Here is a 144,179-nt window from a genome sequence, read left to right as displayed (position 1 = left end):
CTTCAATAACAGCAAGGGCCTATGAGCTACAGAGATCTCCAAACAATGGTGTATTGACTCAGCGCTTCAATCTCTTATCAGGAAACATCAGGATGACAAAACAAGAAACTCCTTTATTAAAAATGTAACAGACTTCAGCATCTCACACAAGTCGGTGTGTCTTTTCTGTTAGAGTACACTCACACAATACTGTCTCAGGTTACTGTAATTCAAGAATGTTGTACAGTATATTCAATGAATGGTGTGATAATCTCTACACTCCAGGACCTGTCTGTTCTGGAATCCGGATGGCAAAATGTATAATCAAGCATGTTGATACGTACACTGGGTTGGTACACAGCAGTAAAACCCTTGTTTGTATTATGGAGAAAGTAAAATTGTAATAAACACTATCCTTGAATTGCTCTATGTACTCTAATAGAGTTTTTTAAACGTGTTCAAATAGTTTGTTATTTTGTTTGTTAGTATAGTATAAGATTGTATAGTACCTCTGTAAACCTCAGCAAGCCTCCAAATGCAAGTATATTTCATTATCCCATACCAAACAACAGCCTATTTTGTGGTGGTTTTGTGTTTTTTGTATTGTTTAGAGTGAGTTTGGGGTGTGGTTCAGTGAGTTTGTGTGAGGAATGTGTGGAATGTGCCTGGGCTAATGAGGTGCGAATTGCCCAATTAGCCCAGGCACCTGTTATATAAGGGAGTGGTTGTGAGAGTGAGAAGACCTGTGTGAGAGAGTGAGTGGTTCTTTTTGGTATAGTTTGTTTAAAGGCTGTTTTTGTGTTTGTCTTTTTGGTTGGCCATTGTGCCTTTTGTTTTGTGTATTTTGTTTAATTAAAAGTCTTTTATTTTCCCTGCACATCCTGACTCTGAGTCTCCTTACCTTGGTCAGCCTGTCACAGTCCGTTTTTGACTTTTCCTAAATATATGAATTAAATATCCTGACGGCGTTTGATAGCCAGAATCACAAAAATAACAACGTTATAAACAGTTCTACCTAGAGCCACCACGTGGGTCAATGTGACCCATGCATTACAATACATGTCTTTCTTTTAATATAACGTCAGATATTCTATTATTTTTGTAAATACAGCAAACAAGACACGCCTCCTCCTAGCACACGTGTTTTAGTTCTCTTTTTTTATTTCAATCCTTTGTTTGTAGACTTACGAGACAGAGATTGCTATGATTGTGGATTTGTCAAGATGCCAACTCAGTGAATGCCTAGTTGCTTATTTTTCAATGTACCTGGGAGACAACAGTCCTTCATTTTGTTCCACAAATGCAACTGGGAATATATCAGAAGGAAATATTTAATCTTGAAAGTAGTCATTTTGATTGGAATACTGCAAGCTGCACTCAGATGCATACAGCACACTGAAATGACAGGTAGGATAACAACTTATGAGCCTAATATGAAACGTATGTTATATATTCTTTTTTTATATTACTTTAAAAAAAACATTTCAGTTTTACAGGTTTGTATGTACCAGTTTACACGTGTTTACACAATAGTGTTCAAAGAACTGTGTCTGTGTTTACAACACAGCTCCTGGATGCTGGCACAGTCAGCTGGCAGATGCGTACGCTCCTCCATAGAGTACAAAGCAGCCGTCATACCGGAATAAGTGTTATATTTTCTTTTTATGTAATATTATAAACAATTATTATTATTTATTTCTTAGCAGACGCCCTTATCCAGGGCAACTTACAATTGTTACAAGATATCACATTATACACATTTTCACATTGTACAGATATCACATTATTTTTTTTACATACATATTTTTTTTTTATTACATACAATTATCCATTTATACAGTTGGGTTTTTTACTGGAGCAATCTAGGTAAAGTACCTTGCTCAAGGGTACAGCAGCAGTATCCTCCACCTGGGATTGAACCCACGACCCTCCGGTCAAGAGTCCAGAGCCCTAACCACTACTCCACACACACTCAGTGTACTACACACTCCACAATGATTTCGGATTTATAGTTTTGTGTGTACATATACCCATTTACACCTGTACACGGGTATATGTACATACCCATTTCTTTTGAAATGTATATTTCATTATATTTTTTCACTGTTTTCAGTTGTGCTGTATATGCACTCATTTTAAAAATAAACCTTTTATGTTTAATTTTCCATTTAAATACGGTGTTTCTGTGATGCAAATGTTAAATATGATGTTCATGAATAAAACTTTTCATTTGTATCCGATGTGTCTTTCATTTTCATAACAAAGCAGTTTAAAAATGTATGGGTCACAGTGACCCACTTGGCGGTTCTAGGTAGTTCGAAAATCCGGCGGTTCTAGTGATAATGGCAGTGAAAGGTCAACCATAATGCAGGCGCGTAGCGTCCATTGAGGCAGCCGAGGCAGCTGCCTCGGTAAAAATCGGCTCAATTCTTAATTGTGAAGACGAAAAAAAAAAGATAAAAAAGTACCCACTTTATTTTTTAAGAGTCACAGTGTCAGCACCAGTCCCAGCAGTGTCAGCACCAGTCCCAGCAGTGTCAGCACCAGTCTTACCAGTCAGCAGCAGTTACCAGTCCCAGCAGTGTAAGGCAACTTAAGTAGCAGTGAACCAAATGCAAGTCAATAAAGGTATGAACCCATCTACTTATTAATATTGATGTTATATTCTTGTCCTTTTAATATCACATATTTCTGACAGTGTAAATATGGTCATTTTAGGTTGCTATAATTTTGCTGGGACACAATTAGTTTTAATCTTTGAAATAATATGGGTAATCAAATTTTAATATTAACATCATCATCCAAGGGACTTAATATTGCTTTGCAGTTTGCATGAAGAGTCTCCAGGCTTTATAAGATGATAACTTTTACCTTTGTAACATGAACAGGATCTGCAAGAGGTTTGTTCAACTTTTTTTTTTTGCCTCAATAAAAATCTAATCCTAGCTACGCCCCTGCAATGGTATGGGCAGTACAAAAGAGACTATAGCTAAAGAGCACAGGTTGGGCACTCCACCACTCTATAAAACCAGTCAATTTTAATTGGGTGACATATCCTACTATATATAATTGAAAGAAAAATAATTTTACAATACTAAAACTAGCAGTGCAATGCTTTTCTCCTGGATATTAAAACTCAGTCTTCTATCCAAATAATCCACTTATGATGTAAATCGTAAGAAGTTCAATTAAAAAAAAGAAACTCCCACCAACTATACAGAATGACTTGTGTTTTTTTTTTCTTTTAACAAAACCAAATTAAATAATGCTGATGCCAAGACTACATCCAAGATTTCAGTGCTGTTTTATTACTTCAAGAAAACTGGCTACAGGAGATCTCATCGAGTCCCTGATGCAGGCCTTTGCTGGAAAAGATAGGGAGGAAAAATAGCTTTTTAATTTCCTGCAGCTGCTTGACTGAACTCCTATTCCCTTACAAAACAAATCATGAAGCTCCAGGGTTGCTTAATATAAGTAATGTTCCAGCACAGACCAATTATAACCCGAGCCTTCTGTCATTAATTTGAATACATTTACCAACAATACAATAGGTTCAGAATTTCAAGAGGAATTTTAATGAGTTTCCCTGCTCTAATAATATGAGTACAATCACTGAATGAAATCAGTAGGTTTGCATATCCTTGATTCTGCCCCCTGCTGATACTCTGGTTTATATGGATGAATTATTGCATTAGAAGTTAGTAGTTAGTAAATACATGTGAACTTACACATAATTACAATGTTATCAAGCATAGTTACAATATACTTAATGTAGACATATATTTTAACAATATTACCCTAACCCTTTTCTGATACAATTGTGTACTTACATATGTAGTACATTGTAACTATGCTTTATTTCTTAGCAGACGCCCTTATCCAGGGCAACTTACAGTCGTAAACAAAAAATACATTTCAAGAATCACAGTGCAAGTATTAATACAATTAAGAGCAAGATAAAATACAATGACTTCAGTTCTAGTAAGTACAAGTATATGACAAAATACGATTTAATATCGGAGCAGATAACAGTGTCAGTGACAGTTACATCAGGATACGATTAAATGCAAAATACTACAGATTGAATAACACTTGTGGCCGATTACAGTACAGTACTCTGTAAAGTACAGGATTAAATGCAGTAAAATAGGGAGCATATAAGTGCAAGTAAAGCGCATTTAGGAAAAGTGTCCAGAGGGAAAAGAGGAGTTCTACAGGTGCTGTCTGAAGAGGTGAGTCTTGAGGAGGCACCGGAAGTGAGGCAGAGAGAACACCAGGCGAGCAGTGGAGTCCTGGATGAGCTGGAGCAGACGGATGGCAGACGTAGGGAGGCCAGCCAGGAGGGAGTTGCAGTAGTCTAGGCGGGAGAGTACCAGGGCCTGGACAAGGAGCTGGGTGGCATAGTTGGTGAATATGTAAATACACCGTAATTATTAGTAGTTGGTGAATATGCAAATACACAGTAATTATTATGTTTTAATTATTATTTATTTCTTAGCCGACACCCTTATCCAGGGCAATTTACAATTGTTGCAAGATATCACATTATTTTTACATGCAATTACCCATTTATACAGTTGGGTTTTTATTGGAGCAATCTAGGTAAAGTACCTTGCTCAAGGGTACACTAGCAGTGTCCCCCACCTGGGATTTAAACTACGACCCTGTGGTCAAGAGTCCAGAGCCCTAACCACTACTCCACACTGCTGCCCAATTTTAAACATCCTACCAGCCTTTTGCAATAGGAGCTTCTATTAGGATTTGTGGAGACGGTGGTGTTCAACTTAGCATCATAAACTGTTGTGTTGCTGTGGAAAAATATAGATTCCTGACACAAAAAGAAAAGGTGCATATTAAATAAAATGATTTGGAATGATTTACAGTAAATCTGTGATTAAAGTTTATTTATTTAAAGTTTTAAAGTTTATTTATGTATATAGCACTTTTCACACAAAGCGTCTCAAAGTGTTTTACAATACAATAAAAACAACAAAATATAGAATTAAACACAATTTTTACAGCAAAATTGGTAGTATTAATACAAAGTAAGCAACAACTCTGTTTAAAAACAGAAATACAGTGAAAAAGTTTAAAATAATAATAGATTGATACATAAAATCAGGATTCAAAAGCTAATCTAAAAATATGAGTTTTTAACCTCGACTTAAAAACATTAAGTGACTCTGCTTCTCTGATGTCGGATGACAATCTATTCCACAGTCTTGGTGCATTATAGCTAAAAGCTCTTTCACCCTTTCTCTTGGTCTTAATCTTTGGAACAAGCAAAAGACCAGAGTTGGCTGACCTAAGAGCACGGACAGGTGCATATGAGCACAGGAGCTCTTTTAGATAGTCATGGAGTGCCTTGTGAGTGCCTTGTAAGTCAGCAGCAAGACCTTCAAACAAATTCTAAAACGTATTGGAAGCCAGTGAAGTGCAGCCAATACTGGAGTTATGTGCTCTCTTTGTTCTACTTAGCACTTGCAGCTGCATTTTGAACAAGTTGCAAACGGAATAAGGCATGATTTGGTAGCCCAGATAACAGATCATTGCAGTAATCCAGTCTAGATGAAACAAATGCATGAATTAGCTTCTCAGCATCAGGCAATGATAAATGACCTAATCTTGGCAATGTTACGTAAATGATAAAAGGACACTTTAGTGGTATTGCGAATATGAGCCTCGAAACACAAATCAGAATCAATTACAAATCTCAGGTTTCTGGCCTTAGAATTTATATTTGAATTATATTTACCAAAATTTGTCTTTATGGAATTTGCTAGTTCCAATTTCTGCTGAGAACCTAACAGCAAGACTTCAGTCTTACCTGAATTTAACTGCAAAAAATGTTGGGACATCCAGCTTTTCCACCTCTGACAGACATGCAATTAGGGTGGAGACAGCCGATATATCCCCAGGTTTTAAAGAGATTTCAAGTTATGTGTCATCAGCATAACAGTGAAAATGTACATGGTGTTTACAGATAATCATGCCTAATTGTAGCATGTATAAGGAGAATAGTAAGGGGCCAAGAATAGAGCCTTGAGGGACACCACAGGAGATAGTAGATAATTGTGGTACAGAGTCTGCTATTGAAACAAAATTCTGCCTGTCAGTAAGATATGACCTAAGCCAGTCTAAAACAGTTCCTGTAGACCTGTCCAACTTTCAAGGTAATCAGTTTAAATAGCATGATCAATGGTGTCAAATGCTGCACTTAGATCTAACAGAACCAGAATGGATATGTGACTGGAGTCTGCGCTCATTAGTAAATCATTCAGCACTTTGACTAGGACAGTCTCTGTACTGTGACCAGATCTAAAGCCTGATTGAAACTTTTCAAGTATTTGGCTATCACCAAGAAATATATTGAGTTGGCCAGCTACCACCTTCTCTAAAACCTTAGCGGCAAAAGATAAATTGGATATAGGGCTAAAGTTGCTTAAAATAGTAGGATCTAAGTTAGGTTTTTTGAGTATGGGCTTAACCAGGGCCGTTTTAAAAGCAGCAGGAACTATTCCAGTTGACAAGGATTTATTTATAATTTCCTAAACAAAGGGACACAGATCATTACAAATTTCTTTGAGGAATTTAGTGGGGATTGGATCTAAAATACTAAAAGTGGAGGAGTTCATCTTCATCACTACTTTATTCAGGTCTTGTAACGTGATAGGTGAAAATGGTTCCATGACAGAACTGACTGGTCTATTGGGTACTTTCAAATTCAAGTTCAGGGCCATTCTGAGTGATTTGGTCCCTGATATTGATAATTTTATTGTGAAAATAATTAAGAAATTCTTCACACTTAGCAGGTGTGGCTTCAATCAAAAGAGGTCCAGTAGGAGATGGGTTAAGTAATTTTTCAATGGTTGAAAAAAGAACCCTAGAGTTATTTTTAGTTGCACTAATAGTGGAAAAATATAAGCTTCTGGCTACCCATCAGAGCATTATTGAAATTCACCTGATGTTGTTTCCAGATTTCAAAATGGATATACAGTTTTATAGTCCTCCATCTGCTTTCCAATTTACGACCTTCCCTTTTCATCTGGCGTATGTCAGCAGTTACCCAAGGTGAAGTTTGTTTAGAGGGGACAGTGCGAATTTTGACCGGGGCTACAATATCAAAGGTAGTTTTTAAGAGACTATTATAGCTGTCAACTAACTCATCTTATGACAATGACTGAGAAGGAGTGAGTGGTGATAACCTCAATATATTAGAAAACTTGGATGTAGTTAAAGGGTTTATTATTTTGTAAAGGCAATTCAATATTAAAAAAGAATAGCAAAATGATCAGAGGTAGCAAGATCTAATTTTGATAGACTGTGAACACCTAAGCCCGAGAGGTGACCAAGGCCCGGACCAAATCAAAACTTTGACAACCCGCTAATCGCTGTATTTAATAGCGTTTTCTTTTTTTTGTAAGTATCTTATTTCTTCTATTCATAAAAAGAAACTGCTATTAAATAAAGTTTTGTTAAGTGCGATTAGCAGGTTGTCAAAGTTTTGATTTGGTCCGAGCCCAAGTCTAAAGTATGTCGGCCCTACAACATGTTGGGTGTAGTCTAAAGAATTTAAAAGCCTTAACAACTCCACAGACTGTGAACAAGATTCATTATCAATATGTATATTAAAATCCCCAACTAAAAGGACCCTGCTATGCTTAATAGATAGTGTTGACAGAAAATCAGCAAACTCTGTTAAGAAATATGAACTATATTTTGGCGGTCAGTATATAACAACAATGAGAATAGGTAATTTGATATTTAGCATTATTGTCAAGTATTCAAATGAGGAATAATCTTCATTATTCCCCTGTTTGATGCTGTGAGTACTGCGACAGATAGCAGCGAGTCCACCACCCAGCCCATAGAGCGTGACTTCTGGAAAAAAATATACTTAGGAGGGAAGCCTCTATCAGTGAGATGTTATCATCAGTACCCAGCCAAGTTTCAGTTAGTCATAAATAGTCAAGATTATGGTCTACAATGAAGTCATTCATTAAAAAAGATTTATTTGCCAGGGATATTACATTGAATAGTGCTAAATGTAAATTAATGCTTTTAAGTGGCAATGGTGAGCCACATTAGTGGGGATGTTAACAAGATTATTAGAACAAGCCTCTAAAGACTTATGCACTGACATATAGCTACGGGAACTATTTGATAATATGATGTCAATTTTATGAAATTTGTTGGTAATTGTTTTCCCGCACACCCCCACCTTTAGTTTAAATAACTAGCTATGTAGCTTTCAATGCTTTCTCCTTTCCCCCCAATTTATTTAGGTGTAGCCAATCTTTCCTGTAATAACCAAATGTTCCCCAAAAACAATCCCAGTTGTTTATACCACCAATACCTTCTTTTGTACACCAGTCTGTTAACCACTTGTTTTAGGGATCTTGTTCTGCTGTTTCCCCCCATTAAGTTTTTGAAACGACCCTTTAATACTTCAGAATTTCTATGTCTAATGTCAATTATACCATGATGTACAATAATTACAGGTTCTTTGTTATTTGTACCAACAATATTACATATTCTCTGTTCAATGTCCTTACCTTTGTCATCAGGAAGACAGGTAACGATTCTTTTTAGAGGATCCCTATGGCAGAAGTTACTGTCTACATAGCTTATAATGGAGTCCCATACTAAAAATACCTCATTATTTTCTTCTACAGCACAGTCTTAAACATAACTTAACTTAAAACATGAAATCTTTTTGACAGATTGATGCTTGTAGAAGTCTCTTGACTGGTTCTACCTCCCTTGTTCCTTACAGTAACCCAGTTCCCAATGTCTGGCTCTTTAACTACCTCACTGACTAATTGTTTTTGATGATAGACGCTAACCTCCTGTAACAAGTTTAAACTATTTCCACCATCTGTTTGAGTCATGCACAGAGTCGAAGTCATTGACTAGTGTAGTTTGCCCTACCGTGTCTAACACAGTCCACAGATTATTACAATAATTAAAACCACTTTCAATTAATTGTTCATTGGCACAGATTGATCTAAGTGTATCAATTTGTTTTTCAAGGGAAAGTATTTTTTCTCTTAAGGTTGGAATTGAAATACACTTATCACAGATAAAATTGTCCCTGAAACACGAAATGTTAACTACCAAAAACATTTCACAGACATCACAAGCAATGGCTCAATTGTCACTCTCCATATTAAAAGTAATATAACTAGATAACAAATAGATGTAAAAATGTCAAAGTGAATCTGTATACTGGAGTTGGGTGGGCATAGTGGTGCTGTAGTTTGATGAAGGGATTGCATACTGCACAGAACAGCCACAAAACAGACACTGTCCTTTATCTCTGCCGCTGGGTTGGAAAGCGTAGAAGTAATAGCCAAGCTTAATCACGTAATTCAAATCAGCTGCCCAGCTGCCGAGAACATGAGGTAGCGTGTGATCAATCAGTGCTATAATCCAGTTTGGAGCACTGTTTGCACAGCTGTAATAACTTCATAAAAACACAGTCCATATACAATGCAGTACTTGCCTGCCAATTGTGAAACAGCCACAAAACAGCTAGTGTCTTTTATCTCTGTCCTTTATCTCTGCCGCTTATCTGAACCTCTATCATCAGAACACCTCTATTATTAGAATATCTATATTATCAGAACACTTTTATTATCAGAACACCTCTATTATAAGAAAACCTCTATTATAAGAACACCTCTATTATCAGAACACCTCTATTATTAGAACATCAGTATTATCAGAACACCTGTATTATCAGAACGATTCTATTATCATAAAACACTTTTATTATCAGAACACCTCTATTTTTGGAACATCAGGAGGCAGTGTGGTCCAGTGGTTAAAGTCCAGGGATTGTGACCAGAAGGTCACCGGTTCAAATCCCACCTCTGCTGACTCAATGTGTGACCCTGAGGAAGTCCCTACATAAACCATTAATGAAATTCACAACAATTTGGTTCTCTATCACTATAAAACACAGCTGAGTCCTGTAACCCTCACCCAAATCTCTAATAAACAATCACAATAACATGAACAAAAAAAAAAGCTTCCCCAGTCTTCCAAAGCCCGACTGACTCACTGTGTGACCCTGAGGAAGTCACTTAACCTCCTTGTGCTCCATGCTGCGGATGAGATGTTAAATCAACGTCCTATTGTAAGTGACTCTGCATATAATGCACAGTTCACAGCCTACCTCTGTAAAGCATGTTGTGATGGTGGTCCATACATTGCTATATACAAATAAAGATATTGTTCTCTACAGTGCCTATAGAAAGTCTACACCCCCTTTCAAAATTTTTGTTGCCTTATAGCCTGGATTTAAAATGCATTAAAATAGTGTTTTTTTTTTCATTTATCTTCACACCCTACTCCACAACTCCCAGAAAAAAAATATTCTAGAAATATGTAGAAATTAATTAAAAATAAAAACTGAAATAGCTTGGTTGCATAAGTGTCCACTCCCTTTGTAATAGCAATCCTAAATTAACTGTAACCAATCACCTTCAAAATGACACACCAAGTCAAGTGGCCTCCACTGGTGTTAAATTGTAGTGATTCACATGATTTCAGGATAAATTCAGCAGTTCCTGTAGGTTCCCTCTGCTGGGTAGTGCATTTCAAAGCAAAGACTCAACCATGATCACCAAGGCGCTTTCAAAAGAACTCCGGGACAAAGTTGTGAAAGGCACAGATCAGGGGATGAGTATAAAAAAATGCCTTGAATATCCCTTGGAGCACAGTCAAGATGATTATTAAGAAGTGGAAGGTGTATGGCACCACCAAGACCCTGCCTAGATCAGCCGTCCCTCCAAACTGGATGACCGAGCAAGGAGACTGATCAAAGAGGCTACCAAGAGGCCAATGCCAACTTTGCAAGAGCTACAGGCTTTTATGGCCAAGACTGGTCAAAGTGTGCATGTGACAACAATATCCCAAGCACTCCACAATTCTGGCCTGTATGGTAGGGTGGCAAGAAGGAAGCCATTACTCAAGAAAGCCCACCTTGAATCCCATTTGCAAAGTATGCAAAAACACACTCAGGAGATTCAGTGGCAAAAAGTTTTGTGGTCTGACTAAACGAAAATTGAACGTTTTGGCCTAAATGCAAAGCGTTATGTTTGGCGTAAACCCAACACAGCGCATCACCCAAAGAACACCATCCCTACTGTGAAGCATGGTGGTGGTAGCATCATGTTATGGAGATGTTTCTCATCGACAGGGACTGGGGCACTTGTCAGGATAGAAGGGAAAATTAATGGAGCAAAGTACAGAGAAGTCCTTGAGGAAAACCTGCTGCCCTCTGCAAGAAAGCTGACACTGGGATGGAATTTCATCTTTCAGTATGACAACGACCCAAAGCACACAGCCAAAGCTACACTGGAGTGGCTAAGGAACAAAAAGGTAAATGTCCTTGAGTGGCCCAGTCAGAGCCCCGACCTAAATCCAATCGAAAATGTGTGGCATGACTTGAGGATTGCCGTCCATCAACGCTCCCCAAGGAACTTGACAGAGCTTGAACAGTTTTGTAAAGAAGAATGGTCAAATATTGCCAAATCTAGGTGTGCAAAGTTGGCTATCCCAACAGACTCACAGCTGTAATTGCTGCCAAAGGTACTTCCACCAAGTATTAACTCAGGGTGGTGGAGACCTATCCAATTATGATCTTTCAGTTTTGTATTTTTAATATATAACTTTTTTCCCCTTAACAGTGTGGAGTATGGTGTGTAGATAAGTGGGAAAAAAATCCTCATTTAAATGCATGAAACTCTGAGGCACTGACACAACAAAATGTGAAAAAAGTTCAAGGGAGTGTAGACTTTCTATAGGCACTGTCTACTATCAGAACAGCTCTATTATTAGAACACCTCTTTTATCAGAGGTCACGTGACCTTGGATGGGGACGCACGCTTAAAAGAAGCTCTCTCCACCTAGAGTGCCAAACTCCAATATTTATTATTTATTTAGCCACAAATCTCTCCCAAAATGAGCAAACTGACACCGAAAAACCTGGAGAAGAGATACTTGCATCCTTCACCAGATAAAGTGGGACAGGGAGAAAAGAAAAAGGCAAACATTGTTTCAACCACTGAATCTATGCAAACAGCGGAAGCAGCTCTCTTGCCAAAAATGAACCACAGAACAGCAGCAAATGTGCGGGAAAAGTACTACTGATGCCACGGCTCATTTTTATTGTATTTCCTTGTTTTCACTCAAACCAGACTTTAAAATTAAAATCTCTGAATTATTTGGAAACCTGTTCTGTTTGTTGTGCTCATCGGAGAGGAAGTTGTCTAGATATGCAGAGTTGGGTCACAGTTGCCTGAGCAAAGTGAAGTCATCTCCTTTTTTTTATTTTATTTTTTTTTGACGTTTTTTCGGCGTTCCCCCCCTTTTTATGACAAGTGATATACGGACTCATATTGTACATGATGATCTCTTGCCATTCGTATCTACTCATTTTAGAGAATAATTAATATGATTTTTCTCTTCTTTCTTTTTGTTCATGTTATTGGGATAGTTTATTAGGGTTTTGGGTGAGGGTTACAGGACTCAGTGGTGTTTTATAGTGACAGAGAACCAAATTGTTGTCAATTTCTTTAATGGTTTATGTAGTAGCTTCAGTTTGTTTATCAATGGACATGAAAGGAATGGGAGAGAGGGATATAGTTCAATCTGTTTTGAACCGCCTTAATGGCTAGTAATTTGAATATAATATCCTGGAACGTGAGGAGCCTTAACTCCCCTAGGAAAAGAGCAGTATGTCCAGATTCTTTACAACGTAAGCATGCCTCCATTGCTTTGATACAAGAAACACATCTCAAAATGACCATAGACCATAGATCAGAATGTGCATAGATTCCAAAATAAGAAGTATAAAGTTACAGCTCACTCATGTGCTAGTAATAAAACTAAGGGTGTTTTAATTTTGGCAGAAAGGAAGCTTAATATATCAGTACTAAAGACTGGAGGTGACCAAGGGGGCAGGCTTGCTTTTGCAGTGATCAAATACAATAGCGTCAGATTATGTTTAGCAACAGTCTATGCCCCCAGTGTTGCAAATCCTGATTTTCTTTAACAAAGTATCTAATTGTGGCAGGAGATTTTAATGCTGTGATTAACTCACATCTTGATACATCATCATCCTTCTGTGTTTCAGGGGTTACTGCAGTGTTGTCTTCTCACCTGTTATTCCTGGAGGAATTACATTTGAAAGACCACTGGTGCATTAAAAACCCCACAGCAAGGGACTGCACTTTCTTTTCTGCAAGACACAAGAGCTTTCAAGAATTGACTACATTTTTGTATCCCATGACTTACTGCAGTTTGTAGATATTATTAAAAATATGCCAATCATCATATCAGACCATGCCCCATTGAGAATGGAAATTAGCCCTAGCGATAAGTTAAGAAGAGCCACTAGGTGGCGCTTTAATAGTAGTGAACTTAATAATTCTGAATTTAAGAAACATCTCTCTCAAGGGATAAAATAATTCCTTGATGTCAATTCAGACACTGCATCAAATCTCCAATCTTTATGGGAGGCCACTATATGTTTTATAAGGGGGAACTGCATATCAATTGCTTCTCATTTAATTCCACTCGCAATAAACAAACAAATGAAATGGAAAAACACTACTAACAGCTAGAGGATGAGCAGAAGAAGGGTTACAGGGAACATATAGTCAAAAAACTGGACATGCTAAAAGGGGATTTTAAACTATTAGTATCCACTAGAGCGGAGTTTCTTATGCACAAAACTAGACAAAATTACTACAAAAACGGTGAACGCTCTAGCAAACCTATTGCAGCGAGACTCATTATTATTATTATTTATTTCTTAGCAGACACCCTTATCCAGGGCTACTTACAATTGTTACAAGATATCACATTATTTTTACATACAATTACCCATTTATACAGTTGTGTTTTTACTGGAGAAATCTATGTAAAGTACAGTGAACAGTTCTACACTAACCTTTACACTTCCAATATAAATTTAGACACTGATAAGTCATTTCTTAGAAGATTGACAACTTCCCAAATTAACTGAGGAATAAATGTAAAATGTAGTTACCCCTACCACTCTTAAAGAACTAGAAAAGGCTGAACAATCAATGAGAAAATATAAATCTCCTGGATTGGATGGAATTCCCCCTGAGCGCCTTCTAGCTATATGGGAACAGGTGGGGCCATTAATACTCAGTTCAATTAATTTTGATTTAGAAAAAGGTTCCTTTCATAGGGATCAGAAAACGGCTCTTATTACTTTACTCCCTAAAAAGGGAAAGCATCCTCATGATTGTGCTACTTACAGACCATTATCTATAATCAATACCAAAATGAAGTTGTGTGCCAAAGCTTTAGGGAGGAGAACAGAACAGTATGTGAGCAACTTCATTCATTTTGATCAAACTGGCTTTATGAAAGGCAGGCTTGCCTCTGACAATTTATTGGATCACAAGTTCTGCACATGCTCCACACACTATACAATGCAGCCATGGCTTCAGTGTTCTGCACATGCTCCGCACACTATAAAATGCACCCATGGCTTCAGTGTTCTGCATATGCTCCGCACACTATACAATGCAGCCATGGCTTCAGTGTTCTGCACATGTTCCGCACACTATACAATGCAGCCATGGCTTCAGTGTTCCGCACATGCTCCGCACACTATACAATGCACCCATGGCTGCAGTGCAGACTGGAGTAGTTAGTTCCCCTCCTTTCGGTTTGAAAGGGGCACGTCAGGGCTGTCCTCTGTCTCCACTTTTGTTTGCTCTCTCCTTGGAACCGCTAGCCCAAGCCAGTGTGGAGTAGTGGTTAGGGCTCTGGACTCTTGACTGGAGGGTTGTGGGTTCAATTCCCGGTGGGGAACACTGCTGCTGTACCCTTGAGCAAGGTACTTTACCTAGAATGCTCCCGTAAAAACCCAACTGTATAAATGGGTAATTGTATGTAAAAAATAATGTAAAAAACTTACAATTGTAAGTTGCTCTGGATAAGGGCATCTGCTAAGAAGCCATCAGATAGAGAACAGAGAAATTTCTCCAACTACTATTAAAGGCACCACCCACCATATCTCATTATATGCTGATGACATCTTGTTATACTTATCGAATGTTCATAAATCACTCTCAAAGATTTTAAAACTTTTTGAACAATTTGGAGAATTCTCTGGCTACAAACTTAATTGGGGGAAAACCTGTATTTATGTCATTAAATAAGAAAGCTGCAAGTCTGAACATGACTCCTGGATTTCCCCAGCAGTGTAAACAGGACGGCTCCACATATTTGGGGATACAAATTTACCCTACCCTCCATAAAATTATTAACACTAGAAGGACCGGAGATATACTCATACCTAGAAGCCCCGCAGCAGTCTTTCTGATGGTTGTATTCAAAACACTGTAAATAGTATAACGAAAGGAGAAACAGTCGGATGTAATTCTTTTTTTTTTATTGAGTACTTCACAAACATCTGAACAATCGAAGCATATCTATCTATCTATCTATCTATCTATCTATCTATCTATATATAAATATATATATATATATTATAAACCGGCCGGCACCACTCAAGGTTCTTGCCCCTTTAAAAATTAGACCCAGACATGGAAATGGATTTTGTCGCGCTGTCACGCTATAATTTTAATTTACAAAAACACAAAATAAACAAAACAAACACCTAGCTCCTTTTAGAGCACTGACTAAACACACAGGAACCTAACTAACCCGCAGGACGGCTAAGCCGTTTACCCGCTACAAACACCAAAACACTCTCTTGAACTTACTTCTTACTCTAATTTAATAATAAGCACCAGGTGCAGGGGATAATTAAGCAATAAAACAATAAAGCAACAACAATCAAACAATAAAATAAACTAACAAAATGGTGCCTGCGCACATGTCCTACGCAGGGAGGATTTTAAACCCCCTCCCTGCTGTCTTAAACACCCCCCCCCCCTTGTCTTTTCAAGACACCGGCCACTCGACGGCCACCTCCCTCCACCCTCAAAAGACCACCCACCCTCAGGTCCAGCAATGTCAGGCTTGAGGGTGGGTCGGTCCCTCCAGCGCTGCCAGGAAGGGACCGCGACCCGGCGACACGGGACCTCACCGGGATGACAGGGCCGACTGCAGCGACGGCCGGGACACCAGAGACTGCAGCAGTGGGCAGAGGTCTTCACCTGGGGACCACCGTAGTGATGTCCGATCACCCAGGGGGAGCGAAGCAGCGAACAGGGGGAGCTTCAGTGACGTCTGGCAGCAGCCCAGCGACGTCTGGGTGATCGGGGAGAGCGGAGTGGGGAACCAGGTGTGGAACTGTGGCTGATGGTGTAGGCTCCTGGGTTCCAGGTCTGGCGCCAGGAGTTCTAGGCAGACCAGCAGGTTGTCCAGGAGCAAAGGGTAAGGGACTGTACCTGGCAGCACCAGACTAGACCGCAGGGGTGGTTGTTGATGTGGTGGTGGTGGGCTTCCCACCTCCTTCCCCTTGTCTGGAGCTGGTGACGGTACCTCTTGCTCCCTCGGCTGCCTTTCCTCTGGCTCTCGGGATGGCAGCTCCACCCCCTCTGGCTCTCGGGACGGCAGCTCCACCCCCTCTGGCTCTCGGGGCGGCAGCTCCACCCCCTCTGGCTCTTGGGATGGCAGCTCCACCCCCTCTGGCTCTCGGGACGGCAACTCCACCTCCCATTTCTGGAGCAGCAGGCCCAGCTCTTGAGGCTCCGACTCCGGCAGCCCTAACTCCACTCTCCACTTCTTGTTCTGCTCTTCCTGAGCAGCGGTATTTCTCTTGATCCTCTCGATCAATTCTTTAAAATCCATTTTTTACTGGGTCGTAGGGGCGCCCACACACTTCTGTTACCAAATGTAAACCGGCCGGCACCACTCACGGTTCTTGCCCCTTTAAAAATTAGACCCAGACACAGAAATGGATTTTGTCACGCTGTCGCGCTATATTTTTAATTTACAAAAACACAAAATAAACAAAACAAACACCTAGCTCTTTTTAGAGCACTGACTAAACACACGGGAACCTAACTAACCCGCAGGACGGCTAAGCCGTTTACCCGCTACAAACACCAAAACACTCTCTTGAACTTCAGCTGAGGGTACACGTTTGGCAGTATCCCTCTGTTCCAAATGCTTCTTGCGAAGTTCCTGTGCTAACTGTAAAATATATTCTCTCCTTTGTAAATTCTGCTCTGTGCATTCTTTGTAAAGAACCTAGGAGTTGATGGCTGCTAGGTCCAATACCTTGTAAAACACCTGAACAGACCACCGTCGGGAGCTAGCTTTCACAGAATACTTCCATGTCATCTGATCCAAAACATCAACTCCATATTTTGTTGCGTTGTAAAACTCCACAGTCTCTGGTATTTATTTTCACTAGTCCTGATGCTAATTGAATGACCAAAGCAGCGCAGCTGGCAAGCAGGCGCCAGCCTTCAAAAGGCTGATTGAAAACAATAGACTGTCAGTCACTCACTCAGGCAGAGAGTAGAGACTAATCTGATTACAGCTAAACACATTGCGGACTGGTAAATAAAAATAAAAAGTAGAATACCGTTCTGTATAATCAAAATACATTTGTTTTCTGTGTGGCCGACAGTGTGACTGCTCCCAGGGCTTTTAGGTATAATGTAATATATCTCCTTTATTTCTGCACTCCCATGTTTCATGCTTTGTCAGAATATTTAATACATACGGACAGAAAGGTACACGAACGCACAGCCACAAATGTGTTACACGACTGGAGAAAATTACATTTTAAAACCAAAAACCGCCAATATAACTGCCGCGGGGCTTCTAGTGTTAAAGATAACTATAGAACATAAGGACATAAGAAAGTTTACAAACGAGAGAAGGCCATTCAGCCCATCTTGCTTGTTTGGTTGTTAGTAGCTTATTGATCCCAGAATCTCATCAAGCAGCTTCTTGAATGATCCCAGGGTGTCAGCTTCAACAACATTACTGGGGAGTTGGTTCCAGACCCTCACAATTCTCTGTGTAAAAAAGTGCCTCCTATTTTCTGTTCTGAATGCCCCTTTATCTAATCTCCATGTGTGACCCCTGGTCCTTGTTTCTTTTTTCAGGTCAAAGAAGTCCCCTCTGTCGACATTGTCTATACCTTTTAGGATTTTGAATGTTTGAATCAGATCGCCGCATAGTCTTCTTTGTTCAAGACTAAATAGATTCAATTCTTTTAGCCTGTCTGCATACGACATGCCTTTTAAAACTGGGATAATTCTGGTTGCTCTTCTTTGCACTCTTTCTAGAGCAGCAATATCCTTTTTGTAACGAGGTGACCAGAACTGAACACAATATTCTAGGTGAGGTCTTACTAATGCATTGTAAAGTTTTAACATTACTTCTCTAGATTTAAATTCAACACTTCTCACAATATATCCAAGCATCTTGTTGGCCTTTTTTATAGCTTCCCCACATTGTCTAGATGAAGACATTTCTGAGTCAACATAAACTCCTAGGTTTATTTCATAGATTCCTTCTTCAATTTCAGTATCTCCCATATGATATTTATAATGCACATTTTTATTGCCTGCGTGCAGTACCTTACACTTTTCTCTATTTAATGTCATTTGCCATGTGTCTTCCCAGTTCTGAATGCTGTCTAGATCATTTTGAATGACCTTTGCTGCTGCAACAGTGTTTGCCACTCCTCCTGTTTTTGTGTCGTCTGCAAATTTAACAAGTTTGCTTACTATACCAGAATCTAAATCATTAATGTAGATTAGGAATAGCAGAGGACCTAATACTGATCCCTGTGGTACACCATTGGTTACCTCGCTCCATTTTGAGGTTTCTTCTCTAATCAGTACTTTCTGTTTTCTAGATGTTAACCACTCCCTAATCCATGTGCATGCATTTCCTTGAATCCCTACTGTGTTCCGTTTGAGTATTAATCTTTTATGTGGGACTTTGTCAAAAGCTTTCTGGAAATCTAAATAAACCATGTCGTATGCTTTGCAATTATCCATTATCGATGTTGCATCCTCAAAAAAAAATCAAGCAGGTTAGTTAGACATGATCTCCCTTTCCTAAAACCATGCTCACTGTCTCCCAGGATATTGTTCCCATATAGGTAATTTTCCATTTTGGATCTTCTTATAGTTTCCATAAGTTTACATATAATAGAAGTCAGGCTTATTGGTCTGTAGTTACCTGGTTCGGTTTTGTCTCCCTTTTTGTGGATTGGTATTACATTTGCAATTTTCCAGTCTGTTGGTACAACCCCTGTGTCAAGAGACTGTTGCATGATCTTGGTTAGCGGTTTGTAAATAACTTCTTTCATTTCTTTGAGTAATATTGGGAGGATCTCATCCGGCCCAGGGGATTTGTTTATTTTAAGAGCTCCTAGTCCCTTTAACACTTCTGCCTCTGTTATGCTAAAGTTATTTAAACCTGGACAGGAACAGGTCGACATGTGGGGCATGTTGTCCATGTCCTCCTTTGTAAAAACCTGTGAAAAGTAATCATTTAATATATTTGCTATTTTTTTTTTCTTCGTCTATGATTTTGCCATTTGTGTCTCTTAGACATTTAACCTCCTCTTTGAATGTTCTCATGCTGTTATAATATTGGAAATACATTTTGGAATTGGTTTCTGTCTCTCTCTTGGCCTTTCTAACTTCCTTTTTGACTTGTGTTTTCAGTTCCAAGTACTCTTTCTTTGTTTTTGGTCCCTTTTAAACGCTTTGTAAAGTGCCTTTTTTCGCTGAATATTTTTTTTAATTGATCTATTAAACCATTTTGGCCATTTTGTTTTAGATTTAGATTTGTCTACTTTTGGGATGTAATTGTTTTGAGCCTCTAGTACTACATTTTTGAAAAACAGCCATCCCTTTTCTGTGGATGTTTTCTCTATTTTACTCCAATCTACTTCTGCAGAGCGGTGCGTGCATTATAGGGTGCATTACAGGGTGCGGCCGGTATGCCATCCTGCAGAGCTGTGCGTGCATTACAGGGTGCGGCCGGTATGCCATCCTGCAGAGCTGTGCATGTATTACAGGGTGCGACTGGTATGCCATCCTGCAGAGCTATGTGTGCATTACAGGGTGTGGCCGGTATGCCATCCTGCAGAGCTATGTGTGCATTACAGGGTGCGGCCGGTATGCCATCCTGCAGAGCTGTGCATGTATTACAGGGTGCGACTGGTATGCAATCCTGCAGAGCTATGTGTGCATTACAGGGTGAGGCCGGTATGCCATCCTGCAGAGCTGTGCATGTATTACAGGGTGCGACTGGTATGCAATCCTGCAGAGCTATGTGTGCATTACAGGGTGAGGCCGGTATGCCATCCTGCAGAGCTGTGCATGTATTACAGGGTGCGACTGGTATGCAATCCTGCAGAGCTATGTGTGCATTACAGGGTGAGGCCGGTATGCCATCCTGCAGAGCTGTGCGTGCATTACAGGGTGCGGCCAGTATGCCATCCTGCAGAGCTGTGCGTGCATTACAGGGTGCGGCCAGTATGCCATCCTGCAGAGCTGTGCGTGCATTACAGGGTGCGGCCGGTATGCCATCCTGCAGAGCTGTGCGTGCATTACAGGGTGAGGCCGGTATGCCATCCTGCAGAGCTGTGCGTGCATTACAGGGTGCGGCCAGTATGCCATCCTGCAGAGCTGTGCGTGCATTACAGGGTGCGGCCAGTATGCCATCCTGCAGAGCTGTGCGTGCATTACAGGGTGCAGCCACTTTATTAGGGTACATCCTAAAAGCGATGTTGGAAAGACATGACTTATGCCTAAGAGTGAAAAGTTAAGCTAAAGTGCAGGTTATTTTAGAAGTAATGAGCTGGAATATGAAATTCTGAAAGGTGTTTTTTTCTTTTTTAATTTAGTTTTATTACAGTATTTCATAGACCTTATACAAGATTACCTCAGTAAAAGCAGTAAAATGTGCATTGTAAAGCAGAGAGACAAGGTAAAGCATGTTAATAAAAATGGCAAACCTAGCTAAACTATGGTAAGTGTGAAAGATTTCACTTTTTTCAAAGGTTCGATAGCCCCTTTGAAGCAGACCCAGAGACAAGAAAGGTCTTTTTTTAAAGCACGTTTGTGCACATTTTATTATTACACAAAAACAAAACTCCCACAAGGAGTACTACACTATACTGTTTCACCTCCAGTTCTAACTGTGCCAGGCAGCTAAGCTGTTTACCAATTGCAAAAACCTTACAACATTGCAAAGGTTTACACAGTACCTTGCTCCGACGGACAGCCTCTTCTCACACACACAGACTGCCCTGAACAAACATTTGGGTCTTTTTTAAATACCTGATGAATATCCTGATGAATATCTTTTGTACATCGGAACGTTGATTTTACCTGATGGCATGGTGTTTTTAATTAAAATTAATAAAAATTGTGGAGCTTCATAAGTGTGCAGGCATTCTATCTATTTACTTGTTGGGACAAAATTTAACCCTATCCCTGCCAACCCCCAACACATTGCTTCCAGGCAGAGATCTGCTCTGCCACATAAGAACCATGGGACAACTGCAAAATTACTATATTAAATGACTGTAACTATGTTGTTTTAGTTTACACATAATCTTGAGAATCTTCATGCTTGTTTACAAAAGAATATACCAGCCCATATATGCCTAGAACAGAGTGTGGCATATGTGCAGCAGTTTTTTTTTTTTTTTTTTGTATATCTTTTACTGGCTATGGCTTTATTTATTCTCACTGTCAGAGCTGTTTAATATTACCTAGTCAGACTCCTCTGCCATTCACAATTTAAATAAAACAAAACAAAACAATAGAGTTTATTCCAGCCCTAGCATTTTCTAAAACATTCAAATCTTGAAATATGCCTGTCTGTAAACAATGGCATTCTGACTCCTAACTCTCAAATCCCCAATTCTCCAGCTCACAACAGAGCACAGTGTAATGAGTCCCACGAGTAATAGGAAATCAGACAGTGCTGCTCAGCTTAGGGGAAGGGATTGGAAGTTTGTGAATATGAAACGAGATGAGTCCTTTCTTCTCCTCTGTTTATCTGTAATTCACAGGCGTGTAGGGTCAATTCTAATTTCCCTAACAGTGAAGAGCTTCTAATGAATAAATAGGACAGAGCATTGGGTGTGTTCTGCCTGCAGTGCTTGGAATGAAGCAACATGTCAGATACCTCCCAAACCCTCCCTCTCTTGCATCAAATGATCAGTTTACAGGCCAACACTGGAATCTGCTTTGACAATTCACGGGGCGGTAGCCAGGCTACCTGTAGAGATGTGGCCTGACTTCTCGGAGAGCCGTCCACCGTTGGGACCCAGCCCTCGGCAGGACGAGGTCCGATTCGTGGTGAGGTCACCGCTGCAGATTATGAGAGGGCTGCACCACCAGAGCGCCTGAAATGAGATTGCGTCGAAGGGACATTACAAAGGGAGAGCTCCTTCAGCAAGGTTAGCTAGAATAAGCTTAGATCCTCGGCTTGCGAGGGGAGCGATAGCACATGAGATGCTAAAGGTTGGGTTTGGCCGGCGGTCCCCTCTCTATCTCACTGAGAGAACCTCCCTCGGTAGGTAAAGGAAGCGTAGCTTGCACAAAGGTCAGGGAAGAGAGACTCACTAGGCTGCAGTGGTGAAGTCAGACCCGTAAGAAACACACAGTACTGCAAAGTGAAATGTGAATTGTGCTGTTGCACGTTTAATAATGAACAAAATAAAAAGGTTTTAAACAAAAACAGCACACGGCACTTGCGACCAAAATAAATAGACAGACAAAACAGACTAACACTTAAACGAACAGTGGACTAACAGACAAACAAACAAACACGGTGAGTCAAAACAAATAATTATTATTTTAGTTTCTTTTAGTTTCTTTTATTCTCCTTCTCTCTCCCGTTCTCTACTCACCGAACACCCAACCCCGAGTGAGTAAAACGTGCATCTATATATACAATTGTGCTGGGATTCAATTACCAATTAATTATACACTTGATTCCCAGTACGTGAACTAATCTGTGAAAACTCCGTGCTCACATATTAAGTACTTTATATGCACGTGAAGTGAAGTGCAATCCCTGTGCCTAAGTACAATTATACATTTTAAATACTCGTGCTCATTACCCACATTATATCCCGTGTACCAACTACAATGCACCAACATTAACACACGCAACATACAACATAAAACACAAAAATACACACAGGGGCAGGGCACATTGCCACACCCCCCAAAAGGATGGATCCCCGGCTCCCCGCTAAAGATTCCTACAAGTGCAGACAAACAAAAGAACCGCCAATGCATATAAAAACCAAAAAAGAAAGAAAACATTTAACACAACAAAGAAGGTTAGTAACTGGCTCCCTACTAACTATGTGAAGACCGTCTGCTTAATGACCACTAGATGTCATGAGTTCTCACATGTATGCACAGGGACCACACATAGTATTGTTTAGTTAGTTCTCCAACTGAAAGCAAGGTTTATTTTGTTTGTTTGTTTTATTGTTTCTCTACTGCAGTGTAAGAAAAATAAAACCAACACCGGTTTTAAACTGTAAATCAAGACTCGAGCCTGATCATTTACACTGCGCTCGGCCACGTCACATTACAATTAGCAAAAGCGCCTCCGCGCATCAGCAGTTTAAATACAGTATATCCTATATCCTATATCCTATTTTACTACAGTATAATTGAGAAACAATCATCTTGTGTGGGTGCTTAGTTTAACTGCCCTGTAACTGTTACGTGTAATGAACTTTGAATTAAAATGACATTACAATACAGTATTTTACTGTCAGGACTACCACTGCATTTAAGCATCTGTGGTTTACTTATTTTCTGTTGCGATGCAAATCTCAGTTTTTCACCAAGCGGAGATGCAAAGCTCTGCAATCCACCCCCCTCCTCCTCCTCACGCGCCGTGCCACAATCCCACTCCCTCTACATGCATATCACACAATAACACTGCTGTACTCGGTATGTATTGAATGTATATTCACGTTATTGAAACACATTTTCACTAACAGAGAACACAAAAACCATACCTGCACAATGCAGTGGCGCAGTCATGTTTGATTACAAAAAATGCAGTGTTTCCTGCATCATTGCACTATCCACGCTGCGTACGTGACTAATCACGTGAGATGTGATCAAATACAAATTCAAAAACAGCTTTATTGGCAGCACTTGATCAAGTACTGTATTATAGTCAGTTTGCCCTGAAATTATTCTTATAAGCAGATTGCTTGAATCTTACAAGTGGATTATTTTACATTGTATAGTATAGGAAAGATTTTGTCCCAGTGGTTGATTCTTATATCAGTGATTCTTATAAACAGAGTACACTGTATATACACATATATATGTGTGTGTGTGTTTGTGTGTGTGTGTATGTGACAGGATGAGTGGTGCGGTGCGGTAGATATATAATGTCCAGACTGTTTCTCCCAAAGAAATGTTCTTTTATTTTTACAAAAAAAAATACCAAAAATAATCCAAATGAAAAACAATAATCCACCCCACTATCAATGATGATATCGGGGTAAAACAGAAATAAACTCTCCAAAAGTAAATAATAAAACACTCCACAACCACAATCCTCTGTGCACGAAAATGTGCTCTTCTTCTCTGGGGATCGTGGTGCGTGCGCTGTGCTGTGTTGTGCTCTGTGGTGAGGGGCATGCTCTGGGGTTAGTGCTGGCTTAGGGGCTACAGCCTCCCGTCCTCCTGCTCCTCTGTGAAAATACAAACAAACACGTAACAAAACAAAGACATATATCAGCTCCGGCCGGTCGCTTTAGTTTCTCAGCGCAAGGGGAGGTACTGACGTAGCTGCTTCCCCTTTGTACCCAGAAAACTCCTCCCTGCAGTCAACGCGTCGCCATGGTTTCTCCAATAGAGGGCAGCCCCGCAGCTGACCGCAATGGAATCGTTCTGAGTACTTGCAGCTACGCGCCCCTCCTAATATGGTTACCTTCCGGTTTCCACTTACCACTGAGGTGGCAGATCTAGGAGGCAACATATCTTCCCCCTTACACAGAACCCTTTCTAGTTGGGAGGGAGATTTACAGCATTGACCCTTTCTCTCTCTATCACAGTGTATAACAACTGTTCTTGTACATAAAAAAGTATTTACACTCATTTAAAAAAAAATCAAAATGACATGCGTCTGTATATAAATAGTAATTATAATAGCATTCTACTTTTATATGCGTTTAAAGTGCACCAATTAGAAATTACAATTAAAAGTCAACCTTACCAGTTAGTGCGAGCCTTGCCTGTGCTTTTCCTTGCTAATATTTCTGATGTCCGGCATGTATTTGGATAGTTTCAGCTGCACACAGGCTTCAGAACAATCGCTTGTTAATCGACTCCAAGAGGGGCAGAGAATAGACTTCATGTGTGGAAATACCTGCTCACACAGGTAAGTGGAGCCAAATGCTGAAAGCATGGCAAATGCAGTTTTCTCAAGCAGTTAAATTACTCAGGAAGTGATGCTAAGCAGGTCAGAATAGAGGCCACAGGATCTATTTAAGATCCAAAATGGAAAATGACCTATATGGTAACAGTATCCTGGGAGACAGTCAGCATGGTTTTAGGAAAGGGAGATCGTGTCTAACTAACCTGCTTGATTTTTTTTAGGAAGCAATATTGAAAATGGATAATTGCAAAGCATATGACATGGTTTATGTAGATTTCCAGAAAGCTTTTGACAAAGTCCTGCATAAAAGATTAATTCTCAAACTGAATGCAGTATGGATTCTAGGAAATGCATGCACATGGATTAGGGAGTGGTTAACATGTAGAAAACAGAAAGTAATGATTAGAGGAGAAACCTCAAAATGGAGCAAGGTAACCAGTGGTGTACCACAGGGATCAGTATTAGGTCCTCTGATATTCCTAATCTACATTAATGACTTAGATTCTGGTACAGTACAGGGCAGCAGTGTGGAGTAGTGGTTAGGGCTCTGGACTCTTGACCGGAGGGTCGTGGGTTCAAATCCCGGTGGGGACACTGCTGCTGTACCCTTGAGCAAGGTACTTTACCTAGATTGCTCCAGTAAAAACCCAACTGTATGAATGGGTAATTGTATGTAAAAATAATGTGATATCTTGTAACAATTGTAAGTCGCCCTGGATAAGGGCGTCTGCTAAGAAATAAATAATAATAATAATAATAATAATAATACAGTAAGCAAACTTATAGGAGGAGTGGCAAACACCGTTGCAGCAGCAAAGGTCATTCAAAATGATCTAGACAGCATCCAGAACTAGGCAGAAATATGGCGAATGACATTTAATAGAGAAAAGTGTAAGGTACTGCATGCAGGCAATACAAATGTGCATTATAAATATCATATGGGAGATACAGAAATTGAAGAAGGAATCTATGAAAAAGACCTGGGAGTTAATGTTGACTCAGAAATGTCTTCATCTGGAAAATGTGGGGAAGCTATAAAAAAGGCCAACAAGATGCTTGGATATATAGTGAAAAGTGTTGAATTTAAATCAAGGGAAGTAATGTTAAAACTTTACAATGCATTAGTAAGACCTCATCTAGAATATTGTGTCCAGTTCTGGTCACCTCGCTACAAAAAGGATATTACAGCTCTGGAAAGAGTGCAAAGAGCGACCAGAATTATTCTGGGTTTAAAAGGCATGTCATATGCAGACAGGCTTAAAGAATTTAATCTATTCAGTCTTTACGTGCCCTAAATTAGACTAGCTGTGTGAGTGCCACACAAAACTTTCTCGTGTGACATAGGTTGCTGACCCCTGCACTAGAAAATAAAATACCTCTGAATCCCTTAAATGAAGCGTCCATAAATAAAGCCAGATCGTGTGGTGCTGAAATGAAGTCATCATAGAACATAGAGAGGCCGTTCCAGTTCTGTATGATAGATGACCACATTTTAATGTCTTTTCTAGCTTCTGATGAAATATTAATGCAGGAGTCCAAGTTTTTTGCTGTTGATGAAAGAGCAAGTAATCGAGATATAAATGTCCGACCTTGGGGGATAATGTGAATTGCAAAATTAAAATGACCCAGAAACGAGAGCAGTGTGCGTTTCCTGATTGTTTTACTGATCTGCAAGTTCTGGATAAGGGAATGGATATTATCGAGTTTAGATACGGGGAAGCTGGCTTCGAAATTTTCTGTGTCCAGATTGGTGATCGCTTCTGCTGGTGGATCCGAGGGAGGAAATATCAAGTGAAAATCATCGAGTAGGTGAAGCAGAAATGGAACATGACATGAATTGAGAAGTATCCAGCATAAAGCCTCTGAGAGATTATCAAATATTTGTGGGCTGCTACAGCAATAAAATGTTTTTTCCCAGCATATCCCGAACAGGTGACAAAGACAAAGATGGATTGGCATTAGTTTAAATGCGTCTGATACATCTGCTTTTGCTAACTTTGCGAACCATGACCTGCTAATTTAATTGAATAAATTGCATCTGAGGTGGTAAAGTATTGTAGATAAAATTGGTGAGGAATGAGCAAGTTGGTGCTACTGGTGCTTGATCCCCGTGGTGCCGACAGGGTTAATCCTGTAGATAGGAAACGGGGGAGCTGGAAACGGGCCGGTCATAAATACTTTTTTGGAAGGTGCCCACTTGAAGACCCCAGAGAAGTACCCTACTCAGCTCAGTCCAGACGGTTGACATGCTGATGCGCTAGGGAGGCCGCACTGTGGTTGATCCCTGGAGCCAGCATTGCAGCCTTTGTGTGTGCTGATGGGCCAGGGAGGCAAAATAGGCTGATCCCTAGAGCCAGCATTAGACTTCAGCCATCAACACCAGGCAGATGGATATCTACATCATCAGATGGAAGGAAACGCAGATGGATCACATTAGTTTATAGTAAAATAAGCAAAGTCTTAGTTGGTGCTTATCTTGGTGAGAGCTGAGATCAATATCAGCATGAAGTTTTAACACCTACTCTCATGTAATGGAGATCATTTTTTAATCTCTTTGGATAAGAGATTGTACTGTCTTGGTTTCTTGAATAGCAGAATGGAAGTTTTTGCTTTGGAAGAAGGAGGGAGGGATTTGACTGAGTCCGGTTGAAAAACTGTTCTCTAGTTCGTCGATTAAATAGTTGACAAAGATCTTGTCTGGTGTGATTCAGGAGTGTATGTTTTAAATTGAGTCTATTTATGGTAGTGGACATTTTAAGTGTTGAAGAAAGTCACTTTGGAGCTACTGGGCAGATGGCTTTGGAATGAGCGTCTCTGCAGAGACTGCACATGTGGATGTTTTTGCACTGCCTGAATGTGCATATACCGGAGTTAAAATTATTACAGGATTTGCCTTCCTCCTGCATATCTGATTTTTCGCCTGAATTTATGTACCCTTGTGGATTGCTCAGGTGGGGATGAAGAATGGATGGAGTTAGGATCAAGATTCTGTTTGAAAAGTGGGGAGGAGTAATGCAGTCTGCTGATCTGGAAGAAGTTGATGCTATAGCAGCTTTCAGGCAGAGAGAGGCTGAGTGGCCGGTAGAGCCGCAGACCCTGCATGCGTTGGCTCTGAGGCCGCTGAAAATCCTGTTGAATAGGTCTAGATCAGGTGATGCCCAGTCACTGCTTTTGCTACCACTAACTGGTAAAACATGGTCCCTTCATATCTGACAGACAGCTCCACTATGTGAAATGTGTAAGAATCCATTTCTTGTCTCGGTTTGGGTATACTGAACATAGCACATGTCTGTATATACAGTGGCTCTCAAAAGTATTCACCCCCCTTGGACTTTTCCACATTTTATTGTGTTACAACATGGAATCAAAATGGATTTAATTAGGAGTTTTTGCCACTGATCAACACAAAAAAGTCCATAATGTCAAAGTGAAAATAAAATATACATTGTTCTAAATTAATTACAAATACAAAACAGAAAATAATTGATTGCATAAGTATTCACCCCATTGAGTCAATATTTGATAGAGGCACCTTTGGCAGCAATTACAGCCATGAGTCTATTTGGATAAGTCTCTACCAGCTTTGCACATCTGGACACTACAATTTTTGCCCATTCTTCTTTGCAAAACTGCTCAAGCTCCGTCAAGTTGGATGGGGACCTTTGGTGAACAGCAATTTTCAACTCTTTCCACATATTCTCAATTGGATTGAGGTCTGGGCTTTGACTGGGCCACTCCAGGACATCGACCTTTTTGTTTTTAAGCAACTCCAGTGTGGCTTTGGCTGTATGTTTGGGGTCATTGTCCTACTGGAAGATGAATCTTCTCCCAAGTCCCAGGTCTCTTGCAGACTTCAGGATTTCTCTGTACTTTACTGCATCCATTTTGCCCTCTATCTTCACAAGCTTTGACGCAGAGAACCATCCCCATAGCATGATGCTGCCACCACCATGCTTCACGGTAGGGATGGTGGCCTCAGGATGATGTGTGGTGTTAGGCTTGCGCCAAACATAGCGCTTAGTGTTGAGGCCAAAAAGCTCTATTTTGGTCTCATCAGACCATAGAATCTTCTTTCACTTGGTCTCAGAGCCTCCTACATGACTTCTGGCAAACTCTAGCCGAGATTTGATGTGAGTTTTTTTCAACAATGGCTTTCTTTTTGCCACTCTCCCATAAAGGCCAGTTTTGTGAAGCACCCGGGCTATTGTTGCCGTATGCACAGTGTCTCCCAGCTCAGCCGGGGAAGACTGTAACTCCTTTAGAGTTGCCATAGGCCTCTTGGTGGCCTCCCTGACTAGTGCCCTTCTCGCCCAGATACTCAGTTTTTGAGAACGGCCTGTTCTAGACAGATTCACAGTTGTGCCATATTCTCTCCATTTCTTAATAATGGACTTTACTGTGCTCCAGGGGATATTCAATGCCTTGGAAATGTTCTTATATCCTACCCCTGATTCGTGCTTTTGAAGAACCTTATTCCGGATTTGCTTTGAATGTTCCTTCGTCTTCATGATGTAGTTTTTGTTAGGAAATGTACTAACCAAGTGTGGGACCTCCCAGAGACAGGTGTATTTAACCTGAAATCATGTGAAACACCTTAATTGCACACAGGTGGACTCCATTCAACTAATTGTGTGACTTCTAAAGACAATTGGTTGCACCAGAGCTTATTTAGGTGTATCATAGCAAAGGGGATGAATACTTATGCAATTAATTATTTTCTGTTTTACATTTGTAATTAATTTAGAACAATTTGTAGATTTTATTTTTCACTTTGACATTATATGGACTTTTTTGTGTTTATCAGTGGCAAAAACTCCTAACTAAATCCATTTTGATTCCATGTTGTAACACAATAAAATGTGGAAAAGTCCAAGGGGGGGTGAATACTTTTGAGAGCCACTGTAGCAAAGGCAAGGATGAATTCCCCCAGAGTTAGATTTTTCAGTAATCTGGGGTCTCTGGATTTCAGCGTGATCTCCGCAATCCACGACTCTATGGTCCAGAAATTCAAATGTAGCCAACAATAGAGAAACCAGATTAATGTCTTTACCTTTAATTATGCTTCGCCAAATCTGCAGGGATATTGAGTGATGACGGGCAGTGGTTGTGGAGGCGGAACCATATGCTGTGGCAGTCGCAAGATTGTAGATCGGAGGATCGACTGTAGGGACCAGGGTTGGTATCAACCCAGAAGTGACTGTAGCTACGGTGAAGGCAGCTGAGTTTACTCCAGGAATGGAGGAAAACACTGTAACTGCGGAACCGTGCTTGTCTTGCTTGATATTGGACACCCGTTTATCCAAACTGCTGATTTTGCTACTGACTGAGGATGTCCGCAAATGGTTGCATAAATGCTTTTATTTCGTTAAAAATCAGAGAATATTGCTGGTGAAAAGCTGAGCGCAGCTGAGGAGTTTTCTTCAGTTTTTCGTTAAGTATGGAAAACTACAAGCAGTGTGTAATTCAGTATGTTAACGTAGCATTATTCCACAGGTTTCATTCGACTCTGTGAAGCAAAATAATTTAATTATATAGATGCAAAACCTTTGGCCATAGCTGTACTGCTAATTCACTGTATTCTAATAGATAAATTACTACATGCACTGTACATGATAAACCGTACATGCAACACTGGCAAAATACAATAAACATAGCCTTGATTTACGATGGTCTGTACTGTATAGCGAGATGTCTTTATATATTTGACCCATAATATTAATTTTATAGCTTATTACATATGATGTACTGCTTGGAACTTTTTGTCTAAACAAAATCACCACAATGCACAAACACATCCCCAAATCGCTGTCAGTCTTGATGCTAGAACAGAAATGAAACTAAGGGGTAGATGTACTAAGATGGGCAAGTTGCAGTGCAAACATACAGCAGTTTGCATTTTTGTTATGATAATTCACAAAGTGCACATTTTGTCGTATGTGCTAAGAAAAAATATGTTATCGAAGAGAGCCGCAATATACTAATTTAAATATTATTTAAATTCATATTAGCGAGATCTGAAGCGAGAGTTGTATGGCATTTTTTTCAAATAAAATAGTGGCCTTTGAGTTGTAGTTTGCTGCAGCAGAGGGTGTCCGAACGACGATGTCTATACAAGCAAGGGTGCAAGGGTTAAATGTAAACATCATCTATACAATGCATTCTGTTCCGTATTCATTTTACATATTTTAATACTGTCATACAGTGCCTTACATAAGTATTCACCCCCCTTGGACTTTACCACATTTTGTAGTGTTACAACCTGGAATTAAAATGGATTTAATTAGGATTTTTTTGTCACTGATCTACACAAAATAGTCCGTAATGTCGAAGTGGGGAAAAAAATCTACATATTTTTCAAAATCTTTTACAAATAAAAAACTGAAAAGTCTTGATTGCAGAAGTATTCACCCCCTTTGCTGTGACACCCCTAAATAAGCTCTGGTGCAACCAATTGCCTTCAAACAGAGCTTGAGCAATTTTGCCAAGAAGAATAGGCAAAAATTGCAGGATCCAGATGTGCAAAGCTGGTAGAGACTTACCCAAAAAGACTCACAGCTGTAATTGCTGCCAAAGGTGCTTCTACCAAGTATTGACTCAGGGGGGTGAATACTTATGCAACCAACAAATGTCTTTTTTTTTGTTTAATTAACTTTTGTGTCACAATAAAAAATATTTTGCACCTTCAAAGTGTTAAGTATGTTGTGTAAATCAAAAGGTAAAAATCCCAATTAAATCCATTTTAATTCAAGGTTGTAACACTACAAAATGTGGAAAAGTCCAAGGGGGGTGAATACTTATGCAAGGCACTGTATATATAAAAAATGAAAGGCAGTTTAATCACATCAGATTCTATAGTGGGGCCCCAGCCTTCACCCCCATAAAGCTTTTCATAATCATACAGTAGCCCCTCACTAAACCAGCCATGTTTGTCTGACATAAGGAGGTGTCGGGTTTAAAAACAATACAAAAAAATCGCACACACACATTTACAGTTCTCGATGTATTTTAAATCATTGCGCTGAAATAACACTGATGTGTTTTGGGTAGGCTACACATTAAATTGTGTACAAATATAGATCTGTACAGTAGGCCTATACAGTATACAGTACAGTAGTAAAATCAAATGAACATCACCTAGCACACTTTCTTTTTACTTTAGCCTACTATTTTGTGTACAATGCAAATAAAAGATTATTTTAAATTGAAACTAAATGATTTTAGGGTTTTTTTATGTTATTGTTATTATTATTATTTTTTATCTTGGTCTACTTAGTAGCCAAGACAATTAACACACAATAGATCATGGTCCTATACAGATGCTCAGAAAGAGCTGGAGGTGTTAGTGGCACATGTGTGCAGTCTGTTGCTCCCAACATGCTGGGAAAACCAGAAATGTCATAGAAATTTGTTTTCAAGGCTTGTAAGTACACCCTGACTTTAGTGAAAATTAGGTACTTGGGTGTTCGTCTCAAAACTGCATTGAGCACAACTGGCAACGCACGAGAAAAAGTGGACTGGGAAATTTCAGCAACAATTGCGACTGTTTAAAACGTGCTTTCAAAAGTTCTTAACAAATTGATGCAATTGTAAGTGTCTCAATTGCCTGCAGCTTTAGTACATCTCATTACAATATTTTTGATCCCTCATTTGCATTTGCCGCCACTGCGCCCTTACCTGACCCATGTTCTGACAAGGCTTTCCAGCGCTAACTAAACTTTTCTGGAAAGGCCCTAACTAACAAGCTGGACCCTTTTATGCAGGGGCCTCATTAACTCAATTGGAGCCAGGTGGTCCTCTCTGGCTCCTCCCCCTACTCACAATATATACATACATAGAGAGAGAGAGAGAGAGAGAGAGAGAGAGAGAGAGAGAGAGAGAGAGAGAGAGAGAGAGAGAGAGAGAAATTTTCTGTAAAACAATCTATTTCTCTAGATTTCTGTAAAACAATATAGCTATTCACCTAGATGTCTGTAGAAAAATAACTATTTCTATGGCATATACTATACATTCCTATAGATTTCTACAGTACAGAAACAATTATAGAATTAAGATTATTTGATGGACTTTGAAATAACAGAAGCAATGATTTGTGTGAGATTAATTGAATACCTAAACAAGAAGAGAACGAGTTTGGGGCTTTAACACATACTGGAAAAAATGGCCAGTGTTTGTAAAGGAGAAGTATTAAAAGGGTTAAATGTTACAAAGTTGCTAAAAAATCTGCCTGTGATTAAAAAAAAACAAACAACACACGCTTTACAAACAGGACTTGAAATGGGGACTTGAACTGAAAAAAAGTTATTTGCCTTTCATTGTCGTTGACTTTAAGAACTGCTGTGGCTTTGTGTTTAAATTCTAGCCTGCGACCTTGGACAATAATACTCTCACAGTCGCACAGAAAAGAAGATAAAGATAGACCTCGCCTCATCACACGTACAAACCTAATCTTTGCTCCACTTCTAAAGGGTCCACTTGTCAATATACAGTACTAAAGGACTGATTCAATGAGTATAAAAAGCAGATCACATTACCATAGATCAGGGTTTTCTCTAAGACATCACACTGATTCATTGCTTTGGGTTAGCTCTGGTTTTTGATTGATTGCATTCTGTAACTTTATGAACTGCATAACTGAACAATTGTATTTATTCATAAGTTATTCTGTATTCAATACATGTTACCAGTGTTACATACTGTATTCTAATTGATGCACCTGGAACATACTTTTGAACTGTTAAAGGGGATTTTGGTTTTACTGAGCGTGATAGTAAATCTAGTAGTAATAAATAGTAATCATTTAATACTTCTAATTGTTGGACAAAGGGGTATTGTATTAACTACATCCTCAGGGCTACATTGAGGAATCTCTCCTCTTTATGTTATACAGTACTGTTGTGAAGATAATGTGTGTCCAATAGGGTTGAAGAGCTCTGCACAGACAATTTGCACAATGTCTCGTTTTGTGCCCCAGTTTCCTGACCTGAGAATTCCAGGAATGTGGCGAAAAACTGCCCCAGTCACAACAGCCGGCTGAAGTTTTTCTTTCTATCATCAGCACCTTAGAAGATGACCATTTTAACGGTTTCCCCTTTCACCCTGAAAAACATGCATCAAACCAGGAATCCCTTACAAGAATCAATTGGTCCTATAAGGTTCCCCCTGGTCACAAGGACTGCATGGTCAAGGTTCCCACCAGTGACTCAAACACCCTCCTCTGACCATCTATCCAAGCGTCTGAAGACCTAAAAAAAGGCATACTCATCTTCCACCCTAGCTCTGAGGGTGGACAAATACCAAATACACAGCACAAAATATCAGCACAGCTTATGGTCTGAGCTCTCTGAGCAGCTCCAAGACCCCACTGCAAACAACCTGGAGGCAACACAAAGACTTCCAAACGAGGGGCGCAGCATAGCAAGACTACAACTTCAGTAAGATTGCGATAGTGAAAGAGCAGTAGCTGCCTCAATAACAGCAGCAAGACGGATTAGCACCTAATAAGCCTTAATGCAGAAGTATCCTAGTGCTGTCAACACAACAAATGAACCTGGAAAAAGCCAAACACAACCACTTAATATACCACCATTCTGGTTGGAATACCACAAAGAACGGAACAATATGTACCAAATTACCCAGGATTTCCAACCAATATGTGTTGGAACAGGAATCCAGATTAGACTTCAGTGAAAACAAAAACTGAAGACTCTGAAACCATTATGAACCAAACAAGAAAAAGGAAGGAACATATTTGTTTTCCACGAGCAAACTCAAAAGAAAAAAGAGTTCAAGAAAATAACAATGACCAAGCAAATTGACAAACGGCAAATAACACACAAATACACAACTCTTACCAACAAAAGAGAGCAAACAACAATCCTAGCTACACAACCAAAAAAGAATGAAACACAGTTTCACACATTACACTGCGTGACCTGTCCACTAGGGGGTGCCAATTGTCAGAGTAATTACCTTTAAGAAATGTGAGGTTGTTAGGTATTAATGAAATGGAATAAAACATGGTAATTACTGAGCACAAAACAATGCAGTCCCTTGGTTACCCTTGTTTGCAAAATTATTGACAATCTGATCAAACTAACTAAAACTAATTTATATTTTAATGCAGTTGTTATCTGTCTAACCTTTCTTTTATACTTTTAATAAGAAATCATTTTTATTTCACTTTCCTTAGAAATGTGTCATTTCTGCAGTGAATTGTGGGATTGTAGGCCTGGGCAAGATGCAGTCTCTGATTGAACTCAACTAAGAACTACATATCCCAGTCTCCACAGTGGTAGCTCTTGAGTTAGGTTTAAGGAACGATCACATTTACAGGATGAATCAGTTGCATTTGCTAGTTTTGAAACAGATTTCCATTGTAAGTTTATGGCCACAGTACAGCAGTAAAGATGTCAGCACCCAGGATGAGAGGAAAATCCGCTTCCAATCAGCTTTTAAAACTCAATGCAGAAGTTAATTGCCATTGATTGAATGAATGGATTTATTTTATACCTGCCAACAAATACTTCTACCCGGAAAATACAAGTGTCAGCCCATCCCTACCGTCCATATCACTGCAGCCATTACAACCACCACCACATGATTAAATACAAGTGTCAGCCCATCCCTACTGTCCACATCACTACAGCCATTACAACCACCACCACATGATTAAATACAAGTGTCAGCCCATCCCTACCGTCCATATCACTGCAGCCATTACAACCACCACCACATGATTAAATACAGGTGTCAGCCCATCCCTACTGTCCACATCACTACAGCCATTACAACCACCACATGATTATATACAATTAATAGGTTAGTGAGTCCACCAAATCACAAACTGCATTTACATAACTTACACTAAGAACTGCACAGCCCAAGTGCAAAAACATGTATAATGTAGAACAAAATATTTGTATAGCAGGTTAAATCTGATTTCTAAAAAGAAAATGTTAAGCAGACTCAATACATGTGTCAGTGTAATTCTGCCTCCATAACTGCCCCATTCAAAAAGCATTCTTACACGATTCCTTTTCCTACTTGTGTGTGTGTGCTGCTCTAAACTGATCAGCTCTCAGGGAAGTTTATAATCTGATGCTGTGTATACAAGCAATGGTTTTCTGGGTATTTATAGTGGCAGCTGTCTGGGAACAGAACACTGGTGGCAGGGCCCATTAGTAAGGCAACAGTGACACCTTGTGGTTTAAAGCATACCACCAACATCATGAGATTTGAAAGAATATTCAGTGGAGAACAACCAAGCCTTTTTATTTACTGTAATTCACATCTCCAGTCTCCACAATGTTTATTTAAAACAGGAAACAAATCACAAGGACAAGCAGAAACACGATCACTATAAATAAAACCACATCAAACAATCACATCAGTTAAAATCCATTTCCAGTACACAGTGACATTGAGGGCTCTGATAACCAAAGCATTTTGTTTTAGGCTGCTGTTGAGTAGCCTGGCCTATTGAGGGGTGATCTGTTCTAGATTATGTTCGATAATCAGATGTACCTTGTTTTTTATGTAGATGTCTGAAGAACCCATTGTTCCTTGTATCTTTATGCATAACTTGAGCTCATGGGTGACAAACATGAACACGTAATCTGGGGATTAACTCTTTAGAGTTACTGTAGCTCATAAATGTGACCCGCTGCACATTACCAGCTGCAGGTCTTAGATATACAGTTTCTAGCAGACATGTATTCATTTCAAACATGATATCTAGGACTGCACTTGACCTGTTGCAGGTCTCAGATGTACAGTTTCTAGCAGACATGTATTAATATCAAACATGATCTCTGTTACTGTACTGGTTAAAGGAAGTTATCAGCTTTCTTGGAAATAGGTTTCACTTGCACTTCCTAGGTCATTCACCTCATGTCTTCTGCATGTCAAAGCATGTTACTGGCTGAAAGCAGCTGGCTGTGTTGCAGAGATGATTTTGAACTTGGTGCACTAAAATACAACCTGTTTACTGTGACACACGTTTCTTTAAAATCTGTACACTTAATGAATGGAAGTGCACAGCAGGTCAGGTTTATGGATTATTTTGTGAGCTACAATCACTACAGGAAGGGTTAAAGCTTTTGTAAATGAGACAGGAAGTCAAGATTTACCTCCAGTGATATGAGTGATAATTACATTCATGGAACAGGAGCAAGGGCTGCATGGAGCAACAACCAGGAACTGAAATAGGAACTGATCGGGCCCCAAAGGCTGGATTGATCAAAGAATAGTATAGAAGGCTACACTGTTTTTGTCTCCTGGTCCCTCTCTTCTGTTCCATACACCTCCTCTACTTTGGTAGCCTAATTTTATAATTACAGTACCAGACTTCCTGTTTAATTAAAGTTGGTGGCAGCATCCACGCTATCTGCTACATTCTTAATCCAGTCAGAGGTCTGTAATCAGACCTAACAGATCAGCAGATTGGCTTAGGGTGCATTATACCCTTTTAACAAACATTTGATCTGGGAAACAATCTAAATTTATTCAGGGTCTGATATGGGGTGGATTTTTCTTGCCTAATTCTTGTTCTCTGATGCATTTTATGTAACCAAAGAATGGTAGACATCCTTCCCGCTACTCCTGTGTATAAGAATGGGGTTAATACCTCATTTTTTAAAAGCTGACTTCTGGTCTTAATAACGCTCCATAGACAATGTCTTACCTGGGTGGATTGCACAGATTACAATTGACACAGGAACGCCTCAAGCTTTCAAAATCTCTATTAAGAAATTGTGTTAACAGCAGTATTTCAAGCACACAGACTGGCCTTTGTGGGTTAGATCTTCTTCTGAAGAAGGGTATTAAAACTGATATTGAAATGGTACAAACGCCAACAAAAACAGTTTGTGAATCAGGCCCTAATTTCTTCCCTACTCTGACACACATGTACAAGCAACACATCAGGTGCGGTCACGTGACACAAGTGAGACTCCAGAAGTGTGGTACTTCTCAAAGCTGGTGTATATCCACAAGGTGGTAGTGTACATGCTATATCAGTTTTACTGTTATATTGATTTTGCTACACATATCCATTCTGTTCTATATTACATTCATTTTGCGATTCTATCCATTTAGTTTTATTTTATGAACATTGCAGGAAGCTAAAACCAATTCCAAAAAGTTGTTTCCAATATTATAACAGCAAAAGAACATTCAAGGAGGAAGTAAAATGTCTAAGAGACACAAATGGCAACATCATAGACGAAGAGAAAAAAAAGCAAATATATTAAATGATTACTTTTCACAAGTGTTTACAAAGGAGGATACGGACGACATGCCCAAATGACTTTCAAATAACTTTAGCATAACAGAGGCAGAAGTGTTAAAGGGACTAGGAGCTCTTAAAATAAACAAATCCCCTGGGCCGGATGAGATCCTCCCAATACTACTCAAAGAAATGAAAGAAGTTATTTACAAACCGCTAACCAAGATCATGCAACAGTCTCTTGACACAGGGGTTGTACCGACAGACTGGAAAATTGCAAACGTAATACCGATCCACAAAAAGGGAGACAAAACCGAACCAGGTAACTACAGACCAATGAGCCTGACTTCTATTATATGTAAACTTATGGAACTATAATAAGATCCAAAATGGAAAATTACCTATATGGTAACAGTATCCTGGGAGACAGTCAGCATGGTTTTAGGAAAGGAAGATCGTGTCTAACTAACCTGCTTGATTTTTTTGAGGATGCAACATCGACAATGGATAATTGCAAAGCATACAACATGGTTTATTTAGATTTTTGACAAAGTCCCGCATAAAAGATTAATTCTCAAACTGAACGCAGTAGGGATTCAAGGAAATGCATGCACATGGATTAGGGAGTGGTTAACATGTAGAAAACAGAAAGTACTGACAAAATGGAGCGAGGTAACCAGTGGTGTACCACAGGGATCTGTATTAGGTCCTCTGCTATTCCTAATCTACATTAATGATTTAGATTCTGGTATAGTAAGCAAACTCGTTAAATTTGCAGACGACACAAAAATAGGAGGAGTGGCAAACACTGTTGCAGCAGCAAAGGTCATTCAAAATGATCTAGACAACATTCAGAACTGGGAAGACACATGGCAAATTACATTTAATAGAGAAAACGTTAGGTTACTTACCGTAACCCTGGTTCCCTGAAAGAGAAGACGACCACCAAACATTGTGTATGAGATATTCCTGCCCTTGAGGTTGGTAATGCTGAGCTCTCTATACCAGAGCTGCCAAAGGCCCCTTCCTGGGATGACACACTCGGTCTGGCCCACCGAGGGGATAAAACCATCACTCACAGGAAGATCTCCCTCTTTTTCCATCGAACCCGTGAGGGCGACTGAAGCTACCTCGTGGTTGGTGGTCGTCTTTTCTTTCTGGGAACCAGGGTTACGGTAGGTAACCTAATGTTCCCTTTCAATTCGAAGACGACCACCAACATTATGTATGGGATAATGTATACCAGAGTCGTTGTGAGGGAGAAGGAACGGCAGCCTATAAGGGACGCACAAGCACTGCCTAACCCAGAGGTTAGCGGTGTGAACTTACACCCTCAAGGACCCTTGTGCCTGCAGAAGGCAAGGCAGGATCTACCACATTAATACGGTAGAACCTGGAGAAAGTATGCGGCGTAGCCCAGCTAGCCACAGTACAAATGTCAGACATCGAGGCACCTTTGAAAAGAGCCCAAGATGTAGCCAACCCTCTAGTTGAGTGTGCGGCTACCCCACCAGGTGGGGCAAGCCAGCACCATTATACGCAGTCGAGATTGTGTCCACAATCCAGTGTGACAGACGCTGCTTAGAGAGGGGCTGGCCTAGGGTCCGTGTCCCGTGACAGACAAAGAGCTGGTCAGATTGACACAGCGCTCTTGTCCTAAGCACGTAACATCTCAATGCCTGCACTGGGCAGAGAAAATTCAATCTCTCATCCTCCGTTGAAGCAAACGGAGGTGGATGAAAAGACTCCAGTTCCACAGATTGGTTAATGTGGAAAGCTGTAATCACCTTGGGGAGGAAAGCGGGGTTGGTGCGCAGCGATACTCTGCTTCCATCCTCCCACATGCGCATGCAGGAGCTGGGCACAGACAGCGCCTGCAGCTCACTGATCCTTAATGGGAGGTGATAGCGAAGAGGAAGGCTGTCTTCATAGACAGGTACTTCCACCCTATGGAGTGTAAGGGCTCAAACGTACCTTCGTGAGAGCCTCTAGTACAATATTAAGGCTCCATTCGGGGAGAACAGTCCTCCTAGGAGGGTGTAAATTGCCATGCCTTTTAAGGAATGGGTAGCCAAAAATGCAGACATAGAATCTACGGGGGCATGGCAAGCAGAGATAGCCGCTGAATACACCTTCAAAGTGGAAGGTGATCTTCCAGTATCAAGCAGTTCTCGCATGAACTGCAATATGACTGGCCTAGGGCAAGTGATGGGGTCATGGTTCCTAGCCAGACATCAAGCTTGAAAATACTTCCACTTATAGGTATACAAGACCAAGTGAAGTCCGCCCCCTAGCGCTCTGCATTGTACCCACAACCGTGTCCGATAGCCCTAGGGCTAGCCAGCAGTCTCTTACAGGGGCCAGACCCATAACTGGAACCTGCCTGGTTCCGGGTGCAAAAGAGAGCCTTTCGCCTGACCGAGGAAATCCAAACGAAGTGGAATCTCCCAGGGCTGGCTATGCAACAGCTGGCACAGGGTCGAAAACCACATTCTCCTTGGTCACTTGGGAACCACTAGGAGAACTGACGCTTTCTCTAACCGGACTTTTTCTAGAAAAGCCAGGAGCATCGGTATAGGCGGGAAAGCGTACAAAAACGCTTTGGGCTGCTCTCAGCTCTCACGCATTTATGTGCAGAGATGTCCAGCAATCCAACCAGGGTCCAAGTAATGGTCCGGGGAGGTAGGGGATGCTTTTGAAGGAGGATGCCACCTTCCCATGAGGCCGCGACATAATCATATCATGGTCCTCCTCAGCAAAGCTGAAATCTGGTTCCGTAACAACCACCGGAGCAGGCGGGGTCAGCTCCGGGGCCGGTGTTATCAGCTGAGCTGGGGTCACAGTAAGGGCTTGAGCCTGCTGTCTGGCCAGGGGCTCCCAGCGCCGCATACAGCTCAGCCGTGTATTGAAGCACTCAGGCACCAAGGGTGCAGATGCACCGAGGACACTGAGTGAAGTAGAATACAGTACTGGTGCACCGGAACATAGGGGGCACTGAGCGCAGGTGTTATTCACATGCTGTGGTGCTAAGCACTGAGGCATGGAGCATCTAAACACTGAGGGCGCCGACTGAGAGGCGCCCAGCCTTAACCGCATGAAGTCAACACAACTTGGGGTAGCGCATAGCATACACCGGGGTGGATACACAGACTCGAGTGGCTGCGGTAGGCAATCAGGAGAGTGGTACAGGACAGCAGTACAGGGGAGCGCATAGTGCTGCACCACGGTGCAGAGCGGCGATAACCTGGTTCTGGACCGTGTTCAGTCACACAATGTGGCAGCGCATAACGTATGCCAGGGTGGAGCACAGGCTCAAGGAGCTGCAACCTGTTATTTCTTTTTAACTGCAAAGGCAGTAATAGGGGTCCGATGGAGAATCACGTGTCTCTTTTTCTTTTAAACTGCAATAGCAGAGGAAAACACAGAAAAGTGATCGCTGTAAGGCTGCAGTCGCAAAGTGATGTATGCTGTTACACAGAAAAAGAGTAAACACAGCGTAGTAAATGGACAGGGGTGCCTAGCCTGGACTACGTGCAGTCACACGACCGGGGCAGCATGTAGCCTACCGCGGAGTAGAGCACCGTCTACAGGCAGAGGGCAACGAGGCACCTCGTGCACCAAAGGGCGCTATGCGCCCTGATGTATTAAGCACCTACCTACCGAGCACCGTGCACCCTGTGAGGTAATGGCGTTGCAGGCCGTACAGGGATGGGACCCCGATATGGGCCTGACTTTGTGCATTAGCACTGAGGCACTGTTCGCACTACGTTGAACACTGGTAAGTGTTAACGTAGTGTGTCCACTCACTAGCATTACAGCAATGTATTAACACTGTGCACTGTGCGCCGAGTACCGTGGGCACGTAGTGCACCGCATACTGTGCAGCGTAAGAGCACTAGTGTAGAACCAGTTTACGTATGCACCATGCAATATGTACACCGCGTGCAACGTGTATGCTGAGCCCCGTGCGCACCGAGTATCCTGTTTTCACAGGTACTGTGCAGCACCGTGAGCTATGCGCTAGGTTGAGCAGTGCTTACGCAATAACCCGTGCATCCCAAGCGCACTGTGTACTGCATTCGGGATGCTAGTCCTGAGACAGGATGTCTGGCTTTTGCATAGCACTAAGCACTGCTTTTACTGCATTTGACCCACAGGTACTAATACTACGCAGCGTATGGGCACTAGTGCACAACCAACTACGCCTGCACCGTGTACTATGTACACCACGTGCAGCGCTGGAGCTGAGCTCCGTGCGCACTGGTATTACCGTGCAGCACCACAAGCTATGCGCTAGTAGAGCAGTACTTACGCAACGTGCACCGCACTGCTTGCCTCGAGCGTTCCAAACGCCTTGCGCAGTGGGTACCGTACACTGCGTGAACCACGCACCGTGCGCACTGTGCATAACTGCATGTGACAGGCTGACCGGGGTAAGGAGACTCAGAGTCAGGATGTGCAGGGAAAAGTGCTCCGGCACGTATTTATTAAATAAAACAAACAAAATAAACAGTTTAAACAAAAACAGATCTCGCACACACAGGATCAGAGATCTACACTCTCCAGAATCCTAACACTAACTAAACCTGTGCTCTCAGTGCTCCCTTATATACACACACCTGTGCAGCAATTTACACCCACTTAATCAATTAAACCCTCCACCACATTCTCACATGTTTTTAAAGTGCTAGTGAATTAACCCTTTAATTACTCATCACCACTACAAAACACACATATACACAGGCCAGTACCCTCATTCTGCCACATTCCTCCCCCCTTATGTGCGTAGCACATACAGGCCCTCAACGGGCCTCCCCCCCCCCCCATTCCACCAGATTTGGGGGGGAGGGTAGGAGGAAATGTTGGGGACCAGCCGACCCCTGTCAAACACCAGACGGGCAGGGCCAGTCCTCCCCCCTTGTGCACCCTGCCGTCTGGAGTCCGCTGGCCCCAACACTCTCCAGCACTCCTTCACCTCCATGGGGCTTTTGTAAGGGGGTGCCCGTTTAACCCCTGTGACTACCCCTGGGCTTCTGTAAAGGGGCGCCCGTTTAACCCCCGTGGTGACCCCTGGGCTTATGTAAGGGGGTGCCCGTTTAACCCCCGGCCTACCCCATAAACCCAATGTCTTTATTGTCCCTTCTCGGGTCCCTCCTGGATACCCGTCAGCTGGCCCAGGAAGGTTGGCCGCCCCTAGCGGCATAGGCACTGGATTGTGTCCCTCCGCTGGCGCTGGAATTACTGGCGCTGACGCTGGACCCTCAGGTGGAGCAGCAGACAGCACGGCAACCTCGGGTGTGGCCAACAGTGCAGGAACCTCCGGCCAGGGTGGCAGCGGCCAGAGTTCCTCTTCCCTATTGGCAACAGGAGGTAGAGCCCGCTCCAGCTCCTCTGATGGTGGAAGCGGGAACAGCAGCTCGTCTCCCTCTGGTGGCGGAGATGGGAACAGCAGCTCGTCTCCCTCTGGTGGAGGAGGCGGGAACAGCAGCTCGTCTCCCTCTGGTGGAGGAGACAGATACAGCTCCTGCTGCTCTGCTCCTAGCGGTGGTGGAGACAGAGGCAGCTCCTGCTGCTCTGCTCCAGGCGGTGGTGGAGACAGAGGCAGCTCCTGCTGCTCTGCTCCTGGCGGTGGTGGAGACAGAGGCAGCTCCTGCTGCTCTGCTCCTAGCGGTGGTGGTGTCGGAGACAGAGGCAGCTCCTGCTGCTCTGCTCCTGGCAGTGGAGGTGGCGAAAAGGCTGCCGACTCCTTCGGCAGTGGTGATGGGGCTGATGCTGGCCACTCAGAGGGAGGCTGTGGCGGTGCTGGCTCCCTCTGTGGCTCCCTCTGTCGTGGCGGCTGGGCTGGTGTGCGCCGTGCTCCCTTCAGCAGCATAAATAGAGGCTGCTGGGGGACACCAGCATCCTGCCCTTCTCCCCCCCAGAAAAATTCAGGGGGTTGAGCCTGTAACTCCTCCCCTTCTGGCCCTGGAGACGGCAGTAATGGCTCCTCCCCTTCTGGCTCTTGGGACGACAGCGATGGCTCCTCCCCCTCTAGCTCTCGGGACGGCAGCAGCAGGTGAACCAGCAGGCATGCTCCCTCTGCTGGTGGCGGCGATGGAGGAAGAGACAGCAGGTAATCTTCCCCTGCTGGTGGAGGTGGCACCGACTCCTCCCTCTCGGGCCGTGGACGCACCGACTCCTCCCTCTCGGGTCGTGGACGCACCGACTCCTTCCTCTCGGGCCGTGGACATTCGGGCTCCTCCCACTCGGGCTGTGGACGTTCGGGCTCCTCATAGTACCGGAAGGGACAGGCGGCAAACTGATGTTGCTGGTTACAGAGGGGGCACAACAGTGGTGACCTACAGCTCCTCCGGTAACTGGCCCTGATGTACTCCTCCTCCTCCCTGTCCCTCGCTTCCCGGTCATTCTTCCACCTCATCCTCTCTTCCTTTTTTTCCTTTTTTTTTTTAAACAAAACAAAAAAATCCTGCACTCCTGCTCCAAGTCTCCAGAGGCGCTATCCCTCTTCTGACACCAAATGTGACAGGCTGACCGGGGTAAGGAGACTCAGAGTCAGGATGTGCAGGGAAAAACGCTCCGGCACGTATTTATTAAATAAAACAAACAAAATAAACAGTTTAAACAAAAACAGATCTCGCACACACAGTATCAGAGATCTACACTCTCCAGAATCCTAACACCAACTAAACCTGTGCTCTCAGTGCTCCCTTATATACACACACCTGTGCAGCAATTTACACCTACTTAATCAATTAAACCCTCCACCACATTCTCACATGTTTTTAAAGTGCTAGTGAATTAACCCTTTAATTACCCACCACCACTACAAAACACACATATACACAGGCCAGTACCCTCATTCTGCCACACTGCACTAGAAAGGTAGGGGTACTAGCACCTGCGCACTACGTGCACTGTGAATACCAAGCACTGCGTACACTGCATACCGTGTTACGCTATCGTGCCCTACGCTGGGGCGCTGGGAAATACGCAGCCTGCATTGCGCACTTGCGCACCGAGATAGAATCACGGGCTATGCGTGCGCCGCGGTACCGCAGCACCGGAGAGGCCGCTATGCAAAGTGCGTACCCTAACCGTGTGGTTAACACACACACCTGGTCAGCACGCAGCATGTACCAGGGGGGGACAGAGGCCAAAGCCGCAGTGGGTGATGTTTTATTCAGACAAAAAATATCACAATTTCTAATGAGAAAGATGTGAAGGAGAGAGTACACCGAATGCACAAGAACCGACTCACCGCAGCGGTCAGGTTTGGCCGGCGGCTCCACTCGACAATGGGATACGGCAGTACCTAGCCCCGAGGAGGAGAGCACGGCTGGGTCACTCGACAGCGGGGATATGGCCAGGCCTGGCCCCAGGAGGATACTGAGTTACTCTCAAGAAGAAAAGACAACTCATTCACAGATGACTGCACAGACAGTTGCTCACATACAACAGACAGGTAAAAAAGAGCGGGCTACCACCAGTCGGGGAGGCCGCTGAAAGACAGAAAGATAAAAGAACTCAGTCTTTTGATTCCAGGAAAGCAGCAAGCCAGCTTTCAGCATGAATGCTAGGGAAATACAACTGACCCGAATCGACTCGAGGGCTATTTCTTATCACTCAGCTAAACACAGAGGTCTTACCTTACCGTCTTGAGAAGGAAAAAGAGGGAGATCTTCCTGTGAGTGATGGTTTTATACCCTCGGTGGGCAGGACCGAGTGCGTCATCCCAGGAAGGGGCCTTCGGCAGCTCTGGTATAGAGAGCTCAGCATTACCTACCTCAAGGGCAGAAATATTCCATACATAATGTTTGGTGGTTGTCTTCGAATTGAAAGGGAATTGTAAGGTACTGCACGTAGGCAATAAAAATGCGCATTATAAATATCATATGGGAGATACTGAAATTGAAAAAGGAATCTATGAAAAAGACCTAGGAGTTTATGTTGACTCAGAAATGTCTTCATCTAGACAATGTGGGGAAGCTATAAAAAAGGCCAACAAGATGCTCGGATATATTGTGAAAAGTGTTGAATTTAAATCAAGGGAAGTAATGTTAAAACTTTACAATGCATTAGTAAGACCTCATCTAGAATATTGTGTTCAGTTCAGGTCACCTCGTTACAAAAAGGATATTGCTGCTCTAGAAAGAGTGCAAAGAAGAGCGACCAGAATTAACCCAGGTTTAAAAGGCATGTTGTGTGCAGACAGGCTAAAATAATTGAATCTATTCAGTCTTGAACAAAGAAGACTATGCGGCGATCTGATTCAAGCATTCAGAATTCTAAAAGTCATTGACAATGTCGACCCAAGGAAACAAGAAACAAGGACCAGGGGTCACAAATGGAGATTAGATAAAGGGGCATTCAGAACAGAAAATAGGAGGCACTTTTTTACACAGAGAATTGTGGGAGTCTGGAACCAGCTCCCCATTAATGTTGTTGAAGCTGACACCCTGCCGGTTTATGCTGATTCATAGCGTAGAGTGGTAGAGTATTCATTTAAGTATTTGCTCTGCTGACTAGAAAATCTTTTTTTTAAAAAAGTCTCCTGACAGTGTGTGGTGGCAATGATCACGCCATGATGAAAAATCAATTGAAGAAAGTGTACAGTATGTTTAACACTGACACAATTCCATGACATTTCAATTGAAGAAAGTGTGCAGTATGTAGAACACTGACATAATTCCATCACATTTCAATTGAAGAAAGTGTACAGTATGTATAACACTGACATAATTCCATCACATTTCCACTGTTCAGCTTTGAGAAGCCTTTTCAAAAGCTTTTTTTTTTGGAGTAGTTCATGGTAATTAATATAGACAGAATCACAACAGAGAAGCACATGTGTGGTCTAGTGGTTAAAGAAGGCTTGTAACCAGGAGGTCCCCGGTTCAAATCCCACCTCAGCCACTGACTCATTGTGTGACCCTGAGCAAGTCACTTAACCTCCTTGTGCTCTGTCTTTCGGGTGAGACGTAATTGTAAGTGACTCTGCAGCTGATGCATAGTTCACACACCCTAGTCTCTGTAAGTCACCTTGGATAAAGGCATCTGATAAATAAACAACTAGAACACTTATAAATGTATGAATCATATTTTAGAAATCATATTTCTTACAATATAATATGGTTTACACTTTGACTGTTCGCTCAAAATAAACACATTTCTCTAAAAGGTGAACAATTTATTAAAGGATTTTGGGCCCGCATGAAAAATATACATCAAATATACCTAACGTATATAACAAAGGCAGTATCCTTGATATGTCAGTATTCTGATATATATATATATATCCTGAGCCATTCGAAAAAAAGTGATAATACCACAGTAGTGACGTCAAAAACTGATAATTAAACTTTGACCCATCCTCGAGACCATCACTTGAAATTCAAAAACAAAATGTCTCGTTTTCAATCACTCAACAACACCGACAGTACAGAAATGTTCATTAATGATCAACACAATGAGAAAAAAGCTGGTACATTCGTATCTCAGAGAAACTGGAGAAACGGATAACAACATAGAACGTCTGTACAGCACTGAAAAAAACAAAAATCACAAGGGTATCCATGTATTACAAAAACTTTAATCAAAATACTGAAATATCAAGGGTACTGCCTTTGTTATATGCTTTAGGTAAATTTAGTATATATTATATATGAGTTAATGCTGACATGTACACACAGCCCACAGAAGCATGATAACCCAAAACATGAGCTCTACCATCTCTCACCTGTGGCAACTGTTGCTTTCCCACAACAGAACACCTGTGTGAGAGATTGCCCTTTCTCTCTGCTCCTTTATCTCTCTGTGGTGCAGCTAACTGAACAACTGTGGTGTGTGTTGTGGCGGCTGGGAGATCTAAAGGGTGAGGTGACAACATGTATCTGTGAGAAATGAAGAAAAAGAGCAAGTCTCCACCTGCTTTTAGTTGGGAGATGAGGGTCTGCAGCACTAACCATGAAACAAATGTGCTGAGTGTTGCTTTCAGGCAGCATTCTGTTACTGAAACATGTCCATACATTGGGTTTGGAGCTCTCTGATAAGGTGCAGATGTGAGAGGAGCCAGGAACCAACATTTAGAACATGTTGTATTATAACATTTAATTAAAATGTTGCCTGAAAGCAAAGCTTCTTTGGGCTGTGTGTGTATACATGCCAGGAGTTTTGTTAGCATTAACCAATGTTTTCCTTTCTGTTTCACAAGTTATGTCTTAAATCACAATACTGAAATGTCAATCTTTTGAACAGAATACAAATTATATTGTAAGAAATCATTTTAATAAATGAGATTCCTACATGTATAATACATATATAATTGTTATATTTGCTGTCAGTGTTTTTTGATTCAGACCACTAACATTGCAGTTCAATTTACAGGGTCTCATGGAATTACAATTTCCCAACAAGACCAACAGGCCACTGTTATTTTTTTTCTTTAGGTTTCAACATATACAACATAATTATTGTTTGTTCTCCCAGTTGATTCATTACATAACGATCTAAACTGCTGATTTTACATTTGACAATTTCGCTGTGATTCACTGCATCTCCCCTGCTTATTCATGCTTATTCATGACACTGATTCTGCATCTCCCCTGCTTATTCATGCTTATTCATGACACTGATTCTGCATCTCCCCTGTTTATTCATGCTTATTCATGACACCGATTCTGCATCTCCCCTGCTTATTCATGCTTATTCATGACACTTATTCTGCATCTCCCCTGCTTATTCATGCTTATTCATGACATTGATTCTGCATCTCCCCTGCTTATTCATGCTTATTCATGACACTGATTCTGCATCTCCCCTGCTTATTCGTGCTTATTCATGACACTGATTCTGCATCTCCCCTGCTTATTCATGCTTATTCATGACACTGATTCTGCATCTCCCCTGCTTATTCGTGCTTATTCATGACACTGATTCTGCTTCTCCCCTGCTTATTCATGCTTATTCATGACACTGATTCTGCATCTCCCCTGCTTATTCATGACACTGATTCTGCATCTCCCCTGCTTATTCGTGCTTATTCATGACACGGATTCTGCATATTCATGCTTATTCATGACACTGATTCTGCATCTCCCCTGCTTATTCATGCTTATTCATGACACTGATTCTGCATCTCCCCTGCCTTATTCATGCTTATTCATGACACTGATTCTGCATCTCCCCTGCTTATTCATGCTTATTCATGACATTGATTCTGCATCTCCCCTCCTTATTCATGCTTATTCATGACACTGATTCTGCATCTCCCCTGCTTATTCATGCTTATTCATGACACTGATTCTGCATCTCCCCTGCTTATTCGTGCTTATTCATGACACGGATTCTGCATCTCCCCTGCTTATTCATGCTTATTCATGACACTGATTCTGCATCTCCCCTGCTTATTCATGCTTATTCATGACACTGATTCTGCATCTCCCCTGCTTATTCATGCTTATTCATGACACTGATTCTGCATCTCCCCTGCTTATTCATGCTTATTCATGACACTGATTCTGCATCTCCCCTGCTTATTCGTGCTTATTCATGACACTGATTCTGCATCTCCCCTGCTTATTCGTGCTTATTCATGACACTGATTCTGCATCTCCCCTGCTTATTCATGCTTATTCATGACACTGATTCTGCATCTCCCCTGCTTATTCATGCTTATTCATGACACTGATTCTGCATCTCCCCTGCTTATTCATGCTTATTCATGACACTGATTCTGCATCTCCCCTGCTTATTCATGCTTATTCATGACACTGATTCTGCATCTCCCCTGCTTATTCGTGCTTATTCATGACACTGATTCTGCATCTCCCCTGCTTATTCATGCTTATTCATGACACTGATTCTGCATCTCCCCTGCTTATTCGTGCTTATTCATGACACTGATTCTGCTTCTCCCCTGCTTATTCATGCTTATTCATGACACTGATTCTGCATCTCCCCTGCTTATTCGTGCTTATTCATGACACGGATTCTGCATCTACCCTGCTTATCCATGCTTATTCATGACACTGATTCTGCATCTCCCCTGCTTATTCATGCTTATTCATGACACTGATTCTGCATCTCCCCTGCTTATTCATGCTTATTCATGACACTGATTCTGCATCTCCCCTGCCTTATTCATGCTTATTCATGACACTGATTCTGCATCTCCCCTGCTTATTCATGCTTATTCATGACACTGATGCTGCATCTTCCCTGCTTATTCATGCTTATTCATGACACTGATTCTGCATCTCCCCTGCTTATTCGTGCTTATTCATGACACTGATTCTGCTTCTCCCCTGCTTATTCATGCTTATTCATGACACTGATTCTGCATCTCCCCTGCTTATTCATGACACTGATTCTGCATCTCCCCTGCTTATTCATGCTTATTCATGACACTGATTCTGCATCTCCCCTGCTTATTCATGCTTATTCATGACACTGATTCTGCATCTCCCCTGCTTATTCGTGCTTATTCATGACACTGATTCTGCTTCTCCCCTGCTTATTCATGCTTATTCATGACACTGATTCTGCATCTCCCCTGCTTATTCATGACACTGATTCTGCATCTCCCCTGCTTATTCATGCTTATTCATGACACTGATTCTGCATCTCCCCTGCCTTATTCATGCTTATTCATGACACTTATTCTGCATCTCCCCTGCTTATTCATGCTTATTCATGACACTGATTCTGCATCTCCCCTGCTTATTCATGCTTATTCATGACACTGATTCTGCATCGCCCCTGCTTATTCATGCTTATTCATGACACTGATTCTGCATCTCCCCTGCCTTATTCATGCTTATTCATGACACTTATTCTGCATCTCCCCTGCTTATTCATGCTTATTCATGACACTGATTCTGCATCTCCCCTGCTTATTCGTGGTTATTCATGACACTGATTCTGCATCTCCAATGCTTATTCATGCTTATTCATGACACTGATTCTGCATCTCCCCTGCTTATTCATGCTTATTCATGACACTGATTCTGCATCTCCCCTGCTTATTCATGCTTATTCATGACACTGATTCTGCATCTCCCCTGCCTTATTCATGCTTATTCATGACACTTATTCTGCATCTCCCCTGCTTATTCATGCTTATTCATGACACTGATTCTGCATCTCCCCTGCTTATTCATGCTTATTCATGAGACTGATTCTGCATCTCCCCTGCTTATTCATGCTTATTCATGACACTGATTCTGCATCTCCCCTGCCTTATTCATGCTTATTCATGACACTTATTCTGCATCTCCCCTGCTTATTCATGCTTATTCATGACACTGATTCTGCATCTCCCCTGCTTATTCAAGCTTATTCATGACACTGATTCTGCATCTCCCCTGCTTATTCATGCTTATCCATGACACTTATTTTGCATCTGCCCTGCCTTATTCATGACACTTATTTCAGCACATGCATTGCTGTGGTTCAATGGCAAGTTAGAGTCATTGAACTCTATAGCACACACCTTAAGGAGGCTGAGGCTGGGTCCAGTGGTTAAAGGAAGGGGCTTGTAACCAAAAGGTCCCCGGTTCAAATCCCACCTCAGCCACTGACTCATTGTGTGACCCTGAGCAAGTCACTTAACCTCCTTGTGCTCTGTCTTTCGGCTGGGACGTAGTTGTAAGTGACACTGCAGCCGATGCATAGTTCACACACCCTAGTCTCTGTAAGTCGCCTTGGATAAAGGCGTCTGCTAAATAAACACATAATAATGATAATCTGATACCTAATTACTCAACCAGAAATGCATCCCAAAAAACAACCTTGACTTTGACCATTTTTAATTATTTGTAAAAAAAAAAAAAATTCCCTGAGCAAATATTGAAATATTTAAACTAGTGATTGTAGAATAAACAGTTACTTTATAGAAATACAGTAATGTTTTTTTTTTTTTTTTTTCCATTTTCTTGTCTAAGTATGGTTTTCTGATCAGATGTTTGATAATTGAAATAGAGAAGTATATGACTGTATGGTAGAAAGCATTGCAATACACAAAACACAGCCACCTGTTATTCTTTATTATTTTCACACTCTCGCTCTTTATAAAAACTCAAAGCATCTTGTTTATTTCAATGGAGAAACATATTATTGCATACAATGTTGTCACAAGAGTAATTTTTTTATTTGTTTTATTTTATTTAGTGTGCCCAATTATTATTTACAGTGCCTTGCATAAGTATTCACCCCCCTTGGACTTTTCCACATTTTGTAGTGTTACAACCTGGAATTAAAATGGATTTAACTAGGATTTTTTGTTACTGATCTACACAAAATAGTCCATAATGTCGAAGTGGGGAAAAAAATCTACAGAAGTCACATAATTAGTTGAATGGAGTCCACCTGTGTGCAATTGAAGTGTCACATGATCTCAGATTAAATACACCTGTTTCTGGAAGGAAAAAGAGTTTATTAGAGAGCATATCTAAACAAACAGCATCATGAAGATCAAGGAGCTATCAAAACAAGTCCGGGATAAAGTTCTGGAGAAGCACCAATCAGGGTTGGGTTATAAAAAAAATATCCCAAACTTTGAACATCCCCGGAGCACCATTAAATCCATTATTAAAAAATGTAACGAATATGGCACAACCGCGACTCTGCCTAGAGAAGGCCGTCCACCAAAACTCAGTGACCAGGTAAGGAGGGCATTGGTCAGAGAAGCAACCAAGAGGTCAATGGTAACTCTGAAGGAGCTGGAGAGATCCACAGCTGAGATGGGAGAAACTGTCCATGGAACAACTATAACCTGGACGCTCCACAAAGCTGGGCTTTATGGAAGAGTGGCGAGAAGAAAGCCATTGCTGAAAAAAAACCATATCAAATCCCGTTTGGATTTTGCCAAAAGGCATGTGGGAGACACAGCAAACATGGTGAACAAAGGTTCTCTGGTCTGATGAGACCAAAATTGAACTTTTTGGCATTAGCGCAAAACGCTATGTGTGGCGCAAAGCCAACACTGCTCATCACCCTGAGAACACCATCCCCACTGTTAAGCATGGTGGTGGCAGCATCATGTTATGGGGATGCTTTTCATCGGCAGGAACTGGGAAACTGGTCAGGATTGAGGGCAAGATGGATGGAGCCAAATACAGGGAAATTCTAGAAGAAACCTTGTTTCATTCTGCAAGAGACCTGAGGACTGGGGCGGAGGTTCACCTTCCAGCAGGACAATGACCCTAAACACACAGCCAAAGCTACACTGGCGTGGTTTAAAAACAAGAACCTGAATGTCTTAGAATGGCCCAGTCAAAGCCCAGACCTCAATCCGATTGAGAATCTGTGGCAAGACTTGAAAATTGCTGTTCACCAACGGTACCCATCCAACTTGACAGAGCTTGAGCAATTTTGCCAAGAAGAATGAGCAAAAACTGCAGGATCCAGATGTGCAAAGCTGGTAGAGACTTACCCAAAAAGACTCACAGCTGTAATTACTGCCAAAGGTGCTTCTATCAAGTATTGACTCAGGGGGGTGAATACTTATGCAACCAACAAATGTCTTTTTATTTGTTTAATTAACTTTTGTGTCACAATAAAAAATATTTTGCACCTTCAAAGTGTTAAGTATGTTGTGTAAATCAAATGGTAAAAATCCCAATTAAATCCATTTTAATTCCAGGTTGTAACACTACAAAATGTGGAAAAGTCCAAGGGGGGTGAATACTTATGCAAGTCACTGTAACACCCGATTTTCTCCCCAATCCACAATGTTTTCCTCTCACCGCAGCGATTCCCCACACAGCTCAGGAGAACTGAAAGACAGAGGGCGTCCTCCGATCCCACGACGGAGCCAGCTTCCTCTTCTACACCCAGGAACTAGAGAGCAGATGTCAGCGAGCTACCAGCCTCTGGAGGACAAAGGCCAGTCCTGCAGATGTCCGCTTTTGAGCTCACAAGGCGCCTGGCCAGCAGGGTTCACTGTAGTGTAATGAGGAGAAACAGTCCCTGATGGTTTTGCCATCCTAACCCAAAGGAGCGCCAGAGCCAATGCAATCCTCCCTTCAGAATCCCTAGCAATGACCAGTGACTTTGCACAGCCAGGATGAGGTTACAGTGCCATTTCAATTGAAGTACAACATAGTCACTTGCTTTTCCTTCCTTTTCCCCAGCAGCTTTTTGTATAGGCGAGATCCATTTGAAAGATCAGTTTTGTTTGTTTTATTATTAATGGAGATGGACAGCAAGCATTGTGAGTATCAAATATAATGGCCTTTATTTGCTGATTCTGGCCCATACACTTGTGCTATGGATTTGAGTGCAGATTTTGATACAGCTTTTACCAAGAACCCTTGTGCACACTCTGCTAGAGTAAATGGGTTATCGCCCAGCTGGTTTTGCTCTTTCCGAGATAAGAGACTGACAGCATCTTGTGGCATGGCAAAGGCAAGGCACCTTGTATACAGGTTTTGTATGTTAGGCAGGGGCCCCTGGAGAAAAACATGTTGTTACTTCCCCTTCAGGCTAAAATGGATAATTGATTGCTGGTTTAACCTGGCCACATGAATACAAAGTGGAAAGCTCATTTGAAGGGGAGTGTGGGAAGGAGAGAACAACTGTTTGTGCTTTCTACAAACTGTGAAACAACCAAGGGTTTTTGTTGCTAAGACTTTTTTTGTTTAAACCTGTTGAAAACAACATCGTTCAACCATGTGCTTCATAGTAGTTTTTTAAGTGTGTCTCCTGCTTTCTGCCTGACCATTGGCTGAACTGTCACAAGGTCTTATATGAGGGACCGTAGCTCACCGCAGCTCTGGGTCCTGTTCTGCTTGGTCAGATCATTCTTAACCATGGTGTCCATTTCAATTTTCAATCAGATGTGCCTGAGCACACTTTGTGCTGTTTGACCATTTTCTTGACATTGAGCATTGGATGCAGCAGCTACATTTTTTTAACATAGAGATGTTGCTTCTCCTACATTTGTCTTTCATGGGCTTTCAGTGCCTCTGGCTGCTTATGTCTGCTCTCATGTTAGACCAAACACAAATAAACATTTAGGGGCTGATGTAAAGATATGTGCAAAGTGATTTGCAGCTGCAAAACACCCATATTGCTGCCAAAAAACATGTTTAGCTGGTGTAAAGTGTGACTTTAGCAGTCACTAAAAATGCAGCGTATGTAAAGAATGTTTTTCACCTGCCGTTCTGCACCGGCTATCAAATTAGCACTTTGCCATCATTAATCCATTTAAATGATATTGAAATGTATTCAAATGAAGAAAAGAGCATGGAACTGGGCGGGGATCTGGAATACTAAGTGGACGCAAATATTGTAATGAGATGTAAGGATGTTGCCTTGCACTTGCGCAATTGCTGACCCTCCAAAACCTTTACACCTCCTCTGACAAGGTGCAAACCACTGTAGAAGCAGGTAATTAAGAGCTGTATGAAAGCACACACTGTCAGAGACCTGTCACTGGTCTGAGGATGGCTGCTACGGTGCACTTCCTGATGCAGCTCTTGTTGAGGACAGGTAGGAAAACCTTTGGAGGATAAGGGCAACCCAGGGTCACTTTGTTTGGGATGGCTTGTCCTCGCCAGCTGTGTCAGCTGTCATGTGGATGGCGGCCCCCTCCTGTTCCTGCTGCATGCCTGTGCTGTGTAGCGAGTTTTGCTTTTGTTCCCAGCTATTTGTGCCTGTTGAGTAATTTGCATTGTTCTTCAGCTTACATAGGCCGCAGTGCAAAATAATTGCCTGACCGCCAGGTAATTTGGATTTTGCAGCCGCAATTGTTTGCACTGCACTCATCCTTACATCAGCCCCGTAATGCTGTATTTGCTGGTCTTCCTTCAGATTCCCTCCTTAGATTGCAGCTGGTACAGTACAACCGAGTGCTCTAGAAAACTTGTCAGATCAGTGTCTCTTTCTGTAATGTTGCAATTAAAAAAACGACTTGCAAATAAGATCAGGATTCTTGGGGTGTTTTTTCTTTACAATACAACTTGCAAATACAATTATTTAAACACATGTATTTATCTGTCCATGGATAAACAGCCAAAACTATAGGTCTCTGTTTTCAGTGCAGTAAATTTTTACCTTTTTCATCTTTTTTCAGGCACCAAATCCATTGCGGTGCTGTACTTCCTCTGTAAACAGACAAACCCCGGACTTCAGTCACCAGTATTGTGTGACCCTTTACCTTTTGTAGGAACTAAATCAAGTATAATGGACAGACAGAAGGGACGTCTTGCATTGATAGTCTCCACTGTAGTCCATCACTCAACCTTTACAATTCAAACCTAAGACTGACTAATTTACAGTACTGGTAAACAAAACCAGCCTATAAAGAAGAAGGAAGCTTAACTTTCTATAGTCAGTGGAAAAGCAGATAAAAAGCCCATTTCAAGCCTAATCTTAATTGAAACGAATCAGCCAACAATAATCCCCTGTGCCGGGGATGTCATGTAATATAATTCCCACAATGTGTAAGTGGAGAGTGTGATAACATACTAAAACATCTGCAAAGCTATTCAGAAAACAGTACACTACAATACACTGACACTAAATACACATTTTGTATCCTGAAATAAATCCCAATTAGGGTAGGACTCATTAAATATTGACACTTCTTGCCTCTCTGCCTCTCACAGCCAGCCTCTGCAGTAATAAAGGATGATAATTCTAATTAAGCAGCTAATTAGTTTTTCAGTCGAAGCCATTAATTAGCAGCGGGAAAGGTGACTAGCTCCAGCCCCTCCAGGCTGATATTATTGAGAGGTGTGCTGGGAAAAGAACCAATGTGGTGGAATAGGATTTAGAGGGGTCCCTGTAGCATAGTAAAGGCAGAGACTGAATCCACTGCCAGCACTGTCTGCTTAAACAAGAACCTAAAACAAAAGAGGCCCACTGTCACAAGGACATTCTGAAAAGTAAATTAGGGTAGTAATCTCAAGAAATTATCCTGCCAAGTCTCCCAAGAGAGCAGACAAACAACCCCAGACAGGCCCACTGTCGCAAGGACATTCTGAAAAGTAAATTAGGAAGAAATAAGGGAGGCAAGGTTGGTAAATATGACTTTCATACAGTGCCGTGAAAAAGTATTTGCCCCCTGTCAGATTTTCTGCATTTTTGCACATTTTTCACATTGTATTTGGTCAGATGTTTTTGTGGGTTGTAGTAGTATATAGAGGGAGTCTGAGAGAAAAAAGACACCAAAGTTTGGTGCTTCTTTCATTTGTTTGGTGTGCAAGGTAATCAAACATGCAATCTTCAGGTGTGAAAAAGTTATTGCCCCCCCTAGTTAACTCAACCCAGTTAAAGGGATAAATAGGGTCAGCTGTTTGAGTACATTGGTTAACAACCAGGCCTGATTTGGGCCAGCCCTGCCCAATATAAATCTGACTAACTTTGGCCCTTACCAGCAGAGTGAAGTTGTCAGCACACAGGTTCTAGAGGCACATCATGCCACAAACAAAAGAAATTCCTGAAGACCTCCGGAAAAAAAGTTGTTGATGCCTGTCAGTCTGGAAAGGGTTACAAAGCCATTTCTAAGGCTCTGGGGCTCCACCGAAACACAGTCAGAGCCATATTGCCCAAATGGAGAAAGTTTTGGACTTCACGTGCAATCCCGTGCCTAAATACAATCATACATTTTAAATGCAATCCCGTGCCTAAATACAATTATACATTTTAAATAACTCGTGCTGCACACACCCATTTATATCCCATGCAGCCACAGCTATACACCAACATTAACACACCGCACGCAACATACAACACAGAAATGCACACAGGGGCGGGGCACATTGCCACATATCCTGTGCAGCCACATCTATACACCAACATTAACACACCACACGCAACGTACAACACAGAAATGCACACAGGAGAGGGGCACATTGCCACACTCCACCATCAGAAAGACACTGGGCAAAAATGGGATTCATGGCAGAGTAGCAAGGCAGAAACCATTGCTCACTAAGAAGAACATGAATGCTCGTCTCAAGTTTGCCAAAAAGCACCTGGATGATCTTCAAGAGTTCTGGAACAATGTTCTATGGACAGATGAGTCAAAAGTGGAACTTTTTGGCTGACATGGGCCCCGTTATGTCTGGCGAAAACCAAACACTGCATTCCACAGTAAGAACCTCATACCAACGGTCAAGCATGGTGGTGGTAGTGTCATGGTTTGAGGATGTTTTGCTGCATCAGGACCTGGACGCCTTGCCATCATTGAAGAAACCATGAATTCTGCTCTGTATCAGAGAATTCTACAGGAGAATGTCAGGCTATCCGTCTGTGAGCTGAAGCTGAAGCGCAGCTAGGTCATGCAGTAAGACAATGATCCAAAACACACAAGCAAGTCTACATCAGAATGGTTGAAAAACAAGAAATTTAAAGTTTTGGAATGGCCTAGTCAAAGTCCAGACCTAAACCCCATTGAGATGTTGTGGCAGGATCTGAAATGAGCAGTTCAACCCCACAAATGTCACTGAATATGTATCAAATTTTTGTGTTATTTGTTCACTCGGTCCTTTTTATCTAATATTAGGTTTTGGTTGAAGATCTGATAACATTCAGTGTCAAAAATATGCAAAAATGCAGAAAATCAGACAAGGGCAAATACTTTTTGCACTGTATATTTTGTTTAAATATAGCTGATACAGCATAAATAAATAAATAACAAATGTTTTTGAAGTTCATACTGCATAGTTATCAATCTTTATGGTGTCTAGCTCTCTGTCTGGCTTCCTGACTGCTGCATAATACTGTCTTAGTGCTTTCAGATCCTGGGCGTCATATTTGTTTACTTCGTTGAGTTGAATTTGTTTGAATTTCAGAAAGTCAGAAAACAGTGACAGTGACGTTAATCACCATTTTAGTGTTTGGAGCATTTTTCTTTTGTAGTATGTTTTGTAATTGTAATGTTTTGTAATTGTAATGTTCTGTTAAGTCACAGAATCGCTGTTGTAGGTCTTTCACTTTTCAGGCCCACACAGGCACCTTCCCACTTGCAATCCATTATTCTTCTCTTTCACCCCCTTGCATATCCATGACGTCAGCTTATATTTGCTTTTCGTTCCCAGCGTTCACTTGGCTGATGTCACAAGTACCTCTGGGAAATGCAGTTCCATTTTCCTACGGCTTTGGCAGCCATTTTAAAAATACGTCACAACTGGTTACTATTAAAAAAGATTAATTCTCAAACTGAACGCAGTAGAGATTCAAGGAAATTCACGCACATGGATTAGGGAGTGGTTAACATGTAGAAAACAGAAAGTACTGATTAGAGGAGAAACCTCAAAACGGAGTGAGGTAACCAGTGGTGTACCACAGGGATCAGTATTAGGTCCTCTGCTATTCCCAATCTACATTAATGATTTAGATTCTGGTATAGTAAGCAAACTTGTTAAATTTGCAGACGACACAAAAATAGGCAACAGTGGCAAACACTGTTGCAGCAGCAAAGGTAATTCAAAATGATCTATAAGGCATTCAGAACTGGGCAGACACATGGCAAATGACATTTAATAGAGAAACGTACTGCACGCAGGCAATAAAAATGTGTATTATAAATATCATATGGGAGATACTGAAATTGAAGAAGGAATCTATGAAAAAGACCTAAGATTTTATGTTGACTCAGAAATGGCTTCATCTAGACGATGTGGGTAAGCTATAAAAAAGGCCAACAAGATGCTCGGATATATTGTGAGAAGTGTTGAATTTAAATCAAGGGAAGTAATGTTAAAACTTTACAATGCATTAGTAAGACCACACCTAGAATATTGTGTTCAGTTCTGGGTTTAAAAGGCATGTTGTATGCAGACGGGCTAAAAGAATTTAATCTATTTAGTCTTGAACAAAGAAGACTATGCGGTGATCTGATTCAAGCATTCAAAATCCTAAAAGGTATAGACAATGTCGACTTTTTTGACCTGAAAAAAGAAACAAGGACCAGGGGTCACAAATGGAGATTAGAAAAAGGGGCATTCAGAACAGAAAATAGGAGGCACATTTTTACACAGAGAATTGTGAGGGTCTGGAACCAACTCCCCAGTAATGTTGTTGAAGCTGACACCCTGGGATCCTTCAAGAAGCTGCTTGATGAGATTCTGGGATCAATAAGCTACTAACAACCAAACGAGCAAGATGGGCTGAATGGCCTCCTCTCGTTTGTAAACTTTCTTATGTTCTTATGCTCTTATCTGTTTATGGGCCTTAGGGTCAATTTCTTTGCAATCTTCGGGGTGAGCTACTCCAAGAGGGAAAAAAATAAGTGTCAACTGGCAAAGTTTTTATTGGGGTGAGCCAAACCAGTAATAATTAAAAGCAGGAAAACAAAGTGACTAGTGTTCTGACAGGGATGTGATTACTGTGTTTAAGTGGCAGCAGTGTGGAGTAGTGGTTAGGGCTCTGGACTCTTGACTGGAGGGTTGTGGGTTCAATCCCCAGTGGGGGACACTGCTGGTGTACCCTTGAGCAAGGTACTTTACCTAGATTGCTCCAGTAAAAAACCCAACTGTAAGAAACCCAACTAATTGTATGTAAAAATCAATGTGATATCTTGTAACAATTGTAAGTCGCCCTGGATAAGGGCATCTGCTAAGAAATAGTAGCACCCAGACTGAAGCTGGAGTTTGCTGACTACAAACTCACCCATCAGGCTGAAGAGTTCCAGGAGGTGTGGGGAATAGGGGTGGTGTGCTCTGTGGTGGAGGGGGAGATGAGGATGGGATGGTAGATCAATCTTTTGTTTTTATCCTGAAGGGTTTATGTTTTCTATTTGCTACCTTCTACTTTAAGTATTTATTATTTACTGAACCAGGTAGGTGGTTGTTTGGCAGTGTAAAGTTAATTGCAACAACAGTGATTGTTAAGTGTTTTCTAAAATCTAATGTTTTATATGATTGCTGAATATATTTGAGTAATACAAGATATTTTAAGACCTGTCTGTCTGTCTCTCTAAATAGATAGATCTTTCTAAATCTGAAAGGTTTATTGTTTTCATTTTCTAATGTATTTATTTACTGAATGAGCTTGATGGCTGTTTCGTATTATATTTTTCATTATTCTAAAAGTGATTTATGAAAAATAGGACAAAATAATGTGGATTGCAAAGTGCAATGTTTTACATAATTGAATAATAATCTATCTATCTACAGTATATACAGTATATATATATATCTATATATCTATATATATATATCTATCTACAGTATATACAGTATATATATATATATATATATATATATATATATATATATATATACAGACGTGCTCAAATTTATTGGTACCCCTCCACAAAAAACGAAGAATGCACAATTTTTTCTGAAATAACTTGAAACTGACAAAAGTAATTGGCATCCACCATTGTTTATTCCATATTTAATAGAAATCAGACTTTGCTTTTGATTTTTTATTCAACATAATATTGTAAATAAGAAAACAAATGAAAACGGCATGGACAAAAATGATGGGACCGCTAACCTAATATTTTGTTGCACAACCTTTAGAGGCAATCACTGCAATCAAACGTTTTCTGTAGCTCTCAATGAGACTTCTGCACCTGTTAACAGGTAGTTTGGCCCACTCTTCCTGAGCAAACTGCTCCAGCTGTCTCAGGTTTGATGGGTGCCTTCTCCAGACTGCAAGTTTCAGCTCTTTCCATAGATGTTCGATAGGATTCAGATCAGGACTCATAGAAGGCCACTTCAGAATAGTCCAATGTTTTGTTCTTATCCATTCATGGGTGCTTTTAGCTGTGTGTTTTGGGTCATTATCCTGTTGGAGGACCCATGACCTGCGACTGAGACAGAGCTTTCTGACACTGGGCAGTACGTTTCGCTCCAGAATGCCTTGATAGTCTTGAGATTTCATTGTGCCCTGCACAGATTCAAGACACCCTGTGCCAGGGGCAGCAAAGCAGTCCCAAAACATAACTGAGCCTCCTCCATGTTTCACTGTAGGTATGGTGTTCTTTTCTTTGAAAGCTTCATTTTTTCGTCTGTGAACATAGAGCTGGTGTGACTTGCCAAAAAGCTCCAGTTTTGACTCCCAGAAGGATTGTGGCTTGTCAATATGCATTTTAGCAAATTCCAGTCTGGCTTTTTTCTTTCAAAAGTGGAGTCCTCCTGGGTCTTCTTCCATGGAGCCCACTTTTGCTCAAAAAGCGATGGATGGTGCGATTAGAAACTGACGTACCTTCACCTTGGAGTTCAGCTTGTATCTCTTTGGAAGTTATCCTTGGTTCTTTTTCTACCATTCACACTATCCTTCTGTTCAATCTGGGGTCGATTTTCCTCTTGCGGCCGCGCCCAGGGAGGTTGGCTACAGTTCCATGGACCTTAAACTTCTTAATAATATTTGCAACTGTTGTCACAGGAACATCAAGCTGCTTGGAGATGGTCTTGTAGCCTTTACCTTTACCATGCTTGTCTATTATTTTCTTTCTGATCTCCTCAGACAACTCTCTCCTTTGCTTTCTCTGGTCCATGTTCAGTGTGGTGCACACAATGATACCAAACAGCACAGTGATTACTTTTCTCCATTTAAATAGGCTGAATGACTGATTACAAGATTGGAGACATGTGTGATACTAATTAAAGAAACTAATTAGTTTGAAATATCACTATAATCCAATTATTTATTATCTTTTCTAAGGGGTACCAACAAATGTGTCCAGGCCATTTTAGAATATCTTTGTAGAATAAGCAATAATTCATCTCTTTTCACGGCTTCTTTGCTTTATTCTATGACATACCAAAGGCATGCAAGTATACATGATAAAATAGCTTTTAATTTCATCACTTTTCAGGAGGAATGAAGCATTATTTCAATGAGCTGTAAGGGTACCAACAAATTTGAGCATGTCTGTATATATATAGGAGGCTGTGTGGTCCAGTGGTTAAAGAAAAGGGCTTGTAACCAGAAGGTCCCTGGTTAAAATCCTGACTCAGCCACTGACTCATTGTGTGACCCTGAGCAAGTCACTTAACCTCCTTGTGCTCCGTCTTTCGGGTGAGACGTAATTGTAAGTGACTCTGCAGCTGATGCATAGTTCACATAGTTCACCTAGTCTCTGTAAGTCACCTTGGATAAAGGCGTCTGCTAAATAAACAAATAATAATGATAAATAATATACAGTATATATACATGTTGTACTTATCAGTAAAAGATCCATACTATTTAATTAGCTATCCTATGGTAGTCTTTTTTAAATGTATGTAGCAATGAAATAGTTAAGGAAGATAATTTTGGAAACAGTAATAACCAGAAAATAGAAATGAACATGGTTCACATTAGATTCCATTGTGTTCTAATGAAGCAGTGAGGTTCACGCAGATCTCTGATCCTGCCTGAGACAGCTTTGTAAATGATGGCATTATATTTCATTGTATTCCAATGAAGGAGTGAGGTTCATGCAGACCTCTGATCCTGCATGAGACAGCTTTTTAAATTATGTTACTTCAGTGCCAGCATGCAGGTGCTAAGTTGTTGTTGTCTTCTGTGTAACGTTCACAAGGCACATGTGGTCAGATATGTCTTGTATGTTCATTCTCTTTCTTTTTCTCATAAAAAACAATTCTTTGAATGTATGACATCTGCTCCATGTAGACTTTAACCTCCCAGGAGAGATATCAATATTATACAGTAAGAGCAGACAATACCAAAAAAAAAAAAAACAGGAAGCAATGCTGTTATTTGGCAACACACTTCGCTGCACTTCACTGCTGCCCTTCTGGCCAAATGCTTATTGTACAAACAATATTCCAGTAAGGTGATGGCTTATTATAGTTATCTTTTGCCAATGCTTGTCATACACACTACAAAAATAGCTTTTGGTAATTACCGATTTTCATTTATTCAAATATATTTGTAATACATTCAGCCTAAATTAAAACCCTATGCTTACTTGCAATGATGGCGGGTAGATACTTTGTTGTCGTTTTGTTCAACTCAGACATCTCTCTTACAAAAGATATTGGCATCTTTTAATAGATATATACAAATGATTTTAATGAGCAAACTTTCTCACAAGACCAAAATGCACAATGATCGAGTGGGATATATGTTTTTAATCTTTACTTCCATACCCAGACCACAATCAGGCAGTTCTGAAGAATAGATTTAATTCCTTAAAAAAAACAAGTAGCTCAGTCAGCCTGTAAGTCCCTGACCAATGCTTTACCATGTGCCCCCCCTGGTTAGAACTGAAGCTCAATGCACTGCAGGCTCAGACATCTGTTAACTGACTTCTTGTGATGAGGGATCTCCATGTGTAAGCCACTACAATGCATACCAAAAACCACAATGCACTAAAAGAGACAAACCCAACGACAGGTGGGCTTGGTATGTCACATACAGCCTTGCAACATCTCAGCTCACATTAAAGGTCCCAGCTGTGACACAATAACCGTCATCCAGGCTAAAAAAGATCTTTCAGATGCTAAAAGAAAGGATATTAGGTGCAAGTCATCACTGATATGTAGGCAGACTTAGTACTCTGTTTAATGGGCAGCTCCCACAAACCTTAGTACCAAAAGCCTGAGGAATCTGGCTTTCTGAAAAGACACCAAGTGATTAACATACAGCATAACACCCAGTAGCAGGCAATATGCCACTTGTTTAGTTTTATGTAGTCTACATGTAATCATTTCAGACTCAAAGTGCACAGCATTTTAAAGCATTCTGGTTTTGAAGTTCTTATAAAAAATAGGGATCCGTTGGGATGCCAGTGGTGTGTGTGTGTCTGTCTCATTCTACACAGTGAACATGACAAGTCGCTTGATTTTGCATCAGTCTTCACTTTTATCATACACTCCTTGTCTCCATCAACATTTTGGATTACATTTGGATTGTATATAAATATGTGTAACCTTTGTATGTGCAGTGCGGTTATTATGTGATATTGAGAACCCTCTGTATGTGTGTGCACTGTTTTTTGTACTGTGAGTTCAACAACAGAAATACATCTGCATTGGCAAATTCTGCAGAGGATAACTGATCAATACAATGTGTATTTTGAATGTACACACGTTGTGGACTGTGGTTAATGGAACCAACCCTGAGAAAATGAATGCACAGACTCAACCCAAACTGATGAAAGCTGTGTGTGTTTGAAGTGAACCAGCCCATCTGCTGAAGTCACAGCTAGTTGCTCTCATCTGTAAATCTCCTCTAAACTGCACTCTGTCTGTCTGCATGCTGCAGAGAGTGTGGAGTTCGAGCAGAGGCAATCAAACGTTTTCAAGAAGGGACCATTTCTGTGGTGTACTCCAACTTTAAAAACCTTGCTTCAGGTATGTTCTGGATCTTTTAATGAATGAATCACTGTTGAAATTCTGGGCTGTATTTTGTCCCTTTCTTGCTATCAGTATGTATTAGTGTACCAAGATAAACAAAATTATAAACCATTGTGAAGTAAGCCTACTGTATATATTCTGTATACTGTATACAAATGAAAAATCATTGCAACAAAAATATTTATACTTGGACCAACAATTTTTGTGTGAAACTCTATCTTATTGATTTCATTGAAACTTACCATGTCAGTTGATTCCAGTCAACTGACAACATAGTACTTTTTTAATGCATTGAACACAAATTCTACAATATTTATGGTTCTGGAAAGAAAGATGTGTTTCATATTAAAAAGACGTTTGATGACGAGTTATATTTGTCAAGTAAAACACAACCTGTGCTGCAGCAATTCTCAAGATCCGGATCAGAAATGGAAACGGTCAGCTGGTTAGAACTGTGCATCTGAAGCATGTGGTCCCCATACATAACCATTCTAATGCCAACAATTACAGTGTAGTATTTATAAAGAACCTTTACATTGAAATAGAGATGTCTTGATCAGGAAATAACTAAGGAAAGCAGAAGACAATGTTTACTGAAGAGTGAAAAGGTCAACTTGCCTAACATGTTTGTTAAAAGTCTGCTCTAAATATATTATCCTAGCTACTAGGAACCTGATGAGCACTGATGGACTGAATGGCCTCCTCTCGTTCTTCACAAATAAACGTTATTCACATCGTAAAATTGCATTCATCAGGTAAACATGGCTGAGAGCAGACCTGAGTTCAAGCAGAATCACAATTACAACTACAGCAGAATTGTTTGCTGAAACTCAATTCCAATTCTATTACACTAAACAGTAACACAAACAACTCCACACATTAACATGTTTACTCTATTTATTCGAAATAACTAGCCAGTAATCACAGGTACAAATACAAACACATACTATAGAAATTTGATATTTTTCAAATAAATGGTGTTACCAAACGTGGTTGAAAATACAAGAATAATGACAAACAAATGTGTAATTGAACTGTAATGGATGAATTATATGGTATAATTACAATGACGGTGATGCAAGGTGCCGTGGCTCAACTACAATTACCAGTACATTGTAATTGCAGGTAATTACTGACCCCAGGTCTGACAGTGTACCCAGGATTGTTTTTTCACACAGTAAAAACTATTCAGACTTTACCTGAAAACATACCATTTATAAGGGAGTCCAACATTAATCTGTGATATGCATGGTTTTTAAAGTAGAACGTTACAGATCTAAAGAAAATAAAAAAATATTGTTATACTGTTTCTTACTGGTATCTTCCTGTGCTTTCAGCCACTAGTCTGAAACCAGCTAAACAATTGGACAGAAATTCACAGAGCGCATAGGAAGTGCTCAGGTACCAGGAAGCAGCAGCAAGTTAATTCTATAAAGCTGTATGAATACCCATACATTATACATTACATACAGATAAAGAAGCAAAGTATATTCAACATAACCATTTATGATAATGTTGCTAGTGCTAATAAGAGGTAAGGAAATGTATTTTAAAACTGTGATTAAAACTCATTTAAGACTTGGGAGCATGCATGGTGTTTAGTTAGCTTTATTAACATCAAGATGATTCTCCAAGCATATGCAATGTCTATATAATGTTATATATTCAATGACCTCAACTCCTTTCCTTTAACATTGTTTTGTTTTAAACAGCTACTAGAAAGGACAACCGGTGGAGGACATGTCTCTGCATTTGGTGTCAGTCGTTAACAGTACCAGCTTGATCCACCCTGGGTTCTCCCTGATGAACTTTGATGGAGATGTGTTCCTGTTTGGTCAGAAGGGCTGGCCCAAGCGAGCTTGCCCCACAGGTGTATTCAATGTCCGCTACAAGCAAGGTGAGCTGAAGCTGCGCCCAGTCTCCTTTTGCAATGACTCCTGCTACCTGCCTCCCTTGCGATGCCCAGCTGTGACCCAACTGGCACCTGAAAAACCTGAGTCTTGCGAGACAGAGCAATACTTCATCCATGGTGGCAAGACTCCCAATAATGAACTTTCTGACCGTCTCTACATTATGTCTCTGGAAAGCCGAGGTTGTAACAAGAAGGTCACCCTCCAGTGTGTGGAGAAAGAGCTGGTGGGAGATATTCCAGAGGCCCGCTATGGCCACACAATCAACATGGTTTACAGCCATGGGAAAAAGGCCTGTGTGCTCTTCGGAGGTAGGTCCTACATGCCTCTTGGGCAGAGGACCACAGAAAACTGGAACAGCATGACTGACTGCTCTCCCCACGTCTACCTCATCGACCTTGATTTTGGCTGCTGTACTTCCTATACCTTGCAGGAGTTGACAGATGGACAGTCCTTTCATGTCTCCCTCTCCAGAAAGGACTCGGTTTACTTTCTAGGTGGTCACTCCCTGGCCAGCAACTCCCGCCCTCCCCGGCTATTCAGGCTGCGAGTGGAACTCCTGCTCGGCAGCCCGGCACTCAGCTGCGAGATCTTGCCCTTTGGCCTCTCCTTAACCAGTGCCATTGTGACACGACTGGGCCCAGACTATGAGTTTGTCATAGTAGGGGGCTACACGTCAGAAAGCCACAAACGGTTTGAGTGCAACACAGTGGTCCTGGACGACAGCGGGATCCACATAATGACAAGAGAAACTCCAGAGTGGACCGGAGAGATCAGGCAGAGCAAGACTTGGTTTGGGGGCAGCATGGGTGAAGGATCAGTGCTCATGGGAGTTCCTGCAGAAGGGAGGCAAGCCTTATCAGAGTCCAACTACTTCTACATTGTCAAATTACGGCAAGAAGAAGAGCTTGGACAGACTTGCAGCCAAGAGTCTACTGACCAAGAACAAGAGGACTCCGTCCCATTGGAAGACTCAGAAGAGTTCTACTTCAACAGAGAGCCTGACGAATTACAGGATGATGATGTAGATGATGATACCTACAATGAAGAAGATGAGGAAGATGAATCTCAGACAGGTTACTGGGTCAAGTGCTGCCTCAGATGCCAGGTGGACATTAACACCTGGGTGCCCAACTATTCCACTGAGCTCAACAAGCCTGCCATGATCTTCTGCTCCAAGGGTGAGGAAGGCCACTGGGTCCATGCCCTGTGCATGGATCTCTCAGAGGATCTACTGGTCTGCCTCTCCCAGGAGAATACCAAGTACTTCTGCATGGATCACATGGAAGTGGTTCAGGGGCTGCAAACACCTCCGCCAGTCAAACTGCTGCCAGTCAAACACCCACCAATGAAGAACCAGCACCGAAAGGTACCCGTCAAGCTGAAGATGTCCCCAGCCAAGAAATCTTTCATCAGAAGGCTGTTTGAATGACCTGTGTGTGCAGAAGCTGGTTGGCCTTACTACTGTAATTATGACATAAACTCATCATTGATTTAAAAAATAATTCCCTCTACAAAATATGCAATCTGTTTTGTGAACACTTATTGAGACAACTTTTATATTCTCTTTTTATTTAGCTTACGTTAAGTGGTAAGCTGCTTTAATGTTGACGTTTTGGAAAGAAGGACAAAACATCACAAATTACACTGAATACAAATAAAACTAACTTTAACACAATGTATTTAAAACCTGTTTTTTAAAGCCTATTTTGATTAATTAAATACGATTTTATGTTCATGAATTGTTGTACTGTTTTACTGTTTCTATAGAGGTTTTGGAGTTTATTAAAAGACATGTTTTTAATACTGTTTGGTACGTGTAATTTATATGGCTATCATATTTAAATCAGGTAAGACTTTTAATAGCCTATAATTGTTCCTGTGTTTTAGAAATACTCTTACCATACATTATTGTGATTTTATCTCAAAGGAGTACACATTACATCTAGTTGTTTTTTGTTTTATTTTGAATAATGCCCTGCATTGATGCAAACACAATACAGCTACTGATTTTGCCTGTCACAAAATGGTGGAAATTGCACCCTAGGGGTTGACAGCTTTGATAAATAGAGACCATTATGACTAAGTATGTGCTCCTTAATGCATGGGTTGCTCTTCCAGTCATGAAAATAAAATACAACATGACATCAATGCTTAGACTAGAGCTGTCCAGCCTTTATCTTAATAAAGGAGACATACCGATTACCAGGGAGTTTGTACAGAGTCATAAAGTATATATATATATATATATATATATATATATATATATATATATATATATATATATATATATATATATATATATATATATATATATATATATATATACACACATACACTGCTGTGCAAAAGTCTTAGACATGTTGCATTTTTCTACTCTGATGTATTATGAGCTTCAACAATTCACTCAAAGCCTCCACAGTGTTTTCTACTATTATAACAACATTGACTTGCAACATTGAGTGAAATAACTCGCATCACTTGATTTTCAAGGTGTGGTATCCGAAGTATAATCAACAAGTACAGAGAAATATCATCTGTAATTGACAAACCCAGGACTGGAAGACCCAAAAAGCTGTCTAACAAGGATGAGCAATACTTGAAGATAATATCCTTAAGGAATAGAAAGAAGACAAGCATTGAATTGACAACAGAACTGGCAGAAGGCACAGGTGTCTTTGTCCATCCATCAACAGTCCAAAGCACCTTTGACCTTTGTTCCATAGTCCAATTTCTGTGTTCTTGTGCATTTTAGCCTTTTAGTCTTGTTCCCCTTTCTTAACAGTATTCTTACTGCAACACAACCTTTAAGTCCTGATTTCAAGAGTGACCTTCGTACTGTTGATTTGATGGACAACGACACCTGTATCTTCTGTATATAAATATGATTTATTCTTAGGGTTGCCACCTTTTTCACAGATTAAATCCAGACATATTTCTCAGTCAGCCTAGGTCTATCAAAACTGCAGTATACTGTAATACAGTTTAACACAATACCACCATCTCGGTACAAGTTAATAATCATGCAGTTTACACAGTACTGTGCTGTTGATATTTCTAGCAATCGAACTTGCAAGCCAGAAAAATACCAGCTATATCATGGTACATCAGAGGATAATTTTACCTGAGACAAGTAGCTGTGGTGATGAGTAATGCCATGGCAAAAAAAAATGCAATTTCTGAAGCAACAATGCTGTCAACCTTTTTTTTCCACAAACAATTTTTGCAGTCACTGGATTTCTGAGCCTGCAAAACCATTTGAGACAGTCAGAATTATTTTACAGCTGTTACGTCTGTAACTTATAATAAATATTAACAAACATTATTAATACACGTTAAAACTACAAAACAACAGCACTAAGGTTGTGTGTCAATATTAAGAGACAGAATTTGTCAAAATTGACTCAAATTTGGTTCATTAACATAACACAGCGGAATGATCACAGTATCATTTCGTAATTGAAGGACAGTATTGCCACATGTGAAAACTTTAACAGTAAAGCTGAAATAAAAATGCTTTAAATTTAAAACTGGTTAGACTAAAGCCCGCCTCACACAGCCCCTCAAGCCGTCCCGACTCATCTCATCTGAGTATGCACAGATTCTACGATCAGTTGTGCTCAGTGTTCAGGTGGATCTAGGGGCTTGTGATCTGTGATTGATGCACCGGTTACTTCTGTTTTAGCGCAGTAAGAAAATATAGGCTGCCAGCAGATTGATAATAAAAAGGTAAATTGATAATTTATCTTTGATTAATTAACGCCTAAAAAACTATTCAAATGTGCACATATCTGGTATTTTTTTTAATTTGGGACACTCAGAGCAATTCAACACTAATGCATTTTTACCTGTGGAACTAAAGCTGTCAATATTACGCCATCTTGTATGACAAATTACATGACAAGCTACGTCACTTAAATCTGCTTCACCATTGGTTGATACTCTTACCCTTATAACTAATCGGTCTCAGTCAGTCTTGGTCGGCAACCACCGCATACAGACAGACTGATCACATCTGAATGAAACTGCGTCTGAAAAAGATTCAACATCTTCAATCTTCAAATCTGAAGACATCCCAGCTGAAATCTGCATAATCTTGGTTTTAAGGGCACGCACACTGCTAAGATTCATCAGACTCTACGGCCAGTTGAGATGAGATGAGTCGGGACGGTTTGAGTCAGGCTGTGTGCGGCGGGTTTAACCAGCACTAGCAAAATCAGCTTAGTTTTATACGGCGCAGAACTAATTTATTTTAACATGTTGTTTATGGACTTGCGATACCTACGGTGTGTGTCTTAATGGTAGTATCTACAATGTATTAACTATAACAATCCAAAGCAAATTTGCACCATTTTGTTACAGACTTTCCAACAAGTCTGGAATAAACAATTTTGTATGTTACTTAATTAACCGCTTTTAAAAAAACAATACCAAATTGCTTAACATAAAAAGGTACCACAGTAGCAAGCGCAGTTTACACTGTATCGGAGTTTCTGATCACATTATAAATTCAACATTTTCTGAATCCAGTGATGGAAATGTCCAGTCTACTTAAAATGTTTTCAAACAAATTGGCTTCATTGCTCACTGCCATTCTCATATTCACTTTGACATCCGACACATTCTTTCCCTTGTCCAGCACTTCTTTAACCTGTGCTGCATCCAAGTCTGTCAGAGGGCGAGATCTCTCACTGTATGCCACACTCTGATTGGTGGAAGTATTATTGGTGATCCAATCAAAACCGCCAATAAAGCCAAAATCTCCCGTTATACGATATGTATTAAGGGAGGATTGGTGTTTCTTATGGGTTTCACTTAAAACCAGACATTTGGGCGTGTTTGTTAATTCCTGCCACCCGTACACAGAAGGCAACACTATTTTCTCTTCATTATGCAAAATTCTTGAAAGTCAGGATATACACAGTACATTATGTTTTCATGCCAAAAATGAAATGCATTTATGTATGTGTTTGCTTGCTGCAGTGGTGGCCACATGTTCTGCATGTAGTTACAGTAGGGTTACTGCTTTGTCACCATTTATTGTTCGTTTTTTCTCTAGACATTTTTTTTTTTTTGCTATCCGTGGTTATATTGAATTCTATAACATTTTTATATAAATGATTTCTCTTCATAATGCAGTTATTGAATAATTGAATAAAAACAACTGCCTTTTCCTCTGGGATCTATTCATACACTTCAAGGTTAAAAGTTTTACTTATGATTTTTATTTTATGTACTGTAGAATATTCTGTGGGCATTCCAACTAGATGTGTATCAATGGGCCACCGTACTTGTGGTAGTTCCAGTTAGCAAGTCCTGCCTGGTTTTTGATTTAGTACTGTAAGTGATCACCAGTCAAGTCCATGTCAGTTTTTATTAAAATATAATTGAACCAAACCTTGTCATTCAACACGTACTTTGTGATATTTTTCTTAGTCTGAACTAAAATAGGGTCATTTTCAGGCATTTTGGCATAAAGACCATGGCTCGGACAAAATCTTTTAGCTCCTCAACAGTAGAAGATATTTGAAATCTGATTTTTGTTTATTTGAAATCCTCATAAAATGTCTAACTTAGAAAGGGGTCAAAATTGACAGGATTTAAAAAATATGATTTATTGTTAATTTTTTATGATGTTATGGGAGGCACAGTGTATCAGGAAATGAATTACATTCCACAACAAAATATATTATATCATTCGAAGAGGCTACTAAATCCTTTCTGTGGATATGTTGTGTTTTAATTTCTGATTTATTGTTGCCAAACTACAAGTGCTAAAACACAAAGTGGTCATATTCATGCCTGTATATGGTCATTTTATTTAGGGAGGAAAGGGTTAGGTAGCATCTAGCGAGAAAAAAGTCATGTTTGTACCAAAATATGTATTAATATAAGGAACTTGCCCGTTTTGTTTGGAGTTTTCTGTTTGTAAGAATTCTGCCTTTGCCTAAGGGTTGGAATGAGGTAACATGGCCCTCCCTCCTTACAGATCAAAGGGAGAAAATAAATACTTTATAAATAAAAGGAAATACACCAATGGTCTTGGTAATGGTACATTTAGGATGATATTTCTGGCCGATTTAATAGAGATTACTTTTGGATGGTTGATATTTTTTTGGTTATGTATTGTTTAAAATGCATTATTAATACAAAAGTATGTATTTTTTGTTGCAAAATATATCATCATAAAACAAATTGAAATGTTTTATTTAAAACAAAAAAAAATACTTTTGACCTGCTTAATGTCTCTTGATCATTTTCCTACAAAACTATTAAAAGATGTTCTTGGTGTTATTAATACCCACATTTTAAAAATTATAAATGGTTCACTTTCCTACGGTATAGTTCCCTCAGCACTTAAGGTAGCTGTGGTAAAGCCTATGCTTAAGAAACACAATTTGGACCCTAAAGACCTCAGTAATTATAGGCCAATCTCCAAACTACCATTCTTAGATAAGGTTCTAGAGAGAGTTGCAATTCAATTATATAAATTTCTAACTCTTAATGGTATATTTGAGAAGTTTCAGTTTGGTTTTCGTGCTGCACGTAGCACCGAGATGGCCCTTGTCAGAGTTGTGAATGATCTGCTGATAAGCTCTGACTTGGGCTTTCCATCAGTTTTAATTCTTCTAGATCTAAGTGCTGTAGACCATTCCATCCTACTGAATCGTCTTAAGACCACGGTGGAATTATCTAGCCTGGTCCTATCCTGGTTCAAATCTTATCTTTCTGATAGGTTTCAGTTCGTCCCTTGATGTTTTCCTTATATATGCTACCGATAGGTGGCATTATCCGCAGACACGGAGTGAACTTCCATTGCTATGCTGATGATACCCAGCTATATTTGTCCCTAAAGCCAGGAATTTATTCTGTCTGGGTGTTATTAGCTACATGCCTTACATACATCAAGCATTGGATGGCAGCGAATTTTCTAATGTTGAATTCAGATAAAACAGAGGTTATGTTAGTGGGCTCACAGAACCAACTAAAAGGAAATGTGGGATTACATGAGCTCGACCCTTGAAGTCTCTCATCAAAACTTAAACTAAACAATTAAGAGTTTGGGGGTCATCTTTGATCCTAATCTATCTTTTGAGATTCATATTAGGGAAGTTACTAAAGTATCTTTTTACCATTTGAGAAATATAGACAAACTTAGACCAATTATTTCTGTATCTGATGCCGGAGAGACTAATGCATGCCTTTGTTTTATCTATAATTGATTATTGTAATGCACTTCTTTTCTGGTGTCCCAAAACGTGTGGTATCCCGCTTGCAGCTTGTTCAGAATACCGCCGCTAGAATTCTGACTAAACCCAGGAAAAGTGAACATATTACCCCTGTTTTGGTCTATTTACACTGGCTCCCTGTGCAGTATAGAATTGATTTTAAGATTTTGGTGTTAACTTACAAGGCCCTGAATGGATTAGCACCTAGTTATTTGCAGGAGTTACTGACCCTGTATCTTCCAAACCGTACTCTGAGATCACAGGATGCAGGACTGCTGGTTATTCCTAGGGTCAACGAAAGCAACACGGTAGGTAGGGTTTTTTCTTGTAGAGCTCCTAAATTATAGAATGCCTTCGTTTGTCAGAGAAGCTGGGACCATTACAGTTTTCAAGTCAAGACTAAAAACACACTATTATAAAATGGTTTTCTTATCTTAGTGGGTTTTAATGTAACTTTAAAATTGCTGTTTTTGTTATTATGTGTATGCTGTTATTTAAATATATTATTTAAATGGTCTGATTGTGGCAGTTGTATGTGTGACATGCTATACAAATGTATTGTGGTTTGTTATTTTTTCTGCTATGTACTGTATAGTGCTTTGCGATACCTTTGTATAAAAAGCGCTATATAAATAAATAAATCAATAAATCAATACAATAATGGGCAGATAGTGACTACCAAACCATTGACACGAGCACAGCGCTGCTTTGTTGATGTGTGGCAGGATTTAGCAGTTCCCTTTTGTAGGGAAACTGAGAATTAGCATTTTGTATTGTGACTCCTCTTAAAGAAGAAACATATCACCTGCTTGCTGAAAGGTGAGACATGATTACCTCCATACAAAAAAACACTATTTGCCTATATCCTTACATCTACATTTTCTGAATATTGCATTTGTTTTACCTGTGTAATGGCCCATTATCTGTGCTTTGTATAATTCAGCTTAAATCATTATTTACCAATCAACTAACACTTTATATATATTTCTAAAAGCTTTGAGAAGCATTTCTTCTACCACTCAGTGTCCTGATTGTGTTCAACCAATTTTTTTTATCCTCTATGAAGCCTGCATCTAGTGTAAAGCAGATTGAAGCTTCCATCTTAATATAAAACAGATTGAAGCTTGCATCTTAGTGTAAAGCAGATTGAAGCTTCCATCTTAGTGTAAAGCACATTGAAGCTTCCATCTTATTGTAAAGCACATTGAAGCTTGTATCTTAGTGTAAAGCACATTGAAGCTTGTATCTTAGTGTAAAGCAGATTGAAGTTTCCATCTTAGTGTAAAACAGATTGAAGCTTGCATCTAGTGTAAAGCAGATTGAAGCTTCCATCTTAGTGTAAAGCAGATTGAAGCTTGCATCTTATTGTAAAGCACATTGAAGCTTGCATCTTAGTGTAAAGCAGATTGAAGCTTGGATCTTAGTGTAAAGCAGATTGAAGCTTGAATCGTAGTGTAAAGCAGATTGAAGCTTCCATCTTAGTGTAAAGCAGATTGAAGCTTCCATCTTAGTGTAAAACAGATTGAAGCTTGCATCTTAGTGTAAAGCAGATTGAAGCTTGGATCTTAGTGTAAAGCACATTGAAGCTTGCATCTAGCTTGCATCTTAATGTAAAGCAGATTGAAGCTTGCATCTTAGTTTAAGGCTTTTAGTTTGAAAAGACTGAAAGGACACTATGTAGCCTTAGGTAGAAACAATAAAGATAATAAAACTACAGAACCGAGGGGCAAGCACTGCAAGTGCAGCCTGCCTCATTTGGCCACCAAACCGTAGCTTCAGCAATTCTGATCCTTATACTCTACGAATGGAGCTGAAATACCAGCACTTTAGGTTCATGATATAAAAATGATCTAGTCAAAATGTTTAGTACAGTACATTTTTTAAATACTGGAAGTAAATCTACCCTACTCACCCACATTTCCCACTACATAATATTCTTATAATAATAATAATAATAATAATAATAATAATAATAATAATAATAATAATAATAATGTACTACTAGCTGTATATAACAGGTTTCATTGTCTTTTATTATTTGTAGCACATTTAAAGATCTGTTAAACAAATAACCACAAAAAACATACTTCAATATTTTAGGACAGACGTGTAGCAGACAAAAGGTTATATTAAAATACTGTATATACAGTATATGTTTTACGATTGCTGATTACTGGGATAATCTAGCATCCATTTCAAAGCTGATGAATTGACAATACGCACATACTGTCCTCATAGGGGATGAACCTGATCACGCTCTGTTCGACCGTCCTACTACAACTACTAATAATAATAATAATACATACCTGAACCCGAGTTCTGCAGGGACAGTGCAAGGCTCTCGCCAGTGCAATGTGGTTATATATATCCAGTAGATGCTACCCACCCAGGACTTTCTGGAACTGTGTTATGTCTTTGAGACAGAAATATAATGAGTTCTGGTGGTAAATCCCCCTCTCGACCTGTGAGGGCACTAAGTAGCGAAAGGGAAAGGCTTTGGATGGGTTGGCCTGTCAGTTCATTTCCTGGGTCGGGAAGTCGGTCAGCCTGGAAAAAGGCGAGACTCTGTTGCAGGAACGTATTGACCCAGAAGGTAAACGAGTTAGCAGCTGCAGGCAATAGAGTCAGCTGTAATCGTTTATTAAGGGGTCATGCATGATCGCATAAAGGGGCCGGAGAATTGTAAATCTTTTCCTTCGCTTGGGTTCAGAGAAGCACAGAACTGGAAGGACCGGGAGAGTTCCCAAAATAATTAAAAGAAAGTATTTGTGAGTGTTTTGTTTGTTTGTAGCATGGTTAGCAATTGTCTTTTGTTTGTAAATTCACTAGACGGCTAACACGTCTCCGGAGCTGTCGCCTTGGGCCAGCAACCTGGAACAACAACACCGCAGTCACTGTTATTTGTTATCACCCACCTTGAGCACTACTGCACGCACCCGGACTGGTGATTTGTGTTAGTAGTATTGTGGGAGCGGATAACGTGTTATTATTTGTTTGTATTAAGAAATCGTTATTATTTTCCAGGGGTGTATTGCTGGGGGATTATTGTTTGGTCGCCAGACCAGGATTTGTGTAAAAATAAAAATAACATTTCCAAATTGGATTACAGTTTTCACTTGTGATTATTTCTGCACTGCATCACCTCTACACCTGTTCATCTCAGCAGCCATTTTGCCACAGTCTTGTAGAAAGCTGATGTTAAGCATGTATTTGTCTTTTTGAACAAATTTGTGGAACCAACTTTTTTTTTTTTTTTCATGATTTCATACTTTTAAAACAAATCTTGCTCAGTGAATTTGCTCAAGCCTGGTGTTGTTAGTAGATGGCAGCAAAAATACAGCATCGCTAATTTAACTCACATACATATCCTTCATACACAAAAAAGAAAATATTCAAGGTAAGTATATTGCTGTTTTATATATAAGTTTTACACACACTTAAGTGTGTGTAAAACAGAAAGCAACAATGTGTTGCTCAGGGTTAGACACATGAGTACATTTATCTCTATGTAGACATAGGTGTTTAGTTATAACACAGATGCTAAATACTTTCCCCATGTTTGTCCAATTACCAGGTTGGATAGAAGGTGGGGATTAAGCAAAAAACGACGCCATGTGTGCATTGTTGTGAGTTTTATTATTATTATTTTGTTTTGCTTAGTTTAAACAGGCACAGACAGCAATCTGTTTTACTTTAGTTTGTAAGTTATATGCCTTCACTATTGCAATGCAGGTTTTCATATGCATCGCCTTGTATTCATTTACTATGGTGCATTCATTTGGTATGTTGGGAGTTTTAGGATAAATTATACACAGTATGTTTTATTTTGTTTTACTACCTGATTACCAATTATTAATTTGACAATGATGTAGTTATTGTGCAGTTAACACAGCGTGGAGCACATTTCTGTTTAGTAGTTTTCCGCACTAAAAGAGGCTACACAAGTCAACATATCTGAAGAGAGGGGAGGCATGTGCACTACATAAAGTATTTAATTATGTACTGTATAATGCATACAAAAAATCAATATACTTTCCTGTTATAGCTTCCACGTAACCAATATTACCCCCTCCACAACAGTTTATCTGTTCCCTATACTGCCATTCATGTTATTTATAAACCACAGCAGTCCACATGACGTGTTCTAGTGATAAGCATGTTAATCTATTGGATGCATAGCATTCTGTCGACTCCTTCCTTTTCTTCTTTTTGAATACCAGTTGGTTTGCATGCAGGCCAAAAACTGCTGTGCTGGTATGTAAATGACTGTATGTGGTATGCTAGCGGTTCTCAGGGGTTTCTTTGGGATAAAATATGGTAATATAATAGTATCTCAATGCTATTTTGTCTGGTTATCAATATTGGTATCAATTTCGGATCACTGTGCAGATTGTCATGGGAGCTAGCCTTTTAAAACTATATAGGCCTATTATTCTTTATTGCTGTAACCTGGAGTCCCCAGAGGTCTTACATGCATTCAGTGGAAGACATACAAAATTGAAAAAAGCACACATTTATTTTGCACCCAATACTTGTCACATTGAGCCCTATTTCCCACTGTGCTGTAAAGGCACTAACTGACACATATATAGTAAAAACACCACAATGCCAGTAGAGTTTAGTGACAGTATTGTGAAGTGCAGTTCAGTGGATGTCCAGTCTCTGTATTTCAGAGAAGCAGTGCAGATGAGTATAGAGAATCAGATTGTTTAAGAAAGTGAAGACGAGGACTTGCAAGTGTAATGGGCAGTGTTGTGTGATACACTTCTGTCATGGATTCGGAAGGGTTTGAAGTGTTTTGTGTTCACGGCTTAGGTATACAACAGAACCTCAGTTATCCACACTATGAGGGGGAGTTTATTCCCACTGGAGTCTATACTGGTGAAAAATAATGAGTGGAGGAGAGTTTGTATTTATAATCACCCACCCATACAGATATGTTGAGAGGGATTTATAGTAACAGAAGATACCAGTTAGTTTGTTTGACTTATTTTATTATTACAGGAATGGGATTAAATAGCAAATAAGCATTACAGTACAGGGTAATTGAACAAATGTGCAGTGATTAGTCAAACTCAAGAAAATCAAATTATTTACTCATTTATGGTAAATGAAAGTGCAATAATAATAATAATAATAATAATAATAATAATAATAATAATAATAATAATAATAATGCAATATGATAATAAACAATAACATTAGGTTTTAATAAAATATATGTAACCCAGTCAATTAAAGTCAGTGGCCCATATTGACAAAGCTTTAAATCATAATTGATAAATATCAATCAAATTGATATTTATGAAGCCATTCTAGACTGCTATTGGCTTCTTTAGCAGAATATCTATTTATTTATATATATATATATATATATATATATATATATATATATATATATATATATATATATATATATATATATATATAGCAACATTTTTATTTCATCAAAGCATTAAAACTATTCTTAACGGCTGGTTTCACAGACCCTGTTTATCACTAATCGTGGACAGCCTTATGTAAGGGATGCAGGTCTGTGAAACCGGCCATGAAGGTATAATAAGGTAGTCAAAGAGAAGAAGCATTCAGGATAGCAACTCCCGTGTTAAAACTGTAATAGGGCCCTGTATTGCAATACCTAGTAACTTACACTAAAATAGGTTTTGAAAATAAAACTGCAAAACCTCAGTGCACAACATTTTGTTTTTTGGCTGACATTAAATTAAAATATAAAAGTGAATAAATATATAAAGATCTTACTACTGTACATAGAGCATTGCAAAAGCAGTAATTGTACAGTAAAGTGTGTAAATATGAGGCTTCTGCTGTAAAGTCCACTTAATGCTGGCATTGTTGTTCATAGCACATTTATTTTTCAAGATTTTTTTATTTTCTTTCCTTAATTTGAGGTATTGTTCAAGTAATTGATTTGAAGTGATTGTTCAAGTCGTGTTCTTTAAGGAGAGCATAAATCTATTACCACAGCTTTTACTACTACGACTATGACTACTACGACTACTACTACAACTAATAATAATAATAATAATAATAATAATAATAATAATAATAATAATAATAATAATAATAATAATCATTTCCAGCAGAGAAAGATTGGTAGGTCGAACCACCTAACTTAGAAATAAGAAACAATACAATGTTTGTTTAATGTACAACTAATTGTTTTTCAATTAACTAATTGCAAATCAATCCAAGCACTTTTAACCATTGACTTAGAAACGTGTGGGTTTCTTTCGTTGTGTTGCACTAAGAAAACTCTCTTAGGTCCCTTTCCAATGATACATATTGCAGCACTACGAGGTAGTTTGTTCTGTAAAGAAATACAAAAACTAATGACGTGAAAACATTTCAGTTTGCATTTTCTTGTGCAGTTCATTTTGCCCATTCAAACAGAGTACAATGAAACACAGTATACATACATAGTAATATCAATCTAACAGGAATACACTTAATCATTTACAAAACATGAACAATTATATTTTAATGAGAGATATGAATATTTAAAAACAAAAAGGTATAATTCAACATTGAATTAGTATTATATGATAAACAAAGAAAAACCTGGGAATGCATGAAAAAAAACGTACTGTTACCTTTGTGATCTCGAACGCTAGTGTATTTTCTATACATATTCTGTTGATCATATTAAAAATGTATCATCAAAATAACGTTATATTACATGATAATGAAAAATAAAAAAGTTAGCCTGTTACGTTTCTTACGGAAAATAGTAAAACCTGGCAGAAAAACCTGTATCTAGCAGAAAAACAGCCACCTGTCTGATGCTGACACAAGTGGTCAGAAGTATTGAAATAAAAAAGCCACACCATCTGTATTCTTCCAAGAAACAACCTTTAAATTAAACCGTTTGTGAATAGAGCAGCTGATTTTCAGTCTGCATTTCTAGATGAGCCATTAATTATTATTTAGTTACACAATAACAGCAACCCTGTGATTTCTTAAAATGGAGGCATCAAAATTCAATCTGTACTTGCGATTGAGTGGGTTATAGTTATAGTTGCTTTGTTGTTTCAGTAAAAGATTGTTTCTTAAAATACAGTAATGCTACCTATTTATTTAAAAAAAAAAACAGCTACGAACAATAGTACATTGAACTGATAACAATAACAAGGCCTGCACTTTTTCCCACAATTCTTTATGAATATCAATGATTAATTGCAAGTCCCTAGAAGATTCTCCTTTTACCAAGAAAGAAAATAATTGTATAGCAAAATCTAACTAGTCTGCATTGTCTTAAGTGGACATGCCTATCTAGCCACTAGACCAGTGGTTTTCAAACTGGGGTACGCGACCTCTCGTCAGGGGGTACGCGAGAAAAACCTGTAATGGCGGACAGCGTTTTTTTTCTTTTTTAACCACGTTGTAGTACTTTGCAACTTAGCAATCAAATCAACAATGTTGAATCTCCTTTCAAATAAAACCGCAGCTGTACTGGTGTACGTTTCCTTTCTGTTGGGTGAGGTTAACTCTATAAACACCCAGCCATCTGCTGACAGTGAGTGAGCGCTGAGTGCACACATGGCTAATTTACATATTTAAATAGCAGGGCAGTGGTGCTGCAGTCTGTGGGCTAAAAACAAAAACAACTCAGTTTGTCATTGTACAATGTTGCTTCTTTTAAAAATGTGCAGTATTTACTAGGTAAGTTTACTATCTGGAGTTTAAATGTTCATTGTTAGTAGTTTAATCAGCTTAGTGTTTTATCTACATTTACGTTTTTAAATAACAGTACTATTGAGTTGAGCAGGCAGCTTGGCCGCCCTGCTTAGACAGTGAAATCACTCACTTGTTCTGAGCTGGAGCGACATGAATGTTATCTTTACTTGCAGTGCTTGTAAGTGTTTATATCATTATTCATTAATTTGTTGAAGAACTGCTTTGTCGTGTGAGTACATTACCCTACGTCTCTACATCGGTAATTGTTAATAAAAGTAAAAGCATAATATTATTATTATTACAAAAATGGAATCCCAGGAATAAAAATAAATAAATCAATCCCGAAATCCTGGGATTGGGAAAAGTGTCTGGAATTGGATTCCCTACTCCAGACCTACTGAGTGTGTTCATATCATACCGCGAGAGCCCATCAACAAGCTTTAATTGTCTTACAGCTGATTAACATGAACATACTTCTGCACTAAACACTTTAACATGGAAGCATTTAGATAAGTCTTTTTTTTTTTTTTTTCTCCCCAATTTGAAATACCCAATTATTTTTTAGGCTCAGCTCACCGCTACTACCCCTGCGCTGACTCGGGAGGGGCGAAGATGAACACACGCTGTCCTCCGAAGCGTGTGCCATCAGCCACCCGCTTCTTTACACACTGCGAACTCACCGTGCAGCCGCCTCAGAGCTACAGCGTCGGAGGACAACGCAGCTCTGGGCAGCTTACAGGCAAGCCCGCAGGCGCCTGGCCAGACTACAGGGGTCGCTGGTGCGTGGTGAGCCGAGGACACCCTGGCCGACCTAACCCTCCCTCCCCCCGGGCGACGCTCGGCTAATTGAGCACCACCCCCTGGAAGCTCCCGTCCACGGTCGGCTGTGGAATAGCCTGGACTCGAACTCGCAACGTCCAGGCTATAGAGCGCATCCTGCACTCTAGCGAGTACTTTTACTGGATGCGCCACTCGGGAGCCCCAGATAAGTCATTTTTGACTGTCTGATTAAATATCCACTTTCTGCTTCAACAAATTAGTTTTTGTAAATATTCACTTCACAACAATGTGCTTATTCTGGCTGTGTGGTCCAGTGGTTAAAGAAAAGGGTTTGTAACCAGGAGTTCCCCGGTTCAAATCCTACATCAGCCACTGACTCATTGTGTGACCCTGAGCAAGTCACTTAACCTCCTTGTGCTCCGTCTTTCGGGTGAGACGTAATTGTAAGTGACTCTGCAGCTGATGCATAGCTCACACACCCTAGTCTCTATAAGTCGCCTTGGATAAAGGTGTCTGCTAAATAAACAAATAATAATAATAATAATAATAATAATAATAATAATAATAATAGATTCGGTATCGCACAAGACACACACAGCATTGTATGTTGCCCCTGCTCAAGTGTTCAACGAAAAAATTTGAGTTCAATTAAAAAAACAAAAAAATGCCTATACTTGTAACTTTTTAAAATGTTATTATCTGTTTTCTCTCTACTCTTCATTTATTGGAAGAAATGCATGAATTTTGTTCAGAACTGCTTCTGATTTTGTTTTAAATTTGAACCTTCGTTTTGTTTTTAGACTCTTAATTTTGACTCGTTTCGGCATACTTATTGGAGTATGAAATAATTGTATTTTATTTTGTTAGTTTTTAACAGCAGTTTTCCATTTACAGTACTTTACAGTTTAGTACTTGGCTAAACTCTAGCCCATCCTCCTTTCCTGTGTGCCTTCTGAACCAGCAAATCGAGATGCATTTTTTTTAATGGCCCGCTTAAAGTTTTTTGTAACTTAAAGTCCTATTGGTTAATTTTTAAATACAGAATTTCATACCCTCTGTGCATGGCTGTATTGTTCACTAATCAGGGCTTAGTTTTACTGAAATCTGTCCTGCAACACATGACAAATCTGAAACCGAAATATTGGCTTGCGATCTAATTGGCCTCATTCTAACAAATCGTTATTGGCTTCTGGTGTCTAAAGTTAAGAGGTTTAGCAAGTACTTAATCTAGTAATTAGAAAAACACATTTTTTTCCTGTTTTCATAGGTATATTATGACCCTATGTCAGATGGGGTACGCGGTAGACTAGATTATTTGGAAAGGAGTATGGGGCCTAACAAATTTGAAAACCACTGCACTAGATTAAATTCTTCAAGTTAATAATGTATTTCAACAATAACAAAATAGATATTCAAACCCTTTCCACATTTATTTAAAAAAACTAACCAAGACACATGTATTTTAACCATTAAACTAGTTTTAAACATTAAACATTCTCTTGTGACAATTTTCTTTAAATAATCTACCACCATATAAAATTGACCTAGCATTTTTCTAAAATGTTACCAACCATGAATACAAATACATTAATTACCATCCAATTAAAAAAGACCTGCAAAAATGTTAACATCTTTCAAGATAAATTGTTCATTAACTCAAGTAACAAACACAATCAACTTAATATTATACTTTGCTCAATTGCTTTCAAACAGTTGAAAAACAAAACTATAGGAGTTACCAGAGTAACCCAAAATGGGCGAGGGCCTGTGAATAGGGCTTATTACAGTAAAACTGATGCAGCTATTTTTTCTTTCTATGACCTTACCTTAACTCTCCTAAACCTTTTCCAAAACAACAGGTCAACAAAAGGATAACCATCACAGTTTTCAAATAAAAACAGAAATTGTGATTGGGAAGAACATGAAATTCAATAATTAAAATCCTGAGTTTCAAAAAGTCTTGATAGTAATGGTAGCTTCAGTCTGTAACAAATGCAATTTAGCCTTGTTTTCCAAACAAAATCCACATCCAGTTGGGTTCTTTGAACCTAAATAACCTTTGTGCAAACCTATCCTTATTTTTTTTTAATTTCACATACACTCTCTAATTGTGGTCAGAGAAAATATGGGCCAAAATATTATATCATAATAGATAATATATCAGACATTTCCACCTTGTTTTCTTACAAACAACTTAAACCAACCAGGTTGACTCAATCAGGACTAAACCCTTCCACTAACGAAACTGAATTAGTTCAGAATGTCTTCCCCTAACCTGACTGGTATAGCCTGTTTGAAGAACTCTGCCTTCAAACTCCCAAGCCCACAGGATACCTGTAGGAGATGACTGATGTGAAACACTTCTAGGTAGAACAGCCCTTTTCTAGCATAGTTTTGGCTTGATCAAAACTCCAAGGAGTCTATCAGATTGATAGCATCGTCCTGGGTCTCTACAGGATTTATTGTGGCCTCTAAGGCTTTGGCTGAGTTCTTATGTGCCTCCATAAACTTTTGGAGGTACTTGGAAGTATAAAGCCAGTGATGCTTGAGAATGTCCTCCAGCTCATAGCACTTGGACTGCCTGGCGTTCATCTTGCGGAACCGACGGAAGAGCTTGTTCCCGGATTCATTGCCCTCACTGGCCCAGGCCCCTATGGAACCCTCCCTTTCAATGATCTCAGGCACATGGGCCAAGGTCTTGTGGAGGTAGTTGGTGATCTTTCCATCATATCTGTACTTGAAGGTAGTGGAGAGGAGCTCTGCAAAGCGCTGCGAGTTGAAGCTGTAACGGCAGAGCAAGTCTGGGCACTCTTTGGCTGGGCAGTTGGCACGCCAGACAGGCTTCATTTGGATGTAAAGGTGCACAAGCTCCCTGAGGGCCTCTCTTCGTTCTTCAGATGGGACAAGCTCACAGACAGCTTCTACTGTCTCCTTAGTCATCAACTTGCGGGCAAAATTGCCATTAATCCTCATGACAGGTCTAAGGTTCATCTTCTTCCTCAGCTGCTTGTCTAGGGCAGATTGCCACCTTTTCCTCTCCTCATGGGTAGGGTTGTGATTCTGGTAGACTTCCCCTATTTCATCCTGGAATATTTTGTAGAACTCTGTAGCATTGCCAATGTCACAGTGCAGGGCGTCAATGGAAGGCTGTGTTTCCATAAAGGGCTTGGCTGACACTCCCTTCACTCTGTCACGGAGTTCATCCACTGACTCCGAGTAGGGATTGGACCGCCATATCTCGTAGCGATCTAGGTTCTCCTCATGGTTCCTGGTGACAGAGTGAAGAACCATATTCTGGGCAGCTTCGCCTCTGGTGGCATCACAGAGGGTACAGATATAGGTTGACCCTGAGGCCTCCAATCCTTCAACATCCCTCACCAGCTTCTCATCATACCCTGTGCCCCTAAAGATAAATCGAAAGGACCTAGACAGGCCACCAATCTCCAAGATCAGGCGACTCTCTTTCATGGCTTCCCGTTCGGCCAGCACTGGACCCAGAATAGCTGTCAATGTCTCATGGTCAGATTCATCTGCAAACATCAAACACAGGGGTTTGCAGCAGAGCTCTGAGTTTGGCTTGTGTTCCTGGAAGACATTTATGTTTTCTCCATCTTCGTTCTTGGTGGCAATAGACATGATGGTGAAGGAGAAGCGGATAGCTTTCTCTGGGAGCAATGGTCCACCTCCGTGTTTCTCACTCACATCACCCATTCCATCGCATGACTCCTTGATCACCACTGTGAAGACCTCTGTGGAGGAGTCGTCCAGTCCTTGCTCATTAATACCTTCCAGAATGTCCTCCTCCAGGTCTTTCAAGGCTGAAACCAAGGCAGCATCATAGCGGAACCTGCGAGCAATAGTGTCCATTTGAGAGTCCTCCACAGAAACTGTCCAGCCAGACAACCCATCAATAATCCCCACCTCTGTGCTGCTGGAGACGTTCTTTAGGGCTGGCTGCCACTCAAACGGGTGGTATCCTGGCAGCAAAACCTTTTCTGCATTACGGAGGGCATGCAAGGGCTGAAAGATCTGCCTTCCGCTGGTTGCTTTTACTGTCCTGTACATTTTATGGTACTGACTGCAGCTCAGAAAGGTGTTCACCCGAATGGCTAGACATACAGCTGGGTGCAATCCGGATCCTCTACCTATAAAAGAATGTAAATGCATTAGCGCAGATGTTACAACTTAGTAAACATACACACATTATTATTATTTTGCATTAATATAACTACCATATTCCTTCGAATTTAAGACGCCCTTGAATTTAAGATGCAGCCCAAATTTCCCACCCTCAATTTGAGGAAAAAATAAAACATACAATTAATATGTATTTACAAAGATACAACATCAATTAATGTGAACATATTACCCTTTACTGACTCCCTATGCAGTATAAAAATGATTTTAAGATTTTGCTGTTAACCTACAAGGCCCTGAGTGGATTAGCACCTAGTTATTTGCAGGAGTTGCTGACCCCATATCTTCCAAACCGTACTCTGAGATCACAGGATACAGGGCTGCTGGTTATTCCTAGGGTCAACAAAAGCAACACGGGAGGTAGGGATTTTTCTTGTAGAGCTCCTAAATTATGGAATGCTCTGCCTTCATTTGTCAGGGAAGCTGGGACCATTACAGTTTTCAAGTCAAGACTAAAAACGCACTTTTATAAAATGGCTTTCTTATCTTAGTGGCTTTTAATGTAACTTTAAAATTGCTACTTTTGTATCATTATGTGTATACTGTTTTTTAAATGGTCTGACTGTGGCAGTTGTATGTGTGACATGCTATACAAATGTATTGTGGTTTGTTTTTTTCTGCTATGTACTATACAGTGCTCTGTGATACTTTTGTATAAAAAGCGCTATGTAAATGCAATAAATAAATAAATAAATAAATAAATAAATAATTATGCATATGGAGGCAGTTTGCGGCCGTCAGCTATCACACAGAGCATTCCAGTTATGTGCTGCTTCTCATTTCCAGTCGTGATTACTCACACCTCTTTTTCTCCCAATTTGTGAACTGTGGTATTGCTTGGCATGTTATGCAATATGTCTGTATATAAACACATTTCTGTTCAAATGTCCGTTTATTTACATTGTTTCAGTTGTGTAGATGCTTTACATGACGTTCCTGAATAAAACTACAGCTTATATTCAATTGTTTGTCCTTTCATTATAATATTTATGTTATTTTTAATACGATGGTCAAATTGACTGGTCATGGTTGTTCTAGGTATGTGTATAAACGCGGTTGTTCTAGTGTTAACACGATCATACTGAAGTGGGTGTCTAGGACCGCGATCGTGTAAACACGATAAAAAACACTTTGTTTTGATGACTTACAGGGCCACTGTACTTTGCAGTACAGGCTTGAAACACATATATTTGGATAGGGGAGGGACTGACATTCACTTCCTGGTAGTTTTTTTTTTCATGCGATGTCACTGAGCAGGCATTTAGTGTCTAAAGGGCGTGGAACGTCTCAGCACCAACTGTGAATGGCTTTTTTTAAAAATTACATTCCTGCTTACACCTAAACTGACAACATGACAAACTACCGAAACACTGAGTCTATTTATGTGCATTTTGATTTATTTGGGCATGTATCAATACCGGAGTGGGTAAATTTACAAACCTCACCTACAACACCCGATCCAGCTACTGCTGTTGAAAACCTGCTACAAAACCCTAGTACTACAAGTAATAATACAGAAAGCCATATAAACGTATCGGAGGATGAGCTTGAAAATCTAGAACTGCAAAGAAATGAAATAAAATGAAATAAAGAAAATGAAAATGTTGCCACACAACCTACTTGGTATACCTACAAACCACTGGAAAAAAAGAAGCTTGGCAATTTAACGGTTCGTATCAGTGAAAAAGCCAATCTCACCAAAAGGTACATAAATCACTGTGTGAGAGCAACAGTTGTTCAACTTCTATCTGACGCTGGGCTGGAGACAAAATGTACTCAGCGGAAAGGTACCCGATGAATCGGTACAAGTTCAAGTTCGTTAGCGCCATCGCCTTCGGCTCGGGATGCATAACTCCGATCATGGTCACCTATCATTGACGGGCACTGTAGCTTAAGTAATGTCCATCTCTAAGCAGAATTCATAATAAAAAATACTTAACAAAAAAAATAAATATTATGTTGAAAAAAAGCGAGAAGTACACCATTTCCAAGATGCCACTGTAGGACGAGAGACAGCTATTGGTTTCTAATGATTTAAAAACTCAGGGCAGCTGGCTTTGCTCCCTGGAGGGAGAGAGATAGTGTGTGTTTTGATATTACTATTATTAAATATAATAATATGCACATGAGAGCTTTTTGCAAGTTTACAAATAACAGCAGTAGAAAAACTTTAAATTTGCTATTTCACCTTGCATGATTGCCTCTAGTTCATCAGCCTGTCTGTGCTCGTTGCCAGCTCTCAGGGCCAGTAGGAAGAGTGTTAGGCAGACAGACTTGATGTCCCCTCCTTCCTCTTTATCTGCAAAGATCTTCACCTGGTGTTTTAGCTCCTTCAGTCTGTGTTTCTGGGCCCTTCGGGTTAGAGAGAGCAGGTGCTGCCTCGGGCGCCCCCCCTTATTGATGGGTGAATAGACTTCATTGCCTTTGACCTCTTGATGACTGAGGGTGTGGGTTCCATAGTGTTCCAGCCTCACCTGCTCCTTACAGCCTTCCAAAGGACACCGGACCACCAGTGAGTAAATAACATTCATGAAAGCTTTGGCTGGGGTCACCAAATCTGCCGGGATGCAGGGTTCCCTACAAGCAGGGCAGTGCGTTCCCAGAGCCCGAATGTACTTCACGATACAGGTCCTGCAAAAGAGATGCTTGCAAGATGATTGGACGGGGTCGGCCAGCAGATGATTACAGACCTGGCAGGAGACAGACTGCACAAAGTCAACAGGATAGTCGACTGCCAAGAGCCTGGAGTCGAGGTGAACCTTCTTGCAGCGGGTGATCTTCTTTACCCAGAAGCTCCTTTGACTTTGAGATTTGGGCCAGAATTTTGCTTGACCGTGAGCATTGGATCGACGGCCTCTGTTTTCCTTGAGGTCCACTTTAGCTCTCTTGGCTAGCTGAGTGGCCTGGAGCTTGATCTTTCTTTTAAGAGAACCCACAACCCGGGAGCACAACCTGCACTGTGCAGAGTGAGGCATCCACTGGGGAACTCGGGTTTGAGAAAAGCAGCAGAAGCCACCTCCTCTGATAGCGACCTTACAGCAACTATGACAGAAAAATATGGGGTGGACAGTCTCCAGGTCTCCAGTCACATCTACCTTAAAAACCTTCAATATGACCTCTGGCCAGGCCCTGGCCTTGCAACCCATCTTCTTCAGTGCCTCTCGGCTCATCTCGTCCAAAGCACCTTGGACCTCATGCTCCAGGTTGGTCCTGTCTCTTTTCAATGCACCACCACACAGTCTACACAGACGTCTTAAGTGCGCCATGTGCATTTCAATCTCCACGATCTTCAGGTCCACTCGGTTGTTATCAAATGACTTCCCACCTAAACATACTTTCATGACACTAGCAGAGGGAGGTTCCTCATCTGCCATCTCAGCTTCTTCTGGAGACTGTGACACTGTCTGTTCTACTGGCTGGTTTTCTTTGTCTTGGGCCAAAGGAGCTCTCTCAAAGGATTTAATCCGAAAGAGTTTGAACTTCCAGTCAGAAAACTTAGAGTAGGGGTGCTGGATCTCTGCAGGAATGGAGCGCAGAAGAGTGTCTGTCATTGTAACCACTGGACAATTCCTGAAAATCAAATAAGATAAAAAAGACTGTTGAATATACTTTGCTACAAGAAGGTTGTGTATTTGTATGTGGCTTAAACCACTGATGTGCAAAAATGACTTTCTGACGCTTGTGTGTGTAAACAATGGCTCATTGAATTATTCAGGTTTAAGAGTCCTGGACATTTTTAGTCTTGGTGCTTCCTCCAAACACAGCCTATTGTCTTTCATTATCACTTTTTTTTACTACTGCTCCTAGCTCAGGACTGGTACTGCCACTCTTTTTGTACATTATAATATACATTTGTTTTATTGGAGGGGCAGCTGTTTTTATTGGGCACTGGGAGGTAGTAAATTGCTAGCAGACTTGTATGTAGTTTTTTTTTAAAAAAAGGGAAAACTTCTTGTAAGGGACAAAGTGCAAAAACACAAACCACACGATTTCCTGTCTACACCAAACTAGAACATGATAACAATTCGGGGTGTTTTTATTCCAAACTGTCACAAAACTGGAGGCAGGTCAACGACTAACAGTGACAGAGGCAGGAAGCATGATCTAAATACATAAAACAGTCATTCAGTGCATTTACATGAACACAATAATCTCAATAGTTTAAAACTAATTAAAAACAAAAAGTGGCCTATTTCAGCAGATATCTTAGGTTTCTATTATGCCCAGCCTCTGAAGAATTTAAGAAAGAATCAAAGTGTATTGAAATGTAGATAAAATAAATGGTTATGTTTAACAAACTAACCATTCTGTTTACTAGAGTTTCCCATGCTTTTCCTATGGTTATACTATGTATTTACCATAGTTTACCCTGGCTTGCCATATTTATTAATATGCTTTCCCATACCTTTCTGGTCTTTATAATACTTACCTGTGCTTTCATGCTTTAATACACTTTGCCATACTTTTACTATGGTAAACTAGATTTATAACATGGGCTTAAAATGACACAAAACCTTTAGTAAGCCTTTAATAAAACACTACTTACCAACATCTGCTGAAGACATGTATGGTCGAAATGCGTTGGGTTTCATGTTTTTAATTTTAAAAAATCGTTTTTTAGATGTAAAACATTGCTGCTTGCTTTTTACTCTCTTGAACATCAAGTCTAAAATGAATTAAGGATACAACTGAGCCATCCTGAGTGTGCAACCCACCCAGTCTCTGCAAACAACAAACAAGTGGAATTTGGTTTGTCTATTACTCAAGATGGTTGATGTCTAAACAGAGTCTACTTTCTTCATGTATATAGGTATGTTTTAAGAAAGTGAATTTGTTTTGTTGTAATGTTACAAAACTAATGAAAAAACATTTAGCAGTTTTACTTTCATAAAGATTGTGAAATTGAGTAACATTGATACATCATGTTTGTTTGAACTGCAGCATCAGCAGCAGTTCAAACATCCTAATCTGTTTTCCATTACTCTGGAATGTATGAAAAATGTATCTTCCAATTGAAATCTGTAATGCTGACTCAATAAATGCATTTAAATTAAAGCTTAAAACACATCTTTACACAGAGGCCTTTTTGTAGATTGGGGTGGCCTATTTTTGTTTTTGGATGTTTTTTTTTATATATATATATATATATATATTTGATTGTATATTATATTATATTATATTATATTATATTATATTATATTATATTATATTATTGTATAGTATATTTATTTGTAATGTGAAGTGCTTTGGGATAACTTGAAAGGCACTATACAAAATACATTTGATTGATTGATTGAAAGACGCAAAGCACTGAGTTATATTTTGATTAAATACATTCTCAAGTGAATATATTAGACAAACAGTGCAGCACATGGGCTAGGAATAGCAAACACTACCTTTCTGTGTTATTTACACACCCATGCCATGCTAAATACTGTTGTCTACTTTAACATATTATGATTATATGTATTTGCTTCAATTTACCATGTAGTTTTATAAACTTGATTTGTTTAACGTGGACTAAAACCAAACAGAAAGAATATTAAAGTGTGCTTTTATGTATGTATTTATTTGTATTCCTGAGTAAAGTTAATCCATGAAAAATAAAGTGATTTGATTGTTTTAAAAAGAATATGTAGATACAAAATGTAAGTTTATAAAACAAATTGCTATTCTAGAAGCAAGTCTGAATAAATAAGACTAAACTAAGTAGTGTTATAAAACTTTTCTAGCACATATCCTTTATTTCTTTGTCTAATACATTCAGATTCAATTTTTATTTAATCAAATTATCTCACTGCTTACCAGCTTAAGCAATGTTTTTCATAGAAATGTGTTTATGTTTATTATCCTTTTCACACAGGCAGGTCAGGTCATGTGGAATCACCTGTCCATTTGGCCAATCAAGATTTACAAAAAGAAAATGATAAGCCTACATTTTAAATACAAAACAAGAGTTCTCTGTCACATCTGGGCCCATTTTAGAATGAACAGTATGTATGCTAAGGTGGTACTAAGCTGGTCATGCTTGGAGTCTGCATTGAAATAATAATAATAATAATAATAATAATAATAATAATAATAATATTTCTCTTAAAAATGCTCCCTATGTGGTTTATGCATCGTGTAAGCGTACTGGTCTGTTAACCAATTCTGTTAACCAATCTGACACTTATTTTCTTTATACAGACACCCTGCTATTCTGAGCACTTAACAGGCTAACCAGAATAGTTTTTCGTGCAGTTTTCTGTAAATACATAACAGTCCTTTGTATGAAAAACTTTAAAACGGGAGTGACATACTGTGTAACGAGAAGTGTTCTATGTCATTATTGCGAGGGGCTATCTATATGATAAATGACTGTTTTTTATGTATTTAACACAAACACCAACACAGTCAATTGTTGTTTTAATTAATTTATAAATTGTTTACCATTCCCCTCTTTGAAACTGTTCTCATTCTACCTAAATGAATTACAACAAACTCTTGAACAGCGTCTCAAAATAAAACACACCAGTCACTTATCGCCTATAGCCTATCACCACAGGCTACTGTAATCCCCTGCCCCTTGCCCATGAGGGAGGACTGTCGCCTGTACAATTGTCTCTCAGTTTGCCATGCTCAAACAAGAATAGACACAGCCTAAGTTTGTAGCATTTTACTTTAAAACTGTTTTTCATTTCAGGAAAATAGTTGTAACAAAGTTGGAAATTGTCTAAAATATGACTGCTGATAGTCAATGTTTGTAGCATATTATTATTATTATTATTATTATTATTATTATTTATGTATTTCTTAGCAGACGCGCTTATCCGGGGCGATTTACAATTGTTACAAAATATCACAGTACAAAATATTACATTATAAGATACCACATTACAAGTTATCACATTACAGAATATCATAATCTGAAACAAAAACACATTGGAAATGTGGATAAAACACCAAGTTATCAAAAGTGAACAGCCATTTAAAGTGGTGATATCAAAAACACAAGCCAAGTTTCAAGAAACCATTGGGGCAACCTTGCCCAGCACAAAGCAAATAGGCACAACTGTAAAACTGATGGGGGGCAAGGCTGCCCCAATTGTTTCTACTAACTTGGCTTGTGTTTTTCAGGCACAATAAAAGCAGATCGAACTTGCATCAATAAGGGTGTGTGCTAAGAAATAAATACTACTACGACTACTACGACTACTACTACTACTACTACTACTACTACTAATAATAATAATAATAATAATAATAATAATAATAATAATAATTATTATTATTATTATTATTATTTCAATGCAGACTCCAAGCATGACCAGCTTAGTACCACCTGAGCATACATACTGTTCATTCTAAAACGGGCCCAGATGTGACAGAGATAAGCCTACATTTTAAATACTCTTTTGTATTTAAAATGTAGGCTTATCATTTTCTTTTTAGTACAATTGTAAATCTTGATTGGCCAAATGGACAGGTGATTCCACATGACCTGACCTGCCTGTGTGAAAAGGATAATAAACACAAATACATTTCTATGAAAAATATTGCTTAAAGCTGGTAAGCACTGAGATCATTTGATTAAATAGGTTTGAATCTGAATGTATTAGACAAATAAATAAAGGACATGTGCTAGAAAAGTTATGTGTGCAAAAGTACTCATATCAACTACATTTTTTATGTGTTATCCCGATTGTATTGAAAGCTTGAAAGCTTGACAATGCCATTGTATTAACCCAATAGCAATAGTTCAGTCTGTTCTGTACAGGTATTGCCCTCATGACATGGCTTTTAGGAGAAAAATCCACATGCTAAATAGAACACCTGAAAAACCATGATATCATAAAGTAATATAGTTAAACATACTGTACGTTTTACACAGTCAGCCTTCCACTGTTTAATATTGATTTAAACCATTTAAATACATAATAATAAACAGGCAGCTCTTACCATGTTCTTGGTTTCTATTCAGTCCCTGCATAATGGGATGCTTTACAAGCTCTTCCAGTTATTTTGTTCAGTTCTTTTTTTGTCACAAACACTGCATACTTCCACACAGTCACTTACTATTACAACAACAGTCTTCTGTTTTCTTACCTTGTTTTTCTGTCCATTAAGAACTCCTCACATCTGCTGTCAAAGCAGGCTCTGCATGAGCGCACAAGGCTTGGGGAGCTTGTGGTAACTTCCACTCTGTTCACAATGGTATTAATGTACTGCAGTAAAGAGAGTGTACCTGCAGTAACTCCCTGTATTTATATATACATCAGTATCAAATACCAACGCATGCTACTGCACCTGAGCCTCTGCTGGCTTCCCCACAACCCAAGATAAGACTGATAACACCCTCACCTGCTTCTTTACTGTTGTTGTGGCTTTAAGGAGTTTGCCCCAAACAGGTGTTTCAAAGAAAGAATGTGGGTTAGTTTTGGGGCCACTCTAGCAGACCCCGTCAGGCCCTGCAGAGTCCACAGGACAGTTTCATGGGTTAGAGCAGAATTATCCCGGGTTTAAAAGGCATGTCGTATGCAGACAGGCTACAAGAATTGAATCTATTCAGTCTTGAACAAAGAAGACTACGCGGTGATCTGATTCAAGCATTCAAAATCCTAAAAGGTATAGACAATGTCGACCCAGGGGACTTTTTTGAAAGTGAAAATAGAAACACGGACCAGGGGTCACAAATGGAAATTAGATAAAGGGGCATTCAGAACAGAAAATAGGAGGCACTTTTTTACACAGAGAATTGTGAGGGTCTGGAACCAACTCCCCAGTAATGTTGTTGAAGCTGACACCCTGGGATCCTTCAAGAAGCTGCTTGATGAGATTCTGGGATCAATAAGCTACTAACAACCAAACGAGCAAGATGGGCTGAATGGCCTCCTCTCGTTTGTAAACTTTCTTATGTTCTTATGCAACCCCTGCACGCGCACACCACCATGCAACCCCTTGCATGTACACACACCCCCTCTACACTATCCTGATCCTGCCCCTCCCCCCCCCAGGATTGCTACATTGCCCCCTTCTAGCAGTGAGACATCCAGCTCACTGCTCTAACCCATGAAACTGTCCTGTAGACTCTGTGGGGCCTGACGGGGTCTCCCACTCCGACGAGGGAGGCCCTGTGGGTGGGTTGGTGCTAGTACAGAGTTCTGGTGGGCCACCTCAGTAGTGCCCCTGCCCCCGCCGATGGTGCCTGTGTAGCACAGTGGTGTAGGGGTGGTCCCCCCTTGGTCAGTCCCTGGCTGATAGGGGGCAAGCCGGTACCGGTGGAGGACCACCTCCTGCCCCAAGTTCGCAGCTGGATCTGGTACACCATCTCCGAAAGCCAGAGAAGAACCTCGCAGGGCCCCTCCCACTGGCTGGTTGGCTGATGAGCAGGCAGGAAGCTGGTGAGCCAGATTGGCTGATGAGCAGGCGGCAAGCTGGTGAGCCGGTGCAGCTTTTGAGCAGGCAGGCGAGCTGGTGAGTCGGGGCGGTTGAACAGGCAGGCGAGCTGGTGAGCCGGTTAGCTGATGAGCGATCTAGTGTGGCCCCCCTGGCCATTAGGACATCAGCCCCCAAAATGCACTACTCCCCAGTGTCTGCGAGTCAAACAGATCTCTTTGATCTGGCACTGGGCCTCTTCACTCTGACGGTGCAACTCACCCATCCGGTGGCTCCTCAACCTCGGCGACCCCCGTCGCTCCTTTCTGGACTTGGTGCTGCAACACTGGCTCCCCCCCTCGCTGTCTGGCTGTGGCGGCAGCATTCATCTCAACTCCAGGTCGGCGTCCTGTCGGCGTGACTCTGCGAGGCAGTTTATCTCAGCCCGTACCTCGCTCTTGTCATCCGCGACCAGGTCTTTTCCCCAAACCGGGGCTAGGTTTTTGAACAGTCTCATCTTTATCCCACTTTTTCTGACGCCAATATAGTGTTTTCGGGTTCTTGGGACAAAGATGAGACTGAGTCTGTGATGGAGTTGAAAGATCAAGCTGTTTATTTTTACAAAAGTAATCAATAAAATTAAATCTCAAAGTAATGGAAGGGAACTGGGAGTCGAAAATGAAACACACACCCTAAACACACCCTCTCTCACTCTTGTCTCCCCAATCTGCCGGTCTTTTCCACACACAGCCTTATATGCCCTTTCTCCCTCCGCCCCCTTACTGAGACCCCCACCCCCACATCTTTTGCGCCAAACCTGTACCCCAATTCCCCTAACACACATCTTCACACAACAGCAACCCCTGCACGCATAACACATACAATGCAACCCCTGCACGCACACACCACCACGCAACCCCTTACACACACACACACACCCTTTACACTATCCTGATTCGGCCCCGCCCCCCCCACCAGGATTGCTACATTATTATAAATTGGATAGAGCACCGTAGTGCTGACGAAAAACCCTCCGGAAGCAACCTTTATTTCACATACCTTACGATAAATACCTACCTTTATTCATAAACTCGCCCGGAACACTAGGTTCCGAAGTTCCATTTGGGATGAAAATGACGCATGCAATAAAACTAAGTCAGTATAACATACTACTGAAAAATCCTACCTGCACATTTTTATTGCCTGCATGCAATACTTTATACTTTTCTCTATTAAATTTAATTTGCCATGTGTCTGCCCAGTTCTGAATGCTGTCTAGATCATTTTGAATGACCTTTGCTGCTTCAACAGTGTTTGCCACTCCTCCTATTTTTGTCGTCTGCAAATTTAACAAGTTTGCTTACTATACCAGAATCTAAATCATTAATGTAGATTAGGAATAGCAGAGGACCTAAAACTGATCCCTGTGGTACACCACTGTTTACCTCGTTCCATTTTGAGGTTTCTCTGCTAATCAGTACTTTCTGTTTTCTACATGTTAACCACTCCCTAATCCATGTGCATGCATTTCCTTGAATCCCTACTGAGTTCAGTTTGAGAATTAATCTTTTGTGCGGGACTTTGTCAAAAGCTTTCTGGAAATCTAAATAAATCATGTCGTATGCTTTGCAATTATCCATTTTCAATGTTGCATCCTCAAAAAAGTCAAGCAGGTTAGTTAGACACAATCTCCCTTTCCTGAAACCATGCTGACTGTCTCCCAGGATATTGTTACCATATAGGTAATTTTCCATTTTAGATCTTATTATAGTTTCCATAAGTTTACATATAATAGAAGTCAGGCTTATTGGTCTGTAGTTACCTGGTTCGGTTTAGTCTCCCTTTTTGTGGATCGGTATTACATATACAATTTTCCAGTTTGTTGGTACAACCCCTGTGTCAGGAGACTGTTGCATGATCTTGGTTAACGGTTTGTAAATAACGTCTTTCATTTCTTTGAGTACTATTGGGAGGATCTCATCTGGCCCAGGGGATTTGTTTATTTTAAGAGCTCCTAGTCCCTTTAACACTTCTGCCTCTGTTATGCTAAAGTTATTTAAAATTGGATAGGAACAGGTCGACATGTGGGGCATGTTGTCCGTGTCCTCCTTTGTAAAAACCTGTGAAAAGTAATCATTTAATATATTTGCTATTTTTTTTTTCTTCATCTATGATTTTGCCATTTGTGTCTCTTAAACATTTAACCTCCTCTTTGAATGTTCTCTTGCTGTTATAATATTGGAAAAACATTTTGGAATTGGTTTTAGCCCCCTTAGCAATATTGATTTCTATCTCTCTCTTGGTCTTTCTAACTTCCTTTTTTGACTTGTGTTTGCAGTTCCAAGTACTCTTTCTATGTACTTTGTTTTTGGTCCCTTTTAAACGCTCTGTAAAGTGCCTTTTTTCACTGAATATTTTTTTTAATTGATCTATTAAACCATTTTGGCCATTTTGTTTTAGATTTAGATTTGTCTACTTTTGGGATGTAATTGTTTTGCGCATCTAGTACTACATTTTTAAAAAACAGCCATCCTTTTTCTGTGGATGTTTTCTCTATTTTACTCCAATCTACTTCTATTAGTCTCTGTTTCATACCTTCATAGTTTGCTTTTCTAAAATTGTAAACCTTAGCTTTAGTCATTACTTTTGGGATTTAAAAACTACTTCAAATGAGACCAAGTTGTGGTCTGAGTTTGCCAATGGCTCTCAGACCTCTGTTTTAGTTATTCTGTCATCATTATTTGAAAAGACTAAATCAAGGCATGCCTCCCCTCTAGTCGGTGCCTTGACAAATTGTGTTAGGAAGCAGTCATTTGTCATTTCCACCATTTCAATTTCGTTTGTCATGCTCCCCACTGGGTTCTCACATTTTTGGGGAAGTTGAAATCCCCCATTATTATGGCTTCTCCTTTTCTACACGCATTTCGAATGTCATTGTATAACAGATTATTTTGCTCAGCGTCTGAATTTGGCGGTCTATAGCATGCTCCTATTATTATGCCCTTTGAATTTTTGTCCATTATTCTGACCCATATTGATTCTGCATTGTTTTCTTTGTCCTGATTTACTGGGCTTCAAGACTATTTCTTATGTATAGCCCTACCCCTCCGCCTCTTCTGCCCTGCCTGTCTTTCCTATACAGTGTGTACCCACTAATATTATATTCGTCTCCATCACTCTCAGACAACCAAGTTTCTGTAACACCTATCACATCAGTTACGTGTTTGTGCAGTAGCTTCAAGTTCTAACATTTTGTTTCTGAGACTTCTAGCATTAAGAGCAGCAGTGTGGAGTAGTGGTTAGGGCTCTGGACTCTTGACCGGAGGGTTGTGGGTTCAATCCCCAGTGGGGGACACTGCTGTTGTACCCTTGAGCAAGGTACTTTACCTAGATTGCTCCAGTAAAAACCCAACTGTATAAATGGGTAATTGTATGTAAAAATAATGTGATATCTGTATAATGTGAAATAATATATAATGTGATATCTTGTAACAATTGTAAGTCGCCCTGGATAAGGGCGTCTGCTAAGAAATAAATAATAATAATAATAAAAGATAAAAACATTTAATAGTTGTCTTACCTGAGTTGTTGCCCTTGTTTTGATGTGGTCTCCCTTCTGTTTTTTTGTTTCCTCCCCCGTTCCGTTCTAGTTTAAATGCTTCTGGACCTCCTCAAGGATCCTTTCTCCGAGTAGATTGGTTCCCTTTCTGTTTAAGTGCAGTCCGTCCCACCTATATAGATAGTCCTTGTTGTAGAAAGTGCTCCAATGTTCAAGAAAGGTGAAGCCTTCCTGTGTGCACCACGATTTCAGCCATACATTTAGATTTTGTATTTCTAGCTGTCCATATGGTCATTTGCAAGGTGCCGGCAGTATCCCAGAAAATACAGTTTTGGTCTTGTCTTTTAATTTCCTTCCTAGCTCTCTGAATTTGTTTTGCAGGGATCTTGGTCTGTCTCTTCCAAAGTTGTTTGTACCGATGTGGATGACTACTACCGGGTCGTCTCCTGTTCATTCTAGGAGCCTGTCCACGTTCTCAGTGATGTGCGTGACAAAGGCTCCTGGAAGGCAGCACACTGTTATAGTAAGGGGGTCCAAACTGCGAACTGAACTTGCTGTGTTTCTCAATATGGAGTCCCCAACAATCATGACCTCCCTTCTTTTTGCTGCCTGGCCAGCACTGTTTATAGGGTCCTGGATGGTGTTCCTTTCATTCTCTTGATGTTGGTTTTGGTCATCTAAATATTGAAGTGGCTAAAAATTTTTGGATGTTTGGATTTCTGGTGGTTGTGTTTGACGAAGTTTCTTTTTTTCCCCTGCTTCTGCCTATCTGAACCTAGCTGTTTCGACTCTCTTCCATCTCCCTGGTGGCTTTCAGTCTGCTAGGGGTGCAGACTACCTTGAATTGTGGGTGTGTCAGCTCCTCAAGCTCCTGTTGCTGTCTCATTTTCTCCAGCTCCATTTCTAGCAGGCTTAATCGCTGAAGCAAGTCCTGGATCGTGCAGCACTTTGCATAAACATATTGGTTGAGCTCTGTTGGGTTTTCTCGGATTTCCCACATCATGCAGTTGTCACAGATTACTGGCTTGAAGACCATGTTTTATTTTTTATTTTTTGGATGTTCAGTTTAGCTTCTGCAGGTGTCAACCTGCTTTCAAACAGTTTCTACCTGCGCTGTACTTGTCCACTCGTACTTCTTCCATGCTGTCGCCTCACTCGCTGTCACAGAGAACACTGGTTGCCTTTTGTTTGTTTGTGCGTTGTGCTGCGGGCTCCGCCCCTCCCCCGTGTCTCAGAATGGTGCGGAATTTGAATCAGCTGCTCCAAATTTCAGCTTGATATCAGAAAAAGACACGCAGCTGTTGGACTTTAATAACATAAGAACATAAGAACATAAGAAAGTTTACAAACGAGAGGAGGCCATTCAGCCCATCTTGCTCGTTTGGTTGTTAGTAGCTTATTGATCCCAGAATCTCATCAAGCAGCTTCTTGAAGGATCCCAGGGTGTCAGCTTCAACAACATTACTGGGGAGTTGGTTCCAGACCCTCACAATTCTCTGTGTAAAAAAGTGCCTCCTTTCTGTTCTGAATGCCCCTTTATCTAATCTCCATTTATGACCCCTGGTGCTTTTTTTCTTTTTTCAAGTCAAAGAAGTCCCCCGGGTTGACATTGTCTATACCTTTTAGGATTTTGAATGTTTGAATCAGATCGGCGCGTAGTCTTCTTTGTTCAAGATTGAATAGATTCAATTCTTTTAGCCTGTCTGCCTTTTAAACCCGGGATAATTCTGGTTGCTCTTCTTTGCACTCTTTCTAGAGCAGCAATATCCTTTTTGTAACGAGGTGACCAGAACTGAACACAGTATTCTAGGTGAGGTCTTACTAATGCATTGTAAAGTTTTAACATTACTTCCCTTGATTTAAATGCAACACTTCTCACAATATATCCGAGCATCTTGTTGGCCTTTTTTATAGCTTCCCCACATTGTCTAGATGAAGGCATTTCTGAGTCAACATAAACTCCTAGGTCTTTTTTATAGTTCCCTTCTTCAATTTCAGTATCTCCCATATGATATTTATAATGCACATTTTTATTTCCCACATGCAATACTTTACACTTTTCTCTATTATATTTCATTTGCCATGTGTCTGCCCAATTCTTAATGCTGTCTAGATCATTTTGAATGACCTTTGCTGCTTCAACAGTGTTTGCCACTCCTCCTATTTTTGTGTCGTCTGCAAATTTAACAAGTTTGCTTACTATACCAGAATCTAAATCATTAATGTAGATTAGGAATAGCAGAGGACCTAAAACTGATCCCTGTGGTACACCACTGCTTACCTCGTTCCATTTTGAGGTTTCTCTGCTAATCAGTACTTTCTGTTTTGTACATGTTAACCACTCCCTAATCCATGTGCATGCATTTCCTTGAATCCCTACTGCGTTCAGTTTGAGTATTAATCTTTTATGCGGGACTTTGTCAAAAGCTTTCTGGAAATCTAAATAGACCATATCGTATGCTTTGCAGTTATCCATTTTCAATGTTGCATCCTCAAAAAAGTCAAGTAGGTTAGTTAGACATGATCTCCCTTTCCTAAAACCATGCTGGCTGTCTCCCAGGATATTGTAACCATATAGGTAATTTTCCATTCTGGATCTTATTATAGTTTCCATAAGTTTACATATAATAGAAGTCAGGCTTACTGGTCTGTAGTTACCTGGTTCGGTTTTGTCTCCCTTTTTGTGGATCGGTATTACATTTGCTATTTTCCAGTCTGTCGGTACAACCCCTGTGTCAAGAGACTGTTGCATGATCTTGGTTAACGGTTTGTAAATAACTTCTTTCATTTCTAAGCTGCAATGTTTTCTTATTAAAGCAATTCAAGATTTAATTTAAAGTTTTAATTCCTCCTTTCTGCTTCTAACTGCGCTGTACTTGTCCACTCGTACTTCTCCCACGCTGTCGCCTCACTCGCTGTCATAGAGAACACTGGCTGCCTTTTGTTTGTTTGTGCATTGTGCTGCGGGCTCCGCCCCTCCCCCGTGTCTCAGAACAGCGCGGAATTTGAATCAGCTGCTCCAAGTTTCAGCTTGTTATCAGAAAAAGACACACAGCTGTTGGACTTTAAGCTTGCAGGCAGTGACATAGTGGGTCAGCAGCTTGAGGAGGTACTCAGGACCTGTGTGATGAAGGGCATTGTAGGTGAGCAGGAGAGTCCTGAACTTTACAGGTAGCCAGTGCAGCTGGGCAAGACGGGGGGTGATGTGATCATGTTTTTTTACATCTGGTAAGGAACTTAGACAGTACATCTATACAATCAGAATATTATGCCTTGTATTGCAACTGTGGCACCATACATTAGAGTAAAATATGTCATGAGGCGTTTCTAGCGGGGAATGGTTCTAGTTTCAGTCGTGTCTAAGAGTTTCCCAGCTGTAAACAATATGCTGCGTTTGTCGAGATATTAGAGTTTGTTCACTTCATCCGCTATGCCCACACAAACTGGTTAGTTGTCAAACACTGTAGCGTACATGTGTCTGTCTATGCTTCTGCTGTACATCGCACTCTTGAGATTACTGCTTCATTGACTTCAATTAATTCAAATACCCTGTGCAACATGAAGAAAAGTTCATTCCAAACCCTTAACTGTTAATTCTTTATTATAAATGTAGAGATTTGTAAATATCTGTCAAAGATAAACTTGCTTACATTTTTGACAAAAGAAATACTAACCGGTTGTCACACTTGTTCCAGGTTTTGCTGTAATAAAATACAAAATAGAATGAAAATAGAAAACATCTTGTGCCGGTAAGTTGATGTAACAACTGAGCCAGTGAAACAAAGCAGTTTCCATGCAAGACATTTAAAAATGCTGCGGCCGTCACCTCCCGAGGGTCCGCTGCTGCTGCCGTCACCTCCCGAGGGTCCGCTGCTGCTGTCGTCGCCTCCGGAGGGTCTGCTGCGGCTGCCATTGCCTCCCGAGGGTCCGCTGCTGCTGCCGTCGCCTCCCGAGGGTCCTGCTTCGCCTGGGGTTGTCGAGGGTCCTGCTTTGCCTGCGGTCGCTACCACTCCATGCGGCAGGAAATACTGTGGCTGGAGCCCCATAAAGGGGAGCTGCTGGCCACGAAGAAGGGGAGGGGGTCAGGAGACCAGCTCTCCCAGCCGCACTTTCGTGGCAGGAGAACGGGTTGCCGGAGCCCCACGGAGGGGAGCTGCCAGCCATGGAGGGGGGGGGGGAGGTCTGGAGACCACCCCCAAAATTTCCATGGCCGGAGGAGCCGGCCTGTGTGTGGTCCACCGGGACACTACAGCTGTTTGGGTGGGAGGAGGACCTCCCACCGTGACCGCCACCTTTGGCCCGTTGCTGCCCCTGTTCCTGGGCCGAGACTGTGAACCGGGACTTTGGGGACTAAGGGGGGAGGTGGCCGAAAAGGCCATGAGTGCTGCGCACAAGGGGGGGGGGGCATGTGTGGCGGAGTGTCCTGCCCCTTTGTTTATTATTTATTTATATTATGATTTATGTTTATATTACGGCGAAGCGCTGCTTATTTGTTATTGTTTTTGCATTTTAAAAACCTTGTGAGAATGCACAGTTTCCTGTTTCTAGTCAAAAAAATACAGCCAACCTCCCTATATTGTCCCAAAACAACAAAAAAAAACTACAAACCCGTTCCTGAATATGGTGCCAGTGCTATTCCATCTCCACAACAAAGTTCTTGTTGCCAAATAATCGTTCTCCCAAAGTATTCCAAACAGTAAATCTTCCTCAGTATATTTTCCCCAATGCTGCCCACACTCACACTCACACTCAGCGTTTTATTAAATAATAAATAAACAAAAGGTATAAACAAAACACTACAAAACAAAAGGGCATATTGGCCAAACAAATAAAAAATAACGAAACAAGTATACTTATATATATAGCAATTGTTTGTATTTTAATACCACTCTCCTTGCTCGCTCTCCCGTACTCCCCTCTGTACACTCTCCTCCTTGCGCAGACAGCTGGAGGCTTTTATATTCTGACCGAGGGGTTAACTAGCTGTTAATTATCTTATTACCCCCCGGCCACAGTCTGGACGAGTTTAGTAAGGATGCGTGACTGTCAGCTAGTTAAATAATCAGTAGCTGATCAGTCATGCATTCTCACAAGGTTTTTAAAATGCAAAAACAATAACAAATAAGCAGCGCTTCGCCATAATATAAACATAAATCATAATATAAATAAATAATAAACAAAGGGGCAGGACACTCCGCCACACATGCCCCCCCCCCCCCCCCTTGTGCGCAGCACACATGGCCTTTTCGGCCACCTCCCCCCTTAGTCCCCAAAGTCCCGGTTCACAGTCTCGGCCCAGGAACAGGGGCAGCAACGGGCCAAAGGTGGCGGTCACGGTGGGAGGTCCTCCTCCCACCCAAACAGCTGTAGTGTCCCGGTGGACCACACACAGGCCGGCTCCTCCGGCCAAGGAAATTTTGGGGGTGGTCTCTAGACCTCCCCCCCCCCCCCCTCCATGGCTGGCAGCTCCCCTCCATGGGGCTCCAGCCACCCGTTCTCCTGCCGCGAAAGTGCGGCTGGGAGAGCTGGTCTCCTGACCCCCTCCCCTTCTTCGTAGCCAGCAGCTCCCCTTCATTGGGCTCCAGCCACAGTATTTCCTGCCGCATGGACTGGTAGCGACCGCAGGCAAAGCAGGACCATCGACGACCCCAGTTCTTATGTTCTTATGTACTACCTTCCCCCCCCCCCCCCCGGACTATTTCTTTCCTTCTTTGTTTTGTCGAACACAGTAATTGTCCGTGGTGCATGATAGTGTGTGGGGTAGGTTTTTTTTTTTTAGACTGTGACCAACAGGAGGGGACTGCCTAGTGGTGTGGAGTTTTTTTGGCACTCCCTTTTGGAAATTTAATTTAAATTTTTTTTTTTTGTATTTTTGTGTGGTTTTGTTTTAGTACTTTTACCCTGTTGAGAACAATAAAGTTCCAATGTGTGTGTGGGAACCCGGGGAACAAAGAACCTACACGGGGAATGGAATAACTATTCGGTTACTGAGGTCCTTGCCTTACCAAAAACAAGGTGGTGTGTGTGTGTGTGTGTAATATATAGTTTTACAGTGTGTGCCCCAAGTAGGCCTACCTGTTGTCAATGTTTTGTAAACAATGTTTTCTGAAGTTAGCATAACTGAATTACTAGAGCCACATTTTTCAGTACTGCCCAGTAGTTCATTGCAGAACATTGACACAAAAGTGTTTCTGAAAGGACAGTCATGTGAATGTACTCAAAAACTCCTGTAGACAGATTTCGCCACAAAATTCCCACATTATAAAGCACTTTCAGGGTAACACTCAAATGGTTTTCAGAATCTTTTTCAGTTCAGAAAAGTCTTGATCTCTGTGTATTTTCTTAGTCCCCTCTAACAATTCCCAGTCACGACATCCACGGTCTTGTACAACCTGAAAACACTGCTGCAAAACAAAGATTGTTAGCCTAGTTGTTTAAGTCGATCAACACAGCTCTTTGCAGTGCTTTTCAATACATATTTCAGTACTACTAAAAGCCTGTGTGCACCGCCATCCATCTTCCAAACAACCGTCAGGACTAAACGTAGTCTGTCTTAGCCAGCAGTTCTGTGTGACAGATAAACGAAATTCTACATGCCCTGTGCTAAGAACTCCCCAACAAGTGTTTATCACAATTGCATTGGTGATTCTCTTGTGAAACTGGCTGGACAACCTCTACATATCAGCGCAGGATGCAGCGGGTTGGAGGCTTTGAAATGCGCTGTTCACTTCTTTAGCTGTCTTGCTTGTCAAAGGGCCAGTCCCTGCATCCTTAGATAGCGCAGCTATACACGCTATAATGTAACCTAAAACCATCGTTGAAGTTTGAATACCGGCACATCTCTAGTTCATTTTGCCATTGCTACTCAGTGTCAGCAACCTCCGTTCTATTTCTCTTAAAAATGCTCCCTATGTGGTTTATGCATCGTGTAAGCGTACTGGTCTGTTAACCAATTCTGTTAACCAATCTGACACTTATTTTCTTTATATAGACACCCTGCTATTCTGAGCACTTAACAGGCTAACCAGAATAGTTTTTCGTGCAGTTTTCTGTAAATACATAACAGTCCTTTGTATGAAAAACTTTAAAACGGGAGTGACATACTGTGTAACGAGAAGTGTTCTATGTCATTATTGCGAGGGGCTATCTATATGATAAATGACTGTTTTTTATGTATTTAACACAAACACCAACACAGTCAATTGTTGTTTTAATTAATTTATACATTGTTTACCATTCCCCTCTTTGAAACTGTTCTCATTCTACCTAAATGAATTACAACAAACTCTTGAACAGCGTCTCAAAATAAAACACACCAGTCACTTATCGCCTATAGCCTATCACCACAGGCTACTGTAATCCCCTGCCCCTTGCCCATGAGGGAGGACTGTCGCCTGTACAATTGTCTCTCAGTTTGCCATGCTCAAACAAGAATAGACACAGCCTAAGTTTGTAGCATTTTACTTTAAAACTGTTTTTCATTTCAGGAAAATAGTTGTAACAAAGTTGGAAATTGTCTAAAATATGACTGCTGATAGTCAATGTTTGTAGCATATTATTATTATTATTATTATTATTATTATTATTATTATTAGATGTTTTTAAGCTTTAACTAAATAAACTTAAATAGACATTCATGATCCATGCATTTCAGCATAAACACCTCATTTCAAAGTGTTTGAATACATGCCTAAAGACTTTGTTCAGTTGATAATCCTTCAGTCTATACTTTTGAAAAGTTTTGTGTTCGTTTACTTTTGCATAAGCTTACAGCCGCTCCAGAATTGCCAAGAGAGACCCAAACCGGGCTTTCTGCATGGCTGGGTCAACATATGCCTTATTTTATTTGTATAAAATGAGAGGAACGGTAGTTCCTCGTACAAGTTAGAAAAACTTGTTTGAAACTACCGAGAGTCTCTATACAGCTCAAAGAGTTTAGCTGTTTTTACCATGTTGCAGCGGCAAAACTAAATCACTTAGAATTACCATCTGTACCAATATCAAAAGTCTGAAACTTTCTTACCTCATATGTGAAAAAACGTACATACCTCTTACACACAATGAGATATAAGTCGTCAAACTAAGGTAAAATTGTTATTCTCCTTTTTCTTCTTCCATCTACTTTTTAAGGGTGTGTAGCGACTATTCAAACAGAAAAGCTAAATAACTGGACATCTACCAATCATGTGATTCCACATGTTGATCAACGTCAAAACATACCAGGGTGTGCAAGCAGTTTGATATCCACACCATTTATATTAAACAAATTATTTATGTTTTAAAACAGCACATATCGCAGGAAAAAAATATATAGTGGTTTGAACTTGCAACATGACGTCCGTGAAGAGCACACAACCTTAGCCCACTGCGCAGTTCTTGAAATGCTTTCATTTTTTAAGCTTACATCCAAGCCTGACCAGCTTCGATTTCCTGTCTGAAAATTTCTAGTTTCCTGTTTGTTAGGGTAGATACCATAGAATGGAATTGCACACAAGAGTGGCATGTAGCTTCCTTTTCTAAATCTCCGATCTCTGATAAATTGTAGTTCCTCGTTTAATTAAAAATAAATAAATGAATTATTTATTTGGAAGAAATAAATAAATGATTTAAATAAATGCATAGAGGAATAAATACATTTAGAAATAAATATTTTTCAATAAATAAATGTAGAAATGAATACATGTTTATATTATAAATGTATAAATAATTTAATAAATAGCAAGCTAGAAAACTACATGTCATATTAATTGATTTGGCTGATGCGTTTATGCACAGCAATTGACATTTATATACCTATATAAAAAGTACAAGTTTCAAGTAAAAAAAAAAATGCAAGTTTCCTAAAATTAATAGCGCATCAAAGAAAGTCACTGAGGTTGAAACATTTAATGGTAGCTACTGAGTCAACATTTACATTGTAACGTTTAAAACAATCTTTTAATTGTAACAAACAAGGGTCATTTAAATGTGCTGGCTGAAAAAAAAACAAGCAGATAAAACTGATTGAAACTAAACAAGTTTGAATGACAAATTCGGCAACATTGTAAACATATAAAACTTGTATACAGTAATTAAACGGATTCTGTTGTATAGCGTTATGCTGACTTTGAAAAACAAAATGTTAAAAACAGGATCAATGCAAGTGACAAAACCGTTTCCCTTTCAAGTTGAAAATAACCATCAAGGTATGGGACATTGCCGTCAGGCAGTAGGGATTGGCTGAGCTTTATGTCAAAGCTGCCGATAGGCTTCCGCGCAAGCTGCCGTGTAAGCCCGCCCCCCTGGGAGCTTACTATACGCAACGCCTCAATAGTGGTAGGACTTAGAGCTGTACACTGATTGTACTCCATAAGCTTAGGCTTGAGAAGCTGGTTTATCCCCTTCTCTGAGTTTATTTCAGTGATTATTGTTATTATTATTATTATTGTTAGGATATATATTGTTTACTTATATATTCCTTCTCGCTTTGCTTTTGCATCGCGTTTCTTCGTGGTCTCTCCGTCTTTCCTCTGTTTCTTACTATTATTATTGTGTTTGGGTTTTTTGTATACTATTGTGTGTATATATATTGTTATATATATATTGTGTATATATATTTTTTGTTCGGACGCGTGTTGCGTTGGCCTTGGCCCACGTGCATATCTGCATCCTCGGTCTAGCTTAGGCTAGACCGTGTGTGTGCGTGTAGTCTGCTCTGCAGTGTTCCTTCCCCACCGCGGCTCGTTCCCGCCACGTGGTAATTGTACTACACCCTCTTACTTTGTATTATTGCTGCAGCGTCCAAAAAAAAAAAAAAAAATTCCCCAGCACCATCAGGTAAGTATTGCACGGCATCAGACACTATACCAGCACTTAGCGTCGCCGCTTGGCAGGTCAGCTGACGCATAGGCGTCTGTGCTAGCGTTCCACGCTCGCGCTCCAGCGCTTTTGGTGTCAGCGCTTGTGCGCTTGGTGCAGTGCTTCGGCGCTTTGTGCAGCGCTTCTGCGTGTGGTGCTTAGTGCTTCTGCACTTGGGGCTCAGTGCTCGACGCTTCAGCGCTCGGTGCTCGACGCTCGGTTCACGTTCCATCAGCGCTTGGTGCTCGGTGCTCGACGCTTCGGTGCTCGACACTCAGTGCTCGACGCTCGGTGCTCGACGCTTCGGTGCTCGACGCTCGGTGCTCGACGCTTCAGTGCTCGACGCTCGGTGCTCGACGCTCGGTGCTCGGCGCTCGGTGCTCAATGCTTCGGCGCTCGACGCTTCGGCGTTCGACGCACGCACCTCGGCGTTTGACGCGGCGGTGCTCGACGCACGCACTTCGGTGCTCGACGTCAGTGCTAGACGCTTCGGCGTTCCACGCACGCACATCGGTGATCCTCGCTCGCTACTGCTCATCAGTGCTTGCGAAGGCTACACACCATGTCTGGGTTCCACCGCTGCGTGACCTGCCAGGCCAAGTTGCCTGCCAGCGAACCCACGTGAGGACTGCGTCGCATGCTTGGGGCCGGACCATGCCGCATCTGCACTGGCAGATAGGGCATACTGCCAGCTATGTGCGGGGTTTCAGACGCGCACCCTTCGCCAGAGAGCTAGGAAGGCGGTTGGAGGTCGTTCCCCATCCTCGGGCTCGTCCCACACCGTCTCGGCCCCACCGTCATCTGTTGTGACGCCGCCGGTGACGTCTCAGCTCCCTCGGAGCCCATCCTCCCAGCTTACAGCTGGTCAGAGGTCTCCAGCCAGGCGTGCTCGGGAACGTTCCCGCAGTCCCTCCTCTCGCGGGGCGCGCCCCCGTCGGGAGTCTCGATCCAGATCTCGATCGCCTCGCCGGAGAAGGCACTCTCGCTCCCCTCGAAGGGGCAGGCGTTATCAGGACACATCTGGAGTGGCTGAGCTCACCTCCAAGATGTCACAGTTCATGGAGCTCATGATGGGACAGCAATCCCTCCTCATGACCCTAGCGAATGTGGCGCCTCGGGCCCCAGAGCTAGCAACCGGACCCATCGCTAGTCAGCTGATGGTTCCTCCACCAGTGCCTCACGGCCAACCACAGGAAGTAGAGTGGGACGCCGATGCTATCTCAAGGGACGCATCTGACGCAGATCCGCTCTTTGAAGAGAGCACGGAGCCTGAGGTGGCATCCCAGCACTCTGGGCAGGACGACCCTGAAGTGCTGGATACTAATGACCCTATGTGGTCAGTGGTGTAGAGGGCAGCCCGTCACTTAGGCGTGGACTGGCCTGCGTTAGAGCCAACACGACGCTCTCTATTTGAGTTGCCATCGGCTCCGCCCCTTCAGTCCAGGATGCTCCCGGCATTCCCGGATTTTATTAAGGAGGTGCAGTCCACCTGGGGGGCCCCGGCCTCCGCCCCTGCAACTTCTCGCAAGGCTTCGGCCTTCACCATGCACGGGGCGAGCGAAGCTGGGTTAGCGTCCTTTCCGCCAGTGGGCGCTGCGTTTGCCGCGCTAGTAAAGGCGCCAACATTATCGGGGCTGGCTAAGGACCCCTCCTGCCCTAACAGGCAGTGTAGGATTACGGAGGCCCACCTGAAAAAGGGGTATGCCTCGGCTACAGAGGCAGTTAGGCTGTCTAACGTGGCCAGCCTCCTGACGGTCTACCAGGCGGCGCTGATTCGTGATCTGCCTGAGTTCCCATCTGTTGGACTTAGGACCGAGCTGGGTGCAGTTGCGCAGCTTTTGGTTAAGCTGGCTCAGCTGAATGCGCGAGCACAGGGCAGGAGCATTGCTTCTCTTGTGGTGGCAAGAAGGCAGCTCTGGCTCTCGCAGGCCAGGGTACAGGAGCCTGATAAGGCCCCATTGCTAGATGCTCCTATATCCCCGGGGCACACATTTGGCCCAGCGGTTGAGGAGATGCTGCAACGCTCTGTCAAGGCGCATGAGGCGTTGCAGCAGTTGGCAAAGATGTGGCCCACAGGGAAGTAAAACCGCACCTTTGGGGGTTTCAGCTCGCAGCCAACCCACGTTTGCAAGACCGCAGCGTGGAGGGTGGCGCCCTAGAGGAGGTGGCAGACCGCGTCCTCGTGGCTCTGGCCAGGCCCCTCGTGAGCGAGCACAGCCTAAGCAGCCCTGAGAAAACCCGGCAGCCAAAACTATACTCACCGGGTACACCCTTCAGTTCCGGTTAAACCCCCCCCCGCCCCCCCTTCAGGGGAGTGGTGGCAACTGCAGTGAAGGACTCGGTTCAGTCCTCAGCTCTAATTGCGGAAATACAGGCATTGCTCAAGAAGCGTGCCATTCAACTAGTAGACCCTGCTGTGACCGACCAGGGGTTCTACTCCAAGTACTTCCTAGTGCCAAAAAAGGGCGGCGGGCTCCGCCCTATTTTAGATCTGTGACTACTGAACAAATACCTACGGGTGTTGTCGTTCAAGATGCTTATGCACAGGCACATTGTCCAGTCTGTCCAGCAGGGCGACTGGTTTACCACCGTAGACCTCACAGATGCATACTTTCACGTTCCCATCTGTCCGGGTCACAGGAAGTACCTACGATTTGCATTTCAGAGCAGGGTCTACGAGTTTTGTGTCCTGCCATTCGGCCTGTCTCTAGCTCCTCGAACCTTTTCGAAGTGTATGGATGCCATTTTAGCTCCCTTGCGGGCTCAAGGCGTCCGATTGCTGAACTATCTGGACGACTGGCTCGTCTGCGCGCAGTCAAAGGAGCAGTTGGCACAGCACACAGTGATGGTTACAAACCATCTTCACCGGCTAGGTCTGAAGGTCAATTCAGAAAAGAGCCGCCTCGTGCCGAGCCAACAGACCGAATTCTTGGGTCTGCATCTGGACTCTGTGTCCATGGAAGCGACCCTGTCGACACAAAGAGTTGCCTCGCTGGAGCGGTGTCTCTCCCTATTCAGGTTGAGAGAAACAGTCAGCATGGAGCTGTGTCAGCGCATGCTGGGGTTGATGGCTGCCGCCTCGCAAGCCCTTCCTTTGGGCTTACTACACCAGAGACCTCTGCAGGCCTGGTTCAATGCCTTCGTGTTGCATCCGCGGAGAGACAAACACCGCAGGTTGAGGGTATCCCGAACCTGCTGGGAAGCACTGCGCTGGTGGAAAGTTCAGTCGAACATCCGCCAGGGCGTACGCTTGGGTCCCATCTTCCGAAGGGAGGTTATTACGACTGACGCTTCCAACCAGGGTTGGGGAGCTGTCTGGAACGGGTCGGGGACTCGCGGAGTGTGGTCAGGACCCTGGAGGTCGGCCCACATCAATGCTCTGGAACTCAGAGCGGTGGACCTCGCCCTTCGGCACTTCTTGCCAGTGCTTTTAGGCAAGCACATGTTTGTGCGGTCAGACAACACCATGGTAGTGGCGTATATCAACCGCCAGGGTGGCTTGCGGTCCCCCGGTCTTCACCGGATGGTAACACGGCTGTTGCTTTGGGCACAACCGCGTTTAGCCTCTCTGCGTGCGGTTCACCTACCAGGCAGAGCCAATTACGCAGCGGATCTCCTGTCCAGAGGAGGTCCTCTTGCAGGCGAATGGCGTCTTCACCCTCGGGTGGTAGAGCGCATTTGGGACTGGTTCGGCACAGCGCAAGTCGATCTATTCGCTTCGCGAGAGACCACGCACTGTCCCCTATGGTTCTCAGTGAAAGACCTCGACAGCCCCCTAGGAGTCGATGCACTGGCTCACGAATGGCCGCCAGGGCTCCTGTATGCATTTCCACCGATTCCGAAGCTCCCCGCCTTCTTGGAGAAGGTCAGGGTAGAGCAAGCGACTGTTATTCTGATCGCTCCTCGTGGCCTCAGAGGATATGGTTCCTGAGTCTGGTGCAGTTGTTGCACGGTCGCCCGAGGGAGCTCCCTCTGTGAGCGGACCTGTTGTCCCAAGCCCAAGGAGTGTGACTATTCCACTTTAGGACAGGTGTCATTGCGAGCATAGACGCTGAGGTGCAGCTCCGCATATGCGTAGATGTACTGCCTACGCAGTTGCGTTATGACGTAAGTCTGTCCTACTGCCGAGAATCCTCCCTCGCGACGGCTTGGGTACACTGTTCCCATACCTTGATGAGTATTTTCGACTTGAAAGGGAACAATAGGTTGCGGATGCAACCCCGGTTCCCTGAAAGAGAAAATAACCATCAAGCCGCGAGGTCGCTCTGGAGGCTTTCACGGCCTGAAGGGCAAAAGAGGAAGTGACTCTCCGCGCGTTGCGTATAGTAAGCTCCCAGGGGGGCGGGCTTACACGGCAGCTTGCACGGAGGCCTATCGGCAGCTTTGACATAAAGCTCAGCCAATCCCTACTGCCTGACGGCAATGTCCCATACCTTGATGGTTATTTTCTCTTTCAGGGAACCGGGGTTGCATCCGCAACCTATCGTTTTCTTTACACACACTGAATTATATATGATGCGCACGCAAGCATGCTCACACACGCGCGCACACACACACAGGCAGAGACACACATGCACACACACAGACAGACAGAGAGGCACACACACACACACACAAATTATCTGGCCCGTGAGCAGAAAACTAGTTATTTGTTAAAGGCCAGCATCGGCAGCATTGTGGAGTAGTGGTTAGGGCTCTGGACTTTTAACCGGAGGGTTGTGGGTTCAATCCTAGGTGGGGGACACTACTGCTGTACTAAAATAAACAACAATAATAATAATAATAATCGTGCATCTTGTTGCAGTTTCAACACTCGTGCTTTTTCTTTGTTGTGTAAAAACCTGTCCATATGCAGAAACTGCTCGTGCTGCATCCACAGGGTTTGGTGGAATTGACAAAACATAGCGTGCAATTTTTGCCATGTTTTGGAATCTGATTTCATACCTCAGCCAGAAATCACCAATATTTTCATTTTTCACGGTAGACAGTCAAATACGTGAAATCGTGAATTTTCCGTGGCCTTACACAACGAGACACTAGTGATCCATCGCTTGCAGCATCTGTGGAGCAAACTGTTCTTTGAAGTTTTACATGTCTTAACAAATAGTAGATTAAACAGCAAAAATGAGCTGATTTACTTTTAATGTATTGAAATGGACCGCAAAGGGTATTAATCGCTATTGAAATAATTGCATAAGAGAAGTTATAAATATATTTATTTCACGCCTCCATCCGCTGTTTTAATTGCATTTGGATCATTCCAGACACCACCTGATACGTGAGCGCAACAAACTCAGCAATGCATTGAACATTAATACATTTTAAAAACAAAACATCAAAGTCACAGCATGCATTATATTCGGACCGGGACCTTTCAATTTGATGAGAATAAGCGGAGTGTGACATTAACAGAAGTGACATTAAATTTGACTGTATTATGGCTACGTCTGTCTACTTTTCATACATTTACACTGTAAAAGATGAGGCTGAAGTTGGCTTATTCGCCGGCTTCTTATTCGCAAGCTTTTAAGTGCATACATGTATTTGTCTACACTGAATATGTAGCCTTGCATTTAATGGGTTAAATCACATTGGGCCGCTGATTGCTCTGCCAGTACCTGACAAGGGGCAACCCTCTGCAAGCCCCACTTGTAGTTACCCCGGCCCAACGTGGTTTACTGGGGAAGAACAGCGGGTAAATATGCCACATATGCCAATTGCTCAGCTTCTGACTTGCTCTTTATGTATCTACGTTGAATAAGTAGCTTTGCATTTAACGGGTTAAATCATGTTGGATTTCTCTGCAGGTACCTGACAACCCCTCTGCAAGCCCCACTTGTAGTTACTCCGGCCCAACGTGATTTAACCTGTTAAATGCAAGGCTACTTATTCAAAGTGGATACATAAAGAGCGAATAAAAAGCTGAGCGATTGGCATATGTAGCATGTTTGCCTGCTGCTCTGCCCCAGTAAACTACGTTGGGCCGGGCTAAATACAAGTGGGGCTTGCATAGGGGTTGCCCCTTGTCAGGTACCGGCAGAGAAATCGGTGGCCCAAAGTGATTTAACCAGTTAAATTCAAGGCTACTTCTTCAACATGGACAAATACATTTATGCACTAAAAGCCAGTGAATAACAAGCTGAGCGAATGAGAAGCTGGCGAATAAGAAGCCAACTTCAGCCTCGTCTCTAAAACCACAGACATGTGAAACGTTTGTATGTAAATGGAATGTGTGTATAGTAAATAAACTGCTCTATTCCTAAACAGCAGTGTTTATACCTCATTATACCTGGACTCTTGACTGGAGGGTTGTGGGTTCAATCCCGGATGAGGGACACTGCTGTTGTACCCTTGAGCAAGGTATTTTACCTAGATTCAGTATAAACAACTGGATAAATTGGTATTTGTATGTAAACATAATGTGATATAATTGTGACAATTGTAAGTTGCCCTGGATAAGGGTGTCTGCTAGAAAAAAAAAATAATAATTTAAATGCAATCTGAACTATTTGCATTTGACTTGGTATTTGTATATTCTGAAATAAGAATTTGCATTTGAATTTCAAATCATGGGAAAGCTTCAAAAATATTTCCATTTTAAACACTTTTCAATAATAATGCTCATAATAAAGTAGAGAGACTTCTCGGTATTGCTGGTAAAGTTGATTAACCTGAAAGATGCAAACTAAAGGACACTTGAGAACTTCATGTTTATTAAACATAACAAACAAGTAAAAATAATAATTGTTCAAATTCACACATATATAAATACATACATCTCATCATTTATGTCAGTTTTTCACAAACCTGGTCCTGCTGGACCACTGTGTCTGCTGTTTGTGTTCCAACTGAGTTCTCAATTATTAAATTGATCCCCCAATTGAACTAACAATTAGTGACTTAATGCAATGTTAGAAATAACTTGAAATATCCAACTCTTTTGACTGCTTTCACAAACCCTGATCAGCACTAATCTTGGACTACTTTATTATTATTATTATTATTATTATCATTATTATTATTATTATTATTCATTTCTTAGCAGACGCCCTTATCCAGGGCGACTTACAATTGTTACAAGACATCACATTATTTCACATTATTTTTACATACAATTACCCATTTATACAGTTGGGTTTTTACTAGAGCAATCTAGGTAAAGTACCTTGCTCAAGGATACAACAGCAGTGTCCCCCACCGGGGATTGAACCCACAACCCTCCGGTCAAGAGTCCAGAGCCCTAGGTAGTCCTAGATTAGTGTTAATTGAGGCCTGTGCAGCCAGCCATTTCTACAAATAATTGAAATGCTCCGATTAGACATTTTATTCATTCAATTGAGGGTTCAATTCGGAATTTAAAGCTCAGTTGGAACACAAAATCAGCAAACACAGGGTCCTCAGGACGAAGATTGGGAAAAACTGTTTTATGTAAATTACTTCCTATATTGGTACATACCTGTTAATTATTATGGACTACATGATTACTGTGTTTATGTTGTTATTATATAAACTGCTTTCCTTGTATGTCATCTTGGATAAAGGCCTCTGTCAAATTCATGTTAATACATTAACATTTGTTGTATGGGAAAGTATTTGAAGTCCATTTAGCATTTGTCATATATTTGCCTTTGTATTTAGTTTGGTAGTAAATGTATCACATTTGCATTTGTATTAAGCAAATTCACAAGAACATTGACATTGCCACTGGTCTCATCAATTTCCTACTATCTGGAAAACACAAGTATGCTCAAAACCATAACCATCACATTTAACAATGGAGTCACCCATACCTTTCAACATTTATGCTCAAAGTTTGAAATCATGGATAGAGTCTACATTGGGAACTGCTCTCGAACAGTCATTGGTGCTCATGCAATCACCATTCACAAATGTCAGGGGATGACTCTAAAAACAGATCGTGGTAACTCCATTTTCTCCTATGGACAAAGTTTCATTGCACTTTCCACAGTTACTTCTTTAAGCGGTATCCACCTTATCAACTTTGACCCCACCTCCATCTATGCATGTCAAACTGCAGTTGAAGAGTACCATCGGGTCACAGGGATTTATTGTCCGAAGTTGAAAAGCTTGAAGGAGACTAACACGCACAAGGGACACAAGGTAAAAGATCATGCACATTTCATTAACCGAGCCATCATTAATGTTCAGGAACAGCAAAAGCCTCAATCTTCTAAGAGAACATTGCACTTACACATCCATTCAGAGGCTTGAGCAACCCCAATTTCACCTCATGCTATGCAAATGCAACATTGCAGTGCCTTCTTCACTTGCAACCTCTGAAGGATTCATTAAAACACAGTCAACAAGAGGCTATCAGGAGCTTTGTTCACAAATAGGATCACTTGCCATCCACTGTGTCTCTAACTACTGTGGATATTTGTCACTTCTCAGGAGAACCTTTCAATAGAGGTGAGCAGCAACATGTTGCAGAGTTTCTCACCAAATTGTCTGAAATTTGTCCTGAAGTATCTCGCAGGGTTTCAGTCACAATAAGTCCTTGCATTCTATGTACTACATGTAACTACTGCTCATCAAACTGAGAGGTGTTGTATATTTATTCTCTACATGTACCTGCTGGTACAGATTCCATGAGTTTGGAAGAGCTCATTTATAGAAATGACAAATGGGCAATGATTCCTGGTAGCAAATGTAGGCAATGCAAAATTTCTCCAATCATGAAACGTGAACTTATTCAATCAGCAGGGAGACTGATTGCAGTCCAACTTATGTTTTGGGAAACCAAACCAGACGGGACCGTTACAAAGTGACACAATGCTAAGTTTACTGCTGTGCAGAAGAGCACAATTACTGTGGACAACAGGAATTACCAATTAGATTCCATTATCATACACCAAGGACAGGATGTCACTTCAGGACACTATGTGTCTGTTCTTGCTATGGGTGCTACCGGAAAATGGTGCATGCAGATGATGCACTTATTGAAGTCAAATCATGGTCAAGAAATGCAAACAAAATGTATATGGCCTTTTATGAAGAGATCTAATACTTTACAAATGCCTTAGCCTAAGTTCATAAGACCACTATATCAAGGAGAATAATGTTTTTTTTCCAGCATTAAAATTTGTTAGTATATTACCCTTTAGCATGGACATGCATGTGTACCTTTTGAACCATTTATAACATTGTAGTTTTGTACCTACGTAAATATCAATATATCAATACCTACCAACTCATATCATGCAACTCTAAGAATACAATGTTTACACTTTCAATACTGTCCAAAATTCCCTTCTACCATTATTTTACTTTCAAATATTTTCTCATTTCTCTTATATTACTCTACTTATTACTCTCTTGTAATGTCTGTCTGTCTATTCACCATACACATTCTCGAATATCTTTCCCTCGCTTTATTCATTATTTGATAAAGTAAAAAAAGAAGTGCTATTTATAACAAAAACATTGTCAATGTAAAAAAACAAGTTAGAAAAATGCATCAGCCATTTAAAGGGGTGATATCAAACACAAAAGCCCAAGTTTGCAGAAGCAATTAGGCCAATCTTGTCAAGCATCAAGCAAATAGGCACAATTGGAAAGGTGCTGGGGCCCAAGATTCACACAATTCTTGCTTCTAACTTGGCGCCTTTTTTTGATCGCTTCGCTCCACTTGAAATGCTCTTTGTATGACTTGAAGTGACTGAGACACACACTCACACACTGAGACACACACACTGAGACACACATACACTGAGAAACACACACACTACAACACACAGTCTCAGTGTGTGTGAGTGTGTGTCTCAGTCACTTCAAGTCATACAAAGAGCATTTCAAGTGGTTTGAACTTGCAACATGACATTCTTGAAGATCACATGACCTAAGACCGCTGCGCCACTACGCATTTCAAGTGGAGCGAAGCGATCAAAAAAAGGCGCCAAGTTAGAAGCAAGAATTGTGTGAATCTTCGGCCCCAGCACCTTTCCAATTGTGCCTATTTGCTTGATGCTTGACAAGATTGGCCTAATTGCTTCTCCTAACTTGGACTTTTGTGTTTGATATCACCCCTTTGAACGGCTGTTGCGTTTTTCTAACTTGTTTTTTTACATTGACAATGTTTTTGTTTATATATATATATATATATATATATATATATATATATATATATATATAGGACAGTATAACGAGAACATGACGGGAGACTACATTTGGGGGCCGATTCGTAAAAGTGATTTACAGTATAATCGTAAATCTCGAAAAACTACTCACTTCTAAATCTTTTGTAGTCATTTTTGTATTACTTTAGTATAAATACATGTTAATTTGGATTCATATGTTGTTTTTTTCTGACTTTATGTGAACGAAAAGATACAAATTCGCCCGTTTTCTCATTGGAAATAGGTAAATTTCAAAATATCACTGTCTGGTCACAAAAGCAAAGTTTGTGGGGAATAATAGCCATTTTCTATACCTTTGTGGCATAAGCAATTAGGAAATAACACTTACTACCCAGGAACAAAAATTGTGTTACATAATCGGAGTAAAGCACAGTACTGGCAGGTGCACTGAGATATACCCCTCACCTCTGTGAAAGGGATACAGAGAGACAAAGAAAGAGATTTCTGCTGTTGTAATGTCCACTAGGTTGTTGGAAACAAAATGGCAGTTGTAGTCCCAGTTGTGAGAACCCAGATTCAAAGGCATGAACAAGATGCTAGTGAATTAGCCATCATTTCTCTGCACCATTTATCTGCCTAGATTGTAGAGCAGGACTCCAAAGAAGAAAACGTATGCCTCACTTTGGAGTTTTACATATGTACAAGACACTACCAATCCAATTGTGATGAAACTTGTTTAGGAAATTCATTAGCACAAGATATGAGGCTACCCAGATTCTGGGGATATAAAGAGGTGCCCTTCAGTTTGTCTTTAAATTCTGTGTGTATGTGCAGGCCACAGATTTGCTCACATCTAGAGAACTGCTCATCTAATTGGGATGAAACTTGGTAAGCACATTTACTTATTGTTGCTCCTGTGTTTGTAGCTGAGGTTATGTGTAAGTTACTCACATGCATCCTTGTTTCTTACTCAGTAGGTCAGATGTGTGAATTGTGTTTGAAGGGCTGGGTGCTGTTCAATCACAAGTGCTACATGTTTTCAAAGGATATCATGCCCTGGAATGCCAGCCAGGCTCAGTGCAGATCAAAGGGAGGTGACCTGGTGAAGATACAGAGTGAGGAGAAGCAGGTAGGAGAGTGAGCCTGGCTGTCCCAGGCCAGGGAGCTGGTGGAGGTGTCTGGACAAACGTTTGCATATGTAATGAGCTTGGCTGTCCCAGGCCAGGGAGCTGGTGGAGGTGCTTACTGTATATAGATAAGTTTAAGCACATCTTACTATCAACATGTTTAATCTGAAATAATACTCTAAATGAAATACAACTAGGGGCAAAATCATTAACTGGTTGTATGTTAGAAAGTAGACATGGAATTCAAGTTCATTCTAAATTCCTTTAGAAAACATGACAGAAAAACAAACCCATACTGTTTCTTGCTGGTAAAGTACAATGTGGTTAAACAGTTGAGGGCATTGTGCCCTGAAAGAGTTAACTTTTAGGCAGGCGTGTGTTGCCATGCAATCATGCCAGATTGTCTTGTCTTTCATGCCAGCACATCCCCAGTATTTTGTCTGGTGGCCGTTGTATAGGTTCAGTGTTTTATCTTCAAGATGTGCAATTAAACACAACATGCTGCTGCTGCATGAATTACAAGGATGTGACATTCGGCTGAAGAGATCTTTGGTTTGAGCCGAGTTTCTACAAACGTAAAGGACAAAATTTCACCTCTTTACACTGCACACCTGTATACATATCAGGGCGCTACGCTAATATTTTTTCTTCGGCACACATAAAAAATACACAAACCCAATTTTCAAAAATAAGTATAACAGTAGCAACAGTTAAGTTGAGTGTCTATATTTCTTTGTTTTCCTTTGTACATGCACTTGTGTTCTTTTCAGCTGCTGTTTAAATATTAAGTATACATACAAAAATGTACAGAAAGCACAGTGTAACTATTAAAACCCAGTTCAAAACTCCCAGTTTAGCCACATGCCTCAATCTAACTATTAAAACCCAGTTCAACACTCCCAGTTTAGCCACATGCCTCGATCTAACTATTAAAACCCAGTTCAACACTCCCAGTTTAGCCACATGCCTCAATCTAACTATTAAAACCCAGTTCAACACTCCCAGTTTAGCCACATGCCTCGATGTAACTTATGTACATTTTTTTTTGTGTGGTTCTTAACACTCTTAACTGTCTTGCAAACCATGAGTACTGAACACTGATTAGATGAAAGATTGGTCGCACATGTGCGCCTAAAACTAAATTAATGATCACACCAACAACTTTCTTGATTGCATATGAGTCCAAATTGGGCACACCATAGAGCCCTGCATATCTGCAGATCACTCTACTGGTATAAAGAAACAGCAGACTAGTCAGCTAATCCAATCTAACAATATGCATCATTTTTCCTTTTCAGCATCAGACAATTAAACCGTTTATGAAATGTACCTATAATTAAAGTGATTAAGGATTTCTAAATATATCATGATCTGATTTTTATAATCCATTTGAAGGATGTTTTTTTATATCACAGACATGAAACTATTATGTAAAAGCAGCATTTATAAAGGTATTTTCAACAGGTCGACTACAAATAAATTGCGTTCAACCCTGTACAAACAAGCATGTCATTTATAAGAAATTGTGCAAACACATATATAGAACAATCTGCCTTCATTCAATGTAATATTACAAAGCCTAACACCACCAGCATGAAATTAAGGTTCTCTTATTGCACACAAAATTATATTGCAGTACAATAGAAACCAAGAAGGCTGCATAGAAAACCATTGTTCAAAAAACCTGTGTTAACTGTGACCAAACAAACTTGTTGAATCTAATTTAGTTCCTTTTTCATGAGCTAAGCTGGTGTTAAGCCTCAAAGCAGACTTGGTTGGATGTTTCTTGTGTCTAAGAGGGGATCCAATTCTTTTCAATGGGCCTTTATACCCCAAAGGGGCGAGCCACTGCAGGGACTGAAATTTAATCTTAATTCCTTAGGTCACTTATGTCTGTGGTTCTTGTGGCTCCTGACTTTAACAATTTCATTTATTACAACTTATTTTAAAGAATTTTAAATGCTTCCGACCTTAACTCAGTCTGTAAACCCCGGGTGCAGTATCATGATTGACAGCGCTGTCTCCAATGGGGCTCCAGAAGTTGATGTAGCAACGAATGAAGTTGTACCTCGTTTAAATATTTATAGCCAAGATATTAGTCAGTATATATTTAGTTTACATGCATTATATACACTTTAAAAACATATGCATAAAATATCTATATTTGTAATACTAATATATTGTGTACGATAACGTACGACATGGTTTATTTAGATTTCCAGAAAGATTTTGACAAAGTCCCGCATAAAAGATTAATTCTCAAACTGAACGCAGTAGGGATTCAAGTAAATGCATACACATGGATTAGGGAGTGGTTAACATGTAGAAAACAGAACGTACTGATTAGAGGAGAAACCTCAAAATGGAGCGAGGTAACCAGTGGTACACCACAGGGATCAGTATTAGGTCCTCTGCTATTCCTAATCTACATTAATGATTTAGATTCTGGTATAGTAAGCAAACTTGTTAAATTTGCAGACAACAGAAAAATAGGAGGAGTGGCAAACACTGTTGCAGCAGCAAAGGTCATTCCAAATGATCTAGACAGCATTCAGAACTGGGCAGACACATGGCAAATGAAATTTAATAGAGAAAAGTGTAAAGTATTGCATGCAGGCAATAAAAATGTGCATTATAAATATCATATGGGAGATACTAAAATTGAAGAAGGGAACTATGAAAAAGACCTAGGAGTTTATGTTGACTCAGAAATGTCTTCATCTAGACAATGTGGGGAAGCTATAAAAAAGGCCAACAAGATGCTCGGATATATTGTGAGAAGTGTTGAATTTAAGTCAAGGGAAGTAATGTTAAAACTTTACAATGCATTGTAAGACCTCACCTAGAATATTGTGTTCAGTTCTAGTCACCTCGTTACAAAAAGGATATTGCTGCTCTAGAAAGAGTGCAAAGAAGAGCAACCAGAATTATCCCAGGTTTAAAAGGCATGTCGTATGCAGACAGGCTAAAAGAATTGAATCTATTCAGTCTTGAACAAAGAAGACTGCGCGGCGATCTGATTCAAACATTCGAAATCCTAAACGTTATAGATAATGTCGACCCAGGGGACTTTTTTGACCTGAAAAAAGAAACAAGGACCAGGGGTCATAAATGGAGATTAGATAAAGGGGAATTCAGAACAGAAGATAGGAGGCACTTTTTTTTTTTACACAGGGAATTGTGAGGGTCTGAAACCAACTCCCCAGTAATGTTGTTGAAGCTGACGCCCTGGGATCCTTCAAGAAGCTGCTTGATGAGATTCTGGGATCAATAAGCTACTAACAACCACTCGAGCAAGATGAGGTGAATGGCCTCCTCTCATTTGTAAACTTTCTTATGTTCTTATTACAAGCAGTATAATGTGCATGATAATTAATATTACCAAATACAACAATCACGTAATAAATTGCTTACAAACAATTCTGGGTTTGCAGCATTTGACTGATCATTTATGTTCAGAACCCTCCTTCCATGTGAACTGTGACACACAATACATACAGTATAGTTGTGAATACACAGGGGAGCTGCATTTGAACAAATAAAAAGTAAAGGTAGCACTTAAGTGTTTTTCTATTTTTTTTTTGCATGTGATTTACCCCAGCGTTTTGTTTCCATGTTGAAATCCCTAGTTAACAGAGTTACAAGTATCCAGGAGTTCATGATTCATGATTATCAGGCTATTATCTTGTTTATATTAAGCGATGAAATGGTTGAATTGATTGTATGGAATGCCATTCTCCTCCTAATGATGTCTTTTCAATCAATGTACATTTTTAAATAAGGTATAAATATAAATATAACTAGAACTGCCAGGCAGTTTTACAGCTTCCAAGCTCAGTACCAGGTGGAATTTTTGGCAAGCTGTAGCATTGCAGCACAAGTGTCAGCAACAGATCAGTTTTATGGAGCAGTTTCAATTCAAAATACTGCATTAGTTCATTCTCTCACAATGCTTTATAACTTTAAACACCATAGTAACCATAACCCTATATACACAATGTAAGGAGTTACAAGCTAATTTTACATTTAACCTTAAGGAGAAGTCAAAAGGTCACGATCAAGGTAATATATGGTTTCCTAAATGTGTTGTATAGTAACCATAACCCTCTGTGCACTCTGTAAGGAGTTATAAGCTAGTTTTACATTTGACCGAAGACTTGGAAAGGTTTTTAAAGAAATGTGTCAGGTGGCCATATTGGTTTACGCACAAACACATTTTTTGAAAAAGTCAATTGTATTGACACAGGGATGATGCTTGTCAACTTTGGAGTTAATCAAATAAACAATTTATCAACTGAAGAAGTTTTAAATTTAAGAAGAAAATGTAGGTCTGGCAGCCATCTTGTTTTACAAAAACTAAATTTCTCCCTATTTGAATTCCATTGTCCCCAGGATGATGCCTACTAAGTTTGGAGTTAGTTGGTTAAACGGTTTTCAAACAGAAGCCGTTTGATGTTTGGGTGTGTTTCAGTGAATTTGCTGGCAGCCATTTTGATATTAATTTATCGCTGCAACTTCTGCGTCGCAACTTGAAGCGGGTTTGGTTGTTGATGACATATGCAATGTTTCCAATCAATCGGTTCACTGGTTCCCAAGAAGAAGATTTTGAAAATGTTTTTAAAGAAATGCATCATGTGGCCATCTTGGTTTACACACAAACACCATTTTTGAAAAAGTCAAGAGATGAAGGGAAGTAGAGCAGGAGCAGCAGCTTGGAAGAGGTGAGTGGGGAGGGGGTCCAGGGCACACGTGGTGGGTTTGTGACCCTGGAGCAGGGAGGAGAGGTCAGAGTCTGAGAGGGGAGAGAAGGTGGAGAAGGAGGGTGAGTTAGTAGGGGATGCAGTGGGTGTAGGGGTTGGAGCTGGAGGGGGTGGGGAAGGGAGAGGTTTTAAAGAGTTTGCAGATATCTGAGATTTTAGAAGAGAAGAAAGAGGCAAAGTCATCAGAGGAGATAGAGGAGGGAGGAGGAGGGGCGAGGGTTTAGGAGAGAGGAGAAGGTAGAGAATAGTTTACGTGGGTTGTTAGTGGAGGCTTGGATTATAGATTGGAAATAAGAACATTTAGCAGGAGGAGAGAGTAGAGGAGAAGGAGGAGAGGAGAGAGCGGTAGAGGTCTAGGGCAGCAGGGAGTTTGGTTCTCTTCCATTTCTTTTCAGCAGATCGCAGTGTGATTCTTGCTGAGCGGAGCACAGAGGAGAGCCAGGGTTGGGGAGGGGAGGGGCGAGCAGGTCGCGAGGTGAGGGCACAGAGGGAGTCGAGGGAGGAGAAGAGGGTGGAGGTAGCAGAGTCTACAGAGAGTTGGCAGAAGGAGTCGATAAGAGGGAGGTGAGAGAGCGGTGGAGGCAAGGACAAAGGGGGAGAGAGAGAGAGAGCGGAGGTTAAGGCGAGAGGTGACAGTGGGGGTAGGAGGAGCAGGGAGAGACAGAGAAAGAGATGAAATAGTGATCAGAGGCATACAGGGGGGTGACAGAGGGTGGAGGGGCAGCAGGCCCTGGAGAAGGTGAGATCCAGTTGACGGCCAGCTTTGTGAGTGGGGGGGGGAGGATGGAGAGAGACAGAAGTCGAAGGAGTGAAGGAGAGGGAGGAATCCGGCAGAGTGGCTGGGGTTGGAGAGATGGATGTTAAAATCACTTAACAGGACAGTTGGGGTAGACAGAGAGGGGAGGGAGGAGAGTAGATAGTCGAGTTCATCGAGAAAGTGAGCGGGAGGTCCAGGGGGGCGGTACAGTATAATTAGCAGGAGTTGACAGGGAGAGGTTAGTTGGATAGCATGAAATTCAAAAGGTGTTAACAGAGAGTGAGGAGAGGTCAGAGGGGACAGAAAAGAGTAAGGAGGGAGAGAGGAGAAGACCAGTCCCACCTCCCTGTCCAGTGAGACGCAGGGTATTATAGGACAGGACGTAGAGAGAGGACAGGGCGGCAGGAGTTAGTGTTATCAGGGGACAGCCAGGTTTCAGCGAGAGCAAGGAAATTGAGAGAGAGGTGGGAGGCAAAGGCAGAGATGAAATCCGCTTTGTTAACAGAAGAGCGACAGTTCCAGAGTGCACCAGAGAGAGTGCGAGGGGGGCGAGGGAGAGAGGCAGAGGGATGAGGTAGAGGGGTTGGAGGGGCAGCAGTGGAGAGAGGGCAGAGGACAAGAGTGAGAGGACAGAACAGGGATGTGAGAGACAGTCATAGCAGGACAGGCAAGACAAATAGGCACAGTGGGAGCAGTGGGGTGGAGGGTACAGACCTGACTAGTAGATGGCTTCTTCCAGAGCGCTGCTAGGTTCGGATCTTTTCCAACAGCGTCTCGGAGCAGGCCTCCCCTTGCTGGACTCCCACAGCTAGACTCCCGGCTCTTTTGTTGTGAGGCTCTTCGGTTTGCTGGCGGACAAAATAGCCTAACTGACTATTATAACAACTAGGTGGAAAAAAAGCTGTGTGGAAACCAATCAAATAGCAAATCAACCTCTATTCAATAGAGGTAAACATGGCAGCAGGCATAATAGGTGTTTTCAAGAATATGTTTCTCAGAGCCAAATGCTATACCGATTCCTTTGGGGCTATATGATGAAATGAAATATATATTATCACTAAGACATAGCCTATAAACCAGGTGTTTACACATGTACGCTATTTGTCACACTTTCGAAACACGTTACTGAATTTATGATTCTAAATGTGTTTAGGAACTAAACATCTTGTGGCTTTTATTTTATATACTCTTAGACCTGTTTGAGTTGTAACACTTAAAATGTTCATACGTGTTAACAATGTATCTCCCACCTGGGATTGAACCGATGACCCTCCAGTACGCAGTGAAGTGCTCTAACCATTACGCCACTGACATATATTGCCAAATGCAAGTACGAAGTCATGGCTCACTAGTGTCATATTGCATGACTAATAGGCTACCATTATAGGCTGCTATATATATATATATATATATATATATATTTATATATATTCCCCCCCCCCCCCCACTTTTATATGGGTAGGCCTATACAAATATCAATTGCTCCGGATAAAAGCATGTGTCAAATCAATTGACATGTATTTTCCTGGCTTGCCATTTATTAATTTATGCAAGTTTAAAAATTAAACTTATTTGAACAGTTACCCAGTGGCGCAGCGGGTAAAACTGTCTGTATCACAGCCTCGAACTCACGTTGCTAGTTTGAACCTTGGGATTTCTTTATTTTATTTTTGTGTGATATGTTGGAGGATATTACCTGCCAAAATTAGAAATAAATTAATAAATAAAATAAAAATAGACCTTTATTAATTCATTTATTTCACAATTTCCACTTTGCTTTTTACATTTTGATGTGACGCTCGCCATTTATTTTTCAATGTGGTCTCCATATTTCTTTTTTCTTTTTTACTGTGCCACAACTGCTTCTGTCAATCACAGCCAGTGGGTGGTATCAACGACCCCATTGGCTGGCAGAGATTGTTCCACCTATAGATACAGTTCCACTCTCTCCTCCTGCAATGCCATGCAACACAATTGATGTAAATCTGGGTTTTTCTCAAAGTTATGTTTATTGAGTTGACTGAAATATCCAACATTTATGTCCCTGTTTTGCCACTTGTTAGCACTCCCAATTTCACTTTCGTAACTTAGAAACTGGGTGATGGGGTCCGGTAAGAACGCTTTTTTATTTATATAGCCCATCGTAAATTACCAAAACATGATATACACAAACAAATGCCCCCTTGCCCCACTAACATGGGGCCTAACATTATAATGATTACATGTTAAATATACGTCATAGTTATTATTATTTGTTTATTTAGCAGACGCATTTATCCAAGGTGGCTTACAGAGACTAGGATGTGTGAACTATGCTTCAGCTGCAGAGTCACTTACAGCTACGTCTCACCCGAAAAAAGGAGCACAAGGAGGTTAAGTGACTTGCTTAGGGTCACACAATGAGTCAGTGGCTGAGGTGGGATTTGAATCGGGGAACTCCTGGTTATAAGTCTTTTTCTTTGGACCACACCGCCTCCTACTGGACCACACAGCCTCCTTGCAAGTGAGACACTATAATTAACATGTACGACACAGGACGAGTAAGTCAACTTGGCCGTTCAATAAACTAATTTTAGTCAAACTTGTTCGAATTTCACTACAAACAATCAACTACTGGGTTAGACAGTGGGCGGCATCAAAGCCATTGGTTAATCATCAGCCAATGGAGTCGTTGATCTAGAAAACAGAAAATACTGATTTAGAGGAGAAACCTCAAAATGGAGCGAGGTAACCAGTGGTACACCACAGGGATCAGTATTAGGTCCTCTGCTATTCCTGATCTACATTAATGATTTAGATTCTGGTATAGTAAGCAAACTCGTTAAATTTGCAGACAACAGAAAAATAGGAGGAGTGGCAAACACTGTTGCAGCAGCAAAGGTCATTCAAAATGATCTAGACAGCATTCAGAACTGGGCAGACACATGGCAAATGAAATTTAATAGAGAAAAGTGTAAAGTATTGCATGCAGGCAATAAAAATGTGCATTATAAATATCATATGGGAGATACTGAAATTGAAGAAGGGAACTATGAAAAAGACCTAGGAGTTTATGTTGACTCAGAAATGTCTTCATCTAGACAATGTGAGGAAGCTATAAAAAAAGGCCAAAAAGATGCTTGGATATATTGTGAGGTGTTGAATTTAAATAAAGGGAAGTATATGTTAAAACTTTACAATGCATTAGTAAGACCTCACCTAGAATATTGTATTCAGTTCTGGTCACCTCATTACAAAAAGGATATTGCTGCTCTAGAAAGAGTGCAAAGAAGAGCAACCAGAATTATCCCAGGTTTAAAAGGCATGTCGTATGCAGACAGGCTAAAAGAATTGAATCTATTCAGTCTTGAACAAAGAAGACTACACAGTGATCTGATTCAAACATTCAAAATCCTAAAAGGTATAGACAATGTCGACCCAGAGGACTTCTTTGACCTGAAAAAAGAAACAAGGACCAGGGGTCACAAATGGAGATTAGATAAAAAGGCATTCAGAACAGAAAATAGGAGGCACTTTTTTACACAGAGAATTGTGAGGGTCTGGAACCAACTCCCCAGTAATGTTGTTGAAGCTGAAACCCTGGGATCCTTCAAGAAGCTGCTTGATGAGATTCTGGGATCAATAAGCTACTAACAACCAAACGAGCAAGAGGGGCTGAATGGCCTCCTCTCGTTTGTAAACTTTAATATGTTCTTATGTTCTAATATCCCCGCAAATTCTGCTCAGTATAATTGAAGGTAAGGACATCAATCTTGTTTCATTGCTATTGGCAACATCAGAATTCCTGGATCATAGAGTAATAGATTGCAGAGATTTGTCAGTAACACTCAAATCCAGAGACCACAGATTACTCAAAAATCTAACATTGGGGGAATTCGTCCTTGCTGTCTCCATATTCAGAGATGTGTTATGCTTAGTATATCCTACCGCAGAGCTGAATTAGACTCCTATGAATTCTACGTAGTGTAATTGTCTGTCAGATGTGGAGGGACAAATCTAAAACAAAATTGCCAAAATGGTTTAATAGATCAAAAAATATATATATATATTCAGAGAAAAAAAGGCACTTTACAGAGCGTTTAAGAACAAAGTACCTGGAACTGCAAACACAAGTCAAAAAGGAAGTTAGAAAGGCCAAGAGAGAAATGAACATTGCTAAGGGGGCTAAAACCAAATTCAAAAAAGTTTCCAATATTATAACAGAAAGAGAACATTCAAGAGGTAAAATGTCAAATAGATAAAAATGGCAAAATCATAGATAAAGAAAAAATAGCAAATATATGAAATGATTGCTTTTCACAAAGGACCTGTTCCTATCCAGTTTAAATAACTTTAGCATAACACAGGCAGAAGTGTTAAAGGGACTTGGAGCTCTTAAAATAAACAAATCCCCTGGACCGGATAAGATCCTCCCAATAGTACTCAAAGAAATGAAAGAAGTTATTTACAAACCGCTAACCAAGATCATGCAGCAGTCTCTTGACACAGGGGTTGTACCGACAGACTGGAGAATTGCAAACGTAAAATCGATCCACAAAAAGGGAGACAGAACCGAACTAGGTAACTACAGACCAATAACCTTATTATATGTAAACTTATGGAAACTATAATAAGATCCAAAATGGAAAATGACCTATATGGTAACAATATCCTGGGAGACAGTCAGCATGGTTTTAGGAAAGGGAGATTGTGTCTAACTGTAATACCCAGGGCCAGGCTCCTTTTAATTGGACAGCCAATCTCAGATAGGACAAATGTGCAGACAAGGATAGTTCAGTCAATTATATCTTTAAGAAAAATATACCATTAAAAAAACAGAAAGGATGGGGAAAGAAAGGAGGCAATATCCATAACAGATTCTAAACAACACTTCACTTAACACATCAATACAATATAGAACAAAAATAAAAAGTAAACAGCCCAATCAACTCAATTACACACTTTCCCAATAGTATCACAACAAAATAAAAATAACTATTTAACAAATCAAAACAATCAAAAGAAAGAAAAATCCCATATAACATAACATCATGAACACAATATATAAATCAACAATTTGCAGAAAGACTATATACAAAATGACAGCACCATAAAGAATAACTATAAGATAGATCCTATAAACAAAGCTTAAATCCATTAACCCCCAGACAAAACATATGTTTTAAAAGCCAATATATTACAAAAGTTTAACCATATACTTTCTCAGCTACACAAACTTGCTTTGTTCTCACCACATACAGCAAGCATTAACAGATCACGACTCTTCCGCTGGTCAACTCATTCGTGGGTAGAACATTTCGTTTTCCAATCCATCTGGAATAAACGCTAAAAACAAAACTTAACTAAATTAGCAAACAAAAGGCGCTCTGTCTTTTCCTGGCGTTCACAAACACGATTTCTCTCGGTCAAAGGCACACACCGTCACCATCCAGCAGCCAGCTTTTAAAGCAGCACGTCAATTAAGACAGCCCCTTTATCCAATAGACTCCGGGCAGGACATATTGCGCTCGTTGATTTCAATGAAGTCGTCATGGTAACAGGACCAACAGGAAGAATCCCAAACTAGTTAGATACAAACAAAACAATTTGTACAAAAAAAGAGAAAGAGCAAAGTCAAACACTGCTGTAATCCATTACAACAGAAAGAATACAGAACATTAAAATCATGTGTGTATTCATTTAACTACAATTCCCAATAGTGATAATTTAATACTATTATTAATAAGTAAGCACCGTTTACATAATTAACCTGCTTGATTTTTTTGAGGATTCAACAGACAATGGATAACTGCAAAGCATATGACATGGTTTATTTAGATTTCCAGAAAGCTTTTGACAAAGTCCCGCATAAAAGATTAATTCTCAAACTGAACGCAGTAGGGATTCAAGGAAATGCATGCACATGGATTTGGTGAGTAGTTAACATGTAGAAAACAAAACGTACTGATTAGACGAGAAACCTCAAAATGGAGTGAGGTAACCGGTGGTGTACCACAGGGATCAGTATTAGGTCCTCTGCTATTCCTAATCTACATTAATGATTTAGATTCTGGTATAGTAAGCAAACTTATTAAATTTGCAGCTGACACAAAAATAGGAGGAGTGGCAAACACCATTGCAGCAGCAAAGGTCATTCAAAACATTCAGAAAATAGGAAGTACTTTTTTACACAGAGAATTGTGAGGGTCTGGAACCAACTCCCCAGTAATGTTGTTGAAGCTGACAGCCTGGGATCCTTCAAGAAGCTGCTTGATGAAATTCTGGGGTCAATAAGCTACTAACAACCAAACGAGCAAGATGGGCTGAATGGCCTCCTCTCGTTTGTAAACTTTCTTATGTTCTTATAGATGCAGCAAAAGCAGCATCTATATTGGCATCTGAAAATCACATCATCGACTGGGCACAACCCGATCCAGATTTGTTTAACAGGACTTTCTGCGGTCTCAGAGCTAAAGCTTGTGGGGTCTGCGCTTCCACAGGTCACTCAACATCCCTCTGCCCTAAGGCTGCTATAGCATCAACGTCTAAAGCAGCACCTGGTATCACCCCTCATTACTGAAACAGATCCTCTTTTCCCAGTCCTATACATTCTTCAGCTCCTCCCGATCAATCCACAAGACAAGACAAATACGGGCGTAAAATCAGATTCACAGGATGAAGACAAATTTGCAACAATTTTACCACCAGTTTTTGACAAACAGGCAATGTAATTTTATCCATATGTGTTGTACTTGCGGAGATGCTCACTCCAACACAATATGCCACAACAGACACTGTTGAAGCAGCAAAGGTCATTCAAAATGATCTAGACAGCATTCAAAATTGGGCAGACACATGGCAAATTAAATTGAATAGAGAAAAGTGTAAAGTATTGCATGCGGGCAGTAAAAATGTGCATTATAAATATCATATGGGAGATAGTGAAATTGAAGAAGGGAACTATGAAAAAGACCTAGGAGTTTATGTTGACTCAGAAATGTCTTCATCTAGACAATGTGGGGAAGCTATAAAAAAGGCTAACAAGACGCTTGGATATATTGCGAGAAGTGTTGAATTTAAATCAAAACTCTACAATGCATTAGTAAGACCTCACCTAGAATATTGTGTTCAGTTCTGGTCACCTCGTTACAAAAAGGATATTGCTGCTCTAGAAAGAGTGCAAAGAAGAGCAACCAGAATTATCCCGGGTTGAAAAGGCATGTCGTATGCAGACAGGCTAAAATAATTGAATCTATTCAGTCTTGAACAAAGAAGACTACGCGGCGATCTGATTCAAACATTCAAAATCCTAAAAGGTATAGACAATGTCAACCCGGGGGACTTCTTTGACTTGAAAAAAGAAAAAAGGACCAGGGGTCATAAATGGAGATTAGATAAAGGGGCATTCAGAACAGAAAATAGGAGGCACTTTTTTACACAGAGAATTGTGAGGGTCTGGAACCAACTCCCCAGTAATGTTGTTGAAGCTGACACCCTGGGATCCTTCAAGAAGCTGCTTGATGAGATTCTGGGATCAATAAGCTACTAACAACCAAACGAGCAAGATGGGCTGAATGGCCTCCTCTCGTTTGTAAACTTTCTTATGTTCTTATGTTCTTAAAACAAGGTCCACGTTCCAAAAATAACAAACAAAAAGACACTCCACAACCACAATCCTCCATTCACGAAAATGTGCTCTTTCCAAAGGGGACTGTGAAGCGTGCGCTGTGCTGTGTTGTGCTGTGCGATGAGGAGCGTGCTCTGGGGTTAGTGCTAGCTCTGTAGCGACAGCCTCCTGTCCTCCTGCTCCTCTACGAAAACACAAAAACAACACGTAACAAAACAAACAAACATACACCAGCTCTGGCCGGTCAATTATTGTCTCAGCACACGGGGAGATACTGACGTAGCTGCTTCCCCTTTGTACACAGAAAACTCCTCCCTGCAATCAACACGTCGCCTGTTTTCTCCAATATAGGGCTGCCCCGCAGCTGACTGCAATGGAATCGTCCTGAGTACTTGCAGCTATGCGCCCCTCCGAATATGGTTACCTTCCGGTTTCCACCTACCACCGAGGTGGCAAATCTAGGAGGCAGCTTACCTTCCCCCTTACACAGCACCCTTTGTAATTGGGAGGGAGATTTACAGCATCGATCCTTTCTCTCTCTATCACATATCTCACCCCTCAGAGTGATGCCGAAGGAACCCTCGGCCAACTCTACATTCCCCAATGGTCCCCCCTCCCTTGAAAAAAAATCTGCATTTTGATGCTCCTTACCCATACGATGTTTCACTGTATAGTGGAAGGGTTGCAGTGCCAGATACCACCGAGTTATCCGAGCGTTATGTAACCACCGTATGTAACCACCTTAAAAAAGCATGATCAGTGATGAGAGAGAAAGAAAACCCCAACAAGTAATAGCGAAGAGTGTGAGTAGCTCATTTGATGGCTAAACACTCCTTCTCAATGACGGAGTAGTTAATCTCCCTAGGAGCCATTTTTTTGCTCAAATAAATAACAGGGTGTTCTACCCCGTCAACTTGTTGGGACGGGACTGCCCCCAGACCAATGTGGGAGGCATCGGTCTGCAGGATGAACTCTTTGCTGAAATCTGGTGAAATCAGAGCGGGAGCTTGACAGAGTCGCTTCTTGATCAAATCAAATGCCTCCTGACACTGCCCTGTCCATTTAACTATTTTTGGAGCAGCCTTTCGGGTGAGATCTACCAGGGGGTTAACTATGGTGGCATACTCGGGGATAAATCGGTGGTAATAGCTGGCTAACCCCAGTAGCGATCTCACCTGTGACTTGGTTCTCGGGATCACCGTCTCCACCAGCGCCTGGACTTTGGAGGCGATTGGCCTCTCCCGGCCATTACCCATAATGTAGCCAAGATATTGGGTCTCCTGTTTGCCAAATGCACACTTGCCCAGCTTGGCTGTTAGCCCCGCCTCCCTCAGAGATTGGAGGACGGCTGAAACTCTAACAATATGCTCCTTCCAGGTGGAGTGAAAAATCATCACATCATCAATGTACGCGGCGGCATACTGATGATGGGAAGCTAAGACCTGGTCCATCAGTCTCTGAAAGGTGGCGGGAGCTCCATGCAACCCAAAGGGCATGGTTCGGAAATGGAACAAGCCATCTGGGGTAGAGAAAGCAGTTTTCTCTTTCAAGCTCTGAGTCAGTGGAATCTGCCAGTATCCCTTCGTCAGGTCCAAGGTCGAAATCAACCGCGCCTTACCCAGTCGGTCGAGGAGCTCATCCACCCGGGGCACTGGATATGCATCAAACTTGGAGATGGCATTAACCTTTTGAAAGTCCACGCAGAACTGAGTGGAGCCGTCCTTCTTACCCACCATCGCGATAGGACTGCACCACTAGCTCGGGGAAGGTTCAATGACTTCAAGCTTGAGCATATCCTCCACCTCCTTGCGAACAGGAACCCTGCGACTCTCTGGGATCCGGTACGGTCTCTCCCGGACCCTGACCCCTGGTGGAGTAATAATAGCATGAGAATTAACATTAGTCCTGCCGGGCAAGTCAGAGAAAACATCATTAACCCTTTGCGGTCCATTGTCGGACCTGGTCCGACATTGCAATTATTCCTATCAGGTCCATTGTCGGACCCTGTCCGACATCATTATAGAAACGCAAAAATGGGTTTTAGTCGTTTTTTCTCCAGAAAAAGTCAAGAAAACCATTCAATGGCCGAGTGGGAACGACAGGAGCCGAGACAAGTCGAAAAAAAAAAAACAATAAAAAAAGGCGTATCTCATGATTAGTCATACATGGCCCTGGTATCAGATAACGGGGCGGTCGTAAGTAAACAAGCTGGCTGCCTGTGAATTAGCGCACAGAGAACACAGACATTTGCAGAGCTTTTTTGAGATGTTATAGTAATAAAATAATGACTTGGATCGCATTATTGAGGAGTTTGGTGATAAAACGAGTGATCAGGAGATAATTGATCGGTATGTACGACTATTATTATTATTATTATTTATTTCTTACATAGGTGAAAGCTATAGCGAACGAAAGGGTGGGGCGGGGCTGGAGATGCCTAGTGAGTGCTTTGTTGATATGCAGGGCCATTTAAACCCGTTTGACTGTGAAAAAAAATACTTTTAAACAGCGCGTCTAAAATTAACTGCGCGTGTGAAAATAAATTAGACCTGGCGTGCCTGACGCGCATTTAATAAATGGACCACAAAGGGTTAAACCTTTCCACTAACTGGTAGAGTTCTTGTTTCTGATCCGGAAGTAACTGTTCCCCCATCGGAATATGAGTTGTAGCTGGTGGATTGACAGTGGGACCAAAATCCTCTTCCAAACTGTCACCAGCTACAAATAGGGCCTCCCTTTCATTCCAGGGTTTTAGCAAATTGATATGATAAATTTCAGTTTTATTTTGGCGATCGGGTTGTCTAATTTCATAATTTACTTTACCAATTTCCCGAACCACCTCATATGGCCCCTGCCACTTAGCATACAACTTAGATTCCGATATGGGAAGTAGCAACAGTACTTTATCACCTGGCCGAAAAGTCTGAATATGTGCTTGTTTATTGTACTGTTGCTCCTGGCGATGCTGAGCTAGTTTTAGGTTCTGCTGTGCCAAACGACCAACCAATGCTAGGCGGTCTCTTAACATAATTACATATTTTTTTAGAGAGATTTAGATATTAGATAAAGGGGCATTCAGAACAGAAGATAGGAGGCACTTTTTTACACAGAGAACTGTGAGGGTCTGGAACCAACTCCCCAGTAATGTTGTTGAAGCTGACACCCTGGGATCCTTCAAGAAGCTGCTTGATGAGATTCTGGGATCAATAAGCTACTAACAACCAAACGAGCAAGATGGGCTGAATGGCCTCCTCTCGTTTGTAAACTTTCTTATGTTCTTATGTTCTTAATGCTTACCATGTTCCATTTCTGCTCCACCTCCTTGATGATTTTCTTTTGATCTCCCCTCCATCAGATCCGTCAGCAGAAGCAATCAGTGATCTGAAGAGTTTATTTTCAGAAGTTGGCGTCCCGCTCTCAGAAAAAAAAAAAAATCTAATTCTCAGGAATTTCTGGGAATCATACTGGACACAGAAAAAAAAATTTGAAGCCAGCCTTCCCGAGTCCAAACTCAATCACATTTGTTTTCTTATCCAGAACTTTCAGATCAGTAAAGGGTCACTTCAACTTCGCAATTCGCATTATCCCCCAAGGGAGGATGTTTGTATCTTGACTACTTGCTCTTACATCAACAGCAAAAAACTTGGACTCCTACATTAATATTTCTTCAGAAGCTAGGAAAGACATTAAAATGTGATCCGCTCTCATTCAGCATTGGAATGGCCTGTCTGTTTTCTATGATGATTTCATTTCAGCACCTCACGACCTGACTTTGTTTACAGACACCATCTCTCGGATTCTACCTCTCAGAGGTCTATTAAACAGTCAATGGTTTTCCAGTATATGGCCCCAGGGAATTGAAAATCTATCTCCACATCTAAAATACACAGCTCTTTTCGAAATATAGCCAATAGTTGCAGCTGCCCAACTATGGAGTCATCTCTGGTCTAAGAAATTGTTATTGTTCTACTGTGATAATATAGCTACTGTGCACATTATAAATAAAGGACGTTCCAGTTCCCCTCTTATCATGCAATTACTGCGGCGGCTAGTATGGATTTCTGTTTCCAACAATATCCTAATACAAGCTTGCCATCTACCGGGCATTTATAATAATGCAGCTGATGCTCTTTCTCATTTACAGATTTCCAAATTCCACAGTCTGGTCCTTACAGCTCTGCTGTTTCCAGCAGCAACTCCACAGTTCAATCAGCTGATTTTCAAGTGAATCCAACTACCAATAACTTACTTAATTCAGCTCAAGATTACATGGCTTCATCACTTGCCCCTTCTACCAGATCCTCATACTCTACAGGTTGGGCCTGTTATGTAACTTTATGCTCCCAAAGCAGGATTAATCCCACTTCCTTTAACCAGAACTGGATCATGGCTTTAATAGTTCACACAAAGGACTCTATACTCCTGGCACCAGCTACTATCAAATCCTATTTGTCAGGAATTCAACACCGATTTCGCTCCATCTCCTGCTCGCCTGCCTATCTAGATATTCTCGGCAACTTGATCACTATTCTTCGCCAAGGCTGCTTTTCTCCATTTGACGATTGAACTATGGAAACTATATGCCTAACCGCATTTTTTTTTTTGAGATGCTCAGAATTTAGAGGTCCTTCAATTTACAGCTTTCCTACTCTAGGTATCCGCTGCAGTGACCTGACCCTCATTCAAGATTGCTATTTCATCCTATTCCTTCGGATTTCAAAAACGGATCAGCTGTGGCAAGGACAATGTATTCAGCTTTCAAAAATCATCTCCCCTCTGTGCCCCTACACTTCCATACTGAAGTACATTACAGAACACAAGGCCATTTCATCCTCTGACCCTTTGTTCATCAATTCAAACCAATCCATTGTATCAAGACATTGGTTTTCTTCACATCTGTCCACTTTGGTGTCCAGAGCAGGTCTTCCCCTGCAATTCTACACTCCTCATTCATTCAGAATCGGAGCAGCCACATCAGCAGCAAGAGCAAATATCAACCAGCATCTAATCCAAAATATGGGGCGCTGGACCTCATCAGCAGTTGAAGATTATATTCTTCAAGAGTGGGGACGACCTTTCCGCCAGGATTTCCTCCTAAAAAAGAAAGGGTTTTTTTCTTTCCACCATGCTGAAGGTCTTCACATAGTCACTACGGTACAGTTTACTAACCCCTTTGTGTTAAATGTTTTCTCTCTTTCTTTTCTGTATGCATTGGTGGTTCCTCTTTTTCTTATAGGTGTCTTCAGCGGGGAGTCGGGGGTCCATTCTTTTGGGGGTTAGTGATTCCACTTTCTCCAACCCTTTGTTAAGCATCGCTTCATTTACCTCATAGAGGAGGGTTCTCCGTGAGTCAGAGGTGACCCCCGGCCAAACCCCTCCTTTAGCATGCATGATCCCTTGTCTTTTTCTCTTTCAGGTTCTGATGCCTCTATTTATGTGAGGGCCCCAAGCGGTGGAACCCATCTTGTTTGTCGGGTCACCTCAAAGACGGTGATCCCTCTCCTGTTCGGGTCTCCTCAGAACCCCCCTACTCCATATGTTGGGCCACTGAAGAGTCAGAACTTCTTTTATGTGTTAATATTACTAATCAATGTTTTTCTTTCTGGTTCGCGTGCCTCTTTGTATGTTGGGTCATATCAGAGACAGTGACCCCCCTCCTGTTTGTCAGGTCTCCTCAATGATGGAACCCCCCTTCTATATGTCGGGCTTTGAAGAATCGGAGCCCCTCTCTCTACATGTTTTATATGTTACTAATTTCATGTAGTGTTTACTGGCTCCACCCTGTGAAAATATATATATATATATATATATATATATATATATATATATATATATATATATATATATATATATATATATATATATACAGTACTGTGCAAAAGTTTTAGGCAGGTGTGAAAAAATGCTGTAAAGTAAGAATGCTTTCAAAAATAGACATGTTAATAGATTATATTTATCAATTAACTAAATGCAAAGTGAGTGAACAGAAGAAAAATCTAAATCAAATCCATATTTGGTGTGACCACCCTTTGCCTTCAAAACAGCATCAATTCTTCTAGGTACACTTGCACAAAGTCAGTGATTTTGTAGGCATATAGTCAGGTGTATGATTAAACAATTATACCAAACAGGTGCTAATGATCATCAATTCCATATGTAGGTTGAAACACAATCATTAACTGAAACAGAAACAGCTGTGTAGGAGGAATAAAACTGGGTGAGGAACAGTCAAACTCAACTAACAAGGTGAGGTTGCTGAAGACAGTTTACTGTCAAAAGTCATACACCATGGCAAGACTGAGCACAACAACAAGACACAAGGTATACTGCATCAGCAAGGTCTCTCCCAGGCAGAAATTTCAAGGCAGACAGGGGTTTCCAGATGTGCTGTCCAAGCTCTTTTGAAGAAGCACAAAGAAACAGGCAACGTTGAAGACCGTAGACGCAGTGGTCGGCCAAGGAAACTTACTGCAGCAGATGAAAGACACATCATGCTTACTTCCCTTCGCAATCGGAAGATGTCCAGCAGTGCCATCAGCTCAGAATTGGCAGAAAACAGTGGGACCCTGGTACACCCATCTACTGTCCGGAGAAGTCTAGTCAGAAGTGGCCTTCATGGAAGACTTGCGGCCAAAAAGCCATACCTCTGACGTGGAAACAAGGCCAAGCGACTCAATTATGCACGAAAACACAGGAACTGGGGTGCAGAAAAATGGCAGCAGGTGCTCTGGACTGATGAGTCAAAATTTGAAATATTTGGCTGTAGCAGAAGGCAGTTTGTTCACCGAAGGGCTGGAAAGCGGTACACGAATGAGTGTCTGCAGGCAACAGTGAAGCATGGTGGAGGTTCCTTGCAAGTTTGGGGCTGCATTTCTGCAAATGGAGTTGGGGATTTGGTCAGAATTAATGGTCTCCTCAATGCTGAGAAGTACAAGTAGATACTTATCCATCATGCAATACCATCAGGGAGGCATCTGATTGGCCCCAAATTTATTCTGCAGCATGACAACGACCCCAAACATACAGCGAAAGTCATTAAGAACTATCTTCAGCGTAAAGAAGAACAAGGAGTGCTGGAAGTGATGGTATGGCCACCACAGAGCCCTGATCTCAACATCATCGAGTCTGTCTGGGATTACATGAAGACAGAGAAGCAACTGAGGCTGCCTAAATCCACAGAAGAACTGTGGTTAGTTCTCCAAGATGTTTGGGCCAACCTACCTGCCGAGTTCCTTCAAAAACTGTGTGCAAGTGTACCTAGAAGAATTAATGCTGTTTTGAAGGCAAAGGGTGGTCACACCAAATATTGATTTGATGTAGATTTTTCTTCTGTTCACTCACTTTGCATTTTGTTAATTGATAAATATAAACTATTAACATGTCTATTTTTGAAAGCATTCTTACTTTACAGCATTTTTTCACACCTGCCTAAAACTTTTGCACAGTACTGTATATATACAGTGCCTTGCGAAAGTATTTGGCCCCCTTGAACTTTGCGACCTTTTGCCACATTTCAGGCTTCAAACATAAAGATATGAAACTGTGATTTTTTGTGAAGAATCAACAACAAGTGGGACACAATCATGAAGTGGAACGAAATTTATTGGATATTTCAAACTTTTTTAACAAATAAAAAACTGAAAAATTGGCCGTGCAAAATTATTCAGCCCCTTTACTTTCAGTGCAGCAAACTCTCTCCAGAAGTTCAGTGAGGATCTCTGAATGATCCAATGTTGACCTAAATGACTAATGATGATAAATAGAATCCACCTGTGTGTAATCAAGTCTCCGTATAAATGCACCTGCACTGTGATAGTCTCAGAGGTCCGTTTAAAGCGCAGAGAGCATCATGAAGAACAAGGAACACACCAGGCAGGTCCGAGATACTGTTGTGGAGAAGTTTAAAGCCGGATTTGGATACAAAAAGATTTCCCAAGCTTTAAACATCCCAAGGAGCACTGTGCAAGCGATAATATTGAAATGGAAGGAGTATCAGACCACTGCAAATCTACCAAGACCTGGCCGTCCCTCTAAACTTTCAGCTCATACAAGGAGAAGACTGATCAGAGATGCAGCCAAGAGGCCCATGATCACTCTGGATGAACTGCAGAGATCTACAGCTGAGGTGGGAGACTCTGTCCATAGGACAACAATCAGTCGTATACTGCACAAATCTGGCCTTTATGGAAGAGTGGCAAGAAGAAAGCCATTTCTTAAAGATATCCATAAAAAGTGTCGTTTACAGTTTGCCACAAGCCACCTGGGAGACACACCAAACATGTGGAAGAAGGTGCTCTGGTCAGATGAAACCAAAATCGAACTTTTTGGCAACAATGCAAAACGTTATGTTTGGCGTAAAAGCAACACAGCTCATCACCCTGAACACACCATCCCCACTGTCAAACATGGTGGTGGCAGCATCATGGTTTGGGCCTGCTTTTCTTCAGCAGGGACAGGGAAGATGGTTAAAATTGATGGGAAGATGGATGGAGCCAAATACGGGACCATTCTGGAAGAAAACCTGATGGAGTCTGCAAAAGACCTGAGACTGGGATGGAGATTTGTCTTCCAACAAGACAATGATCCAAAACATAAAGCAAAATCTACAATGGAATGGTTCACAAATAAACATATCCAGGTGTTAGAATGGCCAAGTCAAAGTCCAGACCTGAATCCAATCGAGAATCTGTGGAAAGAACTGAAAACTGCTGTTCACAAATGCTCTCCATCCAACCTCACTGAGCTCGAGCTGTTTTGCAAGGAGGAATGGGCAAAAATTTCAGTCTCTCGATGTGCAAAACTGATAGAGACATACCCCAAGCGACTTACAGCTGTAATCGCAGCAAAAGGTGGCGCTACAAAGTATTAACTTAAGGGGGCTGAATAATTTTGCACGCCCAATTTTTCAGTTTTTTATTTGTTAAAAAAGTTTGAAATATCCAATAAATTTCGTTCCACTTCATGATTGTGTCCCACTTGTTGTTGATTCTTCACAAAAAATTACAGTTTCATATCTTTATGTTTGAAACCTGAAATGTGGCAAAAGGTCGCAAAGTTCAAGGGGGCCGAATACTTTCGCAAGGCACTGTATATATATATATATATATATATATATATATATATATATATATATATATATATTGTAAGATAGCGGGTTGTGAGAGACAGCAGGGAGGGGGTTAAAACCTCCCTGCGAGAGAAATGCACCTTTTTGCTAATTGTTTCATTTAATTTTGCTTATTGTTGAGTTTAATTGTTTTATTGTTAATTATCATCCGCACCTGGGCATTATTAAAAATTAGGTCCAGGTGCGGGAGTTTAAAATCTCCCGAGCCAGAGGGGGAGGAGCCGCCGCTTCCGAAGCCCAGAGGGGAGGAGCCGCCGCTTCCGGAGCCCAGAGGGGAGGAGCTGCCGCTGCCAGAGC

At 40.9% G+C, this 144,179-nt stretch overlaps 2 protein-coding genes across 3 annotated transcripts; one reads left to right on the top strand and one right to left on the bottom strand.

Moving 5' to 3' along the window:
• The first annotated feature begins 65,726 nt into the window (after positions 1 to 65,726).
• On the top strand, positions 65,727 to 69,476 carry LOC117434441 (V(D)J recombination-activating protein 2-like). Its single transcript, XM_034056987.2, has 2 exons — positions 65,727 to 65,841; positions 67,557 to 69,476. The coding sequence occupies exon 2, from the start codon at positions 67,585 to 67,587 to the stop codon at positions 69,184 to 69,186; it is 1,602 nt and encodes a 533-aa protein (XP_033912878.1). The 5' UTR covers positions 65,727 to 65,841; positions 67,557 to 67,584; the 3' UTR covers positions 69,187 to 69,476.
• Positions 69,477 to 80,416: 10,940 nt separating this feature from the next.
• Positions 80,417 to 132,558, bottom strand: LOC117434781 (V(D)J recombination-activating protein 1). Of its 2 annotated transcripts, XM_059003182.1 has the most exons (3): positions 132,388 to 132,558; positions 89,844 to 91,225; positions 80,417 to 87,603 (listed from the first exon to the last, which is right to left on the bottom strand). In XM_059003182.1, exons 2-3 carry the CDS (start codon positions 91,204 to 91,206, stop codon positions 85,862 to 85,864), a joined length of 3,105 nt encoding a protein of 1,034 aa, XP_058859165.1. In that variant the 5' UTR covers positions 91,207 to 91,225; positions 132,388 to 132,558; the 3' UTR covers positions 80,417 to 85,861. The 2 variants fall into 2 exon arrangements, with proteins under 2 accessions (XP_058859165.1, XP_033913322.1); XM_034057431.3 differs by lacking the exon at positions 132,388 to 132,558 and having other exon boundaries at positions 89,844 to 91,871.
• Between the last annotated feature and the right edge of the window lie 11,621 nt (positions 132,559 to 144,179).

The sequence above is a fragment of the Acipenser ruthenus genome, chromosome 28 (assembly GCF_902713425.1).
Source record: "Acipenser ruthenus chromosome 28, fAciRut3.2 maternal haplotype, whole genome shotgun sequence".
NCBI lineage: Eukaryota > Metazoa > Chordata > Actinopteri > Acipenseriformes > Acipenseridae > Acipenser > Acipenser ruthenus.
The sequence above is the reverse complement of the archived record's forward strand: the minus strand, read 5'-3'. Positions and strand labels throughout refer to the sequence as shown.

What these genes read in the sequence shown, in the direction of transcription:
- LOC117434441 (XM_034056987.2), top strand. Translation starts at nt 67,585, where the DNA reads ATGTCTCTGCATTTGGTGTCAGTCGTTAACAGTACCAGCTTGATCCAC.
- LOC117434781 (XM_059003182.1), bottom strand. Translation starts at nt 91,206, where the DNA reads ATGACAGACACTCTTCTGCGCTCCATTCCTGCAGAGATCCAGCACCCC. An exon ending in ACTAGAGGCAATCATGCAAG is followed by an intron (nt 87,604 to 89,843) that starts GTGAAATAGCAA and finishes ATTCTTTTATAG; the next exon opens with GTAGAGGATCCGGATTGCAC.